The following is a 144,179-nucleotide window of genomic DNA, read 5'->3' as shown; positions in this document are numbered from 1 at the left end:
ACTGACTCTAGAGGTTCGAAGGTGGTCTCAACAAAACCCTCAAGGACTATTACTAAGTCCCATGAAGGGGTCCTGGTCCTAGCAGGAGGCCTTAGTTGCATAGCTCCACGAATGAAGCGAGCGAGTAGAGGATGTCTCCCCAACGGCACCCCGTCAATCGCGTCCAGACCCAGGGGGGCTGGGTGACTCAGAGAGAATTAGAGGGGACATTGCACTGTCTGTTGAGAGGCGAAGAGGTCCACTTCTGCCCTGTAAAATCTCACCCAGATTTGTTACACTACCTCGGGTGGAGTTTCCACTCCCCCGTCTGTATTTTCTGTCTGGACAATAAATCTGCTCCCACATTCAGACATCCAGGGATATAAACTTCCCTGAGTGACAGGAGCTTGCCCTGGGCCCAAAAGAGAATCTGACGTGCCAGAGTATTCAGCTGACGTGAACGTAGACCTCCTTGATGATTTATTCAAGAGACTGCTGCTGTGTTGTCCACCCGCACCAGGACATGGCAGCCTCTCAAATGCTGGAGGTTAGCAACCTGCGACAACAAGACACACCTAGAGTGGGACCCAGAGTAAGAAACCGGGGTCTGAACCACATAGAAAGGGAATGAAGGTTACGGCGCATAACCCTTATTAGCCTTAGGGGACTGGCCCTTGGATGAAATCCCCTGGCTTTTAGCCACAACTGAAATGGTCTCAAGTGCAGAAGGCCCAAAGGGATCACCGAGGACGAAGATGCCATGAGACCTATTATTCGTTGATACGGACGAACAGTGCAACCTTGGCCTAGCCTGACTTTGCTCAGGGTGTTCTGAATTGACATGATTCGAGTGGGAGACAATTGTGCCCGCATCTTGATCGAATTCCATATAACTCCCAGATAGGTAATTCCCTGAGTGGGAGAGAGAACGCTCTTTTTGACGTTGAGTCTCAGACCCAGAGAAACCAGATGATCTAAGACAATGTCCCTGTGCTGAACTGCCAGTTCTTGAGACTATGTCTATGTAATTCAGAATGCGGATGCCCCGGAGTCGCAAAGGAGCCAGTGCTGCATCCATGCATTTCGCGAATGTGTGGGGTGATAGGGCTAGGCCGAATGGAAGAACTCGATATTGGAAGGCTTCGCCCCAATAACGAACCTCAGAAACTTCCTGTGCTGTAGCAAAATGTCTATATGAAAGTATGCGTCCATGAGATCGATGATGTTGCATTTGTGACACGACCGTCTTGATAGTTAGCATCTTGAACTTGAACGCCCTGACTGAGCGATTTAAGCCTCGAAGATCAAAGATCGGACGCAACCCCCCATCCTTCTTGAGAACCAGGAAGTATTTGCTGTAATAACCTGACTCTTTCTCTGGAAGGGGAACACGTTCTATGGCCCCTTTGACCAAGAGACTTTGCAGTTCTTTCCACAGTAGACATGCCTGCTCCGGTTTCACGGTAGTGGAAACCACACCGTTGAAACACGGAGGGCAGCGAGCAAATTGAATTCTGTAGCCTTTTTCTAATGTTCTTAGGACCCATATAGAAATACCTGGCAGAAGTTTACATGCAGCCAGGATCTCTGAGATGGGTATTCATTTTGACACTTCCTGTTGAGGGGATGTCGAGTGTTTCACGTCCTGGACTAAAGCAGGAAGTAACGGTACACCCAACATTTCGCTGGAAGCCTCTAACTCCCAAAACACCCGAGGCAGCAGGAATGAAGAGGTTTCATGGGAGGGTCGAAGTGGAGTGGTCGAGGGGGGCTACCCCCACAAGGCTGGGCGCAAGACCATCAGAGTTTTTTCCTCTTAGAAATTACTCCCCTGAGGTCTTGATTTGGGGGCTGCTGAGGGCGACGAGCCTGTCCCCAGTCTTTACAAGGGGGAGCACGACTCGCCACGCTTTGTTTCTGAGCCTCACTTCTAGAAGGACCAGGGCGGGTCTGGGTGGCCGACGGCCCCGCCCCCTGAGTGCGGCGAGGAAGGAACTGCCCAAATGCCTCCTCGTGATTTTTAGCCTCCTGGAACCTGGTGATAACTATATTCATAGCGTCACCAAATAAGCCAGAAGGCGAAACCGGGGCATCAAGAAAGAAAACTTTGTCCTTATCTCTGATGCCCGACAGGTTGAGCCATAAGTGTCTCTCCGTGCTGACTAAAGCAGACATAGACCAGCCAATGGCATGGGCCGTCTGCTTGGTCGTGCAGAGAGATAGATCCGTGGCTCGACGAAGCTCGGAGAAAGCCTCCTCGTCGAGCGTGGTGCCCGCACTCAGGTCCTTCAGCAGATCAGCCTAGTATGCCTGTAACACTGCCATAGTGTGCAGGGCAGCGCCAGCCTGAACCGCTGCCTGATAAGCCTTCCCTACTAGCGTGGAGGCAGTCCTGCATGGCTTTTTAATGATGATGCCGAACCCGGCGTGAGATAACCCACAAGTGTCTCTCCAACCGGCGGCATCACCGAATATCCCGTGTCTCAGCACCCATGATAGTCGAATATATTGACATCGAGGGCATGTAGACACGGGAAGTATAGGGACTGAAAGGAAAGGGACTGATGAGGTGTTCCCTTCCCCTGGCCACCAGACAGAAATCTATCCTCCAACTTTTAGCGTTTGGGGGTCTCTTGTTCGCGTGGCCAGTCTAATTGAAGCCTGGCCACCGCACGAGTAATCACCTTGAGTAATTCCTCCGATGATTTATTATCATGTCCGGAATGCTCGGAGGTGGGTAACTCAAAGTCCGCAGACTCAAGATATTCAAGGTCACCCTCATGAACCAAAGAGGTGCCAGAGCGCGCTTCAGGATCACGGGATCACAGCCGGAGCTGGGGAGAGAGAGCGAGCGGAACCGTCTCTCGCTCCTCAGCCAGATCCACACGAGAGCACCACGATTGACGTGTGGGCGCTGCCAAGCCCCAACGCGAGAGCAGCATGCTCTTCCCCCAAACATACAAAGCAAAACTGATGTGTGTCCCTCTCAGCCATAGAGCGTAGAAAAGGGAACACACACCGCTTGCTCTGTCTTTCAGTCATTTTCTTTTAATTTTTTTTTTGAGAAAGAAGAGAAAGGTATCTGTGCACTGCCTAACTAAATCGAACTCCTAGCAGAGGAAAGTAGAATGTTTCTGACATGCTCATGAATCACACACACACACAGAGTGATCTGAAGACAAAAGATCTGACGATGCACCTGTGACGCATCTATATATAGCCCTGCTACAGGTGCATCCAATGATGTCACTGGCAGAGGCTATAAATTCCGGTCTATTTTCATTGATGTGTTGCACACATATTCACAGCTGGTCACAGCTAAAGTTGTTCCCAAAGTGCTAACTCAGCGCAGCATCATAAGTGTAGCTTTTTGACAGGGAACTGTGCTTCTGAAACATCTCAGGAACATCAGAAACTGAAACGTCTATTTCTCAGGAAAATGGGAAATTGTGCTTTGTGCCACTTCATTAACATACAATGCGACCAGAGTTTGCCACAAACAGCAGAAACACTCCCACCCACGCCAACAAGTGTTTTGCACTGGCATGAAAATTGTCCTTAGAATTAGCGCTATCAAATGAACTGTAACATGTAGTGTTAATCGTAGTATAAAATTAGTTGTAGCGCATAGAGCTGTGCTTAGAGCAGTCTTATATTTATAGTACTTATATTCAAAGTGAGCTGGATGGGAAGATTATTAATAAATAATTACTTAAATTGTTTTTTGTTTTTTTAGCGCACAAGTCGTATAGACTCCTTTGATGGTGTTCTTTTTGGCTTGACAGTCATGGTCACTGTGAACTCTTATGAAAAGAGCTGCATGAAGATTTCTGCAAATGATTTCATTTTGTGTTCCACTGTTAATATAACATAATATGGGTTTTTAACGCCATGAGGATGAATAAATAATTTCATTTTTGGGTAAACTATGCCTTTAAGGGACACTAGATGTTGACTTCAAACAGTAGCCTATTGGGATTTAGATTGCCATGTTATATCCAAAAGTTTAATCTCGAAACTACCCAAACTGAGGGAAAACCATCTTTATGAAAAGCTTCTTTATGAGTGCCTCTGGGAAGTCCTTGTGAAATCCTCTTGCACCTGACATGAAATCTTCCAAGATAAGTAGTTCCCTTTAAGCTGCAATAGATATTGTATCTGTATTCTGCTTCCACCCCATGCTGCCTCTGGCTAAACGAGTCTCCACTGGACCAGACTGCTTTCCCCATAAATGAAAATGTTATAACAGATTAAAATTACAGACTAGGGAATTGCTTGAATAGGCAACCTGGCTAATTAACATGTGTTATAAAATTTCATTCTGAAACAATCATTCTGTGTGCAGACTCTCACACATGCCATCCCATTAACTGATAGACACTATCTGTGATGACAGTTTTCTTCAAGGTGTGGTTCAACCAAAAACAACAACTTCTGTTTAAAAATTATATTTAATTTAAATTAAAAAAAAATGCAATATTAAAAATTTTATTTACTCACAGTCATGTCTTTGTGGAACACAAAGTAATTTATATAAGAATGTGCGAAGCTCTCTCTCTCTCTCTCTCTCTCTCTGTAAGATTTTCAGTGAATAACAACTTCAGTTTGTTATAAAAATGGAGCTTCCACTTTCATTGTATGGAAGAGTGCAGTGTGAACATTCTTCAAAACTTCTCCTTTTGTGTTCCATCAAAGAATTAAAATTCATTCAGGTTTGAAATGACCCAAGGGTGAGTAAATGATAACAGAGTTTTCATTTGGGGGGGGGCACCAATCCCTTTAAATTACGGAAATATGGATATTCCTATTCTAAGCTTTAGTTATTTGTTTAACAGGTATTTGACACAATGGTGTTAATCTAACCACCTAGAAACACTTAAACTGATAATTAAACTGATACTTTTTTGCAGTTTTAAGTAAGTTCCAGTGTTTTAATCAAAATCCAGGGGCAACAGATGTTACTGTAAATCAACATGCTGTCAATGAAGGTAGTAATGGCATGGTACCATAGGTTTTCAGGATTGTGCAAATGAAATGAGCATGATGGTGTTTCTTAGTTCACTGGTCTTTTCAAATCTCTTGTACATCATGATCAAGGGCCAGACCTCTCTGAATTGACTCTTTGTGTGTCTCATAAGATATGCGCATATGTAACCTATTCTATTGAGGTCTGGTATGTGGGCTAACTTTGCCATTTAACCTCAAGTTGTGAGCAAGCAATCTAATCCTGATATGATGCATGGGGGAAGCAGAGCGAATGAGAGGGAGAGACAGGGAAGAGGGAATTGGAGCAATAAGCCATGAGAAGCACTGCATCATACATTGATTTTACCACAGGTTAAGGGTGTAACTATGGTAAAATCAATGTAAAGCACTTACTGTAGACTTAGCAACAAGTATTGAGTGGCTTATTGATTATATTAAATATCCGCAACAGCAATATGACAGATATTTGTAAACAATAAACAGTTTAAATTATTATTAATATTAATCTAAACCAACAATTCTTCCATCAAGTGATATAGTTAATTATTCTAACTGTAGGTTGTTGCTGTTGGCAAGCAATAGTTTGGTGTATTCATATGGAACATGCAATCACAATTGTGTATTTATGCTGATTTACCACAGCTTTGAACTACCCTTTGAAGTTCCACTACGTTCAAACTATGACAATCTTAACTAAACATTTTCTTAAAAGCATTTAGCATGTTACACTAGGCAAATTATATTTGCTTAGTGTTAACAAAACTCCAGGCTTTTTAACCAAGATTTGCATGTTCAAACTGAAACATGGACATTTCATGCTTGCTTATTTTCTTTCTGGTCACTGGAAAAGGAATCAAAGTCCATGTAATGAAAATCTCTTTTAAGCATGGATGGTTTTCCCATAGGGCAAGAAGCTCAATCTTCTGGATTCATCTCATCATATTCACTCTCTTCTGTTCTCGCTGAGCACCAACAGCTTTGGCAGAAATCTAATAGTCGAAACACTGTTAGAATCTCCCAAATCATTTTCTAATAATCCATTCTTACCTTTCACATTCTTTCAGAATGTGTCTGGGCATTGCTTTCTATATCTGCCAAAAAGAGTAGGTGCAAGCTGTTGGGTTGGTTGCTATACAAATCAAAATCAAAATCAAATCAAATCACTTTATTTTCACACTACCATGTACACAAGTGCAACAGTAGGTGAAAGTCTTGTGTGCCGTTCTGAGCAACACTGCAGTCATGACATTTGTGAGACATATACCAATTTACAATAAACAACATATTTACACAACACGATTTACATATCAAATGTACACATACTTACACAACACAATATAATATACAATGTACAGTAAACAATACACACAATATAGGATACACATACAATAAAAATAAAAATAAGAGTATATAAAAATATATATATGCAGTAGTTATATTGTGGAGAATATATTTGACAGTCCAGTGTGAGATAATAAGATGAAGATTAATAAAGTGCAGTGCTGATTGTTGATCGTGAGAGATCAAGTGTTCAAAAGTCTGATTGCTTGGGGGAAGAAGCTGTCATGTAGTGGGCTGGTGCGGGTCCTGATGCTGCGATACCACCTGCCTGATGGAAGCAGTGAGAGCAGACCATGACTTGGGTGGCTGGAGTCTGATGATCCTCTGAGCTTTTATCACACCGCCTGTTATATATGTCCTGGAGGGAGGGAAGCTCACCTCCGATGATGTTTCTGGCAGTTCGCACCACCCTTTGCAGGGCTTTGCGGTTGTGGGCGGTGCTATTGCCGTACCAGGTGGTGATGCAGCCAGTCAGGATGCTCTCTACAGTACTGGTGTAGAACCGTGTGAGGATGTGGTGGTTCATTCCAAACTTCCTCAGCCGTCTCAGGAAGAAGAGGCACTGGTGAGCCTTCTTCACAACAGACCATGTGAGTTCCTCAGTAATGTGGACACCGAGGAACTTGAAACTCTCCACCTGTGCTCCATTAATGGTGATGGGGCTGTGTTCTCTGTCTTTCCTCCTGAAGTCCACTACAAGCTCCTTGGTCTTACTGACATTGAGGGAGAGGTTGTGCTCCTGACACCAGCGTGATGTGTTGCAAACCTCAAATTCCAAAAACTCCATAAAGTTGGAAACAACACTAATAATCAGCACACAACTCCAAAAGCAATACATTTTCTATGTCCTTTGGCACAAATGATGGGACCTAAGGCACTGCAATATATACATTGTTTTGCTTAGAATACTCAATAGGGTTCAAAGGTCTAAGACAAATGCTTCTATTTAACATTCAATTCTAATTTAATACATTTGTTTTAAATTGCAATGTATTTTAAATATTTACCTTCTGCTGTATCAATAGCACAACCTTGTAACTGGTCTGCAAATGTTTGTCCAAAACCTGATGATCCATGTCCTCTCAACATGATTTGTTCCAAAGAGCATCTTCTGTGCTTCAATGGAAGCAATGAAATCTGACCTTTTATACAAATGATTTAACATGGTCAATGATTTGATCACATATGATTACTGACCTAGATTAGTGTTGAATCTGAAATATGTCTTCATTTTATGTTATGATTTTATTTGTTTTATTTTATTAAAATTATTATTTATTGGTTATGTCCAGGTAAATTCCAGATTTCAAGCATGGTCTCAGATTTTTGGACCCTGAAGTAACATTTACAATCATTTTGGAAATGATAAATATGTAGACAAAAATAAGCAAAAAACATTTATAGATGTGCATTTGTGCTGGCCCTGAATGAAATGGCCTTTTAGAATAAAATGTACACAACCATGTATTGGATAGATTTCTCTCATCTAGGCCTTTTCAAAATTCCATATTTGGTTATCTTGAGCAGAGACATGCAGAGGCCTTTTAGGCAGGTACGGATTACCGACCGGGCCAATGGGGCCAGTGCCCAGGGGCCCTTGACTATCAGGGGGCCCTTGACTTCCCGGGGGTGCCCTGGGCTTTAAGGCTATGCAATCTAGTTTGGTGACAAACCACCCCTCACCCCCCACTTGAAAACCCTTTTGTGCATGGACAACGAACCCCCTTTCTTTTTTTACATGTTATATGGGTGGCTAGACTGCAAAGATAGAGAGTCAGTACTTTCTAAGTGGAAGCAGGGAAGCTCTTTTGAAAGCCATTGTGGTTCTAGTTCATGAGAACAGCAGTAATGATGGATTTGATGTGCACCACAAAGCTGAGCTAGAGCTCAGCCCCCTGATGCATCATAATCCACACTCCTGTGATTCAAATGTGTTTGGAATGACTGACATGAAAATGGTCTTGGGCCTTACTGTATACTTCTTGAAAATCATCCATTTGCCATAAGTTTTATGAACGACCAGGCGGATAATATAGGGCCATATCGCACTCTTGTGTGATATTGCTTAATTAAAAGCAATAATTTGAGGAGGGGGTGCATTCTTGGTAACATTTTTAGATATTTACATATTTATGTCAATGGTAGTGTTATGAAATGATGGAAAACCCAAATATTAGCATGGAGATGAACATTTCTGCATTAACACATTCCTTGACGTTTTGACAAAAAAAAAAAAAAACATTAAAAATAAGCTGGATATTTCCTCGTTAACTTAGATGTCCAAGTTGGTCTTTATGTTTATTCTTAACTGGACCCTGCTGGATTGTGCACTGAAATTGAAGAATATACAGTTATCAAAAAAAGTATACTTGTTTTAAAACAGAGTCAGCGCTAGGATGTTAAGTGCTGTTTTGAAAAAGGAACGTTGGGAAAAAAAAACCTGGAACCTTTGTAAAATTGCTTGTAGAAAACGCTCTTAAAAACTAAGATCAAATTTTCGTTTTTGGGGCACAGATCATTCCAGAGCCTTTTGCAATAGAGTTTTGCAGGCAGTCAAAATTCAATCTTATCCTACACAACAGTCAACTCAGTTCACCAAATCATACCCACATATCAGACAAAACAGAAATAATGCTATGCAACTGTTATGACCTATAGTCCTTAACACATATTTTTCCATGTATTCCCACCTTTCCTGAACACAAATTCCATGCGTCTCATCTAGAGAGTCTCCACAAATTCATTGTAAAAGTCATTGCATTTGCCTCGGCACATCTTATTTAGTGATTTGATTATCTTTGATTACTTTTGATTATCCCTTTGTAACTTCGTAACCACGTCCAATTTGTGACTAGAGTTAAATTACATGAAATTTCTACTCTTGGCTACATTCATTTTTTTTTATAATTCATAAACCATTTTTGCCAGTGATATTGTTATTAATTATAAAACTGAAATTGTATAATATTGCAAGATTTAAAGTACATGTGACAACCTGATCTCAAAAACATCCAACAACTTGCCAGTGTGGTTTGTGTTAACTTGTTTACCCAGCAGCTATTCAAAATATACTGTATATAATTAGAATTTTTGTACTGGAATTTAATTTGTATTCACGATAGTTTTGAATTTGATGTTTGAGACAAATATTCCAAATCACTGCTGGAGAAAACTAGACTTTTTATAATTTGACTTTTGACTCCAAACCATATAGCTACTTCGATAAAGCATTTATGACAACTTATCTGTGTGAAAGCTAGTTTCGGTCTCCCCTATCTCCTATAGATAGAATCTGGCAATAACTGAGCTAACATCAGGATTACGCTTTTGACCAAAGTTCAAAGGTAGGATAGGAGCAATTATGAAGTACTATTATGTAAGTGTGGCACACACATCACATTATTTCTGGAACACAATAGAGACAGCATTAAAAATGTCCAGAGGTTAATGAATAGAATTTATGCAGAATCACAATACTGTAGAAACATACACTACTAGACACCATAGACGCTATTCGCCTACGAAAAAACTTTCACTCCCACAAAGAAAAAAAAGAGAAAATGTATGTTATGAAGTTTTAACACAAACCTAAACCAAACCATAAAGTGTATCCCCTTAGCCAAACCCTAAACACGATTTTAACAAGAAAATCATTGTTTTTTTACCACTGAAGAAACACTGGGTTTGGAACAAGACTAAGGAAACTTGTTTAGGGTTACTGATATAAAACAAGTTCTTAAAGTGGGCGGGCACTCACCAGTAAGCAGTACCTGCACTTCTCTAATGTAGTCTACAAAGTACCTTCAGTTTTAATTGCGTACCACCACTTCTCTGAGCCACCCGGTATGATGTAATGTCTTTATTAGATGTAAGCCAGCGATTTGATGAGCCAAATTTTTCTTCCAAATATCTGAATGCAGCACTGCTGCGGTGAGTTTAACAACACTCAGCACGTGCAAAGGTCTAGTGGTCGTCAAGCGATCCGTGGCCCAGTTCCTAACCGGAGCACACGTGTTTAAGATGGTCTGGGCATAGTTCAATTAGGGGTGTGTGATATTGAAAAAAAAATCTCGATATTTTCTGGGATTTTGCGGATAACAATAAACAGTCAATATATTGCATCCTTCAAAAAAAGTATTATATTGTACTAGTTCCCTCTTACAACATATTAATAACATAACATGATAATATTGATCGTTGATATTGTTAATCGAAACAATATATTGAAGGAAAAGAGGACTTTATTATTTAAGCATTCAAGTAAGAACAATAAAAAACACTGCTCTGCTGTAAGGGGAACTGTGCAGCATACAAGCAAGAAACAAAAATATGACATTGTAATAAAAGTCACCAAATGCAAAATTCTTTCAAACAAAAAACTATTTGTAAACAAATTACACCCTTCTGTAAAATTTAGCATACAGTCAAATATGCAAAGCCCAGGCAGTGTGAATCTTGGGTCTAAAGTTTTCAAAAGTTGTTTAAAACCATCTCTCTCAACCGCTTGAATTGGCACCATGTCTTTTACGATGTATTTGGTGACGGCATTTGTTATATCTTGCCATCTGTCGCTTTTTTTGTCGTAAGGAACTTTTTTCTAAATGATTCGGCCAAAGTTTGAGTGTGTTTTTTGCTTTTACCCTGTCAGCTGCAGGTGTGTTGTGTTAAGATGAGTCACAAAGCATTTCATATTCCTCATATTCAGTGCGGTGGGTGGTTCGAAGATGGTAAAACAGGTTGGTCGCCAAGCTGCTTTTGACTAACCAATTTTCGGCACAGTTTGCAGATTGGCGTCTTTTGGCTAGCATCTGATCTTTCAAAACCAAACCACCAACATGCTATTGATGACACCCAAGTCTAGCAATTAATCTAGCGTGGGTTGCGAGGTTGTTGGTGTTTGATGATCTTCTACTCTTGCCGTTTCTTTGCTCATTTTTAACTTCTGTCATACACACCGCAATCTAATGTGCAACATCATGATCTGAATGCGCATGTGCAGTAATATATACTACTTTGCTACAGCACGCAGTGAATTCGTTGACACTTAATACCGCTTTTTCATTGTTTTTTGAAAATGAGTGACATACTCGATAATGTGATTTTACATATCGTTAAAAAACAATTGCAATATTATTGTAGACGATATATATCGCACACTCCTAAGTTCAATTACACTCTTCTCCAAAACACGAACCAGCAACTTTTAGTGAAGCACATTTTATCGCATCTTATTCACGCCAATGTATTTATGCAAATTGTTTAGATTCTGGATGCAGTCAAATCTCCATACTTAAAATGTCAAAGCTGTAACAGAAATTATGTCCGTTTATATGCACAAACCAAAAACCCACAAGCCCAGAATCTGAACGAAATCTCAGTACATTAAGCCACGATAAGCGCGTTCTTTATAACAGTTTTCTACGTGGGGAAAATGCTTAAAATGCAACTTTGCGCATTGTGTTCAGATTCTGGGCTCATATGCCTACCTGTACTGTACAGTATATTGTATGTGTAATCAATAAGGTGCATACTGAATTTGGTCTTCAAATATCACTGTTGTAGAACTTTGAGACACGTTAAACCTTTTTCACGTTAAACATTATAGATCGTCCCAGATTACGTGAAGTGTCACTGTACCTGCCTATGCACAGTGTTTCATTCTACATACAGATGTGTATCAGCGTTCACAATCCTGAACATCATGAAACCAGTTTGTTCACAATTTCTAATGATTATGATCTACCCAATTGTCTGATTCCTGTGTGCAAATTCATCATGTGTGCAGGACAAGGAAAGGCTAATTTTCCTATAATTTAATGGGAGGATAAAACAGAAAGCCTACATTGTTTTTGAGTAAAAAGACAGTGCTACATTTGATTACCGATATTTTCTTATGTTGGTTGTTGAGATTGCAGACTCAGGTTTGCAATCAATTGAGAGAGAGTTTACTGATTGTTCTCTGCAGTTCAAATTTGCTTCACAAGTCAATGGAATCCAGTAGTTCATAAAGACAGAAGAAAAAGAAGAAGCCTTCATTTAAAAACATTCACAAGCAATTATATTCATATGGATAATAATAAAATCATAACTAAAATCCCTAAGTCCCGTCTGCCAGCAGGTCATCCCCGTCTATCTGGACAAGGGAGGGGACAAAGGGAGGGAAACAGAAATAATTAAACTGGGGGGGTACTTCCTGTAACAGTGTAGTATCCCCCAAAAAAACACTGTAAAATTTAAAAGAGAGGGAAAAGGCCAACGCAGAGCGGCAGTGAGAGAGAGAGAGATGACAGAGAGATGAAAAGTTAAAAAAAACTCTTACTCGCCAGTTCTCCGATACTCCGCAGCTTGTTCCTCGGCCACTCCTCCACCCTCTGTCGGACGACAGACGGGCCTCTCCGGGCGGATCAGAGGCAGATCTCCAGCCCCTGGTGGACGGAACGCCCCGCCGCGTTCTCGGGGAACAGAAGGGGTCTCCCCCACCCCTGGCAGCGGTTCTCCCACTCCAGGCGGTCGGCAGCGAGCCCCTCCCCGCTCGTGGTCGGCGGTCTTAAAACCTGCCGCGTTTCAGCTGCCGGTAGGCGACTCCTGCGCCCCTGGCAGTGGCCCTGGCAGCAACCCTGACCGCTCCAGGTGGTCGGTTAGGAGCCCCTTCTCCCCTCGCGATCGGCAGCCGTCGTCCGCTTCCAGGCAGCTGGGCTCCTCGTCCCCCAGCAGATGGCCACGGCTGCTCCATTGGGGTGGACGAGAACTCTACTACGGCATATCCCTCCTCCTTCCCGGATTTCGGCACCAGTGTAACGTGATCAATGGAAAGGAGGAGGCGAGAACCTGCTTGACAATGTAAATAATATTTTAATTAACAACTTAAACAAAAGATAAACACACATATGACGGATATGTCCATAAACGATCTCTCTCTCCCGCACGATCCTCTGCAGTCGACCTTTATCCCTCTCAGAGGCTTGATTAGCCTAATACGGGACCGGGTGTGTAGGATCACAACCCGGCCCCGCACCTCCGCCCTGCCACACAATGTTATTGTATTCCTGGCATGGAGTCAGACCCTCAGTCACCCCTCCGATGGTATACATGTTACTTGCACCTTTTCATAAAAGGAAAATAGAAAATGTATTAATATAATAAGAATAAATGGAGATGACAAAAGATGAGATATAACTTGTAAAAATAAAAGGGAATTGGCTATTCACGCCTTCAGGGTTCATACTGTCAAATATCCACACTCATACTCATATATACATACTCCTCAGTTTTTATAAATAATAACCCTACATGTTTTTATTTTGAAAGTAATGTTAATCAAAATTTTTTTATTAACTTTTAAAATTTGTTAGTTAAGGGTTTGAGGTCATGTTTGTTCTTCAGACAAATTTTTATGTAATTATATACTATTTTAATGTAAATAAACACGTATTATTAATAATGTTTTGTTTATCATATTAAATATTGATTAATAAATGCATAAGATAAGAAAAATAAAGGTCTGGCCCCAGCTGAGTGTTAATCTGGATAATCTGGCCCGCACAAGAAAGTAATTGAATAGCCAGTATAAAATTCCAAATTTGTTTATTTATTCATAAATAAACATATGTTGTTAACACAAGTTTAATACTAAAAAGAAGAGTACCTGCACTTTTTTCTTCTACTTCAAGCACTGCGTAAAACAGTCATTTGTATAAATAAATATGGAATGATTAACATATTTGCTCACTGATCTGTATTTTATATATTAAAGTGTTGGATAGGAGGCTAGCAATAAATGTATGCCTGTTTTGTATCGATTTGAAATTTGTTTGTTGATTGGTTGGTTTTTACAAGTTGTGCCTTTTCGTATGAGCCAAATCACAATATTTAAAGATTTTTCCATCTTGAACAAATTACAAATTATTACAAGTTGTCATGAGACTATGCTGGTAATGCTTGGTGTTAGGCCCATCATTCAGAAGAAGAGAAGAAGAATCAGAAACAGTTTTATTGCCAAATATGCTTACACATACAAGTAATTTGTCTTGGTGACAGGAGCTTCCAGTGCACAACAATACAAAAAACAATACAAAAACAGCAGCAAGACATAGATAATAAAAAAATTAAATGTTCCTGTACCTGACGGTTCTGGTGCTCAGAGCTCTGAAGTGTCAACATTTCAAAAAGTTTGTGGGCTGTGTGAGTGGAATCCAGAGGGATTTTTACAGCCTTTTTCCTCAATCTGGAAGTGTATAGTTCTTGAAGGGGGGAAAGGGGCAACCAATAATCTGCTCAGCAGTCCAAACTGTCCTCTGCAGTCTTCTGATGTCTGATTTCGTAGCTGCACCAAACCAGACAGTTATTGAAGTGCAGAGGACAGACTCAATGACTGCTGAGTAGAACCGTATCAACAGCGCCTGTGGCAGGTTGAGCTTCCTCAGCTGGCGAAGGAAGTACAACCTCTGATGGGCCTTTTTCACAATGGAGTCGATGTGTGTCTCCCTCTTCAGGTCCTGTGAGATGGTAGTGCTCAGGAACCTGAATGACTCCACTGCTGCGATAGTGCTGTTTAGAATGGTGAGGGGGGGTCAGTGTTGGTGTGTTCCTCCTAAAGTCCACAATCATCTCCACCGTTTTGAGTGTGTTCAGCTCCAGGTTGTTATGATTGCACCAGAGAGCCAGCTGTTCAACCTCCTTTCTGAATGCAGACTCATCATCATCTCGGATGAGGCCGATGACATGGTGTCGTCTGCAAACTTGACAGAAGGGTCCTTGGCGATGCAGTCATTGGTGTAGAGGGAAAAGAGTAGTGAGAAGAGCACACATCCCTGGGGGGCAACTGTGCAGATTGTAAAGGTGCTGGAAGTGAATTTCCCCTGTCTCACAAGCTGCTGCCTGTCCATCAGAAAGCTGGTAATCCACTGACAGATTGACATGGGAACAGGTATTTGGTTTAATTTAGTCCGGAGAATAGCTGGGATGATGGTGTTGACATCCATCAATGGTGGTGGCATTCATCCACTTTATTAGATTTGCTATTTGTTTTATGTACATAAAGCAAGTGTACATTCTCCACAGTGACTTCAATCTGTTTCATAAAGCTGGTTTAAATTAATGGTGTTTCAAAGTGCAAACTACTCGACAGTAAACTCTAAATAAAGTCCAGAAGGGAAGGGGAGGAAAAAAAGAATATCTTGTATATTGCTCCTCATTAATGCACCTGCAGGACAAAAGTCACTCTTATTGACGAGGTTATGTAAAACTCAAATAAAATACCAATGGGGTTTGTAGTAACAGAGCACTAGATAAAGTGAAGGGAACTCTCTCTGGTTGTGATAAACCCTCTTGCCTTCTGCCTTGGTTTAAGATCTGAATGATAACCTTAATAGAATCTGCATGTGTAATGAAGCTGCTTTAACAGGTTGAGCTGTTCATTCTTTCAGCATTTGTCACTTGAATCCTGTTGCAACAGGACTAAGCATATTTGTATGCAATGCCATTGTGGTTGTGCCAGTCATTATTACATTTATGATGGCTTTAGGAAGAATTGCGTTTAGATCTGCTGGGAGCCTGCACTCTGTCAAATTTCTGCAGTCTGAGCTGATAGATTGAGAGCCACTTTTCTGCGACAATAGTCGTAAGGAAATATTCTACAGACAAGGCAGCAACGTTATGGAAATATTTTTTCTCCTGGTCTTTTTCCAGAAAGTGAAATGTATATCTGGTTTGTATTATGTTTACAAAGTAGCAGTGGCAAGTTAATAGTAACAGTAATATTGTTGATTGCTGTTGGGAAATTACAATAATGGATGGATTTTTTAAAATTCATTAAGGGTATTGCATAACATATCCATTTGCACAAAATATCTCACTAATTACAATGTGCTTTGGGGGTCATTTTCTTTTCTGACATTTAAATTGCATGAAAATAACTAATTTATTGGATAACTTTTGATTTTATCCAATAGCATTGGATTATGTTAAGATATTTGACATTGCTTATATTGGTTCTAGAATTATCAGAGCAAAGCAGCAATGTTGGTTGAAAGCAGCAAAATGAGGCAGAGCTCCTGATTCTCATACAGTGCGGAGGATGGCGATTGAGAAACCTCCAGTGGATCTGGTTATTACAGCTGATGCTAGAGACTGAATCGATGCTTTAGAGAAGAATGGAGCTGACTTTAAGAATTGAGGCTTAGAGGACTGGGACATTGCAGCTAATTTGTCCTATTCAGTACCTCCCCCCTGAATTTGTGGAAATTGTTCTTAACAACAAGTTTGTTGCTTGACAGTTTGTTGTTGATAATTTAAGGATATTGCTAGATTGCTGTTGTTATTGATTAAAAACTACTGCAGAGCACTACAGTTCAGTTTATCACCTCAAAACGTGCCTTGTGCAATTATAATTCAGTTAAAACAGATAGATTTGTGAGTAATTAGAAAAATAAAACATTAAAGAGAATTCTTGACTGACTTTTAGGCTTTGAATTTGAATAATTATTTAATTATATTATATATATTCTTATATATTAAACTGTATATAATTATATAATGCCCCGCGACCCTGTACACAGGATAAGCGGTTGACGATGGATGGATGGATGGATGGATAATTATATAATGAGTACAGAGTACAGAATCAGTTAAATAAACAGTATATTTGATAATACTGTTCTGTAAAGATGACCATTGCAACATTACTTAATATATACCATCAACCTACACTCAAATAAATAAATAAGTCATTAACCTTGCTTTATTGAATTTGAACAAAATTGTGGCAGGGCAGAGGACGGGACCGGGTGTGTAGGATCACGACCTGGCCCCGCCCTCTGTCCTGCCACAAAAATTTAGTTGGAATTGGTCCAAATTAATCAGTAGCGATTTCTCTGAGTAGGCCACGGAGGCAATGTCTCCACAAAAATTGGGGTTAGAACAATAAACGGCTGTACATAAATGTAAAATAAAATATTACAAAATGTGAGGTCAAATAACATGTAAAGCAGTCATCTTTGTAAAGACACTCTGTCAAACAGCGAAACCCAGCTGATAAACTTTCACAGGGATGCTGCGCCTCTCACGCCTCCCGTCAGCTAATTTCAATAACATTGCGCAGAGAGATCCTAAAGCGTGGCACAAATGTGAGAAGGGGTAACTGCCAAATATAGTGAAAAGTCATGTGAGCTCAATAACGCTAATTTGTTCAATATGCTGTCAACCAATCAATGCGATAGTGCCCGCCTCTAATGCCATCCTCACAGCATGTCTTTGCAGATTGAATGGGACGAATTGATGAAAGTACCGAAACTATTTGCACAAAAACAACTAACTGACCCAGATGACCACATTTGTGGTTACATCCAAATAAAAATTTACTTAAAATGACTTGACAACTGAAGTGGTATATGAGTGACATGCTTTATAGTGAGCACTCACTCTTAAAGGTACAGATCCAAGCCATCACGAACCCTGTGTTGTTTACCAAGGAGTGATGGATGATCCAAAAATAAGATGACTATAAAAATAATAGTTGAACAGATTAAATATTCATGAAATATGTTGCTGCTTGTAACAAACTTCACTGCAAGAGGGAAGGAGGACACATGGAACCGGTCTCCAGTCACAAGTAAGGCTTTTTAATTTGCAACTTTCTGGCTTCCAATAAATCATCAGCTACACAACTACACATTAGCTTTACAATAGTACATCAGCTACTCTGCAGAACTCTTGATCTCTGACTCTCTCTCTCTTCTTAACACTGGCATGGTCCCTTTTATGTCGCTCTCCCCAAGCTCACTAGAATTGTTAACAGGTGTTAATCGTAATCTGTCTCAGGTGTATGCACCTTTACTGCTTTCTCTCTCTCCGGACGATTGCTCGCTGCCACATATCCCCACCGCCCGACACAGGCTGGGGAGACATCCGATCTGTCTAACACCCATTTCTGGACAGGAAGTCGGCCACAGCCATCTGCACTCCCGGCCTGTGTACCACCTTGAACTCGGTGTGGTGAAGGACATTTTTTTTCACTTGAAATTGGTGTCAAGGGGATCTGCCAATAACCCGTTGTCAAATCCAGTGTCAAATAAAATGAAGCAGTGCTCAAGCAACTCATCAGCACGAGGCATTGGGTAGGCATAAAATTTAGACACAGTGTTAACTTTTCTGTAATCCACACAGAACCGTACAGACCCATTGCTCTTAGGAACCAGAACAACCGGGCTGAACCAATCGCTGTGGGATTCCTCTATTTCCCCCATATCGAGCTTTGCATCCAGTTCTTCCTGGAAAAAGTTTTTAGTACTCGGGCAGTCGGTAGGGACGGCTACATACCACCACTCCCGGCTCAATATGGTTTGAATGAGGTTTGTATGACCTGGCTGAAGGGAAAACACATCAGCAAACTCCTGTTGCAACTTGGCAACCTCTGCAACTTGATAAAGTGAGAGGTGGTCTCCGAAAATTTCATTCTTACTGGTTGAATGTTCCTCCTCCCAAGCTTCGCGTATGACATCAAGCACGCGAAGCTTGGGAGGAGGAACGTGCGGGACCTTTCGTACTGTAAATAACAGGGGATCGAGCCATTTGTCCCAATTTCTAGCATCCTCATTCACAAAATTATGAATCATATTTTTAAGGATTTTATTGAATCACTCCACCAGGTCATCTGTTTGTGGATGGTAAACACTGGTGCAAAATGACTTAATACCCAACAATTCATAAAGCTTGCAGAGTGTCCGTGACATAAATTTTTTGCCTTGATCAGTGAGGATTTCTTCCGGATATCACATTGCATAGTCCACCAGGACTAATACAAAGTTATGCCTGCGTGCTGATCGCTCTAATGGCCCAAATAGGTTCACCAGCTGACATTCACAGCATGCATGAACATCGCTGCCAATGCCCAGCCAATAAAAAGAGCTATTAGTCGATTCAGTGTTTTCCTCTCCCCTAAGTGAACCGCCATCGCATTATAATGAGCCGCCTGGAACAAGATTTCCCGGCGGCTCGACGGTATCAAGCGCTGGGTTGTATCTTTCTTTGTTTCTGTTAATTCTGATTTTGTATTTTGCAGATCAGTCCGGAATCATATACCTTGATGATGTTGGAGTGTTCAGACACAGCGGCCCAGTACTCCTCAAATTCTGGCAGCTATTTTGGGAATACAGTGTTTTTTGTGTGTGTTTTGCACGTGCATTAGCAGCCGTATGTTTACAGTACAGTAACTATTAACTGGGACTTTATATGGCCGGAGATCCGGTGTTCTCTCTCGAGCAGAGATCTTACCATCCCTTTACTGAGAGGGCGCAGACGGCAGAGGTATAGAAAACAGAAGAGGGGCGAGAGGGGGGTTACAAGCTAAGCTAAAGTCTAACTCCTACCATTCCAAGTTTTTTTTTTGCCAACACCCATTCGCTTCACAACAAAATGGATGAGTTACGACTGTTGATTACTTCGCTTAGTTTGGATTACTGTGCGATGATTATAAAAGAGACTTGGCTGGATCAGAACACCCCGGACGCTGCTATCGAGCTGGCGCCTCTTCAGAGCGGATAGGACTAATCATTCTGGTAAGAGCAGAGGAGGGGGGTCTTTGTCTTTACACAAACAACAGCTGGTGTGTAGATGCAATAATAAAATATATTCACTGCTACCCGTATATTGAGTACCTGATGTTAAAAGTGCAGACCTTTCAATTTGCCTAGGGAGTTTACTTTGGTTGCTATAACAGCTGACTACGCACCACCGCAAGCTAACGCTAGGCTAGCCATGGAGAAGCTACACCATTCAATTAGCTAATATCTGTCGGCACAACCAGACAGCATTGTTATAGTAGCAGGGAACTTTAATCATGCCAACTTGAAGTCTGTTCTGCCCAGATTCCATAAGTATGTAAACTCCCTGACAAGAGGAAAGAATACATTAAATCAAGTCTACTGCAACATTTCACATGCCTATAAAGCCAGCCCTCTGACACATCTGGGGCTCTCAGATTATCTGTCCCTGTCCCTGACTTCAGCATATGAACCACACCAGTCATGAAGACAGTCAAAATATGGACAAAGGAAGCCATCTCAGCCCTGCAGGACTGCTTCAAAGACACCGACTAGGGAATTTTTGCTGAAGGTACAGACCTGGAGGGGCACACATCAGCTGTCCTGTCATACATAAACTTTTGTGCTGAGAATGTGTCTGAAACGAAAGCTGTTAAAGTGTTCCCTAACCAGAAACCGTGGTTCAACAGCAAGGTGAGGACCCTGTTCAGAGCACAGGATTCAGTGTTTAAATCTGGGGACCTACAAGCCTATAAAGAGGCACAGAGAAGCCGGAGGAGGGGCATCAGAGAGGCCAAGCGCAGGTACAAGTAAAGATGTTGTGGCAGGGGATAAAGTCTCTCACTGGCTACAAGCACAATAACAAATTCCACAGACAGCACACTGACAGACACTCTGCACCTTTTTTTTCTCTTGTTTCGACCGGCAGGACAGAGAGGCTGGCATTTATCCTGTACTATCAGGAAATTATTATCTCATTCAGCTGCACCAAAATCAAGTCAGATCTACCCTGCGCAGAGTCAACACAAGGAAAGCAGCTGGTCCAGATGGAGTTACCGGAAGGATCCTCAAGGCCTGTGAAGACCAGTTACCAGAGGTATTTACTACCATTTTTAACATCTCGCTACTAAAGTCTGAAGTTCCCACCTGTCTTAAGTCAGCTACAATTATTCCGGTATCAAAGAAAAGTACAGTGAACTGCCTTAATGACTATCGCCCAGTTGCTCTAACTACCATTATCACCAAATGTTTTGAGAGACTCATCCTTTCTCACATTAAAGCTGCCATCCATGCTGACCTTGACCAACATCAGTTTGCATATCGAGTTAACAGATCGACAGAAGAAGCAGTCATCATACCTCTCCATACAGCCCTTACACACCTGGACCAGAAAAACACCTATGTATGTATGCTGTTTTTGGATTTCAGTTCAGCTTTTAATACAGTTATTCCCCATAAACTGGTTCAAAAACTGAGCTACTTGGGCTTAGGCAGTTCACTGCGCACATGGATTTTGGACTTTCTCAGTAACAGACCCCAGAATGTCAGGGTTGGAGATCACACATCCTCTACTCTCACCTTGAACACTAGCACACCACAGGGGTGTGTACTCAGGCCCCTCCTCTACTCCCTTTTTACCCATGACTGCTCACCCATTCACTCTACTAACACCATAGTCAAATTTGCTGATGATACCACCAAAGTAGGGCTGATATCAAACAACAATGAGATGGCCAACAGGGAGGAGGTTCAGCATATGATAGAATGGTGTTCTTTCAATAACCTGGACATAAACATTACAAAAACCAAGGAATTGATTGTGGTCTTTAGAAAATATAAGCACACTGAGCACTCTGCCCTCTATATACATCGGGAGTAGGTGGAGAGTGTAAAGAGCTTTAAGTTCCTTGGTGTGCACATCTCGGCTGATTTCACCTGGACCACACACATCTCTTATCAGGTGAGGAAGGCCCAACAGAGGCTTTACTTCCTTAGGAATTTAAACGCGTTCATCTCCATCATAACCTGCTGACCAACTTAGATCGAGCTGCTATAGAGAGCCTCCTAACCTACTGCTACATGGTGTGGTTCACCAGTTGCCAGGGGAGAATAAGAAGGACCTGCAGCTGGTGGTAAGGACAGCAGGCTGCAGCCTCTCCCCCTCTCACGTCACCCTGACGTGGAGCTGATGAAGACAGCCCCGGATCTGCCTCCCCTGTCAAAGCATCGCACATTGCACATCTCGCCGCTTTCATGCAGGACCCTTCCGCACACATTCCCTTTAACACATTTTTGAATTTAGGCCAATTAGTTCCCAAAATCAGCGAATGGATGAGGCGGGAACTAACCACAGCCTCTACTCTATGCTTTGTTCAACTAAATGTAATAACGAGGGTCACTACCGGGTCACTTCACCCTCACCCTTTTTAGTTGTGCCCAAAGCCCTTAACACTTATCATTATCCTGTACACTCCAGCACGATTGGGGGCAGCCTGTGGAGTGTCAGGAATCTGGACCACAGTTCCCAGCTCCATCACAGGGCATTGATTCCAGATCTCCAGCAGGCTGGCCCCGACACTACACCCGCATCCACATCGGTGGGCAAATCAACCTGAGGGGGAGAGCGGTGGGGCAGTGCATTCGCCGGGGGGAAAAACCCATTTGAAATGGAAGCCAATATCGGTGGCAGGACTCCATGCCTCTGTGGAGCTGGGATGGGCTGTAGAGAGAGAGCAGAGCAAGAGGGGATGGTGAAGAGAATGGTGAAAACATAGGGGGAGGGGAGAAAGAGTAGGAGGGCTCTTCCGCTCTTGGCAATACTGCTCTGGACTTGAGGCCAACCCGCTGCAGGATGGACTTCTTTAGGTCATCATAAGCCAGGAGGCTAGCCGCCTGCAGTTGATGAGCTGCGAGCTGGGCTGGGATGGTCCTCTGCTTGAGCTGGAAGGATCTCATAGAACCGGCATTCTTGATCTTGCCTAAGCTCAAGAAGGGATTTTTGGTGGGTCTGGTGTAGACCGGCGAGGGATTTCAGGATTTCTGCCAACTGGAAGGATGTACTTCCTCCAACTTGATCCTGGGTTTAGACACCAGTGTAACAAACTTCACAGTAAGAGGGAACCGAGTTTCTCCAGTCACAGGTAAGGCTTTTTAATTGGCAACATTCAGGGCTTACAGCTTCAAAATAAATCATCAGCTTCACAACTTCACATTAGATTTACAATAGTACATCAGCTACTCAGCAGGACTCTTGATCTCTGATCTTCTTAGCGCTGGCGTGGTCCCTTTTATGCCATTCTCCCCAAGCCGACTAGAATTGGAAACAGGTGTTAATCGTAATCTGTCTCAGGTGGATGCACCCTTACCGTTTCTCTCTCTCTCTGGACGAACATTCGACCATGCCCCCGGTGCCACACTGTTTGTTGCTGTTTTCTTGTAGGTATTGTTTCTGAGGCAATTAAAAATATAAAACTCTAAAACAATACATACACTTGATGAGTCTGTGATTTGACTTGATTACAAATGTACAAAAATAAGTACAGTCAGGTCCATAAATATTGAGACATCGACACAATTCTAATCTTTTTGGCTCTATACACCACCACAATGGATTTGAAATGAAACGAACAAGATGTGCTTTAACTGCAGACTTTCAGCTTTAATTTAACACAAAAAGACCCGGAAGACCACAGAAAACAACTGTGGTGGATGACCGAAGAATTCTTTCCCTAGTGAAGAAAACACCCTTCACAACAGTTGGCCAAATCAAGAACACTCTCCAGGAGGTAGGTGTATGTGTGTCAAAGTCAACAATCAAGAGAAGACTTCACCAGAGTGAATACAGAGGGTTCACCACAAGATGTAAACCATTGGTGAGCCTCAAAAACAGGAAGGCCAAATTAGAGTTTGCCAAACAACATCTAAAAAAGCCTTCACAGTTCTGGAACAACATCCTATGGACAGATGAGACAAAGATCAACTTGTACCAGAGTGATGGGAAGAGAAGAGTATGGAGAAGGAAAGGAACTGCTCATGATCCAAAGCATACCACCTCATCAGTGAAGCATGGTGGTGGTAGTGTCATGGCATGGGCATGTATGGCTGCCAATGGAACTGGTTCTCTTGTATTTATTGATGATGTGACTGCTGACAAAAGCAGCAGGATGAATTCTGAAGTGTTTCGGGCAATATTATCTGCTCATATTCAGCCAAATGCTTCAGAACTCATTGGACGGCGCTTCACAGTACAGATGGACAATGACCCGAAGCATACTGCAAAAGCAACCAAAACCAGCAACCTGAAACCTACTGTATTTAAATGTCAGCTGGAACTGAAATAGAATACAAATTTATATTAGACGCTGAAATGGTACTCTGGCTCCTCATTTCAAAAGCCCACAACATGCTACTGAATCAATGTACTATAGTAGTTTTAAATCAAATTCATTAGGTTTGTCAAACTCAATTTACAAAAATTTTATTTTACTAATATTGTTTTGTTGGTCTACCCTAATTTATTTTAGTAATTATTAGTAAATGCCAGGTGAGTAAGTGTAAGGACAGTGACATTTTGTTACTTTAATTGCAACTGCTTATAGAGCAAAGAAGCTTCTAAATCAAGTATCATCCTCAACCTAAGCACAAGCACCATTCTTCACCTCATTGATAGCTCCGAAACAGATTCCACTGAAACAGACCATTAAACATTAACAAATCTCCTAATATTATCATCTTGCTCAAAAATACATAAAACAACACTTAATTTCAACACTTGTTCTACCAATCCAGTCCCATACAAAGCATGCTGTTAAATGGAAATCCCCTGCCCAGTTTTATCAGTGCTATGTTACACCACCAGATGTATTCATGTAGTCTCAACTTAAATGGATTATGCAAACTTCAATTGTACACATTTAAATGGATAGAACGCAATACGAATAATTGCAATAATAACAATTCTAGAATTGTGTTGCTTAAGTTCATTTTACTAATAAACTGAACAAGCAGCAAAAATCAATTTTTTAGTGTAGGCTATAATCAGCTGTGATTTTTTTGTACGCACATCATTCAGGTCTAATAAACATTTGGGTTGTCTCACAATCCTGTGTGTTAACACTGCGCCATTGAGCAGTGGCACTTAACCCTGCTTGCTCCAGGGAAACTTTTCCTGCAGTTAGGATTCTGTTGAAATTTACAGCAACGCCCGATGGAAATAAATGTAATGCTGCCTGATTCAGTTCAGTGGTGTGCCATGTATGCAGCTGGAAGATGGTGATAAGCTATGGTGAAGTGAACATGAAGATCTCATTAAATGTCTGCATGCGACATGTTGCCAAAGATTCCAGAAAGTCTTCTAAATTACATACTTTAAGTATCTGTCTCAGGCCTCCAATAGTGGTAGGCCTATTCTTTAAATTTCATTGACTGATTTCAAAGTTTTAGGCTCCAAAATATATTTGTCATTTAGCCATTGTCCCTTGATCACAAATATATTTTTGTTTGAGTACTAAAAGATTAGGTCCTCTCAGAGCAGAAGATAGGTGAGAGATCAATAAGGGTCCATCAGGTTGGTTTTGAGGAAAACATTAATATAGACTGTTTGATGTTTCAAAGCTTTAATTGAATTGTTGCAAAAGAAAAGAGATTTTGAGCACTTCTATATTATGGAAACACATGGATTAAAATTGCATATTGATTGTACTTCATCTTTAAATGTAGGTGGTTGCACAAAATAGATTTATATGCATTGAAATGCATATAATAAAGTTGAACAAAATCCCCCTAATAGTTAATAGGAGCAAGAACATTCTAAAAGGAACTCATTTAAACTATAACCCCATTAACATCTATTTGTATTCTCTATAAAGGACCATACTTTGCCCAAATCTACAATATTCAAGTGCACAAACTAATGGCATAGCGAGTTGTTATATCACAGGCTAAGCCATCTTCAGATTTTATTGTGATTTTAACCATAATGTTTTATTATACTTAGAATTACATTATTTTAGTTCCATAATACTATCATATCGATATATACACTGTAGATTTATGGCATGATGCTATATTATATTACTGTTTCAGCTACCAAAGAAGAAAATGTCAGGGAACATTTCATATGTGAAGTCAAGAGAGCTGCCAGAGACAGAGGTAAAGAAACAGAGAGAGAAATTGAGGGCTGCATCCAGTGCTTACAGGGAAAGGAACAAGATGGAAAACGCTGTGTTAGACCTTACTCCGCCGTCTATAGAGATAGTTCTGGTTGATGTAGATGTAGCAATGTAAAGGTTTGGCAGAAGGAGGCAGACGAGGAGTGAGGATCTATGTGCAGTTCTTTAATGAGATGAACAAAAGGGTGAACAGGATAACTACAATAAAACACCAGGAACAAACAAAACAACCACGAGGGGAAAACACAACATAAACATGAAAAAACATTGACAGAGAATACGGGCAGGATTTAAACACAGAGACTACCATAACATGCACAAACATCAGAGAATATTGACAACGATCGACCAGGGAATGGAGAACAAACAGGGTTTATATACACTGGAGACATGATGACAAACGACAATCAGGTGAGCACAATGACCCAGGGCTGGCAGTGATGAGGGCCGGGGATTATGGGAAGTGTAGTTTTAGACAAAGACAAGTGAAACCCAGGGCAGACAACAAGGGAATCGTGACATAACCCCCCCTCAAAGGAGCGGCTTCCAGACGCTGGAAGGCCAAAGAGGGGACAAGGGGCAAACAGACAGACCAAGGGAGCACAAGGGGCAAACAGACAGTCCAAAAGGGCACAAGACAGGCAGTCCAAGGGGGCACAGAGAGCAGACAGGCAGTCCAAGGAGGCACAGGGGGCAGACAGGCAGTCCAAGGTGGCCACAAGAGGACTGGATCAGGTGGCCTGGGAGCTGGTCACAGAGCAAAAACAGGTTCAGGAGGCCTGGGAGGCGGCCTCAGGACCACAGCCATGGGGAACTCCGAGGGCGGAGCCGAGGTAGGCGGAGCCGTGGACTGCTCAGGAGGCCACGTTGTAGAAGGCTCTGGAGGCGGAGCTGAGGGAGGCGGAGCCGAGGAAGGGTCGGGTGGCTCTGGAGGCGGGGACCTGGAAGGTTCTGGAGGCGGAGTCTTAGTAGGCTCTGGAGGCGGAGCTGAGGGAGATGGCGCCATAGGAGGCTCTAGAGACGGAGACCTGGAAGGCTCTGGAGGTGGAGCTGAGGGAGGTAGCGCCGTAGGAGGCTCTAGAGGCGAAGCCCTGGAAGGCTCGGGAGGCTCGAGAGGAGGAGCCCTAGGAGGCTCGAGAGACTTGAGAGGCGGAGCCCTGGGAGGCTCGGGAGGAGGAGCCCTGGAAGACTCGAGAGACTTGAGAGGCGGAGCCCTGGAAGGCTCGGGAGGTGGAGCCCTGAGAGGCGGAGCCCTGGGAGGCTCGGGAGGTGGAGCCCTGGGAGGCGGAGCCCTGGAAGGCTCGGGATGCGCTGGCTCTTGGACGGTCTAGGCCACTGGCGCTGGCTCACTGACGTTCGAGTTTACAGGCACTGGCTCACTGACGTTCGAGGCTACAGGCACTGGCGGCCACGTCGTAGAAGGCTCCGGAGGCGGAGCTGAGGGAGGCGGAGCCGAGGCTACAGGCACTGGCTCACTGACGTTCGAGGCTACAGGCACTGGCTCACCGACGTTCGGGGCTGCAGGCACTGGCTGGTTGGCCGTGGTAGGCGAAGGTTGGAGAGCAGAGGCCTTTCTTCTCCTCCTCCGGGCGGACGAAGTTGGCAGCGCTGGCTCGTTGCTCAAGGCAGGCGTGGGGGTTGGCTTGCTGGCAGGTGGAGCAGGCGAAACAGGACGAGCCATGGATGACTGGAGGGTCACCACTGTGGGAGGAGAGGCAGGATCCTCCTCCACTACACCCACAGTGAATGGCGAGCTACATGCCAGCAGCGTCTCCTCCACAAAATCGTGGAGCGTCCAGCCGCACGTCGCCGGTGGCAACCGCTCCTTGAGCGAACCGGCCAGGCCGGCCCGGAAGAACACCACCAGGGAGGAGTCAGGGAAGTCGTGGCACTCGCCAGGTCCAGAAAGTCTCTAATATGATCCTCCACAGGGCGGCTTCCTTGCCTCAAATCCAAGAGGCGTCAGCTTGCCTGAAGAACCGCTAGATCCATTGCGGTCGATCGTTCTGTAAAGGTTTGGCAGAAGGAGGCAGACGAGGAGTGAGGATCTATGTGCAGTTCTTTAATGAGATGAACAAAAGGGTGAACAGGATAACTAAAATAAAACAACACCAGGAACAAACAAAACAACCACAAGGGGAAAACACAACATAAACATGAAAAAACATTGATGGAGAATACGGGCAGGATTTAAACATAGAGACTACCATAACATGCACAAACATCAGAGAATATTGACAACAATCAACCAGGGAATGGAGAACAAACAGGGTTTATATACACTGGAGACATGATGATGACAAACGACAATCAGGTGAGCACAATGACACAGGGCTGGCAGTGATGAGGGCCGGGGATCATGGGAAATGTAGTTTTAGACAAAGACAAGTGAAACCCAGGGCAGACAACAAGGGAATCGTGACAAGCACAAAGAAAATGCAGGTCAAGCTGTGATAGACCCCATACCTCTGAATGAGGATTTCAAGCACTCTTGAGCCACCAAGGGAACAAGCTAGTCTTCAAGACTTCAGTGGCAAGTTTGTGACTGTAACCTATGATAAGCTTCCATATGTAGGACAGGACCTTGAGGTTGTGCGAGAGGAAGTCCAGGTTAGCTCCAGACAGGTGTAAAGAACTTATTCATGTGGCCACAAACTCCAGATGTCAATTTCTACTGTAAGAATGTTCATGCTGTCATCTCAGAACCTGAGCCAGCAACCTCACGGTACTCTTAAGTTGAGCAGCCAAGATTGGGCAAAGTTCAGAAATAACTGGGGTCAAAGAAATGTCTGCAGTTAACACCACGTACCTCACTTTCACGTGGACATTCAAAATATCCATCAGCAACAGTCAAGTTCAATTTAATGTTTGTTCAAAACAAAACCATGAATGTGTGCTGCACTAATAAATGTTTGTAATGAGATTTTTAGAAAAAAAAATTATGAAATGTTTGTGTTCATAACAATTCTGTGAAATTTTAACCAAATCTGGTTTAAATAAATTTTTGTATGGAATTTATCGTTTATTGATCTCTGTAAATAGATATTTAACTATATGAGGTCTTCATGTCATTTGGAGCGACCACTCATCCTGTGGTGTGACCAATAATAGCAAGAACTGTATTAAATTGAAAATAAATTATCTAATTTATGTGGCTGAAATATTAATCATTGATAGAGTATGCTTAAATGATTGGAATAAAAAAAAAAATGTTTTTACAGTTTTATGTGATTTACAGGAAAAATAAGTCTAAACTACATTTAAGAAGGAGACTGTGACATTGTAGAACAAAAATATGAGATCATTATTTATAAAAACTCACAACAAATGCGAACACTTTATTTCTAAACACTTCATATTACTGAGAACTTGTTAAAAATGTTAAGCATGTTAAAATGTATGAATTTTATGATAAATCACGGTCGCACCACATGACATTTTTTTAGGCCACGGCCAATTCATCTAGATAAAAAAAACACTAAAATCACTTAATTCAAATTTGTATATGAATTTAAGTGTACACAACATTCTTAATGTTTGAACAATTGCAATAGATGTTTGTATTTTTTGGTATTTTAAAATTGGCCTTTTGGAAATCCTTATATGTCATTGACCCATAATATATATATGTAATATTTTGTCTCCTCTTTTTTCCCCCGACAGAAATAAAGAGAGATTTTATTTTTTAAACTACATTTTAGTCTCATCTTTTTTTTTTGTCAGTAATATTGCATGATAATATAGTCACAGTTAGTGTTTAATGACGTCGGTGCCGTCTCGTTATCATCTCATCTTAGTCATGGAAAAAAGGTTTTTCTTAATAGTTTTCATTTACTAAATTAACACTACATCCAAGCCTCCGTTAGTAATTATGTCACTTCAGAAATAGTATCACGGCTTGTGCTGTTTCGAACAAGATAAACAAGGATGGATGGATGGATGGGTGTGTATATGTGTGTGTGTGTGTGTGTGTGTGTGTGTGTGTGTGTGTGTGAGAGAGAGAGAGAGAGAGAGAGAGAGAGACGGAGTGTGCGATCACATGTTGCCACACCCAAGCAGAGATGCTGTCAGCTTTTTAAGGACAGCATTCAGTGGAAAAACAGCATCCAAGCAGGGGTATTTCTCCCTATTTCGTGGTAGCCAGTGCGCAAGACTCGATCACTATAGAAACTGCAATGTCCTCAGCCATTTTAAACAGCACTCATTGTGTAATTAATCATTCTGTTGTGTTTCTCAGCTGTGAGGAGCCATAATGCTGAAGTTGTTAATTTAAAGACGTTTAAAGCTATTTCCTAGCTTTAGTAGTGTAGTGCAGTGTAGTAAGTGTAGTATGCGATCACGATGAGCTGTTGTATGTAAACGGCTGATGCGGATTCACTTCATGTCACCTAACTGACTCATATATTACACACAAAAATTATCGTTTGCCACCACCTGCTGGCTAACATAATGTCAGAAAAAAATGGACAGACTGGTTTGAGCTGTCAGAAAGGCTACAGTAACTCAAATAACCACTCTGTACAATTGAAGTGAGCAGAATAGCATCTCAGAATGCAGAACACATCTAACCTTGAGGCGACTGGGTTACAACCGCGGAAGACCACAGTAGATTGGACCATAGTGTTTCTAATAAAGTGCTCAGTGAGTGGCTATATCTATATCTATCTATCTATCTATATATATATAACTGTGTATTGACCTAACCAATTATCAACAATATAAAACATGCAACTGACAGATATTTACTCAAGTATATATATAACACAGAACAGGTGGATAAAAGTACAGTCAAAAAAGTACGGCAATTCCAAATGACACATGCTGCACTCAGTCCTCCGAAATCACACGATTGCTTGATGTGAGTAACAGTGTGAAACTGGTTTTAATCACTGAAAATCATCTTCTCCGTGTAGGCAGTTTCATCTCTTTCAATGTTACAATGTTGCAAGCAGTCACAAGACATATGAGAACCAATGGCATTTTCCAATGGCAGAATTGTCCAATCATTTAATTTCAAAATGTAGCCCTGGGAAAAGATAATGGAATGCTTAGAAGTTGATTACGGCATCAAAATAACATTTAAAATTTGGACCAACAGATATTTTGGTGGTGCCCAAGTGACGTTTCATCATGAGAGTATGTTGCTCAAACAAAATGTTACAACTTTTTTTTTTTGATTGTCTTTAAATAACTGACAAAATGAAAACTAACTAACTAACTAACTAAATAAATAATCAAAAGAGCAAAATGTGATAATGTAGAATTGTCTTAAGGCTACGTGTCTTCAAAAGACTGATGAAGAGGCTGTAAGCTCTTGTGTTATCTGGTAATACTGGAAATGTCAAAGTTTTAAACGACTTCTCGCTGTGAAATACAGTACAATGGTGGGTCTCATTCCTTAAAATATCATTCTGTTAAGGTTCATTACAAGAACACGGCTTGATCTACAATGAAATCTATTAAAAATAGATTAAAAAAGACAAGGACTTAACTCACTGACCACTTGGGATTAATCGAAACAGTCAAGCCCATTTGCGGTAAGAAGGTAAGATAAATCTTCACATGAAAGTTGTGTTACTGCAGGACACATCAAACAATTACATTGCTCTTTGCAGCTTAGACTAATTATGGGTACTTGACTGATGATATGCCATTTTATAGAGATTTGGATGCAACAAGAAATACATTATCCAGTTTTCTAAGGAGCATCCTTACCATGTCAAGATGTTAATTAACAATATTGCAGAATTTATGATTGGTTGCATGTGCAGGTATTTTTTTAAACACTCTACTGTAGCAATTTCTTATCTAAGAATTTTAAATCTATTTATAGGTCTCGCAAAATGAGGTGAAGTCGATGAAACTGTAAGGTAAATGTATTTTTGCCGTTACTTCATTTCTTGTTTTTAGCAAACATAGATTAAATAGTGTTCTTACAGTCCCATAGTTCACTTGATCTAACTGGATAATCACTAATACTAACAATGTTGTATTTATATACAATTATATACAATGTACACAATTGTATTTATATATGCATTCAATTTTAAACTCCCATAGTGTGATATGACAAATCATATATACTGTATATATATATATATATATATATATATATATATATATATATATATATATATATATATATATATATATAACTGTCAGCAGACAGCACAATATTAGGATGCATTCTTGCATTCAAACACAGCTGGACAGAGCATATTTCAGAATATGGTGGTCTTGAGACAAGTTTTTCTAAGGTTCAAACATGTAAAAAAAAAATATTTATACATTCTCTGTCCCTGGACATATTCTCAGACCGTTCTGTTCTATTTTGATGATTTATTTAAAAATAATATCAGGTCTTTACATACAGTTCTTATTAATCATGGCAAGCACAGTCTTTCTTGTGTATGTTCTAAAATTCTTGACACAATTGCTATAGTTTTACTTACAGAAGAAGCTATTTGTACTAAGTGCAAATAGCGATAGTCGCTAGTTTTCAACAAAAACGATCTTCTGTGCACTATGTGCAAATAGTGTCAGATAGTATTTTCACTCATTAAATAGCAGTGTGTTTTTTGTTTATTGTGTTTATTCAATGTCTTAAACGTCTCTGTAAGAAAAAACACAAGCTATCAATCTCTGCTTACCACCTGTCCATTTTGAAACCAATCCTCCAACAGATTAAGTAGGAGAGCGACGTGAGAGGCGAGCTGCGAGACTGCGTCAGCTGCCCCCCGCCCATCCTAAACTCTTCCCATACTGTCCAGCACCCTTGCTGCTGCTGGCTGACTGCTCGAATCATATACCCTTCCTCTTCCATTTTAGTTACTTCTGTCACTACCATCACTTTCTTTTGTTTTTTAGAGGCTGCTGCCCACAGTTTGGGAGCCATCCCCTATCCAAGACTCGCTCTTGGGCCTGATTGGGTTCTTCCTACAACCTCTTGTTGCTTCAGTCTTGAAACCCCCATGTTTACAACCTCCTTTGCCTTCCAGGTTTGGGCTGTTTGGACCTTGGCTTGACAAGCCCTCACTCTTAGTTCTAAGAACAGCCTGGTCTTCTCCTGCTTGTAACCCAGGGTGATGGACTTTAGTGGCATTCCTTATAAACGATGCTATGCCTGGAAGACAACGCAGCAACCCTAGCCACTTCCTAATATAAGTATACTCAGGCCTTAACCACGATATGTGGCAGGTGCTATTTACACCAAGTTTAAAAAGTCACTCATTTACATCTACATTGAGAGGATAGACTCAACAGCAAAGTATTAAGAATTGAATATGCTAGAATGCTTGGTTTTTTATTCATTATTAATATTGCATTACGTGGGCATTGACCTTAGATTGAATTGGAGTCCTTGGGTCCATTGCCAGTAAATGCAGAGTATTTTAATTGAATTAATTTTCCCTTTAGTCTTTTGATTGGATCACAGTGACAGTGAGTAGAATGCATATGGAGACACAACTGCACGCAAAGAGGTGTCAAGTGGTGTGTTCATTCTCAACATAATGCATCTTTTGTATAAAAAAAATATGGTCAAAAAGACCAACATATATGGAACATAACAAACTATACCAAAAATATTAAGTATGTTATGATATGTGTGTGTGTGTGCGTGTATACTGTTTATTTCACCAGATCATCAGTACGTTTTTAGAAAACTGGAATTCGAAAATTTTCTATTTTAAAGAAAGTGTATAATTAGAAAGTCTAATGTGAAAAATTATTTAAAAACCACAATAAATAAATAAATAATATATGCGCACTCATTCATGACTCATAATAGTTGTATGCTTTTAAATACAGTAAAGTATTTTTCCTATCCCTTTTTTCCAACATTTTTAGAAAACTGTTGTAGAGAATGAATCTGAAGAAAGCAATTCAAAGCACCATTGTCTCTTTGTTTTACTGTACATTAAACGCTCCATGGTGTAAATACTGACTCACAGAAGATATGCTCCTATCCACTTAAAATATGAAAATCACCTATCAGTAATCTTATCAAGTAAAGAAGATACCCATGCACCTAACCAGTTTCTACTACAGTATATGAACTGAACAAAGTTACATAAGTTTTCAGTTTGTTGTCAAAATAATAGCATGATGATGTTTTCACTTTTTAATGTCTATTTTCATAGTTTTTCTTTACCCAGCAATCTGTGCTTATACATCATGCCATTCCATCACACTGTACAGCTTAATGAATACAGACACGTGCAGAACTTTGCAAAACAGACATAATTAAAAACAGGTGTCACAAGATTTACCCTTCACAGTGCCTCAAAATCATTGCCATAAAAGGCTGTTTTGTTTACAATATAGAACATACCAAGTTCTACATACTGTATCTGTAATAACAATACATTTGAATGGCCTGGCAGTATCTGTGATCCTAACTGTGTCACTCTGACTGTAAGTTAATGTCTTTCCTTCAGTGGAAAGATTAGAGGCATCTTTTACATTCTGAATAGAGATTCGTAGTTTAACAAACTGCTCCCATCTTCAGTACCTGTAAATATTCATAAATGAAAAAAGACAAAGTAAATGATTACACACACTTACGTGTCATTCTCCTAAAATAACATATTATAATAAGAACATTTGAAATGACTATTCTCCTATACCTTTACATATTAAGATATAAATAATTTTGCTTTATAAATAATTGCTGGTATGCCTTCTGCAAGAGATGCACAGCTCCACTATTAGGGAGATGAAACACAACCTTTTTTAAGGTGGTAGCACATAAACTGAGCATATTTGCTGACCTTTCATAGCTCAGGACATACAATATGCTGCCCTAAAGCATGAGCTTTCATGTTCACAGGGCAGAGTACTGTATAATATATATATATATATATATTATACAGTACACTGGCAGCCAAAGGCAGCCAAAGGTTTGGAATAATGTACAGATTTTGCTCTTATGGAAAGAAATTGGTACTTTTATTCACCAAAGTGGCATTTAACTGATCATTCAACTGATACATTGTCAGGACATTAATAATGTGAAAACATTTTCAGAACTTCAAAGTGTTAAAAAAAATCCTCCACGTGCAGCAATGACAGCTTTGCAGATCCTTGGCATGTCAGTTTGTCCAGATACTCAGGTGACATTTCACCCCACACTTCCTGTAGCACTTGCCATAGATGTGGCTGTCTTGTTGGGCAATTCTCACACACCTTACAGTCTAGCTGATCCCACAAAACCTCAACGGGGTTAAGATCCATAACACTCTTTTCCAATTATCTGTTGTCCAATATCCCACAAAAGCTCAATGGGGTTAAGATCCATAACACTATTTTCCAATAATCTGTTGTCCAGTTTCTTTGGCCACTCTAACCTTTTCTATTTGATTTCTGTGTCAAAAGTGGCTTTTTCTTTGCAATTCTTCCAATAAGGCCTGCACCCCTGAGTCTTCTCTTTACTGTTGTTCATGAAACTGGTGTTGAACAGGAAGAATTCAATGAATCTGTCAACTGAGGACACGTGAGGCATCTATTTCTCAAACTAGAGACTCTGATGTACTTATCCTCTTGTGTAGTTGTACATCTGGCCTTCCACATCTCTTTCTGTCCTTGTTAGAGCCAGTTGTCCTTTGTCTTTGAAGACTGTAGCATACACATTTGTATGAAAACTTGAAATGATTGACAGGCGAGTTTCAAGTGAAAGCTGTTTCTTTTCTGCCATTTTTGACCTAATAATGACCTTAAGACATACCAGTCTATTGCATACTGTGACAACTCAAAAATAAACACAAAGACAATGTTAAGCGTCATTTAATGAACCAAATAGCTTTCTACTGTGTTTGATATAATGGCAAGTGATTTACTAAATTAGCAATTTAGCTTGATTGCTAAGGTTTTGGAGTGATGGCTGCTGGAAATGGGGTCTGTCTAGATTTGATCAAAAATGACTTTTTTCAAATAGTGATGGTGCTGTTTACATGAGTAATGTCCTGACTGACTTTGTGAATTAAAGCAACAATTTCCTTCCGAAACAGAAAAATCTTAACATTATTCCAAACTTTTGGCCGTGTGTGTGTGTGTGTGTGTGTGTGTGTGTTTGTGTCTGTCTGTCTGTCTGTCTGATAGATAGATAGATAGATATCAGTCATACACATCTGTGATGGCATGAGGGTGAGTAAATTTTTGGATTAACTATTTCTTTAAACTGAGCTATGAGAAAATATTTCTACATTGAAAATAAAACATACTTCATCTTTAAGTTAAAGTTAGCCTTTCTTTCTAAAAATTTAACGTGTGTTGTGTTTGGAAGACTTTTATTTTGATAGCCTCTAATTTTGAAGGCTGAACAGCAGTGACCTATATTGCATCTCGTGAGTTTTTTGAAAGAGAATCGAAAAGTAAGTTGTTTCAAGTTTCGTATTTTTACTGCCTGTACTAATATAATACGTTTTCGCTTGGTGTGTTGTCTTGACTTGTGCACTATTTAGTCTTCTTTAACGTGAACTGTTTCAGTCAGTCTTTTTTATTCTCCAATGCTTTTAGTCGAAATTCCTAACAGAACGCTCGTCACGTGACTCGATTGAAGCACATACAGATAAACAAATCAACAAAGTTACGATCACGTAACGTGACTCGATTGATGCACATAAACAGAAATAAAATTACGATCACGTAATGTATAACATATCCTGTAAATCGAGAAGGTGCACTGCTGCAGCGCCATTCAGTCACGTGACCCATAAACTTGCAATCCATAAAGTTATTTGTATCTTGAAAACAATACATTCTTTAATGCACTTGCAGCATGTATTTAAAACATGGCCATGAAAATGAATCAAAAACTTTTTCAAACAGTTCCATATATCTTTGCGTTTCATTTTATCAAGCGAATGAACCAACCATAACCCTTTTATGCTCTGTCATCACATTTATAGGGTCGTATTGAAGATGGGTCGTTTGGCTGGGAAAGTGATAGTGCTGTCTGCAGCTGCACAAGGCATTGGAAGAGCTTCTGCTATCGTAACCAAATTAATTTAATATTGTATACACTCATTTCAAAACTGTGCTGATGGTTTTACTTTCTCCAAACACCTTTAAGTTTGACCTGCTGTTGCTAACTGACTGCCCTGTATGCCTGTTTGACGAGTATAATGCATGGATTTATTCTACAATTTTTAGAGTTTCACATTTGAATAAAAGATTGTCATGCAACTGTATGCACTATACCCACTGAGTTTGTCACATCCCCCCTACTATTCAGAATTGTGGTCAGTCAGTATAGGTATTTTCGATGAAAGATGTTTATTTGCATCCTATTTCATTTCTTAAAGTCCTACAATTAATCTCTAAGGGATGAAGCAAAGATTTTCTCAGATTATTTAGGCAAATGTGATCTCTGTGAGTCAACAGCACGTTATCAGTAGAGCACTGGAGGTGGTTAAGCTGCACACCTGCTAGGTGCATAAATTTCCATTTCAAGCGAATATTCAAATGACTATTAAATGAGAGCGACTACACACTGAGGGAACACCACAGCCCTGAGCTAGTTTGCAGCTGATATTAATGTACAGAGCGCATGCCATAGCACGATTTATATCACCAGTATCAGTAACTTTGTGGACTTCAGTATCCTTTCATTGTTTGTATGGAAAAGGATACAGTGAAAATGAATGGTGAATGATGCAATGAAATCATTCTGCCTAAAAACTCCTATTGTGTTTCATGGAAGAAACAAAATCATACAAGTCTGAAGCAAAATGACGATGAGTAAACGATGACACAATTTTTATTTTTGGCTGAACAATCCCTTTAACGAAGTTTGTCCAAAGGTTCCATTTCATGCCCGTTGCCTGCTGCATATCACACTTCCCGTTGCTATTTGTCCAAACAGTAGTAAACAGCAGAAAATAAACAGACACGTTGTTTGTGGCAGTGGTGTGTGACGTCTTGTGATTTAAGCTGCTTTAGCAGCAAAGTAGTGTGGTGTGTCTGAACAGAGTAAGAACAGCAGATTTTCTACAGTTTTTTTACTTGTAAGATCATGATTACTATGTATGTGTTGTAATGCATGTCAGTGTTTATCTAGCCACAGTGTGCACAAAATATACTGTAAATGTCACTGTAAATTTTAACGGCAATGTCTCTGTTTAGGCTTTTGCCAAGGAAGGTGCCCAAGTCACAGCTACTGATATCAATGCGGAGAAATTAAAAGAGCTGGATGGCATTCCAGGTAAGTCAAAATATTGACTGGCTATGTATTGCCACCTAGTGGGCATTTGTGAAAAACAAACTATACAAAATATAATCAAGATATTTATATGCAATTGCAAAAAAAAATTACAAAAAAAAAAACTATTTTCTGTTGCAACAATGAGAATATCTTTTATTCTTGTTGCAGTAAGGAGAATATGGGGTAAAATGTGTGTAACTGTCATGACAATTATGCCCAATGTAAAGAAATCTTAATGGACTTTTCTACAAACAACTTTTCTACATGGAAAATATACAGTGTGTGTGTGTGTGTGTGTGTGTGTATATATATATATATATATATATATATATATATATATATATACACACACACACACAGTATATGGCTGAAACGATTATTCAACGTTATCGATAAAGTAAATAACTACAAACTCTGACTCTGGCATTTCTCTGTGCTGTCAGCGCTTCTTCTATGAGTCGCGCCAATGTCCCGATCTAAGGGGGAGAGATTGAAACTGCATCCGGCTGTGGAACAATCTGTCACAGGGACACTCATCCCACGAGCGCACGCTTAATGCAGCTAGAATATAACGTGATGGCTCATTACTTATTGAATCATAATATATGTCTCACTGTGAAGAAAATTGTAATAGGCAGCTTTATTAATAAGAGTCTTTGCCCTATTATACACTGCAACAAAATATGTTTTTGATTTGTTTTTGTTTTGGCTTGTTTTCCAATATAAATATCTAAAACTCCTTTAAAACAACGTACATTTTCTTTAGCAGCTATACTGCAGAAAATAAAAAACAATTCTGAGAATGTTGAATATAATATTAAAAATACAAATATTTTAAAATATCTAAAAATGCTTTAAAAAAGATGCATTCACCTGAGAAGCAGCATATAAGATATTTATACTTGCTTTTAGAGAATAGATCTTGAATATTAGTATATTTTGTGTACTGCGCTCGCAGAAGTATAACCAAGTAAAAAATACATTATATACAAAATACACTTACTGTACATTTAAGATACATTCTCTTAAAGCAAGTCTAAATATCTTATATATTGCTTCTCAAGTAAATGTATCTTGTTAAGGATTTAGTCATTTTTAAATGGAAAACAAGACAAAAACACTTGATAACAACAGGATTTTTTGCAGTGACATTTTTTGCTGAAACATTTTAAGTCAGGGCACAAGCTGAATAATCGCTTAAGAGCTAATTATTAATTGTTGCAATAATCGCTGAATAGTCAAATAATCATTCTAATAATTGTTAGATTAATCGATCATCAAAATAATCATTAGTTGAAGCCCTAATACAGTGTGTGTGTATATATCAAGTCAAGTCAAGTCAAGTGGTTTTTATTGTCGTTTCAACCATATACAGTTAGTACAGTACACAGCAAAACGAGACAACGTTCCTCCAGGACCATGGTGCTACATAAAAACAACATAGGATAAACACAGGACCACATGAGACTACACAACGAAATAAAATACCTATATAAACTACCTATATATACCTATATAAAGTGCACGTGCAAACATGTGCAAAAAGTACAGGACAGTACAACAAATTACTGACAATGAACAGGACAATAGACCAGTACTCAGTAGTGCAAAAAGATGACAGTTTCTAAAAATGTAAACATAACATACTATGAGATAATATTCTATGCACATAGCAGTTATTGAGGTAGCAGACAGTTATAAAGTGACAGTTATTAAAGTGCAACTCAGGACACGTGTGCGTGTCAAACCAGTCTCTGAGTATTGAGGAGTCTGATGGCTTGGGGGAAGAAGCTGTTACACAGTCTGGCCGTGAGGGCCCGAATGCTTCGGTACCTCTTGCCAGACGGGAGGAGGGTAAAGAGTTTGTGTGAGGGGTGTGTGGGGTCGTCCACAATGCTGGTTGCTTCTGTGGATACAGTGTTTTTTGTAAATGTCTTTGATGGAGGGAAGAGAGACCCCAATGATCTTCTCAGCTGTCCTCACTATCCTCTGCAGGGCTTTGCGGTCCGAAGCGGTGCAAGTCCCAAACCAGGCAGTGATGCAGCTGCTCAGGATGCTCTCAATAGTCCCTCTATAGAATGTAGTGAGGATGGAGGGTGGGAGATGTGCTTTCCTCAGCCTTCGAAGAAAGTAGAGACGCTGCTGGGCTTTCTTGGTGATAGAGCTGGTGTTGAGGGACCAGGTGAGGTTCTCCGCCAGGTGAACACCAAGAAATTTGGTGCTCTTGACGATCTCCACAGAGGAGCCGTCGATGTTCAGCGGAGTGTGTTCACCTTGTGCTCTCCTAAAGTCAACAACCATCTCTTTTGTTTTGTCGACATTCAGGGACAGGTTGTTGGCTCTACACCAGTTCGTCAGCCGCTGCACCTCCTCTCTGTATGCTGACTCGTTGTTCTTGCTGATGAGACCCACCACGGTCGTGTCATCGGCGAACTTGATGATGTGATTCGAGCTGTGCATTGCTGCACAGTCGTGAGTCAGCAGAGTGAACAGCAGTGGACTGAGCACACAGCCCTGGGGGCCCCGGTGCTCAGTGTGGTGGTGGTGGTGGAGATGCTGTTCCCGATCCGGACTGACTGAGGTCTCCCAGTCAGGAAGTCCAGGATCCAGTTGCAGAGGGAGGTGTCCAGGCCCAGTAGGTTCAGCTTTCCAATCAGGTGCTGGGGAATGATTGTGTTGAATGCTGAGCTGAAATCTATGAACAGCATTCGAACGTATGAGTCCTTATTGTCTAGGTGGGTGAGGGCCAGATGGAGGGTTGTGGTGATGGCATCGTCCGTTGAACGGTTTGAACGATCACGCAAACTGCAGTGGGTCTAGTGAGGGGGCAGCTGGGTCTTAATCTGCCTCATGACGAGCCTCTCGAAGCACTTCATGATGATGGGTGTAAGTGCGACGGGACGGTAGTCGTTGAGGCAGGACACTGAAGACTTCTTTGGCATGGGGATGATGGTGGTGGCCTTGAAGCACGTTGGAACAACGGCGCTGCTCAGAGAGATGTTGAAGATGTCGGTAAGAACATCTGCTAGCTGGTCTGCACATCCTCTGAGCACTCTGCCAGGAATGTTGTCTGGTCCAGCAGCCTTCCGTGGGTTGACTCTACGTAGAGTTTTCCTCACATCTGCCGTGGTAAGACAGAGCACCTGGTCGTTGGGAGGAGGGGTGGACTTCCTCGCCATCACGTCGTTCTGCACTTCAAACCGAGCGTAGAAGTCGTTCAGCGCATCTGGAAGGGAGGCATCTTTGTCACAGGCAACTGATGTTGTCCTGTAGTTGGTGATGGCCTGGATGCCCTGCCACATGCGCCGCGTGTCACCGCTGTCCTGGAAGTGACTGTGGATTCTCTGGGCGTGTCGGCGCTTTGCCTCTGTGATTGCCCGTGACAGTTTGGCCCTAGCTGTTCTTAGGGCTGCCTTATCGCCTGCTCTGAAGGCGGAGTCTCGGGACCTCAGCAGCGTGCGCACCTCCGCAGTCATCCACGGCTTCTGGTTGGAGCGTGTGGTGATGGTCTTGGAGAAAGTGACATCATCAATGCACTTGCTGATGTAGCTGGTCACTGATGCTGTGTATTCCTCCAAGTTGGTAGAATCAGCCATATGTTGCAGCCTCCCTGAACATGTGCCAGTCAGTACACTCAAAACAGTCCTGAAGAGCAGAGATGGCTCCTGCTGGCCAGGTTTTCACCTGCTTCTGAAGCGGTTTTGTGCGTCTGACGAGCGGTCTGTATGCTGGAATTAACATAACAGAGATGTGGTCTGAGTAGCCGAGGTAGGGGCGGGGCTCCGCCCGATGCACGCCTGGGATGTTTGTGTAAACAAGATCAAGCGCGTTAGCCCCTCTCGTTGCAAAGTCCACATACTGATGGAATTTAGGGAGCACTGTCTTGAGATTTGCATGGTTGAAATCTCCGGCGACAATAAACAGTCCGTCGGGGTGAGCGTTCTGCAGTTCGCTCATAGCCCCATACAGTTCACAGAGCGCTTCCTTAGCGTTAGCGCTGGGGAATGTAAACTCCGGTTATGCAAACAGTGGTGAATTCCCGTGGTAGATAAAAAGGTCTGCATCTAACAGTCACAAGCTCCAACAGCGATGAACAGTAACTAGAGACTAGCATAGAGTTCTTGCACCATTCCGTGTTGATGTAAACACACAAGCCACCACCGCGAGTCTTACCGCGAGAGAGCTGTATTTCTGTCGGCACGAAACGAGGCGAGCCCGTCTAGCTGAATGGCGGCATCCGAACTCTGTCGCTGAGCCACGTCTCCGTGAAAACAAAGACGCAGCAGTCTCTAAACTCACGCTGCGTAGCCTGCTGGAGTCGGATATAGTCCAGTTTATTGTCCAGGGAGCAAACATTTGAGAGCAGGATAGACGGGAGAGCCGGCCGGCTAGGGTTTGTATATATATATATATATATATATATATATATATATATATATATAGGTAATATCAGCTTTGTTCTGCATAAATCCCTTTTTTTTATTACCAATGTCTAAAAATATCTTTTGAATCGTAATTTTAGTGACCACGGTCATATGTGCTTGCTTTTTCTTCTGAACGAGGGCTATCTTTGATCTTCGAGCATCCATGTGTATATCAGAATGTACTCCCACTGAGAGATTTCAAAGGCTGGTTAACTCCTACTACTTTTTCAGATAATCCCATTATGTTGGAAACAAATTGCTTTAGTTCAAGGGTGCTTCTCTCAGACTTGCTATGCTCCTCTGATTCCCCCCCCCATCCTTTTTAGGTATTAAAACCAGGGTTGTTGATGTTTCCAAGAAGGACCAAGTGGAGGATCTGGCCAAGGACTTTGACCATGTGGACGTGCTTTTCAATGTTGCAGGGTTGTTATATATTTCTTTGTCATATAACCACAGTAGGACTTTTCTGACAATGTCCAAAGTTTTATAATTCTTAAAAACTATATAGATACATAAATAGACATTGTGCATACCCTCTGTTTTTATCCAGTTCTGCCAAGTTCCAGAAAATTATGACTTGCACTGCCCTAATAGGAATGTCATATATTAGATGTTCACATTTTAAATACCTGGTGACCTATTATAGAAAGATCCTAACTTTAGAATCCTAAATTATCTGCTTGGTAACCATGGCAGTTTTAGTTAGCATCTCATTTAGGACAATAGCAATTACAGAATACAATTTCCTACGTGCAATATCTTATCCTAACTACAGATATAATATAATCTTATCGTAACTATAAGAATATTACAGAAGCATCCTAACTTGCCAAAAATCTTAAAATAATGTACTAATGTTAGGATAACCCCACTGGCGTCCTAACTTAAAACTTATTTAAAAGCCTACAGTTACAGTCACGTTACAATTCAATGCATCAAAGCTATAGCACTGTCGGAGAATGCCGTTACATTTATTAGTGGTACAATACAAAGAATAGTGATGTTTGTTGGTGGAACTTCTTTTGGAACATAAGATAAGAATCATAAATCAAGTTTAGGATTTACATTTTGTAATATGACTTTGTGAAAAATCCCAACTAATCTCATCAGATCTTATTTTAAGACTTAAGATAGGACGTTTCTGGAATATGTCCCCTGGTTCTCGTGTTTTTTCTTACAGCATCCTATGATCCAAATTCAGATTAAAGTACATGCAGTTTACTTGGGTGCATTGAATCCTTACTGTGTCCTGTCCACCTTCTCACAGATTTGTCCATCATGGCTCCATACTGGACTGTGAGGAGTCAGACTGGGACTTCACCATGAACGTGAATGTCCGCAGCATGTACTTGATGATCAAGGCCTTCCTCCCCAAGGTCATCTTGTCTTTCTCTCTATGATTAAATCAGAACACATACTATGGGCTGAAATATGTGCCACCAGAAACTGAATTTGAACCATTTATATTTGAATTTGAATGGCTAAACTTGAATAATTGCATTGAAAAACTGAATTTGAATCACATCATTTGAAATTGTATTGTTTAATTAAAATTGAATTTATTCAAAAACTGAATCTGAATTGTATCATTTGAAATTGAATTTATTCGTTTGGAACTGAAGTCCAATAAAATTTGATCCTCACTGAAAATTAAACTCTCTATATATCTTCACATTCACTTCTCACAATTCAGATTCAGTTCTCAAATTCAATTTCAAGTTACTGAGACAGACATCCGGGTAGTTGGAGGATGAAGGAAGAGCAATCGAGCGCAGATCGATAGATAGCGTTCATTGGCGCACAGGACTCCTCTTGGGCCAATCAGCACCAATGTTTTGGAGCACAGTACGTTACCCGCCATGAAACTATGGAATTACGATTGTGTCAATAATAATGAATGTAACTTTATAAAACTGAACGTAAATTTTTCAGAAACTATCAAAAATATTCCATTACAAAAGAAGAAAAACACAATTAAAATGAAAAAAAAAAATGAACTCAGTCGCATCGAATTTAACAGGCTCTTCAAATATGCTTCATTTTTTGTTAATGTTTTTCAAAGATTCGTTTTAGCAAATCGTGGATTCTGAATACATTGCCACAGATTTCGCTTACGCTTCGCAGTTTTTCGTTTGCTGTTTTGAGACAAACCTCTCGTGGGGGTGGGCTTAACAGTGATCTACTCTGATTGGATAGTGAGCTTTTGATGGACAGGTGCTCTCTGACCCGGATGTACAGACGTCACTCAGTGGCGCGCATATTGGAAAGCTCTCGCGGTGATTTGTAGTTATGCAATACGTCGTGCTTTGTTGTATTACTTACTAACAATATGTAAATAATATTTGACCTATAATTATATAATTTAATATTATATGAGACCTTCGATCGTCTAATAATCGTCTTCGATCAGTCTGTAAAGATGATTACAGATGAGAACATACTGCCTTTTCTCATTCTTTTAAATTATCCCTGGAAAAGACCTTATTTAAAGATGTTGTTCACCCCAATCTCTTTTGTTCTCTGGATTAGGACTACAAAACAGAGCCTTAACATGTGGTTAACTACTTATTCCATCTGACAAACTAAATATGCTCAAACTACTCAACTGATTGACATTTACTGTGCCGATAATAATATTTCCACAATGTGCAATTTTTCTCATAAGTTCACATAATCCTTGCTATGTCTTCAAGGTGTTTTTTATATAGTTGTTTAATTTAGTTGTGGAATTTACATAGCTGTTATGCAGCTTCTTTACTATTATTCAGTACTACAGTAATATATATATATATACACTACCATTCAAAGGTTTGGGATATTTGAAATTGCTTAAATGTTTGAAATTAGTTTTGTAGACAAAAATATAATTGTGCCACCATATTAATTTATTTCATTATAAAACTAAGATTTTATTTAAAAAAAAAAATAAAAGTTTTTGAAATGGATGACTTGGACTGACTAATTAAGAAAAGCAGCCAATAAGTGCCCAACATAGATGGGAACTCCTTCAATACTGTTTAAAAAGCATCCCTGGGTGATACCTCAAAAGTTGGTTGAGACTACATGTCAAGATTACATGTCTGCAAATTCTAGGCAAAGGGTGATTACTTTGAAGATGCTAAAATATAACACAGTTTTGATTTATTTTGGATTTTGTTTAGTCACAACATAATTCCCATATTTCTATTATTAAATAGTTGTGATGACTTTACTATTATTCTAAAATGTGAAAAAAAATTAAATAAAGAAAGAATGAGTAAGTGACCCTAAACTTTTTAACGGTAGTATGTATTTATATATATATATGTACGGAAGAGGATTAGGGCCAAGCAATAATAAAAAAAAATAAAGCCATCTCGAGATTAAAGTCATTATAATGCGAGATTAAACTTGTTAAATTTAGAGAAAAAAGTCGAAATACAATCTTGAGAATAAACTCATTATTTATCGAGAATAAAGTCATTATAATGCGAGATTAAAGTCGTTAAATTTCGAGAAAAAAGTCAAAATACAATCTTGAGTATAAACTCATTAAATATCGAGAATAAAGTCGTTGTGTTTCGAGAAAAAACTCGTTAAGTTTAATCTCGCATTATAATGACTTTATTCTCGATATTTAATGAGATTATTCTCGAGATTGTATTTTGACTTTTTTTCTCAAATTTAACGAGTTTAATCTCGCATTATAATGACTTTATTCTCGATATTTAATGAGTTTATTCTCAAGGTTGTATTTCAACTTTTTTCTCGAAATTTAACAAGTTTAATCTTGCATTATAATGACTTTAATCTCGAGATGGTTTTATTTTTTTATTATTGCTTGGCCCTAATCTTCTTCCGTATATATGTATGTATGTATGTATTCTTTTTTTTTTTTTTTTTACATACTGGTGACCGAACGTTTGGAATAAAGTACAGATTTTGCAGTTTCGGATGAAATTGGTACTTTAATTAACCAAAGTGGCATTCAAATGATCACAAAGTATAGTCAGGACATTACTGATGTAAAAAACATCACCATCACTATTAAATCTAGACAGGCCCCATTTTCCAGCATCCATCACTCCAACACCTTATCCTTGAGTAATCATACTAAATTGCTAATTTGGTACTAGAAAATAACTTGCCATTATATCAAACACAGTTGAAAGCTATTTGGTTTGTTAAATGAAGCTTAACATTGTCTTTGGGCTTATTTTTAGTTGCAACAGTATGCAATAGACTGGTATGTCTAAAGGTAAATATTAGGTCAAAATTTGCAAAAAAGAAACGGCTTTCTCTAGAAACTCATCAGTCAATCATTGTTTTGAGGAATGAAGGCTATATAATGCTTGAAAAAGAAAAGGTTAGAGTTGGCAAATAAACACAGACATTGGACAACAGATAATTGGAAAAGAGTGTTATGGATCTTTTGTGGGATCAGTTAGACTGTAAGGTGTGTGAGAAGTGATCGACAAGACCACATGTATGGCAAGTGCTACAGGAAGTGTGGGGTGAAATGTCACCTGAGTGTCTGGGCAAACTGACAGCTAGAATGCTAGCATTGTTGCAAGTGGAGGATTTTTGGATGAGAAATCTTTGAAGTAGTTTATTTGAAGTTTTGAATTTTTTTTTTTACAAATTGTAGAAGTAATTTTTCACATTATTAATGTCCTGACTATACATTGTGATTAGTTGAATGCCACTTTGTTGAATAAATGTAACAATTTCTTTGCATAAGAGCAAAATCTGTACATTATTCCAAACTTTTGGCCACCATTGTGTGTATGTGTGTGTGTGATATATATATATATTTATATATATATATATATATATATATATATATATATATATATATATATGAACAGCTCTATAGTCTGTATGCTTTAAGTATTTTACTTTATTTGATCTGTCTGGTAGAAGTAATTTAACCTTATCTCTCTCTGTATAGATGCTGGCTCGTAAATCTGGTAATATCATCAATATGGCATCTGTGGCATCTAGCATCAAAGGTAAACATTAGATTCTGTCCATGTATATTTTCATTTTGATGCTGAATAATAAATGGTCTGCTGTAATACATCATGATTTAGAATGAGATTTGGCCCTTTCCCCTTATTTTCTTGTAATGATTGACATTGTTCCATGTAACTCTTGGCATATTAATTTGCCCTCATTATCTCCAGTTCAGCAGATGCTGAAATTGGCTAAATGCCCAATCAGGTGAAGTGTGCCATCCCCTAATTGCTTGTCCTTAATTGCATATCTAGGTGTTGTGAACAGATGCGTCTATAGCACGTCTAAAGCTGCTGTCATCGGGCTCACCAAGTCTGTAGCTGCTGATTTCATCGAGAAAGGCATCCGCTGCAATTGTGTCTGCCCTGGTGTGCTACTTTCTTGATTGGTTTTGTCTATTGGCTTTAGACCCACCAGTATGTGCAACATACAAAACGTACAAACCTAATGATTATCTTAAGTCATTTTTGAGTTTGCTTCTGTTGACCTTTAAAGGAACCGTTGATACACCATCACTGCATGAGAGAATCCAGGCCAGACCTGATCCAGAGCAGGTATTGTATCCTCATTACCGAAGCATTGTGCACCCCATCCTAACACAGCTACATAGCCAAGCAACATAGTATTCTAAAGTTGTTTTGGTTTCATCTTCAAGTGTTCAGATAAATAATTTTCAATGCAAACATCTTTATTATATGAATTTTTTCCCGCAATGGGAAGAAAGCTAACAGTCTGAAGCACAGTTCTCAAAATATCAAAACAGCCCCTTAATAGCACACATGAAACAAAGTATTCACAATGTCTATGGAAGAAGTCCTTATCAGCTAACTTTTGAAGATAAAACACTCAGGCAATTATAGAGAGAAGCTATCACGTCTGCTGTCAGACATTACTGAGACTTGATCCCTATGCTTTGCACTATTATGATCAATCATCAACAGCAAAACATATTAGTAAGTCAAAATCAATGTAAAATAAGTTTAAAAGTATAATAGTAAACAGTAAAATGAATATGAATGAATGTAATGAATAATCTCGAAAAATGTATATTTAAAGATCTGAGATCCATGTACATGATTATAAATAAATACAATAATTATTATAAATGTAAAGAAATAGTATTAATAAATGAAAATAAAACAATGGTCAGCTTACAATACGACATATTGATATATTTATTTATTTATTTTTTGGCAAAAAACACCCTTGGGCACAATAGTTTATGGTCTGACTGGCTGCAAAAATCGAATGTTTTTTACCAACAGTAATCGCTAACAATGATGATACAAACACACATTCTTTCATAATATTTTACCTCTCAGGCATTTAAAGACTTTATGGCCAGACAGAAGACAGGTAGGCTGTGCACAGCAGAAGAGGTGGCACATCTGTGTGTGTACTTGGCCTCAGATGAGGTTAGTATTCTACACATTACATGACACATGAACCTTTCTTTTTCTCTGGGATATCCTTTAACTGTCACAGGCACACAGTGTGTTATTAAAAAGAGGTTCTGCCTGTTTTACAATTCACCTGTTTCTGTGTAATTGTTAAAGGAACAGTTCACCCAAAAATGAAAATTCTCTCATCATTTACTCACTCTCATGCCATCCCAGATCTGTGACTTACTTTCTGAACTTGCTGAACACAAAGATTTTAAGAGGAATATTTCAGCTCTGTTGGTCCTCACAATGCAATTGATGACAAATCAAGTCAAAACTTAGCATACACCTAAGCCAAAAACATGTAAACTTTCACAATTCTGGAGATTTAATCATAGAAAACATTCCCTGTCTTAGGTCTGTTAGGATCACTATTTTATTTTAAGAATGTGAAATGTCAGAATAATAGAGAGAATAATTTTTTATGCTTTTATTTCTTTCATCACATTCCCAGTGGGTCAGAAGTTTACATATACTTTGTTAGTATTTGGTAGCATTGTGTTTAAATTGTATATCTTGGGCCAAATGTTTTGGGTAGCCTTCCACAAGCTTCTCAATAATTTGCTGGAATTTTGTCCCATTCCTCCAGACAGAACTGGTTTAACTCAGTCAGGTTTGTAGGCCTCCTTGCTCACAAACGCTTTTTCAGTTCTGCCCACACTTTTCTATTGGATTGAGTTCAAGGCTTTGCAATGACCACTCCAATACCTTGACTTTGTTTTCCATAAATAATTTTGCCACAACTTTGAAGGTATGTTTGGGGTCATTGTCCATTTGGAAGACCCATTTGTGACAGAGCTTTAGCTTCCAGGCTGATGTCTTGAGATGTTTTTCTCCTAAAAGTAAGATCTTTGCCCCCATGTAGTCTGGCTTTTTTATGGTGGTTTTGGAGCACTGACTTCTTTCTTGAAGCAGCCTTTCAGGTTATGTCGATATAGGACTCGTTTTACTGTGGATATAGATACTTGTCAACCTGTTTCTTACTGCATCTTTAAAAGGCCCTTTGCTGTTGTTCTGGGATTGATTTGCTTTTTCACATCAAACTACGTTCATCTCTAGGAGACAGAATGGTCTCCTACCTGAGCGGTATGATGGCTGCTTGGTCCCATGGTGTTTATACTTGCGTACTGTTTGTAAAGATGAACATGGTACCTTTTATAGTAACAAAAAGTTGAAAATATCTGCTGTAAACAATTGTTGGTAAAATTACTCATGTTATGCGCAAAGTAGATGTCCTAAACGGCTTGCCAAAACTATAGTTTGCTCATTTGAAATCTGTGGAGGGGTAAAAATGTGTTTTAATGACTTCAACCTAACGCCCGTTTCACACATACTCCGTTTGCAGTGCGTATGCGGTGCGTATTTCTTTTCGTACCCATGTTAACAGGTTAGAGCTTTTACACTGCACGCGGATGAAGTCCGTCGATCCGTTCCAGTTGCGGTGCGTATACAGCAGTGCAGCGAACGTTTACGGACCGAGTGTATTTTTGTTGTGCTGCACCGCACTGAATTAAAGTGGCAGCGCATTGTTCATATTAAAATAGACATAGATTGTCAAGAAACTGTAATAATTTCATCATATACGCATAATTACAGTTAATGTGTTCTACAGTTACTAAATTACAGGGTCAAGAAAAACAAAAAAGTATGATTATAGACAGAGTGAACCCAAATGCTTCTCATTCTTCTCCTTCTTAGCAACAGATATAGCGCGATAGCTTTTCTTCTGTCAACAACTCGAACTACATGTAAAACAAAGAATCACAATGATTATGTGGCACACAGAAACTGCAGATCAGTAGCGCACTGCAAACGCAGCATATGTGAAAGCACTATAGCGCGTGCTGCTCCTGTACCGTATACGCACCGCATACGCACTGCACACGGAGGATGTGTGAAATGAGCATAAGTGTATGTAAACTTCTGACTTCAACTGTAGTGACCAGAACTCAGAAGGTCCAAAAAAGGACATAAAGGTTGCATAAAAGTATCCATAAGACTCCAGTGGTTAAATCCATATCTTCTTAAGTGGTCAAATTGGTGTCGGTGAGAGACGGGTCAATATTTGGTCTTTTTTTACTGTAAATCTACACTTCCACTTTAACATTCTGGGGCCTCATTTATGAAATGTATGTACAATCCTATTTGATCCTAAATTCCATGGATTTGATCCTAGGTCAAAAGTGTGGAACAAATTAGGATTTATAAAGGCAGAAACAACGTGAAAATTTTCTTATGCGTACGTCAACTGACAAGGAAGTGTACAAAAAAAATGTGCTTACGCTCCGGGTGTGCCTGTGCGTGCTGACTTGATTTTTGTTTTATTTTTAGTAATGCAAATATGAATCAGTGACTAAATGTATTCATAAATTAGTGAGAACTTTTATGTATACAAAAATATTCCTAATTAGTCAGAATGTAGTCTTATAGATTATGCATAATGTAAAAGTTTTATTTTGGAAATCAGCTGTAACAGACCATTTATTTAGCCCTATCTGCACGTTTCTATAAATTAATTTTGTGACATAACAGAGAGGTGTAATATTCAATATATTTATATATTTTTTTTTTTCATTCATCCTTCAGCCTCTTGTTGAGGACATAAAATGTTTTATTTAAAATGCAGCATAATCAGTGCAAGAGTGAACAGAAGATCATAGCTGGAAATCAATGCACATATTTTATACAGAACACGTTTTTAGCTAAACTATGCATATTTCATCATATGTAAACGAGCATGAAAACCTTTTTGGAATAAAGGTTTAGCAAGAACATGGACATTGGTTGAAGAATGGTGTGGATTTGCAGTAAACATAGTCAATGTATTTATTATTGAAAATGAACATGAATAGATGATGAGTTGTTGAATATGCTGCATTATATGGGCAGAAACTGGTAGCTCACTTTTTTTTAGAAAACCTTGATCAACCGCACAAGAACATTCTAGATGTATGAATGAATTAACAAATAACTTGCACATACGCATTTATTGTATTCTGTCTCACCATATTAGGATATCTGTGTGCGTTCTATAGGTGGACTATGTGTTCATTCATGTATGCATGTGTTTAAGTTGAATAGTGATTCATAAAGTGGTATGCTTTTAGGAAAATTTCTTCCCGCGTACGGATGTTCGTAGGAAAATTTTGGAAATTGTTGTACGTTCCCATTTAATTTAATTTTATGAACGTCTTTAAAAATGAGGCCCCTGGTGTGGAAGTGACTTTCACATTCAGCTACCTACTGAATATTTATCTGTTTCTCACCCACACCTATTATATCTCTTCAGAACTCTTGGATTACCTTTATTCTGCCTTTACATCCTTTTTGAACCTTCTGACTTCAGGTCACCATTCACTTGTATTGTGAGGTCCAACAGAGCTGAGATATTATTCTAAAGATCTTAATTTGTGTTCTGCAGAAGAAAGAAAGTCATGCGCATCTGGGATGGCCTGATGAGAAATTTTTCATTTTTGGGTGAACTATTCCTTTAATGACTTTAAGAATAAACTTTTTAAAAAAACCTTACATGAGTTTTATTTCTGCAGTCTGCCTATGTAACAGGAACTGAAGTCATCATTGATGGAGGATGGAGACTCTGAGGATTTTCTTAGATTACAGTACTAAAAACTTGCAAATCAGCTTCCAGAGAATTGTAGACATGTAGTTTTCATGATCACTAGCCAAATCTAAAACGTTTAATGCTGCTAGATAATAACTGTGTGGATCTTTCCCAACAATCAATGAATCCTTTTCTTTATTGTTTTTGTTGAAACGATCTTCACCAGTGGAGTTTATAAACTCATTTCATAGGAGTTATTGCATTTATTATATAACCTCTGTCAGATTGCCAAGTCAATGTAATCAATGTTAGGTCTTCTTTTGGGAAAATGTCATATTCATAAATTGAAGATTACAAATAGTAAACTATTGTTTAAAAACAATTAGCAAGTAAAAAGCAGTGAATTCTTTCTGAGCATTTTAATGTGTTTATTAGTCCTTTGTCTGCACACTGATTTTTTGTTTTGTTTATTTTTTTAAGTTCAAATAGCCTAATAAATGATTTAAACAACTTTGTAAATGTTGCTGATTTGGCAATCATGTATAATTTTTTTATTATTATTATGATAGCATATGGTTTAAAGAACAGAATGAGATGACTACCACCCCTGGAGTCTCCAGTTTGAATCCAGTGTGTGCTGAGTGACTCATGGCAGGTCTTCTAAGCAACTAAATTGGCCCGGTTGCTAAGGAGGGTAGAGTCAAGTGGTGTAATTTCCTCGTGGTCGTGATTATTTGTTCTCACTCTCAATGGGGTGCTTGGTAAAGTGGGTGATCATGGAGAGTAGCATGAGCCTCCACAAGCTTGGAGTCTCTGTGGTGTCATACACAGCAAGCCACATGATGAGATGCACGGATTGAATGTCTCAGAAGCAGAGGCAACTGAGACTTGTCCTCCGCCACCTGGATTGAGGTGAGTAACCACACCACCACGAGGACCTACTAAGTAGAGGGAATTGGGGATAAAAAAGAACAAAACAGAACAAGATCGTATTCAACACAATTGGGATACCAAAGTCAAGAAAGCGTGAAAGCGGGGCAATAAACATAACAATTCTCAAGACACCAAGGTTTTTTTTTGTTGTTGCCCCGTTTGCATTTGTGTTATTTTATTCCTGACCCCCCCGCAATTTCCGCCTATGAATATACCACATCAAGCATATGATGTCACAAAAACAGACATCGGATGAAGATTTTTTTTCTACTTCATTTTACTTGCCAAGTAGGCTACTTAAATATTTTAAAGAGATGTTTTCAAGGGAATTTACTTTAAACCTCTTTTCTACAAAAAATAAAAATAAAATCGACTTTTGTTACTGTATGTACGCTCATGAAGAATTTTCAGTTGACGTCTTGTGATTGGTCGGTTACAGTTAAATCTAGCCAATCCTGTCTTCGGAGGCGGGGCTTTGTCAGAAAATGCACTCACCGGTTGGACCTACGGTGGTAAAACCGCCTTCTATCTGTCACTTATACTTCCGGTTGCCGCCAGCGGATAAAAGGTTAACCTTTTAAAGTCATCTGCAATTGCAAATATAAGCATTAAGTGCGGATATTTTCAGTGTTATTTTCTATTTAAATATTAAGGTTTTCTGCATGAGCAGATACTCTCAAGTGCTCCGACCGACCGATATATGTCCGCATTAGATTTTTATGACAGTAACAGGATTGGACTACTAAATTTAATTATAATTTTAATTATTTGAAATAAATGACAATGTATCGTCACAACTTTATTATATGCAGTGTTACCGTCTTGGAGAAAGACAAAGGACGGCATAAAAGAGATTCAAAGCACGCAAAGCAGGACATTATTCATGGCAAAGGACAATTCATGTCATAACAAAGATATGTACAAGCACCCAGATGGTATTTTTAGATGTTCAGCGGACACATCAATGTGGGTGATTTACTACAGTCTTATAAACAGAGACCATATGGCACGCCGCTCTTCGGTCCGATAAACTACCATATGGCCAAAGCGTCCCGTTTAGTCCTGACACAATCCGATTAACCTGTTAAACAAACCACTCGGTTTCTCTCCTAGTACTGGTGGCATTCTTTCTCGAAACGGCCTGAAGTCCATTGATAACACCTATTCAAGCGTTTATCAATAAGCAGGAGCTTTAATCGCGACAAATATTTCTACAGGTGAGTTTTCGATGACAATTGCCAGTCGAGAGTGGGCATGAGTCTATGCCATGGCTAGAGGAGTCCAGCGAAGATAGAGCAGAACTGCAGTGCCATGGAGGATGCCCAGTCCAGACCCCATTCATCCCACTCCACATACTCGCAGAGGACTGAGGATGGAGCATCCGCGCTGGGAAATCATTTTGAAGTAGGTTCAAATGTTAAACTTCCCCAGTGTATTTTGTTTTTCAGACAGTACTTTGAATATTGATAAAAAAAATAAAAAAAAACGTGGTTGTTCACTCTATTGAGGTCGAACAGGAGACATTTTGTAGTTGTATCCTCAAATTTGATCTTGACTTTAAGGACAATTATTATTATCACTAATAAACAAATTTCTGAACAGAGCGGTGGTTCGTTTACATTCAAATATGAATATGAAAATATATAACCTAAGAATAATTCATCTCTGTAGGTCCATACATTGCAAGTGAATAGTGGCCAGAAATTTTAAGCTACAAAAAGCACATACAGGCAGCATAAAGTTATCCATACAGCTCCCCTGATTAAATCTATATCTTCTGAGGCGATATGATTGCGTGGGTGAGAAAAGATCAGTATTTAAGTCCTATTTTACTATAAATCTCCACTTTCAACCAGCACTGCTGTGTGCATTCACAGGAAGAGGGAGTTTTTCTTTTGTTTTTGGCACTTCGAATTCATCGTGCATATCGCCACCTACTGGGCAGGGAGGAGAAAGAAAAGAAAGAAAGAGGCTTCCTGACATTTATAACTATTTGATAGTTTACATTTGCTAACTCTTTGATGCATTTATGAATGATAATAAGAATGTAACACTGCAGGGATTTCCAAACTCTCAGCTAACCCAATGACGGACATTATTAAAAAGTTAGATTTTCTTGGTAACACTTTATCATAACGTTCCTTATAAAGAATATTTTATATTTTTAAGAGCAATCCTATATATTTTATATTTCTGTCCATGGACCCCCTGGTTGAAAAGCCTGGTAATAGTGTAATGATATGATGTAACATTTTAAATAAAGTGTTTTTGATAGGGTTGCTTCAAGGTTATTTTGTTGATAGGAGGTTCTCTACTAATTTGTTTATAAACATATGCTCATACCATCAATGTTTCAATTATAATTTTTCAAATGAAAAAATTTGAAGTAGCTTAGCTGTTAAAGATTTATGTTGGTAACTGAAAGGTGGTAGGTACAAACCCATAATTACAAGCCATGAACTTTTACCAAATGCAAACACATGTCATTGTATCCAGTATATCGTAAGCTGCATTGGATAACAACAATATACAATTCTGGTTTTAAGGTCACTTAATCTCTGTTCACTCTTCAATTCCTTCTGCAGCATCACCTTACTGTCAATCAGGCAATCCTGGTGGTTGCCAAGCGCTCAGAAAGCCCCAATCTGAGTATGACCGAAGAGACAATCTACATCCCTCGAACAGTGTCTTCAGTTGATGCGTGCACCAACACAGAACCTCCTTACGAATGCTGCCCAAGGCTACGCAGATTATGCCCGTGCCCACCCCGAGGCTTGCTGGCCACAATAATCACCAAAGGTTTGAACTGAGTCAGTAATCTTCTAAAGCTTCCTTATGTTTTAACCTCACTGGAGACATATTTGCTAACATGATAGTGAAGCTTGCATTACTGTACCACATGTATCATGTTAGAATCTCAGTCTCCACTTTCACTCTTGCAGTGATAAACATGATGTACAAATATTTTATTGTTTTTTTTATTCCCTTTGCAGTGACCATGGCTGCAGTGCTCTTTGGGGTGGTGTGGTCCATTACAGAGAAGGAATGCCTCCCGGGTGGGAACCTCTTCGGAATTGTGACTCTGTTCATCTGTTCTGTGGCTGGAGGAAAACTGTTTGGACGCATCAGCTTTCCAAACCTGCCACCATTACCTCCTCTTCTCGGTAGAAACCATTTGTGAATACAGTGTAGTAAGCAATAATGACTATATTTGGAAAAGAATATAAGTCTTCTACCTATAGTATATGGCAGAGTATAAACTGTATTCTGGTTACTATGTTATGCAAAACGAATGTGAAACAGTACAATCAATGAGTAATGGAACAGACTTAAAATCTCGGTTCATATTTGTGGTTTATTCATCACACTGCAACAGTATTGGGTGTAATCTTAGTACAAAGTAATTAGTTACAGTAATCTAAATACTTTTTAATCAAAATGTGGTGTAACACATTATCATTTTAATTCTTGTAACCAGATTACAGTTACTGACTTTCAATCATCTTAATTACTTTTAATCAGGGACAAAAACAAAATGTTTTTCTTTTTGGTTTGTTCTGAGCAGAAACTGTATTTTTTGGTCTAATTCATGCATTCTGCTGAATCCTTTCCAATTGGTAACCAGTTAGGATGAAATACAAGATAAGTTAAGAAAGTTGATAACATAATTTTTTTAAATAAAGTACTCTGTGCTAAGGGTGGGTAATATACCAGTTGCAGTTTTGCCAGATATGGCAAGAGAAAGGGGCATGGTCTGGAGAAACAAGGCACTGGCCTCACCCAAAATAAGCATTTATTTTTTCCCCTTGTGGGGAAATTGTCAGCAACAAAATAATAGCAAGCATAGTATAGATTAGCCTATATAAAATAACATTTCAATAAATGTATTTTTATTTAATTTTTATTTTTTTTATCACCTTTTTTAATTTTGAATCCCCAATTTCCACTACTTAGTAGGTCCTCATGGTGGTGCGGTAACTCACCTCAATCCGGGTGGTGGATGACAAGTCTCAGTTGCCTCCGCTTCTGAGACCACGCATGAATCCACTTATCTCTCCTCCACCCTCTATCGGACGACAGCAGCGCCTCTCCGGGCGGTTCAGATGCAGTCCTCCAGCCCCTGGTGGACGGAACGCCCCGCCGCGTTCTCGGGAACAGAAGGGGTCTCCCCTGCCCCTGGCAGCGGTTCTCCCGCTCCAGGCGGTCGGTTAGGAGCCCCTTCTCCCCTCGCGGTCAGCGACCATCGTCCTCTTTCAGACGGCTGGGCTCCTCGTCCCCCGGCAGATGGCCGCGGCTGCTCCGTTTGGGTGGACGGTAGTGGCTAGCACTCTACTACAGCGTATCCCTCCTCCTTCCCGGGCTTCGGCACCAGTGTAACGTGATCAATGGAAAGGAGGAGGCGAGAACCGGCTTGACGATATAAATAATATTTTAATGAGAAACTTAAAACAGAAGACACAAACACAAATGAGGACATGTCCGTAAACGATCTCTCTCTCTCCCGCACGATCCTCTGCAGTCGACCTTTATCCCTCTTGAAGGCTTGATTGGCCTAATACGGGACCGGGTGTGTAGGATCACGACCCGGCCCCGCCCTCCGCCCTGCCACATATATATATATATATATATATATATATATTACTCATTGATATATATATACTCATTACTCATTGTATATATATATATATATATATATATATATATATATATATATATATATATATATATATATATACATACATACACTCACACACACACACACACACACACACACACACACTACCGGTCAAAAGTTTTGAAACAGTTACTCATTCTTTATTATTATTATTTTTTCTTCACATTTTAGAATAATAGTAAAGTCATCAAAACTATGGAATAACATAAATAGAACTATGGGCATTATGTTGTGACTAAACAAAATCCAAAAGAAATCAGAACTGTGTTATATTTTAGCATCTTCAAAATAATCACCCTTTGCCTAGAATTTGCATAATGCACTCAATTAATTTCAAAATATTTATTTTTTTAAATAAAATGTTAGTTTTATAATGAAATAAATTATTATGTTGGCACAATTATATTTTTGTCTACAAAACTAATTTCAAACATATAAGCATACGCCTTCAGATCAAAAGATTTTTAAGTTCATGAGAAACATTTCAGTCAAGTGTTTCAAAAGTTTGTATATACACTCACCTAAAGGATTATTAGGAACACCTGTTCAATTTCTCATTAATGCAATTATCTAATCAACCAATCACATGGCAGTTGCTTCAATGCATTTAGGGGTGTGGTCCTGGTCAAGACAATCTCCTGAACTCCAAACTGAATGTCAGAATGGGAAAGAAAGGTGATTTAAGCAATTTTGAGCGTGGCATGGTTGTTGGTGCCAGACGGGCCGGTCTGAGTATTTCACAATCTGCTCAGTTACTGGGATTTTCACGCACAACCATTTCTAGGGTTTACAAAGAATGGTGTGAAAAGGGAAAAACATCCAGTATGCGGCAGTCCTGTGGGCAAAAATGCCTTGTTGATGCTAGAGGTCAGAGGAGAATGGGCCGACTGATTCAAGCTGATAGAAGAGCAACTTTGACTGAAATAACCACTCGTTACAACCGAGGTATGCAGCAAAGCATTTGTGAAGCCACAACACGCACAACCTTGAGGCGGATGGGCTACAACAGCAGAAGACCCCACCGGGTACCACTCATCTCCACTACAAATAGGAAAAATAGGCTACAATTTGCAAGAGCTCACCAAAACTGGACATTTGAAGACTGGAAAAATGTTGCCTGTCTGATGAGTCTCGATTTCTGTTGAGACATTCAGATGGTAGAGTCAGAATTTGGCATAAACAGAATGAGAACATGGATCCATCATGCCTTGTTACCACTGTGCAGGCTGGTGGTGTAATGGTGTGGGGGATGTTTTCTTGGCACACTTTAGGCCCCTTAGTGCCAATTGGGCATCGTTTAAATGCCACAGCCTACCTGAGCATTGTTTCTGACCATGTCCATCCCTTTATGGCCACCATGTACCCATCCTCTGATGGCTACTTCCAGCAGGATAATGCACCATGTCACAAAGCTCGAATCATTTCAAATTGGTTTCTTGAACATGACAATGAGTTCACTGTACTAAAATGGCCCCCACAGTCACCAGATCTCAACCCAGTAGAGCATCTTTGGGATGTGGTGGAACGGGAGCTTCGTGCCCTGGATGTGCATCCCACAAATCTCCATCAACTGCAAGATGCTATCCTATCAATATGGGCCAACATTTCTAAAGAATGCTTTCAGCACGTTGTTGAATAAATGCCACGTAGAATTAAGGCAGTTCTGAAGGCGAAAGGGGGTCAAACACAGTATTAGTATGGTGTTCCTAATAATCCTTTAGGTGAGTGTATATATTGGAATGTTATTAACCGCTTACCAGCATTTGAAAATTACTTTTTCACTCTGGAACAATTGAAAGTGACATTGTTCCTGGTTTCGGTTACATTCTGACAAAAAAACAGATTTGTTCCTTGTATGTTTGATTTGTCCCTGCTTTTAAGTAAATTACTTGGATTACACATACTGTATTTCTAAAAAGTATTATGTAGAATACATTTTAAACATCAATTATGTTCATGTGAATGTCTGTTTGTGTTTCTGAGACAGCTAAATGGACAGGGATATGAACAAGGAGAAAATATAGGGATCATTTGGAATTTGTTGATCGGAAAGACAAAACTGTGAAAATTTTTAGAAAATAACTTGGCAAATAAAACTAAAAAGTAACTTAGTGAAGTAATATGTAATGTTATTCTTTTGCGATTGCGATTAATTACATTCATTTTTTTGTTGCGTAATTTTTTGTAAAATTAATCGCACTGAATTAACGCATTAAATCGACAGCCCTAATAAAAACATAAATAGTAAAAAAAAAAGTGCAGTTATAATTGTAACAAAATTAAAACTTAAAATTAAGACTTAATTAAAAGTCTTTTTCCTTTCAGCTCACCACTTGTACTTATCCCTAATTATAAGTATTCCTATTGCGTTCGTTAACGTTTTAGCTCTGTCTGAGCTTTCAACGAGAGGCTGCTTGAATGTCGTTGAATAGGCTGTTCAGAAATATAAGCGTAAGCATAGTTCTAGCAGGAAGATCTTGGGATTCATTCATCAGGCATCACATTAGGGCTGGGCGATATGACGAAGAAATCAGATATCGATGATATCTTACAAAGATCCCGATGCCAAATGCGTACAGATAATGATCAACAATATCAGTAAATGGCAAAACCATAGATCTGGGAAGTTGCCAAATATATTAAACAGTGGCCAGGGAGTGAAACTAGCACAAAATGCGACGAGGCTGTATCCAGTATGCAAGCTCCTCGTCCAAATGTATTTCATGCATGGGTAATTTTGCTCATCTACCTGCAACATGTGGGTGACATGTAAGATGTCTCGGAGTGACACATGACATGAAATGCTGTTAGTCAAAAAGACGTGCTTGAAGAAACACACTTTAATATATTTTTAAGAACAAACAAAAGAAAAGCTGTCAATACTTGTGTCTGATTCGCTGTTTGTTCTCTGAGAATACTGCAAATTACCTCCGATCATCTCAGGAGGTGTTGTGAGTTTAGTTTGCTTTATTTCCAAACAATTAGCAAGCCTTGTGAATGCAACTCAGGTTCAGTAATATACATCTTTGTATTAAAGAAACAAAGATGAAAGTGATTAAATCATAAAGTAATGCCATACACGTTCACCTTGAAACAAAGTGTGGATATAGGTCTGACTATGCAAGACTGTAGTTTGAAGGTAATCACTTTTCTTTGCGTGATACATACGTATACTGCATTTATACGATTGCCTAATTCGGCGTTAGCTAGCTAGCCAGCTTTATCAATAGCTGTTAGCTAAATTTGGTGGATGATGACAGTAACTGTTTATAAAATAGACTGTACATTTATAAATATGTTGACACAATTCAGTATTGATGTGATTCCATCACAACTGTCATTTTGATATATCGATGCGCTATTGTTTTATAATAATAGAATGTATATATTTTCTGTATAACTAATTAACCTATTGCTGAATTATTACAGATTAACATTGTTTATGACAGTTACAGTTCATACAAGATCAAGTTCACTAAAATTACACAGATCAATCCTTATGGCACTATATTTCACATGCTTTGCAGTTATGTAAGCTTACCTGTCCAATAAGAAGAACGCCAAATCAGGGTCTGTTTTGACCTCCAAAACCGAACGAAGTCCCTCCAGGAATCAAATGCCCTGGCGATGTTCACTCTAGTTTTCGCTCAATCATGTTCCTGCTTAGCCAGACTGGACTCAGTAGATACATGTTTTTTTACATGCTTACTCTGCGTTTAAGTAGGAGTCGGTGTTGAATAGCGGAAGATAAGCTATTATTGTCTGAGGCAAGGCTTTCTGGAGCACACATAAATGTCATATCCTTTGGATTTTCCCGGCAAAATCAACCCGCTCCCTTCGCATAAAAATCAGTCTGCAGGCTTTAATAGGCAACCTAGGAAGTATGGGAATGGTTATTTTTTTAAGTTGCGTTTCAAGCCGTTCACACATTGGCAAAAAAAATTGTTACATATTGCACCTATATGTTTTGATTCCTCCAATTAGACTTTTTCAGCTTTACAAGCTGGTCAGAGAGCACCTTTTTTGTCTAATTGTAGGGCTAGAATAAATATAGAATACATAGTATAACATACTGTTATTCTACAAACTTGGATTAGGGTTTTTTCATAATCCGTAAACTGAGATTAAAATTTGTAACACTAACTCCTCCTAGAGCTTTAAAGCAACCAAACCTGGTACAGACATTCAGACTGTTCTGGAATAGTGTGCTAGGTCTTTTCTAACTGATTTGAATCACGGTTTTCATACAGTAGGCGATCAAATATCAGGAAAATTGCCATAGACTTACACTCTGTGAACTGCAACTGTCAATAAATTTAAATGTTAACAAACCCACAAAAGGCCTTTGATCTGCTTTAAGTTGCTCTCTCTGTATCTATATCTAAGACTTTATTCATGCTAGCGCCATCTTTGATTTTGACTGGGAATGACAACGAGGCTGTGAAGGATAGATTTACCATCTCTTCAATGGCATGAATGTTAAAAAATGGCTTTGTTAAAGGTGCACTCAGCGATTCTTGAGAAACACTTGTTATTCGAACTGCCAAAATAAACACATCCCTCCCTTCAGTGCTCCTTTGGAAGCTCTGCCCTTGATTTATAATCCTTTTTTAGTTTAGATTTGTCTGACCTGTTTCTCTGGTCTGTTTCTCAGCCATTTGTCCTCCTTGGAGTTTAGAAAGTTTGCATCAGCCAGATTTGCCGGCACTCTTCAAATTAATTTCCCTCTTGCTCTGCCCCCACCCTGATCCTGAGCAAGCGCAAGAACCACCCCCTGTTGCTGATTGGATGGAGTAGTGTTTTTGTCCCATTTACAGAGCCAGGGCTGTGTAAAAATACTAGATTTTTTTCAGCCCACTTACAGGACAGCTAGCAGACTATGAGGAGATATTTGCAGAATTTGACAAAAAGTGTTCTGGATTAGAATTACTGAATGCACCTTTTAAATCAGCATCAAGCATTTTTGAAGAGCGTTTCTGACAGAGCGTCAGAATGATTGTGAAAAATTATAATGTTTTACAAATATTTGACTTTTTTTTGGTAAAAGAAACTTGACCAAAATTACAAATGAACCTCAAGGGAAAAAAAGCATGTCATGACCCCTTTAAAAAATCTTCGTTGGGCTCTTAATCTGATACTGTTCACCAAGTAGTCTGTTGTCTATTGTCGAGTTAACAACAACTTTCTTTTGCAACTGAAACCATTAATAGGTTGAGTAGTTTTTCTCTTAATTATTAACTAATGTCTGATTTGATGTTCTATGATTGTGTTGACTTGAACGCTCTCTTACCAAAGCAGCAAACTGACCTTACTGTGAAGTTCCCCAACTGACCACACTTAAAATAATTGACCGTTGTTTATGCAAGTGTAAAACTAAATTGAAACAAATGTTTTACTTAATTTTCCTCAAAGCACATAGATAAAATACCTGCGTTGTTTAGAAGTGTTACTTTTTTGTAACTGTTGAGTGGTGTAGCAAATTAGCTCAAAAGCTCAAAAAATCTCTCTCTCTCTATATATATACTGTATATGTGTCTCTTGAAGCCAAATCAGTTCACAATCTTCTTTAAAATGACCAATCATGGGTGCCAACATTTACCGGGACAAATGTTCCCTAAACTATTTACATGTTTTATGGTGGTCTAGGAATTAATACAGCTATAAACCAAAGTATGGTAAAAGTAGTATAATGCATTTTATAGTAACATCCTTTACACCATTAATGGAGGCAAAAAGAGAGGATCATTTATATACCAATTTGATGGGGTTTGCAGATATTAATCGATATATACACAATATACAATTGTGATACCTACTTTAACTTGAATATCAGCATCCAAAGTTACCCTAATCATAACTCAAGTATCATAACTAGGATAATATAACATCGGACCTACATACAACACAGGAATACATCCTATTATCACAAAAAGAGTTCAATGCAGGAAATGTGTATTTGCTTTCCAGCATTTCTCCATCCTGGCATTTCGTGACTGGCAAAGGGTGTAACGTCCTTTGAAGTTACCGGAGGTACATAGAGATGATCTCCCAAGGCACTTAATGTGACAAAGGTCTTTTAGTGACCATTATCTTGTAGACTTTTTGGAGCCGGGCTAATGTTTTAGTGTGAGGAAAGGGAGAGGGGGAGATTTTACGACCAGATGGGATTTCTGTTTTTTTATTATTTCTGTTATTCAGTTCTGTTATTTCTCCATGTGTGTCTGCAGGCATGCTGCTGGCAGGCTTTATCCTTAGAAACATCCCTGTGGTGACAGATGCGGTTTACATTGATGTTAGATGGTCTGCCTCTCTAAGGAACATAGCTCTTGCTATCATTCTGGTCAAAGCTGGGCTGGAATTAGACGGCAAGGTATGCAACTGGTTCGAGCCCTTTAGAGTTACAGCAAACATACAGTTGTACCAAAAAAGCATTTGGACTTAAGCCGCACTTATTTATTAAAAATATTTTTGTTAGGTGCTAAATTATAAAATAAAAGTGAACATAATATAGGGAAAAATATTATCCAAAGTTAATGTGATGAACTACATTTGTACTGACTTTATACATCCACTAAAAATGGTCTGGGGACTAGGGATGCAACAACTAATTGATAATTATCGATAATGGAAATCATCAATAAATTTCATTATTGATTAGTTGGATATTTGCGGTAAGCATGGTGAAGCCTAGTGAAAAATGTGTTGAATGACGAAACTCATTTAAAAGACAACAGAGACAAGTTGAAGTGGAATAAACACTACCCAAAATGTGCAACGCAAGAGTGCACTTTACAAACATTTCAAAGAGCATAATAAGCCTACAGTTTAATGAGGACCAGTTGCTGCATCAGGTAGCCTACATTGACAGAGGGCATGTGCTGTTTGATGCTCAAGAGTTGTTTCTCTCCAGTTTTTTTTTACCACAAGTGAGTATCTGTTAAACTTTAATGAGTGAGCGAGAGTGCATTTCCAAGTCAATCAAATATATCGCAATGGAGAAAGGGATCGCAATCATTTGGATTAAAGTGTGCAACATCATACCACAATTTCAGTTTCAATGTAATCAATTGTGCAGCTCATGCAATACATTGAGCAGTTTGTAGCGCAAGTGGCTTAAATACTTTTTTGGGTCACTGTAGCTGCTGACCTGATGTGCCTAGTTACTACCCCTTAGAATTCACTGTTAGCCAAAAGTATTTTTTTTCCATCATTGACAATATTCATTCATATTTTTATCCTCACTTCAAAGCATTTATTGTTATTTTAATGAGATGATTAAATGTTCAAAATTGACGTGAGGGCATGTAAAGAAAAATGGGACTATATAAAAACGTATCCCATCAGCACATACATCATGTCTCCAACTTAAAGTTGTGAATAAATATATGCGTAATTCCTCATTAACCTTCATCTGGCGAAATACATAGGCTATAAAAAGCAAAAAAGTTTAAATAGCCCACTGAACTTTAGAGCATAGCAATGGCACCAAGTCTCATTTCTTTTTTATAATTTTATTTTCTCCCCAATTTTGGAATGCCCAATTCCCACTACCTACTAGGTCCTCATGGTGGCGCGGTTATTCACCTCAATCCGGGTGGCGGAGGACAAGTCTCAGTTGCCTCCGCTTCTGAGACCGTCAATCCATCTTATCTTATCACGTGGCTCGCTGTGCATGACACCACGGAGACTCACAGCATGCGGTGGCTCATGCTACTCTCCGCGATCCATGCACAAGTTACCACGCACCCCATTGAGAGCGAGAACCAATTAATCGTGACCACGAGAAGGTTACCTCATGTGACTCTATTCTTCCTAGCAACCAGGCCAATTTGGTTGCTTAGGAGACCTGGCTGGAGTCACTCAGCACACCCTGGATTCAAACTTGTGACTTGGTAGCCATCATCAATACACGCTGAGCTACCCAGGCCCCCAAATCTCTCTATTGGGATTTTGTTGAAAAATAAACTGCATCTGTAATTTTGTTAATGTTGGACACTTTTAGTCTCTGCCCGTCATAGTAAGGAAAGACTAAATAAAATGTTTTATAAATCAATTTTAAAAACTATTGGCCAATTAATGAGTTATCAGACTTTTCCGCCACTTCAGTTATCGGTATTGACAAAATCCACTATCGGTGGACCTGTAGTTTTATTCACTCAGTTAATACAGTTTTTTGTGTTTGTGTTTTTATGTTTCAGGCCCTGAGGAAGCTTAAAGCAGTGTGTTTACGTTTGTCCATATTTCCTCTCACCTTTGAGGCAACCACTATGGCCGTGGTCTCCTATTTATTATTGGGTCTTCCATGGGTCTGGGGCTTTATACTAGGGTAATCCAATGTTTCTCGATAAGACAAAAACCTCTATGAAATGTCTACTGCCAACCTAATTGTGCCCAATTTCTGTTTGTTAGCTTTGTTCTTGGGGCTGTTTCTCCTGCGGTGGTGGTTCCATCCATGCTGCTTCTACAGAAGCAAGGATATGGAGCAGAGCAGGGTATACCTACTCTTCTCATGGCAGCATGCAGCGTTGATGACATCATTGCCATTACCTGCTTCACCACCTGCTTGGGTGTAGCTTTCGCTACAGGTCAGCGAAATGGCTAAATGCATATAGTGTATTCCTAAAAACTATTACCAGTGATCCCAGTATAATTTGATATGTTCTTTCTGTTGTCTTCTGTAGGCACAGTGTGGTTAAATGTGCTGAGAGGACCGCTGGAGGTGTTAGGTGGTGTGATTGCTGGTGTGGCGTTAGGATATTTTCTGCATTACTTCCCCAGCAAAGATCAGGTAAGTCCACTTGAAACTAGTATTCCAGGTTCCATACAAGTCAAGCTCAATCGACAGCATTTTAGGCATACTGTAAATTAAGTTCGACACATCCTTCTTATACTTAAAAAAAAATTGAGGTGACAGTGTGGCACTTACAATGGAAGTGAATAGGGGTCAATTTTTGAATGTTAAATTACAGAATTTAAAAAGCATAACCACAAGACTTAAACAATATGCGTGTTAACATGATTTTAATGTGATAAAATCACTTACTAACCTTTTCTGTATAAAGTTATAACCAATTTTACAACATTACCATGATGATGTATGTCAACAAACCCTAAAATGACTGTAAAAATAGCAATTTAAACAACTTAACAGCGCAAGTAATGCAAATGTTTTAACAGAGGAATTAAAGTGAGTGCTTTTATAAAATTATAAACTTCACATTTCTGCCTTTGAACCTTCCAAAAATTGGGCCATTCCCTTCCATAGTAAGTGCCTCACTGTAACCTCAATTTGTCAAAATTCATTTGTGGCAATTAACATTATGCCACAAATGCTGTCGATTGAGATTAACTAGTATTGAACCTGGAATATTCCTTTCACTTTATGATTGAGAAATATTCTTGAAGTCAAATGTTTTCAAGTCAGAAATGTATATAAATTGATCTTCTTCAATGTCAGGTTTGATTGTTGTTGATCAAATATATCTTTTTACGTACAATGCAGGGAAGCCTGGTGCTAAAACGATCCTTCCTGGTGCTAGGGCTGGCTGTGTTTGCTTTGTTTGGCAGTAATGTGGCCGGGATTCCTGGCGCAGGAGGCCTCTGTACACTGGTGCTGGCTTTTGTGTCAGGAATAGGATGGGGAAATGCAAAGGTTTGAATCTACCTCCTGAACAAATAACTCTTAACAGCTGGTTCTTTTTAATGAATGAAAACACAATGAACCACACTTTCATTTTGTCATGCCTGACTCGAAATGAACCAACAACAGTTAATGTTTTATGTGTACTGAAGGCTTGTGAGACTCAAACCTGGAGTAATTACTGGATAGTTGTCAACATTGAGTTTTGTTGTAATTTTTGTTGTTATAAGGTTGTAATTATTTTATAAAAAATGTAAGAGTTAATACTTTTTCAGACTTTTGAATGCCAAGGAACCCATATATGATGATCTTCTTGCAAGCACCCCCAGCTATTTATTTTAATGTATAAAGTCACATACTGTGTGACCACATTTGTAAGTGTGATATTATAAAGACAACATGTTGTTTGCCAATTTAAATATTTGGCTTTTATAATATTGCACTTAAGACAAAATAAATGCTTAAATATTATCCAGGATATATTTACTACACAATATTAGTATAATATTAGATATAAACCTGAAGCTAAACATTTTCAATTAAAATGGATTTGTACAGTGATTTACACTGTACAAGTACAATCTATTCTTGAAAGGGTGTTTTTCTCAGGAAAGGTGATATAAACACGTAGAAATAAGATTTTTTATTTTTTGCACAGAACTATATGTAGAATTGTTTTAAATTATTTCTGTAAAATTCTATGGCTGTCAATGGAATAAAATACCCATGATTTTCAACTAGTTATTATAAAGCAAAATGAAATAGTAATAATGTCAAATGTTAAACATTTTACATTTTTAAAACATTTATCAATGAAATTGTTTGTGGACCCCTAGTAACCCCTTACTGGCGGTCCCTGGACCCCAATTTGAAACCCCTGAATTAATCACTTTTTGGAAGAATCTGTGCTGTTAAAATATGAATTCCAATTCTTATTTCCAAATATTTCTACCTCAAAAGTACTAAAAGAATCGTTAGTGGAACCATAAAGGAACTGGAATTGTTAAGAGGAATCAGATCCGGAATCTTTAAATTCCTTACGATTTCCATCCCTATGCATGTCCAGCTCTAAATTTCTGTGTATCTGTATATTCCAGGCTCCAGTGGTAGAGATGGTGGAAAGGTTCTGGCATGTGTTCCAGCCTCTTCTCTTTGGTCTTATCGGTGCTGAGATTGTCATTGGTGCTTTGGAGATCAGCACTGTTTGTGAGTATCAGAGAGACTCTCTATCCTGCTGGCAGGGTTTGCGTTAACCAAAAATTCTCCGTCATTTTTCAACGTCATCTCCAGGTTTTTTTAATGTAAAATATCAAATGCTGTCTGACATTTTGACAGATAAGATATAAGAAAAACATTTTCACCTAGTGTGTGTGTGTGTGTGTGTGTGTGTGTGTGTGTGTGTGTGTGTGTGTGTGTGTGTGTGTGTGTGTGTGTGTGTGTGTGTGTGTGTCCTGTTTATTGCCTGGTATTAAGATGCATATTACAGGAGTCATCACCATTAACACTTGATAGTAACACTTGATAGTATGTGTCTATTTTGACCAAGGAGAGGTCTGAATTATTGACTGCATATATCAGTAATTACGTTTAAAATTCTTGTTTTAGTGCAGCGGTTCATTGAATGGTAACTACATTCACCCAAGAATTTCTTGGTTTCACCAGGCTTGTGCTTGGGGAGTCAAAAATATCATTAAGCCTATACACTGTCATGTATATGCCATCAAAATGGATACTACACCCCTGAATGTCGTACTTATGAAATTAAAACAAGTATTATGGATAAAAATAGACCGTGAAGGAAATTTGACAACTTAAGTCCATCAGAGTGACGGATAAATATTATTTCTAGCACAACCTCTACCTGCTAGTGTTTTTTATTTTGTGTACACATGAATGAATGAAAGTATCATGCCTTTTATCAAATACTCAGATCCCTTAAATAGCTTCTGGCTAAAGCTTAGGGCTGATAACCAAAGGTTACTAGTTTGAGCCCTTTAAGGAGCAAGCCATTAGCTATCATGTAATAACTTCCTCCAGGGTGACTGGCCTTTTAATATGTAAAATCCCCTGCAGAGAATTTAAGGGTTTCTTGGTGGTCATTCAACAAAATGATTGCATCTCAAACATGCATTTAACTATCTCCTTTATACTCTGTCCTCAGCCCTAGGCATAGCAGCCCTGTTCATTGCTCTCACTGTACGGTTGCTCATCACTTTTGCTGTGGTTCTGCGTGCTGGCTTTAACCTAAAAGAGAAAGTCTTTATCGCTCTTGCCTGGATGCCTAAAGCCACAGTACAGGTAAACCTCTCCAGATCTTCACTTGGAAACAAATGTATACCCCCATGTTGTATCATAGAGAACAGGAATTAAGGCAGTGGTTCCCAGCCCAGGTGTGTTTGATTAGGGAGATATCCAAAATGTGTAGTGTTGGGGGGCCTCCAGGAACAGGGTTGGGAACCACTGAATTAAGGTAATACAGGCTTTATTGGCTTGTATTCTACATGCTTGGTTTACTTGTGATTGACATATGGTGTTGCAGCCTTGTTATGAAAGATATGTGGTTTTAAGGAACAGTTCACCCCAAAATGATTTCATCATTATACACCCTCATGCCATCCCACATCTATATGACTTTCTTCTAGGGAACACAAATGAAGATATTTAGAAGAATATCTCCACTCTGTTGGTCCATTCAGTGCAATTGAATGGTGGCCAGATCTTTGAAGCTCATAAAAGTACATTAAGGCAGCATAAAATTGTCCAAATGACTCCAGTGGTTTAATCCATATCTTCAGAAGCAATATAATAGGTGCGGGTGAGAAACAGATCAATATTTAAGTTCTTTATTTACTATAAATGTCCACTTTCACTTCTTTTTTGTTTTCGGCGATTTGCATTATTTGTGCATATCGCCACCTACTGGGCAGTGAGAATTTATTGTAAAAAAAAAAGGATAAAAATACTGTTATGTTTCTCACACACCTATCATATCCCTTCTTAGGACATGGATTTAACCACTGGAGTCATATGGATCACTTTCATGTTGCCTTTATATCCATTATGGAGCTTCAAATTCTGGCCTCCATTCACTTGCATTGAATAGATCTACTACAGAGCTGAACTATTCTTTTAAAATTCTCTCATTTGTGTTAAGCAGAAGAAAGAAAGTCATACACTTCTGGGATGGCATGAAGGTAAATGATGAGAGAATTTACATTTTTGGGTGAACTAACCTTTTAAGATTACATTTAAATGCATTGAAAGGTCCTTAACAGAGAACACTATGTGATTGGTTTAGGCCGCTATAGGCTCTACAGCTCTGGATATGGCCCGTTCTAAGAATGACCTTGAGCTGCAGAAATACGGTATGGACGTCCTCACCGTGGCTGTGCTGTCCATTCTCATCACCGCTCCTATTGGAGCCCTCATCATTGGCCTGCTTGGCCCTCGAATGTTGCAGAAACCAAAGAACCCTGAGTGGGGTAAGATGTTTGTTCTCTCTCTCTCTCTCTCACACACGCACACACACACCATTGTGCTACCTTATTAGATAGCCGGTTTTAAATAAAACAGAAACATTAATGGGATAGTTCACACAAAAATGAAAATTCTCTCATAATTTACTCACCCTCGTGCCATCCCAGATGTGTATGTCTTTCTTTCTTCTGCAGAACACCAAGATTTTTTAGAAAAATATCTCCGCTTAGTATGTCCATTCAACGCAAGTGAATGATGATCAGACCATTGTAGCTCCAAAAAGCACATAAAGGAAACATAAAAGTAATTTATAAGTTGTTAAACCCATGTCTTCAGAAGCAATATAATACGTGTGGGTGAGAAACTGAACCATTTTAAAGCATTTTTTTACTCTAAATTTCCAATTTAACTTTCAGATTTAAAAGTGAAAGTGGAGATTTAGAGTTAAAAAAAGGACTTAAATTGATATTTTTCTCACCCACAACTATTATATTGCTTTGCAATATATGGATGTATCCACTGGAGTCTTATTGATTACTTCTATGTTTCCTTAATGTGCTTTTTGGAGCTGCAAATGTCGGCTGACAGTTCACTTGCATTGTATGGACCTACAGAGCTATTTTTCTAAATCTACATTTTTTGACGAACTATCCCTTTAACTATCCTTTGTGCCATTCTGTACAAAAAGCATTTCAAAGCAAACTTCCTGGTTAAACATTAAAGCATACTAGTGTGATAAATAGTAGAGAATGTTTTAATATTTGATTTAATATTGCCAAAATTATCCACAAATAATGCTTTTTTTTACTCAAAAACTGAGGTGCAAAAGGTCAGTGCATAGGTCAGTGAGGCCTATGATCATTAAGTTCCAAAAAGAAATACAAAACCTGTGCTAATTGAAAGAAAACAAGTTGGCAAAAAGATCTAATGCAATATTTGGTGGTAATATAACGTAATGACAGATTCAAAAGCAATTTTTATAGGCTGGTCATTTTTGACCGGGAACACCGAAGTAGGTAAAAAATTTCAACACAGCACAAGGGTTAAAAAAATGTGCATCCGGAAATTATTCACAGCGCTTCACTTTTTCCACATTTTGTTGTGTTACAGCCTTATTGTGAAATGGAATCAGTTCATTATTTTCCTCAATTCTACAAACAATACCCCATAATGACAATGTGAAAGAAGTTTGTTTGAAATCTTTTCAAATGTATTAAAAATAAAAACTGAAATAAATAAAAAATAAAAAAAATCACATGTACATAAGTATTCATAGCCTTTGCTCAATACTTTGTTGAAGCACCTGTGGCACCAATTACAGTATCTAGTCTTTTTGTGTATGATGCTACAAGCTTGGCACACCTATTTTTGGGCAGTTTCTCCCATTCTTCTTTGTAGGACCTCTCAAGCTCCATCAGGTTGGATGGGGAGCGTCGGTGCACAGCCATTTTCAGATCTCTCCAGAGATGTTCAATCAGGTTCAAGTCTGGGCTCTGGCTGGGCCAATCAAGGACATTCACAGAGTTGTCCCGTAACCACTCCTTTGTTATCTTGGCTGTGTGCTTAGGGTCGTTGTCCTGTTGGAAGATGAACCTTCACCCCAGTCTGAGGTCCAGAGCACTCTGGAGCAGGTTTTCATCAAGGATGTCTCTGTACATTACTGCATTCATCTTTCCCTCAATCCTGACTAGTCTCCCAGTTCCTGCTGCTGAAAAACATCACCACAGCATGATGCTGCCACCACCATGCTTCACTGTAGGGATGGTATTGGCCAGGTGATGAGCGTTGGCTGGTTTCCTCCAGACATGACGGTTGGCATTCAGGCCAAAGGGTTCAATTTTTGTTTCATCAGACCAGAGAATTTTGTTTCTCATGGTCTGGGAGTCTTTCAGGTGCCTTTTGGCAAACTACAGGTGGGCTGTCATGTGCCTTTTACTGAGGAGTGGCTTCCGTCTGGCCACTCTACCATACAGGCCTGATTGGAGTGCTGCAGAGATGGTTGTTCTTCTGGAAGGTTCTCCTCTCTCCACAGAGAAATGCTGGAGCTCTATCAGAATGACCATCGGGTTCTTGGTCACCTCCCTGACTAAGGCCCTTCTCCCCCGATGCTCAGTTTGGCCAGGCGGCCAGCTCTAGGAAGAGTCCTGGTGGTTCCAAACTTCCATTTACGGATGATGGAGGCCACTGTGCTCATTGGGACCTTCAGTGCTGCAGAAATGTTTCTGTACCCTTCCCCAGATCTGTGCCTCAATACAATCCTGTCTCGGAGGTCTACAGACAATTTCTTGGACTTCATGGCTTGATTTGTGCACTGGCATGCACTGTTAACTGTGGGACCTTATATAGACAGGTGTGTGCCTTTCCAAATCATGTCCAATCAACTGAATTTACCACAGGTGGACTCCAATCAAGTTGTAGAAACATCTCAAGGATGATCAGTGGAAACAGGATGTACCAGAGCTCAATTTTGAGTGTCATGGCAAAGGCTGTGAATACTTATGTACATGGGATTTTTTTTTTTTATAAATTTGCAAAGATTTCAAACAAACTTCTTTCACATTGACATTATGGGGTATTGTTGTAGAATTTTTAGGAAAATAATGAATTTAATCCATTTTGGAATAAGGCTGTAACAAATCAAAATGTGGAAAAAGTGACACGCTGTGAATACTTTCCGGATGCTATATATATATATATATGTATGTATGTATGTATGTATGTATGTATGTATGTATGTATGTGTAATTTCTGTCATTTTCACCACAGAATTCTATTAAACACAATGCAGAATTCGTGGCGAAAGATGTGGTGGAAATCACACTGGTTGCAATTTTCATACCTTTCATAAAAAATAACAAAAATCTCCAGTGATAGTAAGTGAATACAAAAATAAATACAACTAGTGAGTGTGAAAATGTTTTTAACGAGTTCTGTCTAGAAAGACCGAAGTTGAAAAAAAAAAACGCCCTTAAACTATTGTAATTCGTTGCATACACATTCATTTAAAACATATCTCTGATATCTCTGAAATAACACTTACTTGCCACTAACTTCCTCTTTAGAATGCTCATTGAAAGTGTGTTTAACTATGTGCACATTGTTTTAATCATTATTTTCTGTATTGTAGCTGTCAGCCAAGGTGCTTTATCAGCATCAGGCACACCGGTGACATACGAGAGTGCTTTGTGATCCATGATAGAAGCTTTTGGAAATTTCTGGACTGGAGTTTCCAGGATCTTAGAAGGAATTGACACCCAACATCTGAGGCTGCTGATAAACCTGTTTCTCTTCTCAGTTGTCTGTTACGCCCCTCTGAAGTCAGACTGCAGATATGGCACTTGAATATTGTTTTTCAGAGCTGGACGGAAACAATCCAACATTACATTATTTAGACACAGGCAATGATAGTACTCTTAATTTATCGTTCTCCTTGAAATCACAAGGAGTTTTTAAGCATCAAACACTACAGAGATTGTTTTAGAGCTATCAAGAAAAATATTTAAACTAAATATTTTTATTTTAAATAAAATATTTGTTGTTTTTAATATTTATTTTCCAAATGGCATGCTGCTGTTTTGATTGTATTTGTTACATTGTTAACTCAGTCTATAAAAAAGTAATGTAGTGGTCAGTTTTGTATCGACCTCCTGCATTCTGACATTTTACATCAGTGTTCCTGCAGGTATCTACAGTCAGACTCTTTTGTGTTTACAATAGAAGTTATTTTAGAATCTAATGAAAGAGACTTTATTATTATTCAATATCTTGCTAACGCTAAAACTGTCGGCATTGAACAGCTTATGTTACTTTCCAATTAACAATTCGTATTTATTTAGCAGTTATTGGAGTAATTTTTTTTTACATGATTGTGTTTTTATGCATCTAATTTAACCTATTATCATGCAGGGTCCTGCGAAAGGTTTAGATAAGAGTATTTTTTTTAGTGAAGTGAGTTTACAAGGTTTTGTCTCAGAATATAATAGTAATGCTACATGCAGTCATTGTTAATTTTCAAAGTAAAACTATTGTTATTAATAATTTATGCATATGTAATCATGTACCACCTTTTTTTTTTAATTAAATGTCTGATGTATATGCGGTAATATTTATGTATGTAGTGTGCAGTACAACAGAAATTGCTTGACATTTGCATTGTTAGTAAAAGGAAGGCAAAAGGCCCCATTCATTTGAAAGCATATGTTATATCAGGCAAAGCAGATGTAAATAAGCAGCATTGTTATTTTTCATCTAGCAGCAGTGTAGTGGACCAGTGTGCTTTAATGCACACTACAAACCAACAGCAGTTTAGTCTGGAGAAGCACAGACTGTTACATTGGCGTCACATGATATGGTGTCATTAATTCTCAGTTCCTGTTAGGAGACCAGACATGCTAACAGCATTTAGAGTAAAAATACACATGCTACTTATATATCAGAGACATAACATTATACGTTTGGTTAAACCTTTATTTTATAAAAGTCATTAGGCACAGTCCAGTTGCAATACAAATGTAACCTTAATGAAAATAAACATCTATGGTGATTCCAATCACCAACAGCCATCAAATACAAAACCATCTAGCACTCGAAATTCTGGTAAGAATCAATGGATTGTCAAACTGTGTGCAGTTTAAAACGGTTTTGAATGTAACTTAAGGCATACATAATATTAATTGCAATCTTACAGCATGTTGTTCAGGTGGAAAGTAAAAGGAGGGCACATTTGTTACACCGATCATAAATATTGTAATAACGTGTAATGGTGTTGGCCAAGGCATTTATTACAAGGCAACATGAAATGTCTACAGGTATGCAAACACTACAATTACTAATGGAGTATCCTGCAGTTGAAAAATGTACAATAATTTAGCAAACGTTCTATAAGAGTTGTAGCAAAAATTATGTTGAAAATAGCAAAGAAAAAAAAACAAATCCTAATAATGTACTTCACTTAAAAAGGTAAACAATAAAGTATCAGGTCTTTCACAATGGCCTAAATGAGCACACTGTACAGAAAATAGTAAAAGGCAAAGTCAGATATTAAGAAAAAAAAAGAAGAAGAAAAAAAAAAAAGACACTTTCGTGGACACACCTTTCCTTATGGTCCGTTTATATTGCACACAAAGGTCAAACTACATTTTCCAAGAAAAACAAATCACCAGAACAATTTGACAAAATGCAAAATCAATATAATTAGTCTCTCAGATGAACTAAAATATTCAGATCATTACAGTGACAAGTTACAGAACAATTTGTCTAAACTATTAAAACGTTGGAAATAGTTTGGGTAAGTACAACAAACAAAATTACCATAGGTTCTTCAGTGGGGAAAAAAATAATGCATTTAGAAGCATTTTGAATGGTCTTCAAAGCCCTCTCCATATATGGGCCAAAAAGGGGTGGCCTACAGGGTCTTCTTCTTAAGAATAAGTGGGCCAACGTTGTCCCCGGTCAGCTCGTTATGCTTTATGTGCGATTTATCACAAACAGGAAACTGCAAGAAGAGAGACAACTTAAGTTTTCATAGTGACAGTGGTTTTAGGGGCACCCCGGGACTAAACTAACACTGACAAACAGGAAGCTAAGAATCACACATGCCTTTTCTTTTTCATAAAAAGAAAAATAATAATAAAAATAGGGATGCACCAATGTATCAATATTTATCAGCAAATTATTGAATAAATTAAAACCATCTACATATTGGTTATAAGCATGAAAATAAAACATACATTTAAAAAAAATACAAATAAAATCAGGTTTAAATATAATTAATTATAAATCACATTTGGTAAAAACTCTGAATTTAAAAATGCACAATCCAGAAATAATGATAGCCACAAAATGTAGAAGGGTTGGGATTTCTTGGAATAAAAATAAATATTAAATGTCCTTCCTTGTTCTGACATTTAGGAAAAACCAGATTTGACAGTTGTAAAAGCGGCACTTGCATAAAGTGCTACGTCAGGGGTTCCCAAACTATTTTGGCAGTCGAACCCCTTATACCTAAATTATCCTTCTCTCTCTGTCTATCCCCAGATCTCACCACTCAACTTACAGTGGCAGATCCTTCAGTGTAATAGCACCAAAAATGTGCAATTCACTCCCTATAAGCCTCCGCAACATTTCCTCCATCTCTATCTACAAATCTCAGCTTAAACTCATCCTGTCTCACAGAACTACCATTCTATTTCTGGTTGCTGAAAGTTTCTTTTATTTTGTCTTCCTTTGACCCTTATAATTTTTTGTTATAATTGAATGTACACTGACTGTAAAGCGACCTTGTGCTTTTGGAAAGGCGAGGAGAGCGTGGCCAGACCGTGATTGGGCATGGTTGGTGCTGAATCAGCTGATCAGTGGGAGAGCGAGATAAAGGGCAGCCGGAGATGCCAGTTAGAGAGACGCACACGGCCGCTTTGCATGCGTGTCGGTGTTTGTTTATGTTTGATTTAAGTTAATTTATATTATTCAGGTTTATGTTGACTTCAGCCAGTTCCCGCCTCATCCTTGCCATACTTGAACTGCTATTGTGGTGCGGAAACCCGGGTGGGAGGAAGGATGCGCTGACGTGGAGTCCTCACCGCTGCCATCCGCCAGGGGAGCAGCCGTGGCCGTCCGCCTGGGGACGTAGAGGTTGCTGCCAGCCGCCAAGAGCCGTAGGAACTGCGGCCGTTTGCCGAGAAGGGGAGGAGCATTTCCATCCGCCAGGGGGTGGAGGACTCGCTGCCGTCACCAGAGGCCGGAAGAGCGGTTTAGGACCGGCGACAGCACGTCCGGGAACCAGCGAGCAAGTGCTTCTCTCTCTCCCTCTGTGTCTCCACTCGCCCTCTCCCCCTCCCAATGTCTTTCTCCCATGTTCACAGGAGGCAGGGTGGACTACTGGCTGACAGAACAGCCAGAAGGGACGAGGAAGAGGGCGTGGCCGGGCCGTAATAGAGCATGGCCAGAGCTGAATCAGCAGGAGAGTGAGATATAGGGCAGCCAGAGACACCGGTTCGAGAGAGAGATACATGTAGCCGTGCTGCATATGTGTTTGTGTGTCCTTATGTTTTAGTTCATTTATATAATTAAAGTTGATGCAGACTGTCCTTGCCCGTCCTTGAACTGTTACAGCGCTGTTAAAATAAAACTTATTATTAAATGAATTACTTAAGTACCCCCTGATATTTTAAGTAATGTTTACATTTTGAAATATAATTTTACATCTTTGCACTTTAGTTTTCTTATTATTGTTATAGTTTAATCAAATTTTATTACATCTATTGTCATTTCCTTATATTTATACATTTTATTTATCATTGGCATTTCTATCTCTATCAGAGATTGCACTAGTGACTCACAGTAGTAAAAAATAAAATAAAAATAAATTTACTTGGTCTTTTTTTTTTATCTGCAATTTCGGTTTTCATTTCCCTGAAATATACAAATGGTCTATTTGTATCCGTTTTTAGTTCCCTGAAAATGTTATAAAGGCATGTTATTCCATTTGAGTATGTACATTTGCTATCTTGATATGAAAGGAGTCAGGAGCCCTTTTGCATTCTGGATGGCGGTATCCATTATACCAATATAATACAGAATTTAAAAGGGGGTTTCGTTTTCTTCGTTTAATTTTTCATGATGTCGTTGACATTTTAGTGGAATTGCCCAACATATGCATAGTATGAATTTGTAATGTTTTATCATATACAGTACAGATGTGTAAAATGTGACCAGTTGTTTAGAACTGCAAAAACAGAAGTGCAAAAATGTTTTAGAAGTACAAAATAACCTTTTTATCTTATCTATCATCATGTTATATTTAGTAAATATTTGTATATTTTTAAATACGTTTATCTTCTATTTATCTTTCATTGATGGCTCTTTAAAATGTTGGCCTGTAATGTGTTCAACAGATCCAATCCATGTTCAATAACAATTTGTTATTGTTAGAATATTAAATCAAGCTTTTGTACCTCTTGGTATGTCTTTAAAGCATAGTTCTTAAGTAAAACATTGATTTGATAACAAAATATCATGAGTGGCAAGTATTGGTATTAGGGCTGAAACTACTAGTCGACGTTATCGACAACAAAAAAATTGGCGCCAAACATTTTCATTTAACGTACTATGAGATCAAATTAAACTCTACTGATGACGCGACAGAGGAGCACTGCAGCTCGTGCATGACTGAAGAGAGGGAGAAAACATGTCTAGATGCACTCTAAACTTTCCAAACAGCTTCAGGTGATGTAGATCACAAAATATAACAGCATTATAATGGATAAATGCAAAATAAGGAAATACAGAAGCACTGTCATCGTGAAATAAAGCAGAGCTGGATCTCTGGCATTCCTCTTAAGCAAAACCTGCATGTCAGAGAATCCAAAAAGCAAACAACTTGGCATTATACCTTTAATGCATCCTTTATTAAAGTTCAAATAATAAGGAAGTGCATCATAAACAAACTAGAAAAATGCCATTTCTCTGTGCGGTCAGCGCTACGTCTAGGAGTCGCGTGAAGAGGGAGAGACTGAAACCCTCTGGAGCGGGACGCCAGTCCCTCGTGCGCGTTTGCTGTAGCTAGATTAATAACATGATGGATTGCGACACATTGAATCATAATATACTGTAGCCTGTGTCACGTGTGTATCTTATTTTGAAGTAAATCAGTGATACTCATATCTATTAAGAGTTAAAGATGGATAGAAATGAAAATAAACGTGAGTGTAGTCTTAGCCCTTTATACGGTTTTTGATCAGTCTTTTTTGGCTTGTTTTCCAAAAAATTATATTTACAAACAATGTACATTTACATTAGCATTACTGCAGAAGAAAAAGAAAATTATTGGAGAATGTGGAATACAATATTTTATATTTAAATATCTACAAACAGCCTCCTTAAAACAAGTAGGAAGCAACATAAGATATTTAGACTTGCTTTTAGAGAATATGTGAAAAACAAGACAAAAAGTCACGATTATAATATTTTTTGCAGTGAATTTTTACTGAATGAAACTAAAATAATAATATTTCCTTGGAATTCAGTGAATGCCATTTAGAGGCATTTTTAAAAGATGGTTTTGTCCTCTTTATTGTTAGGAAGCATGTTTAATATAACCTTTAAGTCTAGGCACAAGCTGAATAGTCGGTTAAGAGCCAACGATTAATCTGCGAAATAGTCGGCGAATAATCGGTCTAATAATTGTTAGATTAATCGATCATCAAAATAATCATTAGTTGCAGCCCTAATTGGTATCGGCTTATAGTTTTTTGTTAAAATCGGTATCAACAAAAAAAAAAAAAAAATGCCATATCGGTCCATCCCCATAAAATAAAAAAATTAAATACAATTAGTCAGTCCGTATTTCTGTGCCAAAATCATTCATGATTTGATTTTCATGACGATTTTCCACCCTCTCTCTGACCCCTAGAATTAAAAGGGCTATTTTCAGTTGCTCTTACAGTTGTGACTGTTCATTTAATTTCCAATGATAAAGAAAATTGTGACTTCTTTTGACATGACCCCTTTAAATAGGAGTGTTTTTACACATACAATATTCACAGAAACTGTATTGCTTTTTCTCTCATGCATCGGCCTTCTTACCGTTTTGGATCGCCAGCACCGACAGTAGCAAACGTTTGGACTCTTCAGGTCCTCTATGTCGATTTCGTTCACCACTTTAGGGTTTTCCTTTTGGATCTTCAGGTTGATTAAACTGTCCTTTTGGCTCTTTTTCTTGGGCAGGAAGGGTCGGATGGTCAGGTAACCCAACAGAGCCAAAATGCCCAACAACGGTAGGAGCCGCAACCACTCTAAAACTGAGACACAGTAAAGGGTTAGAACTCATTTTCTACAGGTTTTAATTGTACACTTTTTTTTTTAATCAATCAGTACAACCTTTAGTGAGGGTTTTTCTGCTTGTTGTGAATTAAATTACAACACATACATACACATATAGCTCTGGAAAAAATTAAGGGACCACTGCAAAATTAGTTTCTCTGGATTTACGATTTATAGGCAAGTGTTTGAGTAAAATGAACATGTTTGTTTTATTCTATATATTTGACAACTTTTCAGATATATAGTGGTGGAGGATCGGTGATGATCTGGGGGTGCTTCAACAAGGCTGGAATCTGGAAGATTCGTCTTTGTGAAGGACGCATTAATCAAGTCACGTCCAAGGTTACCCTGGCAGAAAACTTAATTCCTTCTGCTCTGACAATGTTCCCCTACTTTTTTTTTTCATCAGGACAATGCTCCATGCCACACAGGCAGGTCAATCAAGGTGTGGATGGAGCAGCCCAATCTCCAGACAGGAACCCCATTGAAAATCTCTGGACTGTGATCAAGAGGTAGACTGATGGTCGCAAGCCATCAAACAAAGACGAGCTGCTTGAATTTTTGCACCAGGAGTGGAATACAGGCACCCAAAAGCACTGTGAAAGACAGGTAGAGAGCATGCCAAGGCACATGAAAGCTGTCTGTAACAGTCATTGAGTTATAGAGGCCAACGAGACAGCTTATGCATGAAATTGCACAAGTCAGAAACCAATTTATGAATGTGAAATATCTCAAAACCAATGTCATTTAGAAAGAGTTGCAAATTACTCAAGAGCACACACAATTTTAGAAAGGAGTGCTGACCAAACTTAAACTGGTTTGAATAAAATAAACCAAAAATAGCACTTGGGAGTTTACTGTTGACAGTTTCAACAAAATTAAAAGTAAAAAATACTTGCCACACCACCTCCATTGACAATTATGCCAGTATATTAGAGCATCATTTGGGTTCTTGTGTGTTGACCTGAGGCAAGTCACGCTTGTACAGTTTTTCTAAACCTCTTATTGTTGGTCACATGACGCCATGCTAGGTTCGGACGTGTATACTGAGCTCCAAAGGCCTCGAGCCAGGGAGTCGCTTTGGCCAGAGAAGAAGGAAATTCGGCAAGAATGCATTAGCATTGCCATTCAACCAATACGCTGATTGATCATGGCCATGGAGACTAAATTTACTGACGTGGTTACAAGAGAGGGGGTAGTCGAGACACGGATTGCTTATCTGGAGTCATCGGTGAGGGAATTAGCTGCTAATCTGCTAGCGACAAGGTGGATTTGGAGAATCGTAACCGGCACAATCACGTCCGAATTGTTGGAATTCCTAAGAAGTTCGGGTATGGTGAAATTCCTGGATGGGCTCTTAACGAGTCTGCTCGACATAACAGGCCATAAGCTGGAAATCGAGTGAGCTCACAGTGTCCCAGCTTGTCGATCCGCTGAGGGCTCAAATCAATTATGGCCAACTTTCTGAGATCATCCGATAAAAATCTTGTTACGTGAGGCGAGGAGTAAAGAAAGCCTTTCTTGAAAGAACTACGGCATTTTCTTGTTCCCAGACTTCGTGAATTCGACAAGAGAGAAATGTGATTGATTCAAGGAATGCAAGAAACTCTTACATCTCTGCTTGGATGATTAGCCTGATTGGGGGCCGGCCGTGTGGACACATGCCCGGCCCTCTTCCTCATCACAGAGGTGTGAAAAATAAATCATATAGTTGGTGCTTTAATGTATCCCTTTTGCAAAATCTTGAATTCCAACAAATGTTAAAGGCTGAAATCAATGTTAATAAGGAGACCAACTGGTCCTCAGTATACTCTGTGGGTGTGGCTTGGGAGGCAATTAAGGTGATTCTTGGGGTTCGGATCACACAGTATGCATCATTCATCAAAAAATCCAAAGCATGAGAACTCGTGGAGTTGGAAGGGAATATTAAAAGTTTCGAGGCAGAGCTGAAGCGCAGAATGTCGTCTGATGGCCTCAGATAATTTTACCCAATTCAATACAGATACACAATTATTTTGTCGTGGATGGAGTTTTGGCTATTCAGAGCAAGACAGTCATACTTTGAGTCAGGGGACAAAGCAGGGAAGCTTTTGAATAGATATGAAAAAGCAGAGGGAGTCTTTTTCTTCCATTCCCTCAATGAAATCTGCTGGTGGTGAAATTTTTACCTCAGCCATTGATATTAATAATGCTTTTAAAGAATTCTATCTTGATCTCTATAGTTCCACGTCTTCGTCTACTGAAGAAGATATTAGAAACTTTGTGGAACAAGAAGAACTCCCTAAACTGACTACTGAGCAAAACAATTAAAAAAAAAAAAAAAATGTATCTTATGCTACAGAACAATTTTGTTAGAGGTTTATACACAATCATTAAAGAATGGAAAGCTTCTGCCAACCATGACACAAGCCCAGATATATATACATATAAACAAGCAATGCGTGAATACAAAAAAAAGAATAGAATGAAAGCATTTAAGCCCACACAAAGCTTAGAAAAAGTAAAGTAGACTGACCAAGTTAAAGTACAGGACGAGTTTAAACACTCGGCATCTAATAGCCTAGTTATCATGTTTATATTATATCTCAGGTACGGCTGCAACTACCGATTATTTTTATAATCGGCTAATCTAACGATTATTAGGATGATTATTTGGCCGATAATTGAAACAATTAATCGTTAGCTCTTAACCGACTAGTCAGCTTGTATTTAACGTGCTTACTAACAATAAAAAAGACAAAATCATCTTTTAAAAATACCTCTAAATGGCAATCGTTGAATTAAAGGGTGAAAACGACTTGGAATCAATAAAAACTGTCGATAAAAAAAAATACAAATAAAAACTCTTATGGTTGCATGTAGCAGTTCTCCATACATGCTGATCTCTGGACAGACGAAAAAAGTGTATGCAGAATTAATGTAATCTCATTTGATCCTCAAACTAACATTAGAGTGGAAAACTGTCAGAATGTTGTAAAAGACTGAACATTCTATTAGATGCATGCGGCATGTGTTCTTCACACATTTGTAAAATAGACACTCAGTTGTAAGGATCTGTTGAAGTGGAGATCAACATCGGTGCAATGCTAATTAATAATTACAATGGTCTTAATGCACTATAAAAACTGAGTACATCTTGTGTATCATAACCCGACAACTAGACTATATGAAAGTTGTACTGTAGAAGACCGCGAATACATTTTCCCCAAACAGAGAGATGCAAAACAAGTGCGGGTAACTAATAATGTTGTTACTTGAGAGTTTTTTAACAGACAGAAAACAAAAAGGCAATTACATTAGTCTTTCCACACAGACATGCACGCGAATATGCTTTACTTAGTGACAATTTCTGTACGCTCGTGACATTTTGAGTGATAAAACGCATACCTGTGAGTCTCGTAAAGCCTCCGATAGTTTCTGGCAGAGGCAGCTTCTTGAGGTAGGCTGGAAGTTGGTTCTTGATAATCCTGGAGAGAGTTTCAAACACCATCTTGAATGACTTTGAGATCCTCTAATTGAGAGCCAGCGTGATATTTCCTGAGAAATTACGTCATCGTGGTAGTGTAGATGCGTAGTATTGTCCGTTAGGACCATAGTTAGGACTGGACTAATTTACGTAGTTTTCATGGTGAATAAGCGTAAACATACGCCGCGGCGTCAAAGTGTCAACCAATCACCGTGTGCAGAGCTGGTTGAGTCCGATTGGCTCCTTTCACCGCACCACTTGATATTAGTTTTTCAGATGACAAAAACAGCCATTGTTATTTATTTTTAATCTATCTTTCTATCTATCTATCTATCTATCTATCTATCTATCTATCTATCTATCTATCTATCTATCTATCTATCTATCTATATATACTTTATTCAGCTACAGATTACTAAGGGTTGAGAGGGTTACTTCTGAAATGTATTCCACTACAGATTACAGAATACATATTTTAAACTTACTTCTCTGTCTGCTCGTATGAATGTTACACATCAAAAGTTTTTCACCGCTGTTCAAATGTACTTTGGATTACATCATTTATATGTATAAATGTTTTCCATCAGAAAGTACTAAATATTAAATGAAACAAAAGACAAAAAAATGCAAAGTAATCTCTTCAGTAATCAAAATACTTTTTGAATGTAACTGTATTCTAAATACCAATGATTTAAATGGTAACTGTAGTGGAATACAGTTACTTATATTTTGTATTTTAAATATGTAAGCCTGTTACATGTATTCCAATTAGTGGCAGAGCTAGGGGGTGGACAGGGGTGGCTGTGGCCACCATGCACCGATGCCTGGCCACCCCATTGGCCATCCCACTTGCAATTGCAGTTTTAGTAATTTTTTTATGACAGAGAGATCGCTTGCCCCTGCCTGGCCACCCCTTTGAAAACACCTGGCTCCGTTATTCCCCAACCCTGTATGTATATATATATATACCAATTAGCCACAATATTAAAACCTGTCTAATATTGTGTAGGTCCCCCTCGTGCCGCCAAAACAGCACCACACCATATCTCAGAACAGCATTCTGGGAAGCTATCCTTCGCACCATAACTGTATAGAGCAGTTATCTGAGTTACCATTCACTTTCTCAGTTCTAACCAGTCTGGCCATTCTCTGTTGACCTCTCTTATCAACAAGGCATTTCTGTCTGCAGAACTGCCACTCACTGGAGGTTTTTTGTTTTTGTTTTTGGCACCATTCTGAGTAAATTCTGTAGAATGTTGTGTCTGAAAATCCCAAGAGATCAGTAGTTAGAAAAATACTCAGATCAGCCCATCTGGCACCAACAATCACCCATGCGATTATCTAATCATCAAATCATGTGGCAGCAGTGCAGTGCATAAAATCATTCAGATACAGGTCAGGAGTGTCAGTTAATGTTCACTTCAACCATCAGATTAGGGAAAAAAATTTATCTCAGTGATTTGGAGCATGGCATGTATGTTGGTGCCAGACGGGCTGGTTTGAGTATTTCTATAACTGCTGATCTCCTGTGATTTTCACTCACATCAGTCTCTAGAATTTACACAGTATGGTGCCAAAAACAAAAACATCCAGTGAGTTTCAGTTCTGTGGACAGAAATGCCTTGTTGAGGAGAGAAGTCAACAGAGAATGGTCAAACTTGTTCGAACGGACAAAGTCTACAGTAACTCAGAAAACCGCTCTGTACATTTGTGGTGGGAATCAGAATGCTATTCTCAGAATGTTTGTTATTCCTTTATTTTTGTATTACAATTATGTTGTTTCCACGACCCTGTACACAGGATAAGCAGTTGATGATGGATGGATGGATGGATGGAATTATGTTGTTTGTGTTGAACATATATACAAACTACAAAATTACTTATTCTGGAAAATTATAATAATAATAATAATAATTATTATTATTATTATTATTATTATATATCTCACATCTGTGGTCATGAAGTCATTTGAGAGACTGGTTTTGGCCTACCTGAAGGACATCACTGGACCCCTGCTGGACCCTGAGCAAACAGGTTTGTGGATGATGCTGTCAATATGGGACTGCATTATATCCTGCAACACCTCGACAGACCTGGGACTTCTGCAAGGATCCTCATTGTTGATTTCAGTTCAGCCTTCAATGCCATCATGCCTGATCTTCTCTCAACTAAACTGAACCAGCTCTCCGTGCCAACCACAATCTGTTAGTGGTTCAGTAGCTTTCTGACAGATAGGCAGCAGCTAGTGAGAATGGGGAAACTCACATCCGGGACTCTCACTATTAGCACTGGTGCTCCTCAGTGATGCATTCACTCTTCAATGCTCTTCTCCCTGTACACGAATGACTGCACTGCAAAAGACCCCACTGTCAAGCTCCTGAAGTTTGCAGACGACACCACGGTCATCTGCCTCATTCGCGACAGTGACGATTCTGCATACAGAGGGGAGGTTGATCAGCTGGCTTTCTGGTGTGGTCACAACAAATTTGAGCTGAGCATGCTCAAAACAGTGGAGATGATAGTGGACTTCAGGAGAAATCCCCCGGGACTCCCCCATAGTGCAATAATGTTAATACACATATTTATTTCAATAAATGTACATACCCCTACCTTGCACATACATTACCACTTGCACATGTACATATGCTATTCTGTTATATGTCTCAATATTGGTGCGTCTATTTATACTCTTACCTTGTTTTACATTTTACAGTTTTCATTTATCACTTAATGGCATACTAAGTTCAGTAAACATAAAAAAGCTAAATCAATATTTGGTGTGACAACCTTTGCCTTTAAAACAGCACCAATTCGGTACACCTGGACATAGTTTTACTTGGTTGTTGGCAGATAGGATGTTCCAATATTCTTGGAGAATTCGCCACAGTTCTTCTATCTATTTACGCTGTCTCAATTGCTTCTGTCTCTTTATGTAATCTCAGACTGACACAATGTTCAGTGGGGGGCTTTGTGGGGCCCATGACATCTGTTGCAGGGCTCCCTGTTCTTCTATTCTAATCTTTTCTATATTCAGACGTAATGTTTGTGTGTCTAACATTGATGTTTCCTATTGACACACTAAAGCTGAAAATATAAATAACCATCTTAAGACAAATGCTTTTGTGAAACACCTTATATGCCATTTATAAGACCTTTGCACAGTACCCCGTGTGTGTGTGTGTGTGTGTGTGTGTGTGTGTGTGTATGTTACATACATATATAAAATGACCTCTGAAACATATAGACTTATAAAACTAGAAAAGCAGCAGACTGACAGCTTTGAAATGTCATTTGATACTATTTTTTGCTTTTTTAAAAATAAATAAATTAATAATAATAACAATAAAATAATAAAAATAAATAATAATAAGGATTATTAAAATAATAATAAGGACATAAAATATATAATGGATTTTTATTTTCCGCGCTTTTAGTAGTTACAGTATAAAAATAATTAAAAATGTATACGCAAAACCTCTATTTAAAAAAATGATATACATGAGAATAAAGTTGATTAAATCGCTTTGATTGACAGCTGAGTCATGAAAAAACAGCATTGCCCAGCATTCCTTGCTGTAAGGTCATTTCAAGCAGTGCCTTTTTGTGGATACACTTTTGAAGAACTGGTAATTTATTGCACTTAAAAACCAAAAATTAACTTGAAGGGTGTTTTTAATGGTAATAAAGTACTTTTATTGAGATTATATGTTTATGAAAATATATATAAACTTTTTTTTCAGGCATCTAACAGGACTACTACGCGCTCTGACGCTTAGGTTCATGTCTGTCCTGTGTCATTGGTGAATGACCGAAGATGTCTCACAGCAGGTTGTTTGCCCGGTTGCTCTGTAAGTATAACCCACACAAGTGTTGTTGCATTTTAAACACACTGTTTCACTCGTAGTGACATTGTTCCAGCAACAAATGTAAGCATGAGAGTCATTTATGTCTCTTTATTTGGGCTGTACCACACAGTCAGCTAATGCTAATGCTGGTGTGCAGGTATCAGAGATTGGGATTCTGAGCACTAGTTTAACAGTGTTTAACTTGTGATCCGTGACCTTTACTGGTTATTGTGCCTAATCGAGTGGTCACCTAATTAAAATTTCTAATAGACCAATGTTAGACTATATTTAGGACTGAGAAAGCATCACACAGACTTCTTAGAAGTTATTATCTGATATAATGTGTTGTTTATTTATATGAGCCCGTGTGTTTCTTACTGTTTTGCTCATGTTATCAACTGGGATGTCCTTGCTTTTTATGATTCTGCAGAAGACATGGTGACAGGCTAGTATTAACGTAAGGACCTGCGTGAAATGTTACTGTGTGGTCACGTGCTTCAATGTCATAAGTGCATAACTATTTAAATGCTGATTGGTTTGCTTCACTGGCAAAATTGACAATCTTAGACTTCTGTTAAAGAATAATAACGTACTAATAAACAGTCAAAATGAGCAGAAAAGTTTTAATGCGTCCGCTTGAGCGTGTAGCCACTTTTGACTCACTTCTCTCTCTCTCTGCCAAGTCTTCCAGTCTTGTGCAGTTCAAGTGTCTGTCAATAATAACATTTTCACTCAAGCTGAACTGAATGCAGTGTTTACTAATGTCTCTCGCAAGTGCCCAATATTAAAGGTCCAGCTGTGCTGTAACACTGTAAACAGTGCCCATTCATACACTATGTTAACTGTTAATTGTAAACTTTATTAAATTACAATGGAATTCCATGTGTGATTGTTTCACTGCTTTAGGAATGCACACACAGTAGCTTTTTCGGTAATAGTGAAACGTTTCAAGTCTATCTGATTGTCTGTCAGTAATATAAAGTGAACTTTAACCTGAAGACATGCAAACTGACTATCTGATCCTGTCTAATGTGATCAATAAGTCAAGGAATAGTTCACCCAAAAATGAAAATTCTTCATCATTTGCTCACCCTCATGCCATCACAGATGTATGACTTTTTCATCTGCAGAACACAAATTAAGAATATCTCGGCTCTGTTGGTCCTTACAAGCAAGTGAATAGTGACCAAAACTTTGAAACTCCAAAAAGTACATAAAGGCAGAAAAAAAGTTCCATATGACTACATTGATTTAGTCCATGTCTTCAGAAGCGGTATGGTAAACGTGGATGAGAAGATGATCAATATTTAAGTCCATTTTTACTACAAATGTCTTCTTCTTTTCTTTTTGGTGATTCACATTCTTTGGTCTTCAGACCCTTGAAGGAATCTGCACACTACTACAGTAATGAATGTGATTGAAAAGCCATCCCAGTTCTAATTAACTACTGTATAGCTAGAAAGCTGTGTCCAAAACCTGTAGGATTATTCTGGAGTTCCCTGATTTGTTATAACTCCACCGAGCTACACTTTAAAGAAATTAGCTTAAAATGCTGAATTAACTATTTCTTAAAAAATGTGTTTCTAATGACCATTGTTCTAATTCCACCTCTGTTGTCTTGTTTGCTTGCAGTGCAGCAGGCTGGGGTGAGACACTGTTATACTGGCACTAGAAAGAACCTTTACATCAACAAGAACACTAAGGTCATTTGTCAAGGCTTCACGGGAAAACAGGTGTGTAGCCACAGTTTGTGTCCTGCACAGAACCCTTGTGCTGCAAGGTCTGGATTCAGTACAGTTTCATTTAGACAGTGATCGGTGTGCAATTGTATTGGTTGCGGCCTACCTAAATTACCCACACCTGGCTCAGAGATAGCAGTACATTGCACTGTATTTTTTTTTTATCTTAATCAAGATGTGTACCTCTCTCAACTTACATCTTTTATCTAAAGCCCTTAAAGGAAAATGCAAATTAAGCTCCATTGACTGCAAAATAAAATTGTAAAAACAAAAGGAAAATGGATGTACGGTAATGCACTTACAATTGGTGTTTTAAAAGGAAATATTTAAAGGCTTTTTCTTTTTTCTTTTTTAAGCTGAAGATGACTGGTCGGACTGCTTAAATGTTTTAGCGCTGCAGTGTTTACACTTTTGGGGAAATTATTAATAATAATAAATCTTATATAGCCCCTTTCTAAAACCCAAGATCGCTTACAGAACTGCTAAACAGAGCAGAAGTAAATACTCAAACATAAATCCATAGCACAGGAAACAAAAAAACAATAACAATTTCTTATAGTTGTCTTTGCATAGTAAGCTAAGATTGTGTAAGTATTTTAACATTGCAATTTATAGCTTAAGTGTTTTAAAGGTAAACTTCAGCTTCAATACACTACAAATAAAATATATTTTACTTAATGTTTAGTTTTATATAAATTGTTCTCTTGAAGTTGAACTACTTTTCCGGGATCAATACAAGTTAAGCTCATTCAACAGCACTTGTGGCATAATGTTGATTGCCACAGAAAAATATTAAACCTGTCCATCCTTTTCTCTAAAAAAAGAAAATTAAAAATCTTTGTTCTGTTGAGAAATTTACAATGGAAGTGAATGAGACCAATCTGTAAATGTTAAAATACTCACTGTTTCAAAACTAGAGCCTAAAGATGTTCACGATATGCATGTCAACATGATTTTAGTATGATCAAATCACTTACTAACCTTTTCTGTGTAATGTTATAGCCAACTTTGCAACTTCCTTGCCAATATGACAACAGTGTAAACCCTACAATGACCGTAACAACAACAATTTAAACAATTTAAAAGCTCAAATAATTCTTAACAGAACAATTAATGTTAGTGCTTTTATAAAATGTAAAAGCTTGACATTTCTGCTTTTAAACCCTCTGAACATTTTTACATTTAAAAGTGTCTCACTTGTAACCTCAATTTATGAGGGTAGAGTAAAAACATTTTTTTTTGTTATGTAACATTATGACACAAATGCTGTTGATTGAACTTAAATTAACAGCTTAACTGAGGAAACGCTGATGCGTCACTCCAGCGAGTCATATGAATGCATCTTTTCACAGGTCTCATCTAGGGCTGTAACGATTATTCAACGTTATCAACAATGTCGACAATAAAACATTGTCATCAAAAATATCCTTTTGTCAAATTGTCGTTTGATCTCATTTAACTCATCATGAGATAATTTGAAACGCTTATGATGACGCAGGAGAGCAGCACTTCAACTTGCGCTTGATTGAGGAGAGAACGAATGTACAGCTCACACTCCTGACACACATTTCAAACTTTCCAAACAGATAAAGATGATGTAGATAGCAAATTATGAGGGAATTATAGTACAAAAATACAAAATAATTAAATATAGAAGCAGTGTCGTGTTGACGTGAAATAAAGCGGAGACGTACCTGGCGTTCCACTTGAGCAAAACTTGAGAGTCAGAGTGTCAAAAAGGAAACAAGGAAGCGGGTTGTATAAATAAGCACACACTCCAAAACTGGCATTTCTTTGTGCGGTCAAAGCCACTTAAACGAGTCGCTTGAAAAACAGCGCAAGAGAGTTTCAAACTTCTCCCGGCTGATACACTGTGTGCATCTCAATTGAAAAAGAATGCAGAGAATGGACTTGCGTTATTATTAAGACTGGTCTTGCCAAACATCCTTGGAAGAACGAACTCGGAAGGACAAGAGAACATAGAACATCTATTTGAGCTTTGAGATGTGCTGCGATCTTCCTGTTGCACAATTAACCATCACAGCAAGGGATGGGCAATACCAATTATTTTCTTTCCGATCTGATACCAAGTACTTTTAGGCCAATATCGATACCAATACCGATACCTCTATTGAATTTAATTTTTACAAATTCTTTGCATTAAATTGTTACTTACACTGGCGGTCGTAAAATGTTTGTTGGAATAATGTACAGATTTTGCTCTTCTGGAAATCAATTGGTACTTTTATTCACCGAAGTGGCATTCAACTGATCACAATGTATAGTCAGGACATTAATCTAGTGAAAAATTACTATTACAATTTGAAAAAAAAAAAAAACTACTTAAACTACTTCTTAAAAAAGTTCTCCATGTGCAGCAATGACAGCTTTGCAGATCCTTGGCATTCTAGCTGTCTGTTTTTCCAGATACTCAGATGACATTTCACCCCACACTTCCTGTAGCTCTTGCCATAGATGTGAATGTCGGGCACTTCTCACACACCTTACAGTCTAACTGATCCCACAAATGCTCAATGGGGTTAAGATCCATAACACTCTTTTCCAATTATCTGTTGTCCAATGTCTGTTTCTTTGCCCACTCTAACGTTTTCTTTTTCTGTTTCAAAAGTAGCTTTTTATTTACAATTCTTCCCATATTGTCTACACCCCTGAGTCTTCTCTTTACTGTTGTACATGAAACTGGTGTTAAGCGGGTAGAATTCAATGAAACTGTCAACTGAGGACACGTGAGGCATCTATTTCTCAAAATAGAGACTCTGATGTACTTATCCTCTTGTGTAGTTGTACATATTGCCTTCCACATCTCTTTCTGTCCTTGTTAGAGCTAGTTGTCCTTTATCTTTGAAGACTGTAGTGTACACCTTTTAATTAAATCTTCAGTTTGTTTGGCAATTTTAAACATTGTATAACCTTCATTCCTCAAAAAAAGTATTGATAGATGAGTTTCTAGAGAAAGTTTATTTTTTTTTTTTTATATCTTTTTTGCCATTTTGTTTAACCTAATATTGACCTCAAGACATGCCAGACTATTGCATACTGTTGCAATAAACACAAAGACAATATTAAGCTTCATTTAACAAACCAGATTGCTTTCAGCTGTGTTTGATATAATGTCAAGTGATTTTCTAGTACCAAATTAGTAATTTAACATGATTACTCAATGATAAGGTGTTGGAGTGATGGCTTGGGTCTGTCTAGAGTTGATCAAAAATGACCTTTTTCAAATAGTGATGGTGCTATTTACATCAGTAATGTCCTGACTATACTTTGTGATCAGTTGAATGCCACTTTGGTGAATTAAAGTACTAATTACCTTCTGAAACAGCAAAATCTGTACATTATTCCAAACTTTTGGATGGCAGTGTAAATGCTTTATATATTTATAGGCCTAAACAGAAAAGTATTAGGCGCTTTGTTTACCCTTTAAAAATTAGAAAGTATAAGCTACATATAAAGCCTCAAAATTAACCAGATATTAGATATTATTATATGGTTACTATTACTAAAACCAAGTTACAGTTTTTATATTGTTTTGTGGACTTGTCACGATGTAAAGCATGCTGTGCAAATTGTCCGTCTTTGAAGGTTTGGCTTTTGTGTCATTAAAAACTGTATATGACCCGACAGCAAACCCGTGGCCCATGTTTTAGAGGGGCTCTTGTCATTTAATATGCAAAGTATCTTTCTTAAAGGAATATATCAGGTTTAATCAAATTAAGCTCAATCGACAGCATTTGTTGCAAAATATTGATGACTCTTTCCTCCAAATGTAAAAATCTGGGTTACAGTGAAGCACTTACAATGGTGAATGGGGTCAATCTTTAAACTAAAATATTAATTGTTTCCAAAGTATAGCCACAAGACAAACAGTTAGTGTTAAAACATGATTTTAACGTGATAAAATTGCTAACTAACCTTTTTTGTGTTAAGTCATAAACTTTTTTTAAAACAACGTAAACTCTAAAACAGCCATAAAAAAAGATTTAAAGATGTAAATATTTAAACAACTTTACAGCTCAGATAATACACAAGTTTTAACAGAATAATTAATGTACGTGCTTTTATAAAAATTATTAGCTTCACATTTCTGCCTTTTTAAACCCTCAACAAATTGGACCCTTTTACTTCCATTGTAAGTGCCACACTGCAACCTTGATTTGTTTTTTTTTAAGAAAAGAAGGAACGAGTCTATATATATATATATATATAATTTTTTTTTTTTTTTTTTTTGTGGTAATCAACATTATACCGCAAATGCTGTTGATTGATCTTAACTTGAATTGAACCCAGAATATTCCTTTTAATTCTAAGGTTCAAAACATGCAAAAAACCTAGACCTTATGGTAAACAAAATAAATACAATTAAAATAATGTATGACGTGACTCCTTTAAATGCTGCCCAGGCACTGTACCTTAAAACTGCTGGCTACAGTGTCCAGTAACCTTACTTTTCTAATCCCTCTGATTTATGTGCTACTTCTCATTGTATTTCTCTCGCTCTCCTTCACCCTCTTTCAAATGACTCTTTACCATAACAAAGGATTATTAGATGAAGTTTAAATGAACACTCATTATAATTAGAAGGAGATGAAGAATGACTAAAGTGTCATTGCTGCAAATTAACTTTACTGTTCGGCTACATAAGCAAACCATACCTCAAATTAATCGTCCCACCGTTAACGGAGGCAGCGTGCAGGAAAAACGCCGAAGTTAGCACAGCACTTCAGCTTTAATGACGGTGTGAGTGCAAATGATGGTGAAAAAAATTGGCAAGGGAATGCAGGGAGGGGAGATGGATCGAAAATTGCCCTGTTTGCTAATTTTTCCTAATTAAATTTGAAGCATTACGGTGTTAAGATATTGACGGCATTGGTGACCCATGCCTTTGGACTTACCTGCAATGTTTAATTATAATTTTTTATTATTAACATGGATGAAGCGAGGACAGAAGTTTGAAATTCACAACGTAACATTTTCAGACTATTTAAATCCCTAATCCAATCCATTATCATAGGGCACAATATTTTACTATTAAACTTCCATGTTAGAGCTTTCATTGATTTAAAGTGCTTTTCATTATAAAAGCTCATTTGTAGTTCATGTCTGTGTTCTGGGTTACACACAGAGAATTTACTTATGCGCTGTTCTACATTAGTCTCTTTAGGTCTTGTCATTAATTTAATAACTTAAGAAGAATGTGAAGTGACTCAGCCATTTAAATCTTTAGTCATGTAATTGTAAGTGGTTTTCTGTTCGAGGTGTTCTTTGTGTTGTTGAAAGAACTAATAGAATTATTGTAGTGTAATGGAATCAACTGTGTCAAGTCTATGCAGATGCAATTAAGAATATTATTGATGCAAAGGTTACCCGAGTCTACTCTTAAAGTGACAAAGTCCTCTTTCAGTGTGTTTCCATAAGTATAATGTATTGCATTACCATTGTGTAGTACACAATAAGACCAGGAACATGCATTAAAGGGATAGTTTAACCAAAAGTGAAAATTCTCTCATCGTTTACTCACCTTCTTGTCATCCCTGATGCGTATGACTTTCTTTCTTCACCAGAACACATTTGAAGAAAAGTAGAAAAATATCTCTACACAGTAGTTCCTTAAAATATAAGTGGCTGTTGAACTGTCCTTTTGAAGCTCCAAAAATCACAGACAGTCAGCATAAACGTCATCAATAGGACTCAAGTGGTTATATTAATGTCTTCTAAAGCAATGTGATCACTTTTGGTGTGAAAAGATCTATATTTAAGTACTTTATAATTATAAACCTTCCGTTCCGGTAAGCTTCCCAAGAGTGGCGAAGTTCATGTGGTCTCTCGTGTGACTTATTCACGTAATATCACATTCTCCACTCGGAGACATCCTGGATAAGCACACAAATGCACCATTGTGAGGAAAAAAAAAACATACAAGTACAGATCTTAACCAAAACCAATGAAGCTACTATTCAGCTTTTCTCCTACTTGCTGCTTTTCTATATGTGTCAAACATGCCTCAGTCCTCACCTGTCTCAAGTGCCAAAGCAATTAGGTCACACGCACATACCACTGCTGACCGGAAGCGATTAGTTAAAAATAACTTTAAATATTGAATTGTTTCGCACCAAATGTGATCATGATGCTTTAGAAGACATTAATTTAACCACAGAGTTGTTTTGATGAGCGTTTATGCTGACTGTCTTTTTTTTTGGAGCTTCAAAAGTCTGATCACCATCCAATTGCATTTTAAGGACTACTGAGCTAAGATATTTTTCTTCAAATTTGTTCTGGTGAAGAAACAAAGTCATACACCTGGGATATCATGAGGGTGAGTGAATGATTATAAAGTTGTCATTTTTGGGTGAATGTAAAATGGACAATTTTGATTTCATGTTGACGTTAATGTTATTAGAAGACTGTATGCTGAACAATTATGGAGCTATAACAGTGATTCATGTATTTAAATTTGGATTTTGTACATTAATTTGAATTCTAGATTTTTGTATCATTTATAATTTTAAAAGCAGATTTTTTAAATTATTATTTTTAATAGGTTGAATTAGATGATAATATAATTATAGGTTAAAATTCTCAGATTAAGAAGAAATTCAGAACTCCAAATACAAATCTCTCATATCCGAAATGTAGATAAACAAACTCGGCCATAGGGCAAGCTTCTGGGTTCCACATGGAATTGTAGATGTTAACAGAATAGTTGATCTTAGCATTTTGTCCAGTCACAGAGATACCAGAATTTTATGGCCCAATCCGGTGTAGGCTTGAACTACTGTGAATAAAATCAGTGAATGATGTTCACATGAACTACAATGAACAACTTTTACAGCATGTATTAATTTTAGCCAATGTACATTTCTTAACATACTATTAGATTTTAACATTATAATACATAAATATATACAATATCATTAGTTGCATAATTAGCTGACAATGAGCAATAATATTTTGGCTCAATAGTTTTTGTATTTTTCTACATGATTTTTTTATTCTTAATTTGAAAATTAAACCTATATTTGTGTTGTGTGAATATTTACAGCGAATTCCACTTCCATAAGAAAATCGTATGTTAAAGAACAAATTTGATAATTTATATGCTACAAAATGTTATGTTAAGTGTCACATGGCTAGAATTCCAATGTACACAATTCAGATTTAAATTCTTTATTCATTGTTCTGGCTTCATTAACAGTAAGCCCAAATTATTCTCTCCTTCACTGAAAGATCTCTGTTATTTATTTTCTCTTTCTGTAGGGAACCTTTCACAGTCAGCAAGCTCTGGACTATGGCTCTCAGTTAGTAGGAGGAGTGTCCCCAGGCAAGGGGGGCAAAACACACCTGGGTCTGCCAGTCTTCAACTCTGTGAAGGAGGTAATGGCCTGTGTGACTGCTGACAGTCTTCTGAGAGTCAAAAAGATTTTACAGGCAGCTTCTCTCATTCTGTGAGGATACTAGGAGACTTTTAAGGGGACATATTTAGGGCAAGTGATGCCAATAGTAACGGATATGTTAAAGGCCAGAAGCCAGGTGCCAGATCTCAGTTTAAAGGCCTGATCAGATCAAATCTTTTGTGGCTGAATGACATAAAAGTATAAAGGATTTGCAAACGAATAAAAAGTCCAATGCAGTTTTTTTTTCTTTTTTATCTGAAAAGTACTGAATGAATTGTTCAGCATCCATTTATTACATGTATGCATTTGTCAGATGTTTATTTAAAGCAACTTACAGTGCATGTACGGTATGCAAATGTATAATTTTGTCAGCTCAGAATTCAACCCATGGCCTTGCCATCAATGCTAGCAAAACATCCAAACAATTAAAAGAAAAACTACCTGTTCTCCCAATAAATAAGATGGATCATTATAATGCAATACTTACTATAATACTTGGTGTGAAGGAGGCTGTGGAGATTTATTGTATCTTGCATGCTTATTTTACCAAAAATTTAGACTTGTGAATAGGCTTTAAACAGATTTTCCATTAGGCTGAAATACGGCCAGAAAAAGTAAATAATCACCCAACTTGTTTGAAGGACCTTACATTTTTTGACAGTATTGACAGAATGAGTTTTATTACATTTGACATTTGATTTTTTTGCTGGTTTTGCAGGCTAAGGATGGCACTGGGGCTGAAGCCACCGTGATCTATGTGCCTCCTCCTTTTGCGGCAGCCGCAATCACAGAGGCAATCGATGCAGAGATACCGCTGGTGGTCTGCATCACAGAGGGAATCCCCCAGCAGGACATGGTGCGTGTCAAACACAAGCTGCTCCGCCAGAGCAAGACCCGCCTCGTCGGCCCCAACTGTCCCGGTGTCATCAACGTAAGAGCTGCTCTGAATGTATATGCTAATAGTTAATAGGGATGCACCGATACCATTTTCTTCTCTCCCGATCCGATACCAATGTTATTTTATTGAGTTTAGAATATCTAGAATATCAAATCTAATTTGTTATTGTTATTTGTAAAATAATTATAATAATAATTATTACATTTCACTATGCAATAGTGATACATTTCCGTTGTACTTTTCGTAGGGCTTTTATTTTGACTCCAGAAGTGTGTTTGTAGGTTAGTTCACAGTAGTTTAATTTGCTTCTCAATCAACATCTGGTAAAATAAGCATCAGGTGGCGTTCTCAATGCATGTTATAAGCGAACAAAACTATAGAGCAGGGGTATTCAAAGTTCCAAGAGGTCCGGTCTCTACATTTCCTTCCCAGCAAAGGTCCGGATAATAATATGTCATATTGTTATGAAATTATATAATATGTATTTGAATAGTTTTTTCTTGCCACTTTGGCAGCAATAGTACTTTGTTAAAAATAAAAGCAAATCCTAAACAGTCAAAATAGTCTCTTCAGAACTGGGCAGGGATGAGGACATTGGGAACCCAGAGACAGACAAAGTAGTGGGGTCTGAGAGGTCTTTTCTATCATCAGTTGAGGGCACTTGGATATGAATATTAAAAGATTAGATCAGCAGTTCGTTTTGAAGCTGAATGACAGCAGTTTTTGTGTTTTAAATATTTTTACATTCAGAATTTATACATATATGGGACAAAGGAGGCCTTTTTACAGGTTAAAAAAAACGCTGTATGGGGATTCAAGGGTGTCCCCTGAGAATCTTTTTTTAATTTTTTTTTTATTTATAAGTATGAATTATATTTTCCTTAAAGTGAGAATCTACTAACAAACAATTTACATAACAACAGTGAAGCATTAAAATACTGTTTGCTTAATTTAAGTATAAATAGGCTTTCCTTGCCACCCATGCCATGATGACATCTCAGATTCATTTTTCACCAAATTAAAATGTGTTTATTATGAAAGGCTCGTAACATGCTGAACCGTCTGAATCAGACAGATGAAGATAGTTTCACTTTGCTGCTTTTTTGTTTACTGCAGTGTAGAGGTCGACCGATATTGTTTTTTTCAGGCCGATGCCGATCTTTTGAAATCCGGGTCTAACAAATATATTAAATAAACAAAGCAGGTGTTACGACATTTACATTTACATTTATGCATTTGGCAGACGCTTTTATCCAAAGCGACTTACAGTGCACTTATTACAGGGACAATCCCCCCGGAGCAACCTGGAGTTAAGTGCCTTGCTCAAGGGCCCAACAGTGGCATCTTGGTGGTGCTGGGGCTTGAACCCTGACCTTCTGGTCAGTAACCCTGAGCCTCAACCACTGAGCCACCACTGCCCCAAGACACGAACCTTCGTGTCCAAGACACGAAGGTTGAGATCCAAATGCAGCTTTAATTAAGGGGCAATCCAGACACATAATCCAATATTCAGAGCATCCAAGAGAAGCACAGGCATAACTAGGGATGGGTATCGTTAAGGTTTTAATGGTATTACTACTCTTACCGATACTGCTTATCGATCTGGTACTTCAATGGTATTCTTAACGGTTCTTTTTGTTTTATTTATATATATATATATATATATATATATTAAACAAAGATAAACGTTATATAGGCAGTGATTTAATTTCAGGAAGGTCTACTAACATTACTGTTCAGGTGTGGTCTAAAAAGAAATCTAATAAAGTAATCAATTGTAAAATAACACTGCATAGTTTATCATAGATAGATTAATGCTTATTAATGCAGAAGTTATTCATTCAAGAGCTGTAAGTGATTTTCTTTTTGCCTTTTGTTGTTTGATTCGCAGTAATGGCTCAATCGTCAGCATGTTCATTAGACTGCTTCCCCTTTAAGACTGAGTCTAATAGACTCCTGATGCACCATATTTTCTCCCAACTATTTCCATAACTACATCCATTTAAGACATAAACTGTGTTTAAGTGAATCTCCAAGCCGGTCGTTTTGGCATATTTTTGTGTATAGTTGATCATTTAGACACGCACATGAAACCCAAAGTATACTTTGCTTGTCTCGTTGTGGTCTGTTTCGGAGCGCACGCCGCCTTGGGAACGGTATCTCTTGCGCTCTTTTTATTATTAAACGCATCCCGCAATTTAGCAACAGTAGCTAGACTGCATTTTACAACAATCACCAATCGTGCTGATTCTGACGTTAAGTTTGAGTTTTAGGGAGAAATGTCAATGCACCGCTGAGAAGGGAAGGAAGTTGTGCTAGACAGAATGTGGCTTATGTATAAATATTTTTTTTATAATCTTTGGAAGGCGAAATCTAAAATAAAATCAGACTAATATCACAGATCTAAACCAGGCTACGTTTGAATGTTTCGTTCTGTCACTCATGTAGCAGGGCTCTTGTTGTGCTCGCTGTAGCACCGCGTGAGAGATAACGTCCGAGCTTACCAAAGCCAGTCCTTCACTAGCTTATAGTGCATTGGTATCTTTTTTTATTACTTATTTCTCTGCATTGAGTGACAACCCTCTCAAATATAAGACACACAAACAGAACAAATAAAAGTCTCACATTCACTGTCTGTAATTGCAAAATTCTTGCTTACACAAGTGTTCCACAACAACACTAGGCTGCCCACAGATGCGCCTGCCTAATAATCGGCTTGATATACTTGGATATTAGCCGATGCCGATTATGTTAAAAAATGCAAACAATTAATGCCGATTAATCGGTCGACCTCTACTGCAGTGTGTTTAAGGGAAATATGCCAGTATCTATAGCATTGTCTCTGCTACTGTTGTTAAAATAACCTTGCCTGCAACTACGTACTGTATATTAGGCTTTATGTAGCAACTATATCGAGGAGAGTGGCAACGCACGGAGAGCAGGAATAAAAGAGCGTTCAGAGCTAGGGAGTAATCGTGTAGCCCTGGATGCACTATATACTTAGCCAGTTGTCAGATAACTTGCACAAAGATTTAGATCTCGGTCTGGAATGAATTGTCCTTTGGTCTGTATCCGGACCGGAGTCTGCCTATTGAGTACCTCTGCTATAGAGCATCTACATCTGAGATGAAGTTTGTGTAGAGCACCAACATATTGCGCACCGCTCTTGAGTAACACATTACAAGCCTGTGCTTGTTTGTGTGTGTTAATAGAGTGACACTCGTTCAGGGAAGTGCACTGCACATGCAGACTGTATATTTATTTACTAAACATATTAACAAAAGCAATTGACAAAGAAGGCTTTGAATCAATTGCATGAGAAATGGACTACATAAATGGTGCTATAAAGGTTATTTTATGTTATTCTTTGAGTTTGACTGTAACCACCATAACTAACATGTGGTATCAGGAAAAAACGTCACTATCTGAGAAGGAAAAATACTTTATTTTATCAATCAGCAATTAATGGATTTGTGACTTCTCTGTGTGACTGGATGGTGTAGGGGAGGGGTTGGAAAATAAGAGATCATGAATGCTGGTGGTGTCAGACCAAAAGTAAAGTTGTTTCAGAGGTGGAGCAAGTAATTACTTTTTGATAGAAGATTACATATTTGTAATTTTTTGTCTTTGGAATAATGTGCACCGAGCAAGAACTTGCATTAAGAAAGTAAAAAGGATAAATTCTGATTTCATGCTTAGAATAAATTTGAATTGCCTTCAGTAATAGGCTATGTATAATTTAAACTGAATCAGATTTTTAATGGTGTTTTGTCCAACATCTATTGCAGCCTGGTGAATGCAAAATTGGGATCATGCCTGGACACATCCACAAGAAAGGAAGAATTGGTAACAGTTCCACTGGATAACACCTGTCTCTGTTGTTCCATCTTAAATGCTCAGTATAGTCCTCCTTCCAGCAGGGTTTGTCTTTAAATTTGATTTTTGAGCAGCTTATAGCATGACATGACATTCTGCTTGAAAGATAGAATTGAAAAAGAGCCTTTAAAATGTCTTCACGAACATCAAAGTATCATCAAACAGGCAGCAAGTGAGAGAGAGAGTCTCAATTTGAGACGGACCCTTTTTATCCTGTTTGATTTGTCCAAGTTTCTCACCTTGTCAGACTTGATGTCTCTGCTGGCTAGTAGACCTTGAACTTAAACACAGACTTTATTCAGATCTCCATGCTTTTTCAGACTGCTGATAGCTACTCATCACGGTGCTCTCTGGCTGTATGCAGACTCTCTCTGTCATTTTAAGCAGCATGGCTGTGCAATCTCAAGAGTCACGCAAGCTAGATTGCTAGATAAATTGGACACGTTTTTGAAGAGCTCTGAAGAATAGTACTCAGACATGAGCTTTGTTTCTGCTTTAATAGATGTGACCTCATAAAATGTCTTTCTGGTATTGCAAAGCTGTTCAGCAGAGGTTGGTCACCCTTTCCACTGCTGTTACATTTGACATTTGCAAAGTAATATATCTGAATGTCACCTAGTTGCCCCCTGATTGCATTGTGCATGGAAGAATATGGAGCTGAGAGCATGAAAGTGTTTTAAATAAATGTTGGTCCAGACAGGAATATTTGGAACACCTACACCTGTAATTATGGAAGGACAGAAATGAATAGACACTGACTTTAGTGATATATGATAATCTTAACATTTTATGGTTATGTTGCCTTGTTCATTTTTCACCAGGCATTGTATCTAGATCAGGCACCCTTACGTATGAAGCTGTACATCAGACAACGCAAGTGGGCCTTGGACAGTCGCTGTGCATTGGTATGACAACCTAATGAACTGTCATATTCTAACATGTCTTCACTTATTCTAGAGAAACAGTTCTTTGAACAAGGTGTCTTTTCTTACAGGTATCGGTGGTGACCCGTTTAATGGCACTAACTTCATTGACTGTCTGGAGGTGTTCCTGCAGGACCCCAAAACAGAGGGCATCATTCTGATTGGAGAGATTGGTGGAGATGCCGAGGAGAATGCGGCAGAGTACTTGAAACAGCACAACTCTGTAAGCTGCCTTTTAGAATTCATAACAGCCACTTAACAAAACCTTTACTTCTGGTAAAGGTACTGTACCACATCTGGTTTTCAGACAAGCAATAGAGCTTAACAGTCTGGTTCCGGAAGTAAAACTATAATTTTTTCAATTTTCATTGGGAAATTGATTAACAATACCTTCTAAACATTTAAAGACAGATCTTCTGTGTGCTTCAAGGTGATTAATTGATGGTATGCTTCCGCTGAAGCCATCCGTCTGTGTTATGTCAAATTAAAATCATGGTTAATATCAGAATTCCCATTAACATGATCCTTAGGTGGAAAAAAAATCCACCAGCCAAAAGAGCTGAGCAGTGACCCCACCTACTTAAATGACACTGTGAAGGATGTTATCAAAATTGGAAGCTTTTTCTGGCAATATTACAATTCCAGTTTGACAACGGTTCTTGTTCGCTCGACCTATATTTTGAAAAGAAAAAATACTGTTAATTTACTGCAAAGGGTGTATGGTTGAATGTGCCTAATAACAATGCCTGATAACAATAGCAAACATACTTAATAGTTATTCACAAGCTTTTTGTTGTCTTGCGCTGTCTTCACATTTTTCTATCACCACACTTTCTGTTGTTTGTTTTACTTTACCAACAAATACATGACCAATGAAACTTTTATTGCTGTAATTTGCCAAGATTTGTCTTTTGCACTCCAACAGTCCAGCAAACACAAATGTATAGTTCACCCAAAAATGAAAATTCTGTCATTTACACATTTACCCTTATGTTCTCCCAAACCTGTATGATTTTCTGTCTTCCATGGAACAGAAAATGAGATGTTAGGCAGAATGTTAGGGACTGTATGACCGTGCCTCACAATGAAGGTATATGGAATATTGGTCACAAACATGATGGCGCAGTCATTCAGTGATGTCACATAAAACAGGTCCACAGCAAATTGGTCCATACTCCTGAAGAGAAGTAGTCCAATATCTCTTAGCCAACCACCTGTGCATGCCCGTCAAGATGCAAGATCTAGTAACTGGATAGTGCAGAGCTGTTCACATGAGTGATCAAATCAGCCATCCTTCTATATTGTGGCGCATTCTACACATTTGAATTTTACATGAGAATTTTCTATTTTAAAGCGTTATGGAGCAATTCAACCGTGTTGTTATCGAGTGTTTTGACTTGTGTACAGAGGTGTTTTTGTCTTGCTTTCCATTTAATGATTTAAAAATCCTTTAAACAAGATACATTTACTTGAGCATCAACATATAAGATATTTAGACTTGTTTTTAGAGAATGTATCTTATCTTATATATAAGTGTATTTTGTATACAAGTGTATTTTTTAACTTCTGAAGTGCTGAAGTCAGTGAAACAGGTCAACAAAGATGTCTTTACATTCCTTCATATGCCTGATATACAAATGCAGGTACCTTCTGACCTCCTCACACACGTATTCTAGAAGTGCACACCCACTGTTGTTGTTTCCACATTTGTCTCCTGTTATTAAGGTGGCAGTTACTTCTAGCAATTCTTCGTGACAGCAATGACTCATATGTGAGTGTTGCCACTTAATTAGTGCTAGGGGTGTAATGATCCATCTATCTGGATCAATAACCAACGATGCAATGCCATCGATTCAACGTGTTAACATCAATATATATTTTCCATATATACACGTCCATACATATTTCATCAGGCGATGCAGCAACCTTATGACATTCATCTCGCTTTATACTGTAAGTGCTAAATATGCTTCTCTTGTGGGACACATGTGTAAGGGGTGGTTGAACCCTGAATTTGCACTCTGCTCTATCCATGTGTGCCCATCAACTGGCCCGGGCTTCCCTCGAAATGTGAGATCCAGTTACAGGATAGCACAGAGCTGCTCACATGCATGATCAAATCAGGGTTCCCTCAATATTGTGGCGCATGCGACACATTTGAATTTTACATGAGAATTTTCTTTTTTGAAAGCGTTATGGAGCAATTCAACCATGTCAAATGGCTAGACAGCCCGACATTCTGAACAGTGCTGAAGAGGGAAAGAGAAAACACCTGTACACATGTTCAGTGCTCGAGCACTGTGCTGGTGACGAAATTTGCATCACATGTGCTTTACGCAGATACTTAGTGTTTGTGTCTGACTGAAGTGTTCTTTGGTTTTTAGTCAATGTTCATCTTTTTTCCATACAATGAACCGGGTGTGGCGCAGGACTCACCATTGTGGTGGTAGCTTGTGAAATGAACAGTGGCATGCTCCTTCCCTCTGTAGTGCTAGGGTCTACTCTTTGGTCAAGATACTAGTGTCACAGTTGTTTATATACTTTTTATTTCGTTTTTTCTCTCTAAAGTACTTGAGTTTGCCCATCTTCTTATACCATCAATGTCTACCTCTCCATAAAGACTTGAGTAGTCCTAGCATCTCCCCTGCTACTCATAAACAAAAGAGTGCGAAACCTTGTTTGCTGTGAGTTGCGACCCCTGTCGGTGGAGGAAGAGATCTTGGCTCCTGAGAAATATGATATGCTGTGGTTTCCATTATTTCAACACTGTGCTTTGGCTCCTACTTCACCTAAATGGGGATTGGAAAGGCCCGATCCAATCAGTCAGCTGGTCAAGACATGCCCTGGTAATACTACATATTAAGTTAACATCAGCTATCTTTTCAGAATACCCAGAAGGCGTTGGCTAAGGGTCAATCGAGTAGATGGAATATGTCTCGTTCTTTGTGCTTGACTATACCATCTAGTGTTGTCACGTTACCAAAATTTCAGTAGTTGGTACCGATACCAGTTAAATTTCACGGTTCACCACAGCAAAAATATGCTAATAATAATTATTATTATTTTCCAAAACTTTCCAGACATTTCTTTTTAATTTCATCATCAAAATGGTGTCTAATCAATACATTCTTAAAACTTTTAACAAGTGAACAAAACTTTTTAACATGTCATTGCATTTTTGTTTTTGCCAAACTTTTATTCAACAGATGTCTTGCTTGTGATACTTTGATAAATTATTATTATTATTACAGAGAATACATTTTTTTACTATGAAGTTGTAACATTTATAAAATGTCTTCAATTTCATCTTTTTAGCTTTTATTATGCCGGATGCTTCACTTTTCTGGATAAACAGTTTTCGACACTGCACAGTGTGATCATTGAAGACTTTTAAGTCATGTCTGAAATTTCATCTCTTTAAACTGGCCTTTAAATCTGACGAATGAAATGTAGGACACAGTTTTAAATTGTTTGTATTTTAGATTACTGGTGTTTGTGTATGTGGTCATTTTGAGATGTTATGTTTTAAATTGAATTAATGTGATGCACTTTGGTTAACTGTTGTTTTGAATGCGATATAAATAAAGCTGAGCTGAGATTAGAGCGCAGATGCTGTAATTTTAATTATATAAATATATATTTTACATGATTCACAATGGATAAGTACTCTGCTTTGTCATCTCTACAGCGTGATTGATTCTCAATGTTCGTGGAGTTTCTAGTGGATGAGAGGTTGGATTTATTTAATGTACACATCTCTTCCACAGTAAGATTGCAGCCTTTAGCGGTTTAATAAATCATACTAGGGCATGTCAGGATTTTGATTTGATTATTTGTCAATTTCAGTGTACAAGAAGTAACAGAGCACGCATTCAAAATAAGCCTGTGAGCATTTTAAAGCAGTTGTGTGTCAGTCATATTGTGCGCTGGTACCGGATAGATTTGGTGCACAGTACTACCGGTACTGCAGAAACACTGGTACCGTTACATCTTTTTTATTTTAGTATCAACTTGGTACCGAAATACTGGTACTTTTGACAACACTAATACCATCCCTATATCCCTAGTGAATAATTTGTAGAATTCCGCAGGTCTGTGCATCCCCTTTTGGACTCCAAGGTGGGTGGGGAGTAGAGGTGATGAAGCATAATACTCTAAACATGTCTACCAAACACCCTTCCAAAAAACTACTTTTAGACCAGGACATGGACTGCACTTCTGAGAATCAATGTGCTTCTACATCTAACAATGAAGATTGGCATATCTGATGATGCAGATTCAGTAATTATACATTTTGGCCAGTCACAAAGCTATTTCCTTTCGCCATTTACAAGGGCATTACAGGAATAGCTGGTACTGTTAAGAAGGTGAAGAAACTGCTATCTGGCCAGATTCTGGTAGAATGTTGTAAGAAGGCTAATTCAGAGAAACTTCTTCATGCCAATTTGCTGGCTGGACTTGATATAAAGACTTCTACACATCCAACACTAAACTACAGCAAAGGAGTGGTGTGTACAAGAGAGTTGGACAATGTAGATGATGAAGAAATAACTTCTGAACTTAAATCTCAAGGAGTGATGTATGTGGAAAGAATAACAATCAAAATATAGAAGATCGTATTATCAAAACTGGCACTTACGTTATTACCTTCAATAAACCTTATCCTCCAGAAAGAATCACAATCAGGTATCAGAATCGGAATCAATATCAGCTTTATTGCCAAGTATGCTAACACATACAAGGAATTTGTCTTGACAGATGCTTCCAGTGCACAAACAATACAGCAACAAGACAGAGATTATAATACAAAAATTTAATAAAATAAAAAGTAATTCATAATTTTCTATATATATAATTCATTTTCTATTGATATGGGAACAGAGTTGGTGTAATTTAGTCTAGAGAATAGCTGGGATGATGGTGTTGAAAGCCGAACTGAAGTTCACAAAAAGGTTCCTTGCATATGTCCATGGTCTGTCCAGATGTTGCAGGATATGATGTAATCCCATGCTGACTGCATCATTATTGATCCACAGACCTGCTTATTAAGGGGATCTAGCAAGGGTCCAGTGATGTCCTTCAGGTGGGTCAACACCAGTCTCTCAAATTATTTCATGACCACAGATATCAGAGCGACGGGTCTGAAGTTCTTTGATTTTGGGTTTCTTTGGGACAGGAATGATGATTGAGCATTTGAAGCAGCATGGGACTTCAAACTGCTCCAGTGACCTATTGAAGATCATTGTTGAAGGTGTGTGAAATACAATCTTGTCCCTGTGCTTTCCATGTCTTTTGTTTTCGAAAAACATGGCACATATATTCTTCACAGATCTTAAGTGCAGGTTGAGTAGCAGTTTGTGATGTTTGTGTAAAGTGAAGGTCAGTGGGTGTGAGATTGGGACTTTCAAATCTACAGTAGATCACCTTCAGTTCGTCAGCCAGTTGTTGGTCCACTGTCCTGTCCTTACTTTTAAAAAAATATTTAACTCCATCTAAATGTCATGGGATGCTCCATATTTTTGTAAGGAAGCAGAAATTATTCTTATTCCAATGGCAGGAAAGGATCATAACGAACCTTCCAACTACCGACCTATAGCCCTGATGTGTTTTTAATGTAAACTCATGGAGACAATGGTTAATGAATTACTTGTATGTACTGTATGTATGTATGTATGCTGGAGCCTCAACATCTTCTAAGTAATGCTCATGGTGTATTTAGAAAAGGAAGAAGCATTATAGATCACCTCATCAGCCTTGAAAGTTATGTATGTGATGCTTTTATCAGAAAAGAACACGAGTTTGCTGTCTTCTTTGACTTCGAGAAAGCTTACAACATGACATGGAAAGTATGGTATTTTAAAGGATTTACATCATCTTTGTTTTAGAAAACATCTATCCATTTTTATTACCAACTTTTTATCAAATATACATTTTAAAAGTCAGGGAAGGTACTATCCTATCAGACCCACACAGACAAGAGTTAGGAATACCTCAAGGAAGCATCTTATCAGTGACCCCTTTTAGTATTAAAATAAACCGTTTTGCAAAAGTCATCGGTTCAAACATTCATTGAACCATTTATGTAGATGGCATTTGTATTTGCTGCTGAGGCAAATTCATAAAAAGGACTGAATGGAAAATCCAGCTGTCAATTAATAGGGTCCAGGCCTGGTCTGTGTCCAACAAGTTTATGTTCGCAAAGAGTAAAACCGTCTGTATGCATTTTGCCAGTTATCCCATCCATAAATAGCTCTGGGTCATGATGGAGATCTTATCAAAGTTGTCAAGTTGTCCTATCAAAGTTGTCAAGGAGACCAAATTCCTTGGAATAACCTTTGACAATAAATTGTCTTTTATCTTTTACATAAAGATTTTAAAAGATAAATGTCTTAAAGCAATGCATATTTGAATTATGCAACGTCTAAGTGGAGAGCAGAGAGCTCAGTTCACCTAAACCTTTACAGAATGCTTATCTTGGACTATGGAAGTATAGTGTATGGCTCAGCCAGGAAATTGTATATCCGACTTTTGGACAAAGTTCACCATCAAGGCATACGTCTGGCACTGGGGGCCTTCAGAACATCACCAATTCAAAGTTTATATGTAGAGGCTAATGAACTTTCTCTAGAGAACTCAAATTATCCCTGCAATACTCGACAAAAGTAAAGACCAACAAAGAAAATCCAGCATATCATGCAATCTTGTCACATCAATATTCATATCTGTTTGAGAAAAAACCAAGATATATCCAACCTTCTGGTCTACGGATTAGTAGAACAAAAGTTGATTTAAGCATACAGATGTACTTCTGCAGTATCCCATCCTGAAATCTCAAAGAAACAAAAATTATCCTGGACTTAACAAAAAATCTGAATGAATGTCTTCAACAACTCCTGGATATCAAAGAGATGTTTCTCACACACACACACACACACACACATAGACAGATCAAAGTCTGGAGATCATGTGTCTGCTGCATATGTGATCAATCACCAAAAAAAGCAGAATAAGAATACCCATTCAGAGATCAGTTTTTACAGCAGTTTTTCAGTGCTATTCTAGCACTGAATAACATCAAGACCACACAACAGTGACATTTCTTAATAACAGATTCAAATTTATGTCTTCAAGCACATGCATCACTCAAAAATGACCACCTAGCCCTTGTAATGATTCTAACCAAATTGTCAGCTCTTGAGACACAGAATTTAAAATGTACTTTTTCTGGGTAAACTGGCCATTGTGGGATCCTTCTAAATGAACAAGCAGACTCTGCTTCTGAAGATCTTAAAAAATGCTCCATACCACCCTCAGATCTGAAACCCACCATAATCTCTTACAATATCAACAAATGGCAAACAGAATGGGATCAATGTATTACAAACAAGTGGGCAAAAAACTTATCTTTAATTTCAGTAATTGCTGGGAATAGATCATTTACACCCATTGCCGAATAGGACATTCCAGACTCTCTCATAAGTTTTTAATATCAGATGAAGATCCACCATTATGCACTTTCTATCAGAATCCACTATCTTTGATGCATGTTATTGGATTGTGCTGGTTTGATTTCTTTTAGGAATTTATTTTACTCCGCAAACACTTTTGAAGAAATTTTTAACATTGTTAACCCTGAGTCAGTTTTGGAGTTCTTATCGAAAATAAATGTAAAAAACATTATATGTAGGTTTTTAATTACCTTTTAACATATTTTTTCTTGTTCTTCGCCATGAAAATAGCCATGGAAGCTGGCTAACGACCTAACTAATGAATGAGTGTTTCCATACAATGAAAGTGAATAGTGACTTGAGATGAGACCTTCTGACCAACAGAAGCATTCCACTGAAAGAAAGAAAATAATACAGGGTTGAAACAACATGAGGGTGAGTAAATGATGAAAGAATTGTCATTTTTGGGTGAACTATCCCTTTAAAAACCTCTTGAATCACATATGCACATAGGGATTTCATACCATATACAAGTAAAGATAAGGTATAGGAAACAAACTCTAGCTCTCTTCTACACACCCTACAAACTACAAAAAAAAGGATACGAATTGCTGTTATTCATTCATGACTCTCTTGTCTGCCCATGAATCAGTGTTTTCTTAGCCAAGATTTACACAGTTTTTCTTCTCGATCCTCATATATTTTCATCGTTCCTCAGCAAGTAGGAACCTTCACCACACACGGTGCTTCTCTTTTCTATCTGGCACCCAAGAGATGAGATTAAAGCTGGAAGGCAAGCGCCCAACATGCATTGTGTTTTTGAATGAGAAAACAGCCTCCAGCTGCTCTTTGATCTCTTTTGGCCGAGAAGGGAAATCTGAAGGGCTTTCAGTGTGATCTTTGGTCCAGCCAGCCTGGATTTCACTCACCGTCAGAGACCTCCCCCCAATCCTAACATACATCCTCAGTTTGTATCATCATTAACCATGTCATATTTATTCCTCCAGTTTGGAGTTGTGGAGAGGGCTGATATATTAACACATCTCTTGGCTGGGGAGAATATTTCAGTCTGTAATGATATAAAAATCATGCGTTGGCTCAGTGAATTATACCCACCCACTCCCACAGGAAATATACTCAACAAGCTGTTAGAGCGTGCTGATCAAGACTCTTGATCAGCCTGACTCATAGAATAGTTACAGCTGTACACGAAAGTCTATTTTCTCAAGAGTCCCCCAGACATCCAGACAAGGGGGTCAGACTGAGCTAACGTCTGAGAGAGCAGAATTAGTTGGCTGCAGTAACCCAGTAAAGTTCAATCAAATGGCCCGAATGCATCAGCTGCTTGCACAAGTGCCTCATTTTAGTGACGCTTGTACATTTTCAAAGAATCATCAAGCAGAACCGGCTAAAGGGCTTATTTCTATTGTTGCCACAGTTAAGTTGAACAGAAATTGCAAAATGTCAACCTGCAATTTTCAACATTTGAGAAGTTCCTCAGTTGCTCAAAACATTAACAAAAAATGCATGAGTGTATCAAAAAAATTGCTTGGCCATTCAAGTAAAGGAAAATTGATTCAGCAGAAATTATTCCTCGATGCTTGGTTGCAAATTGTATGAAATTGCTGCTTTCTGGTAAACTTTTCCAATTACCCCAACAAGGTAATTTTTTGTGAATACTCTAAAGATGGCCCTGGCCATAAATAATGGAGATCAATCGATCATTGGACATGCTACATTTAATTTGCAGGATTGAGCCTAGGGAGAAGTATTTGGCAGTTATGAAATTTTTCTGTCTGTGTAGCTGTTAACAAGACTTGAATTGATCAGACTGTAAAATGCATGGTGGCCTGATTAAGGGCTGCCAACAGGGATGATGCATCAGCGTTGAGGTTCTAGGCAGTATTGAAGGTGGAAATCCATACAGGGGCTGGTAAACTATTGGCTCTAGAAAAAGTAATGTCAGATTTACGTTGCTCTATGAACCATTTTTGTGAGCTTTTCAGTTACTTTGTTTTGACTGTATCGAAATGGCCTTGAACATCGTCCTCTGCTTTTGTTTGGACTGATAGTAGTGTCAATGGCTCCTGGTCCAATAACATACTGTAACATACTGTGTATAACATTCCCTTCAGGAGTGAAGACTGAAAAAGATGTCTTGTGTGTATATTCCTTCAGACTCATTTTATACAATTGCAGGTATCTCCTTACACAAGACCTCTTTACACATGTTCTTGACGTGCACATTCATTGTTGATATTTTTACCTTCATCTTCTGTTGTTTGCTGCAATTAACCTCTTTTTCTAGAGCATCTTCATGACAGCGTGGGCTCAAATGTGAGTGTTGCCCCTTGTGGAGCCCCTAATTAGTGCAAATAATTCTATGCTCATGCACATTCTGCATGTTCAAAGATGCCCAGTTAGAAAAATGGGGTTGCTTTCGTTCAGTGCCTGAGCACTCTGATGATGATGAGATCTGTGTCATGTGTCCTGTATGCGGCCAAGTATACTTTGCGCTTAAACTGGGATTGGGAAACGTATTTTAGCATTACAAAATTCAGTTTACTCTTTAAAATGTATGTAACTCATTGCTATACAAGTTACTCAAGATAGTGTTGATTGGAAAGTGTCTAAATGTGGGGTTGTCATGCAACACAAAAGAGAACAAAAATAAAATAATGATTTTCAATTCAAGCATTCACTCAAGGATTTGTGCCAGAGCACAATATTATAATCCTAATCTTACTAGATTAAGCTTTAGTCTACAGCCAGCTTTAAACTAAAGACTGATCCAATCGAGCGTTATAATGTTAGCAGGTAGTTTGAGATGATCAAGCATTAAGTCAGACTTTTTTTGACTGGCATCACATTCATGTAATCTTATCCACCTAAAGTTTTCAATGGAATCAAGAATTGCCAGTGAAGTTTATTAATAACCTTCTCCTCTGAGATTCTAATGAGTATGTTTGCATGAGCACTGGCTCCAGTACATGCCTTGTCTGAATTCAAATGGTGCATCAAGGAGCTACAAACATTATTCAACCCTTGATGTAAACCACCCCAAGAAACGCTGCCAGAATGGACAGAAAAGTTAAATTGGTGAACTGTGAAAATATCAGGATCTGTTGGTTTCTAGAAATCACAAATAACTTTTAAAGTCTTTGAAACTCTTGCTGTCACCCAACTGCTGCCTAACTGCAGTAGTGATTAAGACAAAACCCACATTGCTCTATGGAATTGCTATGCCATTCGTGGGGACAAAGTAATGGCCTAGCTGGGAATGAGGGGAAATAAATCCTGACCTGTCAAACATAATAGTGTCAACAGTGGCAGTTCATTGACGTGGCCATGACTCCTTTCCTTCCATCAAAGTGAAATGTAAATGAATGGGCCATCTGCTTACTCCCATGCTAGCATTTATATACCTTGATCTACCTCACTTTTAATACCTACTTATAACACAAAATATGACGTCTAACAGTTCAGCACTTATTTACATGTCCGTGAACTGCAAATTGTGGCAGCAAAATTGACTCTGCTTCTGTAATTGTCTCAAAACACATTATCTTGTGTCCTTCCTTTGACAAAATGAACCAGGTTAATTGGAAATAAAGACATCAGACATCATAATTGTTGTGGCAACCCGTAATGCAAAGTACACAAATAAAACAGTTGAATAAAAACAGACGATAGCATTATAGAGTTTGCGATAGCATAAGGGTGAAATTGATGAAATAATAATTTTTGGGTGAACTATTCAATTTACATTTTCAAAATCCTTGAAGCTTTAACAGATTATCTTTATGAAGTCACACTTTTGCTCCCCACTGTTTGTTTAAAGTCCATTAATCTTTTATCTTTGTTGTTTACTCTATGTAGGGTGCCAGTGCTAAGCCAGTGGTGTCATTCATTGCCGGCCTTACGGCCCCTCCTGGAAGGAGAATGGGGCACGCGGGAGCCATCATTGCGGGAGGCAAAGGGGGTGCCAAAGAGAAGATCGCCGCCCTGCAGTCTGCAGGAGTCGTCGTCAGCATGTCTCCAGCTCAGCTGGGCAGTACCATGTTCAAGGTGAGAACTATTTCTCTCAGTGTAAGCCATAACTGAAAAGCAGAGTCTCTGATTTCACACAGAGCCATCCAACTTTGCAGTTTACAAACTTACAGTCTAATTGCTCAACACACTGTTTTTAGCTTCTTGAGGTCTGCCTGCCAACGCAAACATGCTGAGATTAACCATTAAAGGCTGTTTCTTAAGAAATTCGATGTATTTTTTATTTAGTTTCTTCTTATTTGTTAGGAGTCACACAGTGATGTCAGCTTGCTAAAGTAGATTTATTGACATGCACAGCTTTAGCAACAAAATTCATAGTTTTGTGGGCCAAACCGGTGACTAATATAAAGGGCCCCATTAGACAATCACAGCAGTTTTTACCGTAAGATATTCAATAGAACGCTGCAGCGCAAGAGAGGAAATGAACAAAGCTCCATTTATATTGGGGAGTTAGCAGCTCTGCCTCTTTATCTCAATTTATCACAGCCAGCACTTTTAACAAGATGTATAAAAAGTGAAAGCGTGTATTACACTCATTCATCATTTTATCCCTTTCATTATCAGCACTCGCAAACGCTCCTTCCTCTGCATCAATACCATTTTCCTGCCTCTTCCACCACACCCTTGCAATTTGTAATCATTTGGAGTAATGATGAAAAAAACCTGTGCTGGTTGTTAATTTTGCAGCCCATTGTGTTCATACATCTGTGTTTATCTCGTTGGCTGATTTTAATAATGATGGCACACATGACTGGAAGTTGATTGTGTGTTTCCTCAGCTTTCCCCTCCTTAACATGCACGCACACACATGCACAGAGGCAACATTCTTATGCTGTATCTGTCTCAATCTGAATTTTATCTCTCTCTTATACCCAATGTCTCTAGTCCCTTAGCATGTGTTTTGGGTTGGGCTATGTTGCTAAATGTATATTTATCAGTCTTTTTTTGATGATATTCAAAATATATCTAGAGTTTTATGTATTTTTATGTATTTATGTAACCATCTTTTTGAACCTAAAGTAGCAAATTGTAGCAAATTAGATTCAAACTGTGCAAAGCAAGAAGTCAAATAAATTAAACATCTTGTTAGAAATAACCAAAGAATAATTCCCACATGCTATATGAACATAAATAAACTTTGCTACAATGTAAAGAAGTGAGTGTACAGCTTGTATAACAGTGTAAATGTCCTGTCCCCTCAAAATAACTCAACACCCAGCCATTAATGTCTAAACCTCTGGCAACAAAAGTGAGTACACCCCTAAGTGAAAATGTAAAATTGGGCCCAAAGTGTCAATATTTTGTGTGGCCACCATTATTTTCCAGCACTGCTTTAACCCTCTTGGGCATGGAGAGCTTCACAGGTTGCCACTGGAGTCCTCTTCCACTCCTCCATGACGACATCACGGAGCTGGTGGATGCTAGAGACCTTGTGCTCCTCCACCTTCCATTTGAGGATGCCCCACAGATGCTCAATAGGGTTTAGGTCTGGAGACATGCTTGGCCAGTCCATCACCTTCACCCTCAGCTTCTTTAGCAAGGCAGTGGTCGTCTTGGAGGTGTGTTTGGAGTCGTTATCATGCTGGAATACTGCCCTGTGGTCCAGTCTCTGCAGGGAGGGTATCATGCTCTGCTTCAGTATGTCACAGTACATGTTGGCATTCATGGTTCCCTCAATGAACTGTAGCTCCCCAGTGCCGGCAGCACTCATGCAGCCCCAGACCTTGACACTCCCACCACCATGCTTGACTGTAGGCAAGACACACTTGTCTTTGTACTCCTCACCTGGTTGCCTCCACACACGCTTGACACCATCTGAACCAAATAAGTTTATCTTGGTCTCATCACATATTTACAGGACATGGTTCCAGTAATCCATGTCCTTAGTCTGCTTGTCTTCAGCAAACTGTTTGCGGGGTTTCTTGTGCATCATCTTTAGAAGAGGCTTCCTTCTGGGACGACAGCCATGCAGACCAATTTGATGCAGTGTGCGGCGTATGGTCTGAGCACTGACAGGCTGAAATATGCTGACAAATTGAACTTATTTATTGAGATTAATCAAACGTAACAATTCTTTCGTCATAATTGCTACTAAAATCAGCCTTGGGTTGCAAGTTTAAATCAGAGATGCTACTGAAACATCTCTGTCTCTGCTCTGTCATACACACAAGTCGTGAGGCAAAGGAAAGATCACATAACTAGTCTAATGACACATTCTTTAGAATACTTGTTGGACATAGGAAAACCACATTTAAGTCAACACATTCACAATGCTACTTAATTTTATTGTATATAACCTGCAAAATCATTGCAAATATATTGTGTGTATATACTAATATGTATAATACACAATCATTATCTCTCACTTTTTCTCTGTACTAATCATGCAAACCATAACAAATCCCTAAATTCTTGTTCTTGCTTACTGAAGACCATTACCAATTACCAGATTACTTCACTTGACTCTGAAGACTTGGCAGTGTATGACTACTAGGTGGCAGTAGTGCTTCAAGTATTTTCTCTGAAAAGCCTGCGCATCTTCATTCTGGCATGCTCCTCATTTCTGACTCATAACATTTGCATAAGGAAATTCTCTCGAAAATACACAATTCCGTCACCCTTGTTGGGGGAAATGGTTTTTAAAAGCACAATGCATCACCCTGCAGCTGTTAGCCTTAGTAAATTAACTATGTAAATAGCTAAACCTCCCTGAAACGAACTAAATTCATCTTGCGTGTCTTGTGCTTGTCTTTTTGTCACATAGTCTATTTCTTTACGCTTTATGTGTTTATGGCTTCTGTAAATGTTTTTGTGTGCATGTTGCACAGTGGTGACATTAGCCTTTATGTGCATCCCCATTTCCTGAGATTCACACAATGCTTGCTGCTATGGAGTCATCTCAATTTATTGCAGTGGGCTTTCTAGCTTTGAATGGAAAAGCTGGATTTGAGAGAAACTATTCCAATGCATACAAGATAGGGCTGCAATTTATTTTGATCACAGATTAATCTGTTAATTTCTTAAAATTAATTGTTTCCTTTTAGACAACTTGTCTGTTTAATTTATGTGTTGTTTTGTATGCAAAAAGCATACAAAACAAGGTTCAAATAAAAGGTTCAAATAAAATATTAATTAAATTAAATTTAGTTTTAAAATATTGAGAATAATATGATCTGCAAGAACACATTTTCTCCTCTGAACATAGTAACATGGAACCGTGATCAGATGACTTTTTCCTGTAATGAAGTAACTACTAGAGGATGATCCCATTTTTAGTTATCTCATTACAGTGATTGTTCACACAAATATGATTATTAAAGGTGTAACGATTCGCATGTTTTCTGGATGCTTTAATTGCTAATCCTGCAGATTTATATGCATTGATCTTGAAATATGATTTTTGAATCGTGAATTTACCTGAATGCAAGGAAAAGCGAACGAGTGTCAATGTAATCCATCTCTCTCTTGGACAAACACAAAGCGATGGAAACAGCTCAAAAGTAATTTAAAATGAATTAATGAATATATAAAATATATTATACATATATAGCAGTAAATATTATAGCTTAAAATTTGAATAATGTGCAGAACGTCTTTTCATTCCTCCTTGGCAATTCACATTGAACGAATCTGCTGAAAAGGCCATTAAAATTATTCACGTGCACGCATACATGCCCAGATAACACGCGATCCATAACATAGGCCAATCTCAGTGTACATCACCATAAATATTTCTCATTCAGAAGTTTCAAATGTTTTTGTGTTGTTTACAAAACTTATTAATTACAAAACGTCTGCGATGATCACGCCTGTATGAATGTAAGAGCTGCTTTTAACTCATGAAGATCACACAAAATGCGAAAGCAACCGAGGCAGTGTTTATGACTAATGTCAACAATGTAGTCTGGCGATGTGAATAAAGTCTGTGCTTCATAATCTTATGTGTTGTTTATTGACCAACATTAGTATATACACATAAAAAAATACTGTAAATTCACATGATAGTGCTTTTTATTTTTATTATTATGTTAAAATCATGACATACCACATTCTGGGTGTTCTGACTGTACATGAATGAACATATATACTGTATTTGATACACAGATAACTAAATTGTGTAAATAAAGCAGAAATATAGAAGCGTTATATCTCTGTTCTCCCCCTTCATCGCTGCTTGACTTTGGTGAAATGAAGCCGTGACCTGAAAGATAAAACTTTAATGAAAGATAAATAAAATGTTGGCTCTGGTAAGTAAACGGTAGTATCATTTTTAAATAGAAACAAAACTTTTGCTGGCTTTTGTTGCATCCTGTGCAGCACACTGCCTGAAAGTAAAGGGAATTTTGGTCACAAAGGCAGCGTGATCATACAGTGATGTCACATGTAACGGGTCAATATGCTCATGCATTACCATGAATTATTTTATTTATTTATTTTTTGTATATGTGTGAATTAAGTGTATATGAAATTAATATAAAAATACATGATTAATAATAGCTACAGTGAGTGAGTGAGTCAGTCAGTCAGTGAGTGCTCAATATAAATATGAGAAAGAAAAAGATTGACATTTAAGTTTAAATGACTCATGTAATGATCACTTTTGATCTTTCACGCATGCATTACATGCAAAAAAATAAGCAATAACAAAATAATTTTAGTAAGGGGTACAATGCAAATGCACCTATTACAGAACACCTCTCTAACATATACAGTGGGTACGGAAAGTATTCAGACCCCCTTAAATTTTTCACTCTTTGTTATATTGCAGCCATTTGCTAAAATAATTTAAGTTCATTTTTTTTCCTCATTATTGTACACACAGCACCCCATATTGACAGAAAAACACAGAATTGTTGACATTTTTGCACATTTATTTAAAAAGAGAAACTGAAATATCACATGGTCCTAAGTATTCAGACCCTTTGCTGTGACACTCATATATTTAACTCGGGTGCTGTCCATTTCTTCTGATCATCCTTGAGATGGTTCTACACCTTCAATTGAGTCCAGCTGTGTTTGATTATACTGATTGGACTTGATTAGGAAAGCCACACACCTGTCTATATAAGACCTTACAGCTAACAGTGCATGTCAGAGCAAATGAGAATCATGAGGTCAAAGGAACTGCCTGAAGAGCTCAGAGACAGAATTGTGGCAAGGCACAGATCTGGCCAAGGTTACAAAAAAATGTCTGCTGCCCTTAAGGTTCATATGAGCACAGTGGCCTCCATAATCCTTAAATGGAAGACGTTTGGGACGACCAGAACCCTTCCTAGAGCTGGCCGTCCGGCCAAACTGAGCTATCGGGGGAGAAGAGCCTTGGTGAGAGAGGTAAAGAAGAACCCAAAGATCACTGTGGCTGAGCTCCAGAGATGCAGTCGGGAGACGGGAGAAAGTTGTAGTAAGTCAACCATCACTGCAGCCATCCACCAGTCGGGGCTTTATGGCAGAGTGGCCCGACGGAAGCCTCTCCTCAGTGCAAGACACATGAAAGCCTGCGTGGAGTTTGCTAAAAAAAACACCTGAAGGACTCCAAGATGGTGATAAATAAGATTCTCTGGTCTGATGAGACCAAGATAGAACTTTTTGGCCTTAATTCTAAGCGGAATGTGTGGAGAAAACCAGGCACTGCTCATCACCTGTCCAATACAGTCTCAACAGTGAAGCATGGTGGTGGCAGCATCATGCTGTGGGGGTGTTTTTCAGCTGCAGGGACAGGACGACTGGTTGCAATCGAGGGAAAGATGAGTGCGGCCAAGTACAGGGATATTCTGGACGAAAACCTTCTCCAGAGTGCTCTGGACCTCAGACTGGGCCGAAGGTTCACCTTCCAACAAGACAATGACCCTAAGCACACCGCTAAAATAACGAAGGAGTGGCTTCACAACAACTCTGTGACTGTTCTTGAATGGCCCAGCCAGAGCCCTGACTTAAACCCAATTGAGCATCTCTGGAGAGACCTGAAAATGGCTGTCCACCAACGTTTACCATCCAACTTGACAGAACTGGAGAGGATCTGCAAGGAGGAATGGCAGAGGATACCCAAATCCAGATGTGAAAAACTTGTTGCATCTTTCCCAAAAAGACTCATGGCTGTATTAGATCAAAAGGGTGCTTCTACTAAATACTGAACAAAGGGTCTGAATACTTAGGACCATGTGATTATTTCAGTTTTTCTTTTTTAATAAATGTGCAAAAATGTCAACAATTCTGTGTTTTTCTGTCAATATGGGGTGCTGTGTGTACAATAATGAGGAAAAAAAATGAACTTAAATGATTTTAGCAAATGGCTGCAATATAACAAAGAGTGAAGAATTTAAGGGGGTCTAAATACTTTCCGTACCCACTGTATATATATATATAGAGCCCAGATTTGTATTATCGTGAAGGTAACGTGGTCTGCCTGAAAATAAATATGATACTGACATATCATCAGTAGTCTACAAATATACATATGTTGTTAGACTATCCAGAATTTTGACAAAAATATTAAAAAGCGAGATGGCGTGCTAACTCAAGCAATTCAGACTGATGTAAACAGTTAGGACCAGGATTTGTGTTGTACATTCAAAGTTCACTATATTTTCATTCAACCCATGTACAAATGTGCAAGAGAAAGTGAAATATAATTATAAAAAAATATTATCTTATTTTTATTTTTAGATGTGTTATTTAATACTTCTTGACTACTAAACTAGTTGTTTTTTGTTTTTTTCAGACTTGCAGTTAAAATTAGGTAGTTTGATCATTTGTTTCAACTGGTAAATGTCTTTAGCCCATATGTTTTTGAAATTAGGTTCTTGATTAAACTTGCTGTTAAGTGAAGGATCCAATTTAATGATTAATTCGATTTTCTCTTCAAAACACTTGAAAACACTTGAAATTTTTCAATTTCAAGTTCTAGTGATATAAAAATGACGCCATAGCCAGAACTCCGATGGTACATAATACACGCAAAGGCAGCATAATAGTAATCCATACAATTCCAGTGGTCAAATCAATAGTGTCAGAAGCTAAATGATAGGTTTGGTTGAGAAACAGATCAATGTAATTTTTTTATTTTTTATAAATCTCCAACTTTGACCGGCCCCAACCTGTAGGTGGCTGAATGTGAAAATAGCTCCCACTCCAGAATGTGAAAGTGTACATTTTCAATAACAATGGACTTAAATGTTGTATCTGTTGCTCACCCACACCTATCATATAACTTCAGAAGAAATAGATTTACCACTTTTTGGACCTGAGTTTTGGCCACAATAGTCACATTTGGTCACATGCACTGAATCGACCAACAGAGCTAAGATATTCTTCTAAAAATCTTAAATGGTGATCTGTAGATGAAAGAAACTCGTACATCTGGCATGGTATGGGGGGTGAGTAAATGATGAGAGAAATACAATTTTTGAACTGTTCCTTTAAAAATTAGCTGTTTTGCATAATGGAAATGCTTACATGTTACTGTTATATATTACAATGCAAGTAATATTCTGGCGGACAACATATCAATGCTATGCACAGCACGATCACTGTTGAAGGACACAATGCGAAAACCTGTCCAATTCATTTTTTAGTACAATTGTTATCTTCTGCAAAGCGACATAAGTGAAGGTTCTCTGTGCAGAATGCAAAAAGAATTAAATTAGTTGCTGATTATATTTCCACAATCAAATTTTATCGATTGTGGTAGTTGTTGCAGCCCAATTAACAGATCCCTGCTATGGATGTATCTAGAGATAATCCCTGCTACAGCCATTGCCAATCACTTTTATTTGAACACTGTTTAATCTTCCCACTTCTCTGCAGGTGTTTGAGAAGAGGAAGATGTTGTAACTTGTTAGAGCGAGTGTAAGAAACAGACTGCCCTCCCTGCCTAAGGACCTTCAGCCTTGCTGGAGTCCATCACCTCCCTCCAGGCTCAACAGTGCGCACACCTTTGTGTTTTCAGCCGATTCTATGAGTTCATGCTCTGTATTTGCACCAGAGGAAATAATAATAAAAAAACCATTTCAAAGTCCATCACAGTCTCCTTTTTAGAATTGTACAGAACAGGAGCACATCCATAGACCCTTGTTATCCAGCTTCACTGCGAGCAATGTCAGCCATGTGTTGCTATTTGTGATAACCCGGCGCTGTATGAATTCCATTTCTTATGTTTTCTCTCCCTCTGAAACCGCAAATATATCTCTTGTACTCTGACGCCACCTTGTAGTAGTTATTTTTTACATTTAGCTCTAGTCTATGCTTCATTTACTGACAACGGCACATTGCATGTCTCTGGTGATCGGGACTTTGGCAGTCTTGATAAATGCATCACCCCACAGTGAGAGGTAATGTGTGATTTTTGCGGCACAATGACATCCTCCCTCCTACACCCGCGTTGAGCGCAGAACTCATTTGAAAGCCTTCGACTTTTCTACACATTTCCAGAGTTCCTTCTGCAAAAGCCCATACATTCACAAGGACTTGCATGAACTTCTTGCTCCCCAACTCTTGAGTGCATTTTCCTATAACAACATTAACCCAAGCATGAAATATGTGGAGACATACATTGTCCAAATTTTCAGAAATCTAGTTTGCAATGAAAAGAACGAAACTTCATGTTGCCTGTCCCAGGCTTTTAGCATGGATTTTGATTTGCAGACACAGGTTTATTAATTCTGACATGCCTCGCTGGTAGGTGAAATGTGTGTGGGAGGACTTTTTTTCCTTTCACCCCTATAATTGCATCTCTCCTGCCTAATGACATGCATTCACATTTTACTCTGATAAAGAATGAATATGCAGATTTGTTCTCTTGCCAGGTGTATATCAAAAGTGCTCAGAGTTGATGAATATTCTTTGTTGGAATCGCATATATATATATATATATAGCATATATATATTATGTAAGGTTGCCAAGGTTGTCCGTTCCAAAAAAAAAAAAAGGCACATTTGCTGGGATTTCAATAATACCAATTTGTGTGGAATGAATGGGAGGACATGTCATGTCATGTATTGTTCACTGGAAGACTGCAATGGAAAGAATAGGGGTTAAAAAAACCCACATATATCACAGCTCCGTATCTGCTTTTGTGGCACAGAGAAATTGGGGCACATACTTTGAGGACATGATCACAGAATGTCTGACTGTGTGTGAGCTACAGTAATATAACAAGGAAAACGTGGATGGATGTCTTGCCAGTTTTTATTAGTTCAGACTAGATTTAAAGAATTGAGTTCATCGGTGCTCACCAGAATATTCCTAACTCAAAGTTTTAAATTAAAATGATATACTGTATATAATTATGTAAATAAAATAATGTGGTAACAACAATAATGTTGCATTTATTAACAAGTTAACTACATTTGCTAATATATACATTAGTTAATGCAAAATTAACTAACAATGAACAATTGCATATTGATTAATTAACATCAACCAAGATGGATAAACTCATATAAAAAACCCCATAAGAAATTAACATGACTGCTCAAACTGCAAGCCCATCTGAAGTGTGGCAGGGCTGCTCTTTTCTTGACTTAATTGTATTAACTCTCACACATCTAAGGAATATAGATGGTATACAATACATTCCTGACAGTACATTTAACGCAAGTAACAGCTTATTTTCAATAAATTTAATTAAATACATTTTCAGTCATTTCAATAAACAGGCGCGTCGTTAGACATGTTTTTTTTTTTATAGCCCCGGATCTCAAAAAATTGAATTTATTGATAATTATTATTATTTTTTAACAATTTTGTATTCATTTAAAAAATGTACCGGGTCTTTTACTCTATCCTTCGGAATCATGTATTAAAGACGATTAAAATGTGTTCAAGCAGATCAAAGTTACTATGGTTACAGAATGCTTGTATTTAGAGTGCGCACCAGAGGAGAGAGCCTGAAAGAGTCATCGGTTAACTTAAGCTTTAGTTTAGGGCTTGACTGTCATTGTTGTTTGTGGCTTCTGGTGGTAGCTATTATGGACATTAGACACTTTTTAAAAAGTAAAATAAGGAGTCATGAACGATACGAGGGAGGCAAGAAGAGTTATCTACTGGCGCCGTTCCCTCATCATTAAGCTCAGGTCGGTGAAGGCTCTTAAGCAAACCCTGGTCTAACTTACTAGCCCTGTAAGTTACTCACTGTGGTATTAATGCAGAACATGTACTGTATATATAAAGTACGTGGGACCTTACTATTTCGCCTATAGCTAATCCATTTTGTGAGCCATAATCCGTTTCTCGTGAGGAATGTAGATGAAGTAGCCTATACATCTGATTTGGCGATTGAAACACGATGTGTAAATTAACGTTATTCAGGGATGTAGTGGAGGCTAAACGCACATAAACGCCGTTTACACACCTCCCAAAATTCGGAAATAGCGTTTACCCACCTCCAAAGTGGGTTTATCCACCTCTAAATTGCGTTTATCCACCTCTAAATAGATAGTTCCTAAGCCATTTTAAATTAAGCTTATGTCGTTTTAGTTTCATATTGTTCATTAATAGATTCATAGGTTGTTTAAACCTAAGACGAAGTCTTTCATAATGCGCTCCATGCGCGTGCATCGATATTGACTACTACCAGCTATATACAGCGTGCTGTCTTGTTGACCAATCAGCAGGAAGCAGCAGACTGCATCAAGATTCCTCCGTCACTCACTAGCCCAAACGTCTAATGTAAAAATGGATATCCGGCAATTGTTTAAGCGCCGTCAAGACGGCAGTCCTCCACCTCCTGAGGCCAGCAAACGGCCTCGGCTACAATCCCAAAGTGAGTGAGCTCGGAAAACAGTACTAAACTTCATGTTTTTGAGGTTTAATTTGGTTAGATTAATAGATAATTAGATTCATGTCACTGACTCAACAAGTCACCTCTACCTTTTCCCATTATCCAATGTTACAAGTAAAATTCAGGATACATTATTAATTATTTAATATTCATGTATTATTTATTTGTGTTTCTGTGAATAGCTGTTACAGTTCTACAAATAAAGCATTCTATCTTTTTACCTATCATTTAAAATGCTAAAAAATGCACCTGAATGCAGGAAATGAAGTGTTTAATGGCTAACATTTCCTGGGGGAGGTCCCCCAGACCCCCCATTTATATTATTATTGCTTATTATTATGTGCCTATGAGTAGAAGAAGTAGTTACCAAAAGCGGGCGGGGGGTGGGGACTGGGCTAAGCCCCCAATGTATCAAGATCCTAGCAACGCCCCTGTCAATAAATACTGTACATTGCCAATGAATGAAGAATGAAAATTCTTAACTATTTAACATCTGATACAGATGCAGGTACTTCATATTATTATAAAGATCCATTATCACCTTTGTCATGTGTCATCACCACTTGCAGTAAAGACTGTTTCTCATGAGACCTCACCATTAAATGGTTATGAAAATGTTAATTGTGGAAGTATATTATTAATAACTTTGAGAAAGAGTTACTGAATGGATCTGGTCAGATTTAATTTCTTCTTCTAAATGACTCTTCATAAGACGTTAACTTGCAAAGCTGTAAATAGCAACATTGAGTTGAAACTGAAAAACAGATGCAAATGGAGCCTGTAAAAGTCCTGTTCCGCCAGACATCTTTGTGTGCTCATCTGAATTTATGACATAGTCAGCCTAGGAAGAGATTTATGCTGTGTACGTACTGTTACCAATTACGTTTCTGCATTAGGGAATATTACAATATTAAAGATTGGAGGTCAAATTTAAGGCTTTTATTTGTTTGGGGGCTTTGTGTATCTACTCTGCTGCAACATTACTGTAGCCAAGCACTGCCGTATCTTTGAGCATAGCTAATGAAATAGCGGTGTGCACTGCGCTTTCTCATTAGCTTACTGACTTGGATTCGGCTGTGAAGAGCTGCACATTGGCAGAGTGATAATACAAACAAAAATAGCTGACTTTTTTCATACTCTAAAAGTTTTAGTTGAGGTTTGTTGACGCCAACTCACTGAACTCTTTCGAACATTCGTTCATGCATCTCACGATGTTGCTACTAGTCAGTGATTTTTATTTAGCGTCTGTGGGCTTTCAAATTAAGTTATACATGTGCATGTTCAGCATATGAATATCAGCACATTCAAGATGTTTTTAAACTGGTGCTGTGAATGTTATGCTAATTTGGTGTGATTAGTTTTAAAATAATGTTATTTAAAAAAATATGCAATAAAGCAGTATATATATAATATATATATATATATATATAGCCTACTATAACACATTTTTTAACCATGGGTTCCTCATACATTTTTAATTAATATTTTTTAGAAATGTAAAAATGCAATTTTTGATTTGTGTTTTGTGAGTTAGTTCACCCAAAACCCATATGACTTGCCTACTTTCCAAAAGAAGAAATTATTAGGGGCCAAACAGTAGCGCCACCTAAAAGATGGGCATGTTTGGGGGCTCTGTAGCACATCCTTTTTGAGCTACAGTCACCAAAATTTACACAAAGTTCTCATCAAGTAGGACAACTTTCACACTGACAGTCATCAGCTCTACCCAACAGGAAATCGGCCATTTTGGATTGTTTGAAAAATGCATGCTCTGGAATTTGATTTTACTGGTACCAAATGTGTGCGACATGATGCAAAGACATTGATGATTCTAAATTGCAAACTGATTTTTGATATATGGAACGATGTTGCCATGGTGATGCGATAAATTTATGTCAAAAAATGGGAAAAGAGTAGTGTCTCATATCTTCTGTGTGCATCGTGTAATTGACATAAAAATGTTGCTAAATATTTGGCCTTGTGGGCTAATTACATTGATGTGGCTATTATGGGTCACGGTCGTAGCGACACCAACTGGTGGAAGGAAGTATGACACTTTTAACAGACTTTGAAATAGCCCTCTTATGTTTACATGAATTGCTTTTAATATTCTTTTGAATAATGTCAAGACACTGCTGATGTAAAATTGTCAAGGGGTATTTTATATCTTAAATAGTGTTGCCATGGCAACACATTAATTGTTATTATTCCTTATATTTTGGTTGTTTTTGTGGCACTTGGCAAAATGTCATAACATTTTGCACACATCAGAATCGTTGGCAATTAAGGCTGGGCAAAAGTTCACACATGGGCATGTAGGGGGGTTCTGTAGCACCCCCTTTAAAATGGGCATTTATGATGGCCTCTGTAGCACCCCCATTTTACCTACAGTCCCCAAAATGGGTACATACATAGTTCTCATCAAGCCAGACAACTTTATAATTATAGTTATTAGCTCTGCCCAACAGAAAGTCTGCCATTTTGGAATTTTTAAATAATCCTACTAGAGGATTCACAAGACTGTCATTTGAGACCACATTTAGACAACATTATGCCAATATATTGAATATGCTCAATTGTGAACAGTTTTTTATGTATCGAATGGTTTTGCCATGGTGAGGTGGTGAATAATGGGAAACCGGAAGTGTCACATCTTCTGTGTGCAATGTGTGATTTAGATCCAAATTGAGATGCATGTTTAGACTTTGGGGCTAATCACATGGATGTGACTATTTTGGGTCACGGTCATAGCACCACCACCTGGCAGCAGGAAGTATAGCTCTTACAACAGACTTAAAAATAGCCCTCTTATATTTACCCATATTGATAAAAATTTTTTTAGAATAAGTCAAGTCAAGTGGTTTTTATAATGTCAAATGCATGTATCCACCTTGTATTGTTTACCGAAAGCCACCTGGTGGAAATGGACACATGGTTCTTGGGCCCATCATCGCTGCTTGCAGCTACATTTTTTATTATTCTTCCTTTCTCCCCAATGGGAGTCTATGGCAGCCCATAGGACCGTACATAAGAAAATGATTAAATTTAACACACTGATAGGGGTGGGTATGAATAGCCCCAAATCCAAATTGGGGGACTCTAGGACATACTCTATAGTGCCACCACCATGTTTAAAATTCACTTTGTGCGTATCTTTTGAACCATTTGTCCTAGAGACAAAATAATTTTTGTATCTAATTATGCTCCTGATGATTCAAACTGACCCCTAACATTAAAACCCTGTCCATTACAGTGGCCGCCATCTTGGATTATGATGTTTGTTTTTTCCACTACTATTCTTCAAAATTTTGTCTGATTTGCCCAAACAATGGCTCAAAATTATCTCCAGACTGAGTCGCACAGAATGAATAATACTGTACATTTACAATAATAAATTTTTGCCCCTGTTGAAAAGTTATGTTATCAAAAAGTTAACAAGGTCTATGTAAAAATGGATGAGGCTAAATCTCAGCAGCACTTTGTCCTATCAAAACGAAACTTTGTATGCTTCATGAGGACTAAGATCAGAGTGTACATGCACAGTTTGGAAACGGTGCCATCTATGGGTCAATAAATGTGAAAACATTTATATTTTTGCTTGTAACTTTTGAACAGTGTCCAAAAGTCATTAGGTTGGTGTCTATGGATCATGAGGATTTAAATTATACAAATTTTACTCATATCAGCTATTCTGTCTCTCAGTCATATTTAATTTAATTAAAAAGTGATATATCTTTTAAAAGCATTGTCAGATTTAAAAGAAAATTTGAATGCATCATCTACATTATGTCCTAAGGAAAATTATACATTTGAAGATACCGCCATCTATAGTTCAAAAGACAACACACATATGTGTGCTGACTCTATACTCTGGATGTGTATGCTATGCCTGAGTGGCTCTATGTTTTAAACACTTGACTATAGTTCCAAAGGTTGCGGGTTCAATCCCTGCCTCTGCAAGTCATACAGTAGAAATATCTGTAGTTCTGGTGATTTTGTATTGTGCTTACTGGGTTGCTGGTGTTTTCCACAATCAAATTCTGAATTTGATCTCTGTTGAAACTTTACGTGTACAGACTGATTTGGTTCTGCATTTGTTTTGTGTAAACTAAGCCATTTTTAATGTTTATAAAGTTTTGTGTGCCAAATAAAAAAAGATTCTGCTTAATTTTTAGGTTTCAACTTGTTAATAATTTATGTTAAAATGTGCTGATATGAAATTTTCAACAGTGACAGCTCACATTATTACACATGCAAGTTCATAACATTGAAGAAAATTAAAATTGTACTTTTTAAAATAAATTTTTCACCATACATTTTTTAGAGGCTTAAATGTGATTACATTTTTTGTAAGTGTAATACAAAATAAAACACACTTTCACATGTGTTAATATAGTATCACCCCTCCCTTGTCCCGGTTTAACACTCAAAAAATATACTTACCTTAACAATAACATGATGAGTGGATGACAAGAAGATATGGTCAGCTAGAGGTGTCATACAGAGATATTTTAATGATGAGTGTTATCTCAGAGTTTCATGAGGACAGAGGCAGAACGTCCACAGCCTGAAGGTAAGATCTTATGTGTTTATGGATAAATTTGCTTGTTCTCTGGTCTGCTTCCAGTTGTTATGACATCCCCTGAACACTTTAAAATACTAACAATAGCTTTTGACAACTCGATAACCTGTAAATCCATTTCGCTAACTAATTACACTTTGACATTAACATCATAGATATCTATACAGTGAGGAAAATAAGTATTTGAACACCCTGCTATTTTGCAAGTTCTCCCACTTGGAAATCATGGAGGGGTCTGAAATTGTCATCATAGGTGCATGTCCACTGTGAGAGACATAATCTAAAAATAAAATCCAGAAATCACAACATATGATTTTTTAACTATTTATTTGTATGATACAGCTGCAAATAAGTATTTGAACACCTGTCTATCAGCTAGAATTCTGACCCTCAAAGACCTGTTAGTCTGCCTTTAAAATGTCCACCTCCACTCCATTTATTATCCTAAATTAGATGCACCTGTTTGAGGTCGTTAGCTGCATAAAGACACCTGTCCACCCCATACAATCAGTAAGAATCCAACTACTAACATGGCCAAGACCAAAGAGCTGTCCAAAGACACTAGAGACAAAATTGTACACCTCCACAAGGCTGGAAAGGGCTACGGGGAAATTGCCAAGCAGCTTGGTGAAAAAAGGTCCACTGTTGGAGCAATCATTAGAAAATGGAAGAAGCTAAACATGACTGTCAATCTCCCTCGGACTGGGGCTCCATGCAAGATCTCACCTCGTGGGGTCTCAATGATCCTAAGAAAGGTGAGAAATCAGCCCAGAACTACACGGGAGGAGCTGGTCAATGACCTGAAAAGAGCTGGGACCACCGTTTCCAAGGTTACTGTTGGTAATACACTAAGACGTCATGGTTTGAAATCATGCATGGCACGGAAGGTTCCCCTGCTTAAACCAGCACATGTCAAGGCCCGTCTTAAGTTTGCCAATGACCATTTGGATGATCCAGAGGAGTCATGGGAGAATGTCATGTGGTCAGAGGAGACCAAAATAGAACTTTTTGGTCATAATTCCACTAACCGTGTTTGGAGGAAGAAGAATGATGAGTACCATCCCAAGAACACCATCCCTACTGTGAAGCATGGGGGTGGTAGCATCATGCTTTGGGGGTGTTTTTCTGCACATGGGACAGGGCGACTGCACTGTATTAAGGAGAGGATGACAGGGGCCATGTATTGCGAGATTTTGGGGAACAACCTCCTTCCCTCAGTTAGAGCATTGAAGATGGGTCGAGGCTGGGTCTTCCAACATGACAATGACCCGAAGCACACAGCCAGGATAACCAAGGAGTGGCTCTGTAAGAAGCATATCAAGGTTCTGGTGTGGCCTAGCCAGTCTCCAGACCTAAACCCAATAGAGAATCTTTGGAGGGAGCTCAAACTCCGTGTTTCTCAGCAACAGCCCAGAAACCTTACTGATCTAGAGAAGATCTGTGTGGAGGAGTGGGCCAAAATCCCTCCTGCAGTGTGTGCAAACCTGGTGAAAAACTACAGGAAACGTTTGACCTCTGTAATTGCAAACAAAGGCTACTGTACCAAATATTAACATTGATTTTCTCAGGTGTTCAAATACTTATTTGCAGCTGTATCATACAAATAAATAGTTAAAAAATCATACATTGTGATTTCTGGATTTTTTTTTTTAGATTATGTCTCTCACAGTGGACATGCACCTACGATGACAATTTCAGACCCCTCCATGATTTCGAAGTGGGAGAACTTGCAAAATAGCAGGGTGTTCAAATACTTATTTTCCTCACTGTATATCGACCGCTAACATATACAATTTTCAAGATGGCTGTGCACTAGTTTCTCTGGCTCATAAGGTAAATATATTCACTATGTAATGAGTAGAATCCAAAATACTCCATAACTTATAGTCCAGCACATTAACAGCACATGCTATTACTTTTTAATAAATTAATAAAAATAAAGAGGCTTAAATCACAGTTAAGTCTACTTGTCAAAGTTTTAATCTTAACCCATCTTAGCTCTTTTTGTTCCTCACACAAACCTATAACATGACTTGTTTCGAATATAGCACACAAGTAGTATGGACTTCTATTATAGTATTTTTTATTTATTTGTTTGTGATAGTCAAGGTCATTATGAATTGTCTTTGTATGGAAAGAGTTTGTCCTTTAGTGAATTTTCATTTTGGGTGAACTAACCTAGCTTCTTTTCCATCATTTATTCAGTTCTAGTCAAGAAATCACACAAATGACCCTTATGCATGACACCCCTTCCCATTCCTACTTGGAAATCAACTGCTTTCTGTTTAGAAGTAGAGGCTTTACTAGTTCTTAAATTTAGAGCCACCAGTGTGCTTGCAGCAAATTGCTCATGGTCAATCAATCATACTCAAACCCAAATGTTCTTACAAGAGCCAGACATTTTTAAACTTTAAATTTGTGCACAATTTCAGTTGGCACACATGTAAATGAGGTGACTTGTGTATTCAGAGAGATTTGGAGCATGCATGCAAATTGCTTCAAGCCTTTCATTATGGGTCTAACAGCACAAAAAAGTTCAGATTTTCCGCTACCTCTCCAATCCCAGGCAGCTTTAGGCCATCGGTAAGTGCTGTTCATTCTCTGATAAGTCGGCAGGAGCTCTTGTTACAATGTCTCACCAATGGTTGTTAAGTCTGCCACTCCAAGCTGTGCTGCTGTGTGCAAGGAATGGGACTCGGTAATTGAACAGCATAAAAGAGTTATTAACCATGCTCCTTGTCCCATAAAACACAGCAAATGTGCGGAACAAGAAATTTCTGAAGACAGCATACCACATTGAAAATAGCTTCCATACAGACTTAAGATAAAACCATAAGGCTTATGGTTTTAATTCAGCAAAATTGTTTATTTCAATTTCTTAAACACTTGCTGGAAATGAGAGAATGGTGGTATTTTAGTTAACATCCATGACCGTTTAGTACATATAAAGTGATTTACAGGCAGTATGATTAATCTCTACTGCCGCAATGGTTGCACATCTCAATCCTCTTAAATGAATGTACCTGTGAGAGAGGACCGATATAAACTGATAAAAAAAAAATCAATTTTCATGAGGTATTGTTTGAATTTGAGTAGCAGTGAATTACCAGGGCTTCAAAAACCTGCAAGAAAGTGTGAAAAGGAATGTGAGAGAGAGGTAAGCAGTGGGTGGAAAAAGGCAAACCTTTGTTCCTATTGAAGCCAGTTAAGAATGATTTTGTTCTGCAAAGAGAAAAGGTTTCATTTTTCACGCTTGCACAGCTGATGAGTTCAAAGTGAGTCGTTTCTGTTGGAATAAGCTGTTGTTTTTCTGCCGTGACACTTTGCTGGAAAAATTGTTTAAAAGGAACGAACTCCCTCCTAATGCTTTTCCGAAGATGCTGTAATATTTGCACAGTGGAAGCGTAGAGGTTATTTATTCTCATTTTCACTGAATCGACTTCCTGTTTAAATCACATGTTCTTGCAAGCACAATTTTAACTGACTTTTTGTAGCTCTATTATGCCTTCATTTTGTCTGTGTATAAAGGGACTGACAATGAGTTTAGTTACAATTTGTCATCTTGCTATCTGTGACTACTATTTAGGAAGTAAGAGTGCATAACAGAACTATATGCATAGCTCTATTTTGCCAATTTTCTTTTTATTATAATAATATATTTATTTTATTTATATTGACAATGACCTCAGATAAATAAAATAAAAAAGTGAAGGTGTGTTATCATGTACAATAGTTGAAATTCCAGATTCACTTTTTTTTTTTTTTTTTTAAAACAAACAAATCTCTTTAAATGTCACAACATCTCTTTCTTCTTAAATGTCTTTCTCACAAACACAACATTTAGATTTTCTTTCCTTTGGGAACACAACTCAAGGTGATCAACAGAGAAATTAAAAAGAATGAATTCAAATCAGCAACTCTCTTTTGAATTTGTCTGATTTTATAGACATTAGTAAATGCTGAACTGACTCGAGATCAGTTACAGCCTACATTTAACTTCGATTCAAGGTTCCACTGTGGGATGAACGCCCTCTAGTGTAACCGCAAAACATTTCGAAACGTTTCAAAACTGTTTCGAAACAGTATGATGTAACGAAGCCTCATTTGCTGAAATCACGTGACTTGGCCAGTTTGATATGCGCTCCGAAGCATTGGTTTGAAAAATGATTCGGAAAGGTTTCAAAGCTTTATGTAGCAGTGTTTTGAAAGTGGCCATCACTACTTAAGATGAACCTGCTCCTAAATGCCACCTTAACAAATGGAAAAGTAGTTGTCACTTCTCATGTGTCAGATGGTCTCTTCCTGTCTAAGTGGGCAGTTCTTAGCCAGAATAAGCTGCAAAGTAGACCAGACTTTGTGCCTCAAGTAAAAAGACTGCCTATGTGAAACCTTTCCTAAGACAGTGTATTGCTGCACTGAGATTTATTTATTCAGCCAAGAGATGCTTTTGTTTGTTCCTTTTAGCTTGCCTCTAAAAAAAAAAAAAAAAACAGACTCTGGGGAGAACATTTTCAATGAATGTACTGATGGCTCTTTAAACTGATCACTGGGAATGAAGCCACACACACACACACACACACACTGAAAAATGACCAGCCATTACGAATGAATGGATGAGGTGGCAAAAAAAACAAAACAATTGAGTGTTCAGGATCCTGTCCAACGATTAGATGAGCACACATGCAGTCTTTGAACATAAACGCACAAACACCCTTTGATTATTTGACATCTGTTTCTGAACCTTTCTTGACTTCATAGGAACAAAAGAACATTGGAAAAAAATGACAATATGTTTTTTATATGTAACTTTACCCGGAAAAGGTTAGTAAGTGATTTTATTTACCTAAAATCATGGTAACGTGCATAATGTTTGTCTTGTGGCTACTTTTGAAACGGTGAGTATTTTTAGCTTTGCAGCATGCATAAAAAAATGATGGGAGAGGTTTAAAACATTTTATTAAACCTGGAAAATCCCTTTAATTTGCATAGAAAGGAGCCATGTTTGTGCAGAAATGAATGAAAGCAACTTCATTTCATTACTAAAATACTTAATTCAAACATTTCAGTGCTGATTGTGCTTAGTTAAACTAGATTGCAGATAATAAGTGAACACAATTCAGGTTTTTGCACAGAAATACCTTGCACAACAGTGGCACAACTGTGCTTCGTCTCGGCGCATAGAGAAATGCAGCCTTCCCCTCTGTGTCCTGTCAGCCTGACATCTTACTAAAAGCCAAACTGTCTCAACTACTCGCATTAAGAAGTGCTCAGCTCTAGGCATCGAATTCAAAGCTCAACCAGCCCTACTTCCTGCCCATTTTTATTTGAAAGTCTTTGGAAGTCATGAGATCAGAGAAGGTAAAGTGCTTGTATAACATGGCTATAAAGTGTCTGGCCCTGGCTGCACACTTAGCACTAGGATAAGATTAAATACGTTCTGTTTTTAGACTTCAAATAGCTGTACTTGTGTTCCCACTGGGTCTGAAGTCAGTCTGCAATTACACCGGGGTGTGCTTACACTGACGGGATACATCTGAGAGTTTCAAAGAACCAGAGCACATCACATCCTGTTTAAATGTGCTTCGCTCCCGCACAGTTGCATGCTAATGCAATTTAACCTCTAGACATCCATGGTGATTTCATCAAGCAGCAGAGCGGCCCTGCTGCAACTTAATAATGATGCAAAGGGAAACCAAGTCGATCTTTCAAAGGCAATGCTTCTGAAAACATGAAATGGTAAGAGGGCTCCTATCGTTTCGCCTCAAGGTTGTCATTTATCTTAGTCTCACCCTCTCATTTTCTTTTACTGCCCCCCTATCTCTCTCACTCTTATATCCTGAGCTAATTTAATGGTGGAGTTTGCAGTCTAGTCACTGATTAAGGCATCTCCATTCATCATGGTCCTGGTGAGTGTTCCCGAGACTTTTGTTGTTTGCTTCTGAGAAGAAAAGCAATAGCATTGCATCGTTGCAACAGTTTTTCATTATACACAGTTTACTTACCATCACTTATCCATCTGCATGATGAGCTCGTCAGTCATGCAGCAGGGAGGCAGATTCACATCACATCCATCATGAACTTAGGAGAAGTGTCATTTCTTTGCCAACTTCCCACCCTGCACAAAAGGCAATACAACTGTGGAGTCAAAATAAACAAGTCCATTTATTTATTTATTTATTTTTCACCGAGAAAGTCAAATAAAGAGGCATAAAGCTCTTCACTTGGATTATTGAACTTTTGGAGAGCTAATAAAGTGAGATGCTCTTAGCGACGTTGAAATAAAAGATACATTTCCACTTCCAATTTTATGTTTGACATTATCCAAAAATGAATGTGCTTTAGTTTCATTTTTGTATTTTCCATCAAATTAAATGATACTTCCATTAGTACTGTGGATGAAACATTAATGCTAAGACATTTATTATTTGGCATCTTAAAGATGAGCAATGTTTACTTTTTCTTTGCGGTTTGAAACAACCACAGTCACTCTACATTTGTTCTTAGACTTGATTTTGACTGAAGTTTACTCCACAGGGTTTATCCTTCATGCATGTCTTATTTTTGTGTTTACCTGGGTTAGAGTGTATCAGGAAGTTTCTTCTGACATCGTCCTCAACCTGGGAATGTTTTTTTGTTTAATTTTTAATTATTATAATTGATCTGTTTTGTTATCTCACACATAGCCAGACATTGGACGAAATGGCATAAGTTCTGGGACCAATTGCAAGAATCCTTTTGAGTTACAAAATACTTTTAGGATAATTATAAGAGTATTGTCTCTATTTTACTTTACTTTAGGGGTTTTCTTGCAACTGACTGCTAGTCCTCATTGCAGCTTATACTGGCCATGAACCACCCACTTAGACAATAAGAAACCATCTGACCCACAGTTAGTGACCAGCTACAGTTCTTTTTTGTTTGTACATGCTTTTAGGGGCAATGTTATATATATATATATTTAAAATCAGCATACAAATATGCAAAAATCAATAATTCAATTCAATATTAATAATAAAAAGATATAAATGAAAAATAAAAATGTCTCTTTTTTACGTTATGTTTTTTCCAGTTAGCTTACAAGCTAACCGGTTAGCCTATTATCTTAGCATACCGCTAGCTTCTTCTCCTCTTAATTTTCATCAAATTTCTCCTCATTGTCACCACCTAATGATATGGTGCTTGATTCTATTGATTCCTATTGATACTATTCAAAATGAATTTTACTATGCAGTATATCTAACGATTTTAAAAACATTTCATTTTTTACATTTTTGTGTTCATGTTTAGGTTTAGAGCAATGCATAGGTGTAGGGTTTCTGTTTAACAAAACAAACACAGTGTATGAATGTTGCATACAACTTTCTTTTGCTGGTTATTTGGAGGGGGTGTAACTCAAACTAAAACATTTTAAGTCTAGGCATTCAGTGTGATTCATGCCATTAAGAAAACACAGTTTCACAATGAATAAGACATTATGTCGTAGCTAACCATTAATACCAATTGACATTTTAAAAACATGACCAAGTGCTAAAGCCAGAACTTGAAACAACACTTAATGCTCAAGACAAATACTTTTTTGTGAAATGAACGTCTCCCAAACAGACATACAAAATCATAATTTTTCATATGAATCTACCAAGGAGGTCTATAATACCTGGAAAATCTATCTAATAATATTTGAGATTTAAATGTTGCTTGCAATACATTTCGTTTAGTCAGAGTAAACGGTTATGCTGCGTTCCATTCAAGTTGGATGTGGGATATTCCTAGTTGATATCTCTGACCATAGATGCACTCCATTCCCCGATGTTCGGAATTGCAATGTTCACATTAGCTTAGCAGGGGTTTGACTCTCATTAAAGATGTCTCTAGTATCTGTGCTTCAGATGTACGAATATCAAAAGAGATTATAATGTTTTATACACCTGTTTCTGCAGGAGCTTGTTAAAGGTGCAATATGTAATATTTTTCATGTAATATTCACCTTTTTTTTGACAATGTGTGGCTTGTAGCGCAACTTAAAAAACGAGCCCTTCCCAGACTTCCTAGGATGCCTATTAAAGCCTGTAGACTGATTTTCATGCGAAGGGAGCGGGCCGCTTTTGCCATGAAAATCCAAAGGCTTAGAGAGCTTCCGCTATTCAACAGCGTCAACAGACTGTCTGCAACACTAGGTAACATTATCTTAGAGATGGAATCCAGCAAACGTCCGGCTCCCAGCACAACTCAGACTCCTACACAAACTTTGAGTAAGCCAAAAAATCTACTGAATCCTGATCAAAACCAACCCTGAATTGATATTCTTCTTATTGGACAGGTAAGCTTACATAACTGCAAAGCATGTGAAATATAGTGCCATAAGGATTGATCTGTGTAATTTTAGCTAACTTGATCTTGCCTGCTAACGAATTGCAAGCTACCTTGCTTCGTAACTTTCAAATAATTTCAACAATCTTCTCTTTATACTAAATGTCAGGTTAATGTCAATGTTAATCTGTAATTATTCAGCAAGTTAAACTACAATAATACATGAATAGAATGCTAGACAATGTTCAAGATAATGCAATTCATTAGTGTAACGTAACTTGGTTAATATGAAAATAAATACATTCTATTATTATAAAACAATAGCGCATCAATATATCAAAATAACATATGTGATGGAATCACATTCATTCTGAATTGTGTCAACATATTTATAATGTACAGTCTATTTTATAAACAGCTACTGTCATCATCCTCCAAGTTTAGCTAACAGCTATTGAAAAAGCTGGCTAGCTAGCTAACACTGACCAAGGCAAAATGACCTATCATATAAATGGAATCAATGTATAATGCAAAGAAAAGTGATTACTTCAAACTACAGTCTCGCACAGTCAGACCTATATCCACACTTTGTTTTAGCCCTCTTCCAGCACTGGAGAGTCAAATATAATATACAGTCTCAAAGTTTGTAGTAAAACAATCATAACTGTGTAATTTTAATTATAATATCTCATCTGTCAGCATGATGTTGGTGAATCACATTCAGTCTCTTTGTACATTACGTCATTGTTTTGGTCGATGCTCGCGTCCCTATGGAGTGTGTGCACGCGATCACGTGCAACAGGTAGCTGGCTGCAGTTCACTTAATGGCCATAGGTATCATTAATAACAAGGGTTTCTGAATCTTACATACTGCACCTTTAAACAAGCTTTAATATAATGAGGAAACAAACTCATTTATTGATATTACTTAATAAAGTGAATGTTTATCACTTACTTTGTATATCTCCCTGAGTGTCGACATGTTTGTGTGACATAATCGGAGAAATCGGAGTTGATCATTTCTGCACGAGCCTACAAGTTGTAATTTTGACTTAAACTTTGACTCTAGTAGGAAGTTGTAAAATCCGACTTTCCGAGTTGAATGGAATGCAGCACTACTTTTAAAAACTTAATCCGACACTGAATTCTCAAGCAGTCTAATTTACACTAGAAAACTCCTGATGTTGCTATAACAATGCAAAAAGCACTTACGATTTGCTTGAAGTGAAAATCAGTCCTCCTTTCCTGTTTAATAAATTAAGCAATCACACAGAACATCTTGTGTTTTTAAATCCATAAGGATCTCTTTCTCAACGGCAATACCAGAAGTGATGACAGCCGACTCGTCAAACAGCTTGATCTTACGCTTTCCGCTCTTGAATTACTTATATCACTTAAAGCGTGATTGCATCACTCAAGGCCAGCTAGAAGGCCTCCACCTGGACATATCCTTAAGATCATACCCAACAAGAACAAATAAATCAATCTGACTTTATTTGCCCATTCATTTGCACTGTTGAGGGATTCTGTGGAAATTCTGAAGGCCTGAGGGGGTGGAGCTCAAACTCACGCGCTGCTTGTGATTTGTGAAACAAGTGATAAAAGAGGTATCTCCTGTAATCTCAGAACCTCTCCTTAATATCATTAACTCCTCACTATGCTTAGGACATGTCCCAAGAAACTTTAAAATGGCAATTATCAAACCGCTTATAAAGAAGCCACAACTTGATCCTGGAGAACTTGCTAATTATAGACCGATTTCAAATCTCCCGTTTATGTCAAAAATACTAGAAAAGGCAGTATCCTCCCAAATATGTTCATTTCTACAGAGAAATAGTATGTATGAAGAATTTCAATCAGGATTTAGGCCTCATCACAGTACAGAGACTGCACTTATCAGAGTTACAAATGACTTGCTCTTATCATCTGATCGGGGCTGCATTTCTCTTCTAGTGCTTTTAGATCTTAGTGCTGCATTCGACATGCTAGATCACAACATTCTCTTGAATAGGCTGGAGAATTATGTTGGAATTTGTGGAGTTGCATTAGCATGGTTTAGGTCATATTTAGCAGACTGCTACCATTTTGTTTATGTAAATGAGGAATTGTCAAACCAAACAAAAGTAAAATATGGAGTGCCACAGGGATCCGTTTTAAGGCCTCTGCTTTTCTCTTTGTATATGCTTCTCCTGGGAGATATTATCAGGAATCATGGAATAATTTTCAACTGCTATGCTGACAATACACAACTTTATATTTCTTCAAAACCTGATGAGATATCACAATTCTCTAAATTAGCAGAGTGTATCAATTAAATAAATGATTGGATGGCCAGAAATTTCCTTCTACTCAATTCTGACAAAACAGATGTACTAATTATTGGACCAAAAAACTCTAAAAATAAGCCGCTAAAATATAATATGACTCTAGATGGATGTACTGTTACATCATCTTCAACAGCGAAGAAATTAGGTGTTATATTTGATACCAATCTGTCCTTTGAAAATCAAATTACAAATGTTTGTAGAACAGCATTCTTCCACCTAAGAAATATTGCTAAATTAAGGCACATGCTCTCTGTTGCTGATGCCGAAAAACTAATTCATGCATTCATGACCTCAAGACTGGATTATTGTAATGCATTACTGGGAGGATGTCCAGCAAGATTCAAAATGCAGCAGCCAGAGTGCTATCAAAAACCAAGAAATATGATCATATTAGCCCCATTTTATCATTGTTACATTGGCTACCTGTTAAATTCCGTATTAATTAAAAAATTCTGTTAACTACGTACAAAGCTTTGAATGGTCTAGCTCCGCTGTACTTAAGTGATCTTCTACCATGCTATATTCCATCACGTCCATTAAGATCGCAAAATTCTGGCCTGTTAATAGTTCCTAGAATATCAAAATCCACAAAAGGAGGTAGATCCTTTTCACTCCTAAACTATGAAATAGTCTCCCTAACACTGTTCGAGATGCAGACACACTCTCTCACTTTAAGTCTAGACTAAAGACTCATCTATTTAGCCAGGCATACACCTAATTTATCCTCCAACCCACAATTAGGCTGCTTTAGTTGGGTCTGCCGGAACCAGAAACCAGAAACATTGAGCATGATCTCTAATTCTGCAATAAATTGAATGGCATCTATGCTAATATTATTTTATTTGTTTCCATGTCTCAACCTCGGGACTCCTATCCTGAGGTTACCAGAACCGGCTGGATCCAGCTCCATTCCTGCTTCATGTTGAACTCCACTGCTACGTGTCGCTGAATGATGATGACTAAATGCAGCCGGTGCCAGCCTAACATCACTTCAGTCTATTATGATGGACTTCAGAGGATGAACTGGTGCCAACTCCAACCTGAATCACCTCGGTCTATTGATGGACTACGATCTTGAAATGGAATGCATAGACTAACTATTGCCAACAAAAGCCTTCATCAGCCAATTAACAAGGACAATTGCATCTATGTGAACTTCTGCAATTAATCAAGGATGGACTTCAAAGACATTGGTCATTTATCTTACAGTTCAAACACAATCGATGTTTAAACACTGACCCTTAACACTTACTTGTTTAATAATTTTAAACCATGACTTTAACTATACATAATAATATTGGCATTATATTCATGATGTTAGCCAGAGGGAACTGGCCCCCACAGTGAGTCTGGTTTCTCCCAAGGTTATTTTTCTCCATTAATCTACATCTTATGGAGTTTTGTGTTCCTTGCCACAGTCGCCTACAGCTTGCTCACTGGAGTTATTAAAACAACTATTATTTAATTATTTTTAAACACGATTAAGAATCGTATTTTATCTAATTACACAATGATGATTCATCGACTTTATAGACATTACAGTTTTATCGTCTGTTAATGCTGATCTTCTGTAAAGCTGCTTTGAAATGATGTGTGTTGTGAAAGGCGCTATATAAATAAAATTGACTTGACTTGTCACACTTTGCTTGTAAGCATCTGGATACATTTTTTGTTTTTTTTTGTTTATGGATTAATTAAGAGTGGAAAGCGATTCAAAATACATAGGCAAATAGGTGATTGAGAATGAAAGGATGAAAAATATTAATTTATTTGGCATGTTAGGCCAGCAGAGAAGGCTTTGCTGGCCCTAAGAATTCGCCACTGGTGTAACTTGCAGTGGGGATGCATTGTAGAGGGCATGTCTTGTGGTAGTCTTTTAGGACGCAGACAGACCCTTCTTAAGCGATTTCATCCATTAATGTTGTTACATAAATGTGCATCAGACAGTCAGTGAATGGACTGTGGATGTGCCTCTTTTGTATGTGAAACCTCTGAAATGTGGCTTTACGTTGCATTTTAATCAGAGATTGTAATTAATCAATTATATGAACACACAGAAATTACTACTCGGACCATGTCAAACTCAAGAGCAGTAGCTTGTATTTAATATTATTCTGCCTGTATTTCATTTTGGCTTATAATAACTCCTGCTTCAACTCCATGCCTACAAGACAAGCTTTTGCATGCAATGACATGATCTGCACTTTCTTGCATTAATTCCTGACAGACAACCCAGGTTCAGCCAGCAAAATGTTGAAAGAGATATGTTTACAGAGAGGGAACATATCAAGAGAGATTGATGTTGAGACCGAGTACATTTGCCGGAGAGAAATAGTTGAGTTTCATTTCAAAGAAACTGTCAAAGTCATGAAACAATATAAATCAGACTGTTATTACAAGCTGAAACATATAAAGATATATGATGCAGGTACTTCTCTGGCAGGGAAAAAATTATGTAAAGCAGCAAGAACAGAAGAAAAACAGTGTATAATGCACTGAGAAATGAAGGCATGAAAGTCTCACATCTTTTTATGAGAAAAGCTTTTTTTAAACCGAGCAGCCTTAAAGTTAACAAGTATTCCCAATATTTTATACGTTTTGGATCTACAGTAGCAGCCATAAATAAAGCATTGATGTTTTTGAGCAAGCAGAGAGGTACCTTAAAGTAAATTTGAAATGGTATTCTCAACCCATTTCAATTCATTAATATGAAACAATATGTTTCAGAGTAAAACAATGTGGAAAAAATTAGTTGGGGGACTTGATTTGATTTTTGGGGAATTGATTAGATAGTGAAAATTGGGCATTCCTTTCTAACACGGAGCCAAGTAGTAAGACGGGGGTGAAATAATAAAAGGGTTTGCTGATGTCAACCGAAAATGAAAAGTTGTTTCATAGGTGGTGCAAGTTTTGATTAACGATTATGGGGCTCTATTTTTGTGAGTGCACAAAGTGCAGCGCTACATGCAACAACTGTTCGCGTCAGTTAATTAACTCTTAACTGTTAATTTTCATGAGATTGCTAATTCTAAGAGCAAGTTTTGCGCCAAGCAGCCATGGGATAGATTGTTTGTGCTATCTGTGGGTGTATTTTCCTGAGAAATCAGTCATTAGTGCGAAGACATTTCAAAAGCAGGTCTGTCAAGCCCAAACTCAGTTCCTTTATTTGCAGTTTGGAGATTCCATCAGCAGGTGGTAAAAAAGTTAATGTCCAATCTCTGAAAATATATTGGAACATAGGCTTATGTCCTTGATGATCAGAGTTGTAGCTATTGCAGTTATTATTACAAACTAATTTGTATTGGTATAATTCTGCCTGTTTTCATATAGTGATTTATTTTT

The 144,179-nt window shown here is 38.2% G+C and overlaps 4 protein-coding genes across 6 annotated transcripts; 3 read left to right on the top strand and 1 right to left on the bottom strand.

The window, feature by feature from the left end:
* Positions 1-36,315: 36,315 nt before the first annotated feature.
* Positions 36,316-53,142, top strand: bdh2 (3-hydroxybutyrate dehydrogenase, type 2). The gene is made up of 10 exons (XM_052137874.1): positions 36,316-36,384; positions 36,922-37,006; positions 38,138-38,216; positions 42,967-43,063; positions 43,908-44,016; positions 47,571-47,631; positions 47,890-48,003; positions 48,131-48,189; positions 48,958-49,050; positions 52,626-53,142. Exons 2-10 carry the CDS (start codon positions 36,935-36,937, stop codon positions 52,677-52,679), a joined length of 738 nt encoding a protein of 245 aa, XP_051993834.1. The 5' UTR covers positions 36,316-36,384; positions 36,922-36,934; the 3' UTR covers positions 52,680-53,142.
* Positions 53,143-54,115: 973 nt separating this feature from the next.
* LOC127651831 (sodium/hydrogen exchanger 9B2-like) lies at positions 54,116-75,446 on the top strand. Of its 3 annotated transcripts, XM_052137862.1 has the most exons (13): positions 54,116-54,140; positions 54,790-54,976; positions 56,158-56,371; positions 56,566-56,736; positions 64,475-64,617; positions 66,446-66,573; positions 66,657-66,832; positions 66,929-67,035; positions 67,750-67,899; positions 68,985-69,093; positions 70,049-70,185; positions 71,186-71,369; positions 74,492-75,444. In XM_052137862.1, the coding sequence occupies exons 2-13, from the start codon at positions 54,884-54,886 to the stop codon at positions 74,551-74,553; spliced, it is 1,674 nt and encodes a 557-aa protein (XP_051993822.1). In that variant the 5' UTR covers positions 54,116-54,140; positions 54,790-54,883; the 3' UTR covers positions 74,554-75,444. The 3 variants fall into 3 exon arrangements, with proteins under 3 accessions (XP_051993822.1, XP_051993821.1, XP_051993823.1); XM_052137861.1 differs by lacking the exon at positions 54,116-54,140 and having other exon boundaries at positions 54,175-54,976; XM_052137863.1 differs by lacking the exons at positions 54,116-54,140; positions 54,790-54,976 and having other exon boundaries at positions 56,164-56,382; positions 74,492-75,446.
* Positions 75,447-75,820: 374 nt separating this feature from the next.
* Positions 75,821-84,723, bottom strand: LOC127651845 (CDGSH iron-sulfur domain-containing protein 2B). The gene is made up of 3 exons (XM_052137878.1): positions 84,571-84,723; positions 80,947-81,161; positions 75,821-76,858 (listed from the first exon to the last, which is right to left on the bottom strand). The coding sequence occupies exons 1-3, from the start codon at positions 84,671-84,673 to the stop codon at positions 76,769-76,771; spliced, it is 408 nt and encodes a 135-aa protein (XP_051993838.1). The 5' UTR covers positions 84,674-84,723; the 3' UTR covers positions 75,821-76,768.
* Positions 84,724-88,389: 3,666 nt separating this feature from the next.
* Positions 88,390-122,857, top strand: LOC127652209 (succinate--CoA ligase [ADP/GDP-forming] subunit alpha, mitochondrial-like). Its single transcript, XM_052138341.1, has 9 exons — positions 88,390-88,497; positions 90,127-90,227; positions 97,512-97,628; positions 98,367-98,579; positions 102,335-102,392; positions 103,244-103,327; positions 103,417-103,568; positions 114,673-114,861; positions 122,647-122,857. The coding sequence occupies exons 1-9, from the start codon at positions 88,464-88,466 to the stop codon at positions 122,671-122,673; spliced, it is 975 nt and encodes a 324-aa protein (XP_051994301.1). The 5' UTR covers positions 88,390-88,463; the 3' UTR covers positions 122,674-122,857.
* The last annotated feature ends 21,322 nt before the right edge of the window (positions 122,858-144,179 follow it).

This window comes from Xyrauchen texanus, chromosome 11 (genome assembly GCF_025860055.1).
Source record: "Xyrauchen texanus isolate HMW12.3.18 chromosome 11, RBS_HiC_50CHRs, whole genome shotgun sequence".
Taxonomy (NCBI): domain Eukaryota; kingdom Metazoa; phylum Chordata; class Actinopteri; order Cypriniformes; family Catostomidae; genus Xyrauchen; species Xyrauchen texanus.
Note: the sequence above shows the minus strand (reverse complement) of the source record. Positions and strands in the feature narration are given on the sequence as shown.

Excerpts from the sequence above, each read along its gene's own strand:
- LOC127651845 (XM_052137878.1), bottom strand. The coding sequence starts at position 84,673 with ATGGTGTTTGAAACTCTCTCCAGGATTATCAAGAACCAACTTCCAGCC. Across the intron at positions 81,162-84,570 it reads AGGCTTTACGAGACTCACAG|TTTTAGAGTGGTTGCGGCTC; the intron begins GTATGCGTTTTA and ends ACTGTGTCTCAG. Across the intron at positions 76,859-80,946 it reads GGTGCTGGCGATCCAAAACG|TTTCCTGTTTGTGATAAATC; the intron begins GTAAGAAGGCCG and ends CTCTTCTTGCAG.
- LOC127652209 (XM_052138341.1), top strand. The coding sequence starts at position 88,464 with ATGTCTCACAGCAGGTTGTTTGCCCGGTTGCTCT. Across the intron at positions 97,629-98,366 it reads TCTTCAACTCTGTGAAGGAG|GCTAAGGATGGCACTGGGGC; the intron begins GTAATGGCCTGT and ends CTGGTTTTGCAG. Across the intron at positions 103,328-103,416 it reads TGGACAGTCGCTGTGCATTG|GTATCGGTGGTGACCCGTTT; the intron begins GTATGACAACCT and ends CTTTTCTTACAG.
- bdh2 (XM_052137874.1), top strand. The coding sequence starts at position 36,935 with ATGGGTCGTTTGGCTGGGAAAGTGATAGTGCTGTCTGCAGCTGCACAA. Across the intron at positions 37,007-38,137 it reads TTGGAAGAGCTTCTGCTATC|GCTTTTGCCAAGGAAGGTGC; the intron begins GTAACCAAATTA and ends GTCTCTGTTTAG. Across the intron at positions 47,632-47,889 it reads TGTGGCATCTAGCATCAAAG|GTGTTGTGAACAGATGCGTC; the intron begins GTAAACATTAGA and ends TTGCATATCTAG.
- LOC127651831 (XM_052137862.1), top strand. The coding sequence starts at position 54,884 with ATGGAGGATGCCCAGTCCAGACCCCATTCATCCCACTCCACATACTCG. Across the intron at positions 66,574-66,656 it reads GTCTGGGGCTTTATACTAGG|CTTTGTTCTTGGGGCTGTTT; the intron begins GTAATCCAATGT and ends TCTGTTTGTTAG. Across the intron at positions 69,094-70,048 it reads TTTGGAGATCAGCACTGTTT|CCCTAGGCATAGCAGCCCTG; the intron begins GTGAGTATCAGA and ends CTCTGTCCTCAG.